Source organism: Leptinotarsa decemlineata, unplaced genomic scaffold (assembly GCF_025532065.1).
Source record: "Leptinotarsa decemlineata unplaced genomic scaffold, Ldec_3_MD MMD2_tig00026340_RagTag_RagTag, whole genome shotgun sequence".
NCBI lineage: Eukaryota > Metazoa > Arthropoda > Insecta > Coleoptera > Chrysomelidae > Leptinotarsa > Leptinotarsa decemlineata.
This window is the reverse complement of record NW_027412694.1, coordinates 16,518,348-16,647,466: the sequence shown is the minus strand read 5'-3', so window position 1 is coordinate 16,647,466 and position 129,119 is coordinate 16,518,348. Positions and strand designations below refer to the sequence as shown.

At 35.3% G+C, this 129,119-nt stretch overlaps 5 protein-coding genes and 1 long non-coding RNA gene across 9 annotated transcripts; 3 read left to right on the top strand and 3 right to left on the bottom strand.

Moving 5' to 3' along the window:
• Nucleotides 1–9,784: 9,784 nt before the first annotated feature.
• Nucleotides 9,785–36,130, top strand: LOC111503465 (alpha-tocopherol transfer protein-like). Its single transcript, XM_023157760.2, has 6 exons — nt 9,785–9,971; nt 22,624–22,789; nt 24,908–25,157; nt 30,084–30,194; nt 32,907–33,009; nt 35,865–36,130. The coding sequence occupies exons 1-6, from the start codon at nt 9,827–9,829 to the stop codon at nt 36,008–36,010; spliced, it is 921 nt and encodes a 306-aa protein (XP_023013528.1). The 5' UTR covers nt 9,785–9,826; the 3' UTR covers nt 36,011–36,130.
• A 7,806-nt stretch (nt 36,131–43,936) lies between these two features.
• On the top strand, nt 43,937–80,492 carry LOC111501841 (alpha-tocopherol transfer protein-like). The gene is made up of 6 exons (XM_074183631.1): nt 43,937–44,078; nt 52,327–52,492; nt 67,216–67,465; nt 73,766–73,876; nt 76,647–76,749; nt 80,228–80,492. The coding sequence occupies exons 1-6, from the start codon at nt 44,042–44,044 to the stop codon at nt 80,368–80,370; spliced, it is 810 nt and encodes a 269-aa protein (XP_074039732.1). The 5' UTR covers nt 43,937–44,041; the 3' UTR covers nt 80,371–80,492.
• A 1,016-nt stretch (nt 80,493–81,508) lies between these two features.
• Nucleotides 81,509–83,651, bottom strand: LOC141485881 (uncharacterized). Its single transcript, XM_074183469.1, has 3 exons — nt 82,624–83,651; nt 82,343–82,564; nt 81,509–82,285 (listed from the first exon to the last, which is right to left on the bottom strand). The coding sequence occupies exons 1-3, from the start codon at nt 82,792–82,794 to the stop codon at nt 81,638–81,640; spliced, it is 1,041 nt and encodes a 346-aa protein (XP_074039570.1). The 5' UTR covers nt 82,795–83,651; the 3' UTR covers nt 81,509–81,637.
• Nucleotides 83,652–84,999: 1,348 nt separating this feature from the next.
• LOC111501840 (retinaldehyde-binding protein 1) lies at nt 85,000–127,459 on the bottom strand. Of its 3 annotated transcripts, none has more exons than XM_023155752.2 (7): nt 127,301–127,459; nt 112,845–113,002; nt 98,379–98,532; nt 97,310–97,559; nt 92,135–92,245; nt 89,132–89,234; nt 85,000–85,233 (listed from the first exon to the last, which is right to left on the bottom strand). In XM_023155752.2, exons 2-7 carry the CDS (start codon nt 112,996–112,998, stop codon nt 85,085–85,087), a joined length of 921 nt encoding a protein of 306 aa, XP_023011520.2. In that variant the 5' UTR covers nt 112,999–113,002; nt 127,301–127,459; the 3' UTR covers nt 85,000–85,084. The 3 variants fall into 3 exon arrangements, with proteins under 3 accessions (XP_023011520.2, XP_023011521.2, XP_074039571.1); XM_023155753.2 differs by lacking the exon at nt 127,301–127,459 and adding an exon at nt 116,340–116,440; XM_074183470.1 differs by lacking the exon at nt 85,000–85,233 and adding an exon at nt 86,064–86,221.
• LOC141485882 (uncharacterized) lies at nt 103,980–106,247 on the top strand. 2 transcript variants are annotated; one of them, XR_012467509.1, is made up of 4 exons: nt 103,980–105,021; nt 105,344–105,400; nt 105,461–105,602; nt 106,046–106,247. It is a non-coding gene; the product is annotated as an uncharacterized lncRNA (long non-coding RNA). The 2 variants fall into 2 exon arrangements; XR_012467508.1 differs by lacking the exon at nt 103,980–105,021 and having other exon boundaries at nt 105,277–105,400.
• On the bottom strand, nt 120,674–122,050 carry LOC141485934 (uncharacterized). Its single transcript, XM_074183623.1, has 3 exons — nt 121,566–122,050; nt 121,430–121,500; nt 120,674–121,128 (listed from the first exon to the last, which is right to left on the bottom strand). The coding sequence occupies exons 1-3, from the start codon at nt 121,715–121,717 to the stop codon at nt 121,040–121,042; spliced, it is 312 nt and encodes a 103-aa protein (XP_074039724.1). The 5' UTR covers nt 121,718–122,050; the 3' UTR covers nt 120,674–121,039.
• Nucleotides 127,460–129,119: the final 1,660 nt, after the last annotated feature.

The following is a 129,119-nucleotide window of genomic DNA, read 5'->3' as shown; positions in this document are numbered from 1 at the left end:
AATTCATGACTGACTTGGGTTGTCGTGATGACAGTGAGAAATCATTTATTACTGTAATGGCGAATATTTCTCACTGCGTGAGAAAGTTTTCGTTTTGAACGTATGAAAACTATAAGAGAAGTGGCACATTGTATAGCATCCGTGAAAAAATTGTTTTCTAGCAGTTTCACAGCACTTTTCTGCGAGGTTTGTATGATCTTTATGAAACTTTTCCAAGCTTACTTCATAACTGATTCCTGTAGCTTTGATGAAATTATATTGTTGGAATGCTTTCCATATTCTCACGTCGTCGATAACTTCCCAACTATTTAATAGTATGGTATATTTACTGCTGTTCCAAAACAATAAAATAACTGTCATAAAATCAAATCATTGCTTTCGCGAATATATACTAGCTGTCGCCAAGACATTGATTTTAGAGGTTATCATCAGTTGCGCCTTTCTTTTTGATTCCGAATAAATACACTTATTATCTTCGAGTAATTATATCACGGACCAGCATATCATTAAGGTAGCTGCCTACATGGCCATGCCAGTCATTTTCTAGTTATACAGGGTTTCCAATATGGAACCACAGATATGCGGATATGAGCTATACATTTGGATGCACCGCGATTACCTCTGCTGTCCTGGTGGTACAGCACAGGTAATCGGGTCAACACAGGTAAAAGGGGCAACCCAGGTAAATTGTACTATCCACCCATCACAGAAGTTTCCATATGGCTGAGTGGAACTACTGAAGCAGTTACAAACGTTGTTGGTCCAGAACAGGAACAGTACAGAAAGAAGAAGTACGTCAACAGGAGAAAACCCTTTATAAATATAAATATTGCAAAAAGATGGACATAAAGTTGAAACATGTGAATTTTTCAAGAAACTTGATATTGAAAACGTTGAAAGTGTGCAAGAGAAGAAAAAGTGTGCTTCCAAACATAACTCACTTTTGCATAAAGTAGTCGAAGACAATTCACTTGAGGTGGAAGAGCAAATTAGTCACCATGTCAACCATTCCGTGAAAAATGGAATACTGTTAAGGATTGTCTTTGGTCCTGAAAGTAAATTCAAAACATTTGCCCTCTTTCATGAAGCATCCACCATTACCATGATCGATTCTACGCTGGCAGGCAAAATAAATGCAACAGTTCCATGTGAAATGTTGAGAATCAAATGGACTTTCGAAGAACACAATTCAAAAAAATGTCATTGAGAGTACGGGCTCTAAGTGAGAATATTACGTACAAATTGAGCAATGTACGTATCGTTGAGAATTTGTCTATTCTGGTGCAGTCTGTGGACGCAAAAAATTTATCCAAAAAATTGGACCGACTATTCAAGAAAAGTTTTTTATTAACTAGAAAAGTCCATGAAGTGGAAACAATTATCCTATATTGTCTAGTTTCGAATTAGGATAGGTTATATATGGAAACCTCAACAAAAGTCATTTTGGCAGAGTCGATGAAGAACAATATTTTTTTGTCGGCCATTAGCAAAATTATTAGTTTTAATAGTTTCGGGGTGAAATATCACAAAAAATCACAAAATCCATATGATATCCGAGCCACAACAATCTCGGAGGAAACTTCAGAAAATATTGATTTCAACAAGTGGTAAGCTGGACTTTTGTGAAAGAGTGACCAGTTCAAATTCTCAAATAGAAAACTTACTGCACTGAACCGGCTGAGAGCTATAGAGGTAATGCTGCAGTTTCAGCAGACTTCGAACTTTGGGCTGGATATGAAGCTGCGATCGTGTTAACGCAAGTGAAGTCCCATATCACAGGTTCACCGTATTTCCATGTAATGAAAGACATACCATCTGGTCGTTCACCACCATCTCGACTGATACCTAAGAGCTCCAGAATTGCAAATACATCCGCTGACACCATAGTCCGTTTCAATATGTCGTTCACCTGGTGATGTCGAGATGTACGCCCTATATTCCTCCTGCAACTCAAACCATGTGTACTTTCTCATCAACTACACTGTCGCAAACATGAGTATGATTTCGAAAAAAGTTATTCATGAGTATGAGGCACACAAATAAATAAACCTATCGTAAGTCCTACTGCTATCCTGAAAGATTCATCGTCTGATAGTGTTCCAAGAGATGCAACAGCTGAAGCATTCAACCAAGCACCCGATTCCTTGATCCTTGCTGTTTTCAGACGAGCCTTATCGTATACACTTGTAGATTTATGAAGTTCATCATTATTCAGAAGTCGGTTCCATGCCCTTTGTATTATCTTTTAATATGCGAGAGGAGCAATATTAGTTGCGGCAATTCAAAGGAATTCACCTTCAGCATAAAATACATCTTTGATATTGCTAATTATAGAAGGAAGAATGGAATCGGTAACATCAGAAACACTATTGACTGACGACAGAAACGCTGGTAAAGCTAAGGAAGAAGCCAAACGTAGCCCTAGTCCGCCAAGGTTTACAGGAAGCGCTGCTTTGAGCCATGAATCATTATCGAAATAATTGTTTGTAACATATTCCGTCGCGTTACAGAGTAAATCATCGAATTCGTCAAGCTCTAACCGACTTGACCAAGTGGAAGATCTGTGTGACGCAAAACATCAATTTAAAAAATCAATCAATTGTTTTATTGAAGATTATTTGACGGATGAGACAAATGTGCTGTCTCACTAAAACGTTAATGCAACTTATCGTCTAATTACTTGTAAGTGATAAATTGATTGTTGTGTTACTGATTCCATTAGTTTTTTATCTTCCATATAGTGCCTGCTTCACACATTGAACTGAAATAGTTATTCTGTAAATCGTGCGTCAGTGATTAAATTTATGACTTGCTACGTAAAATGAACCTCACAGTGGAAATGCACTGATACGTTACTCATCATAGTTTTCATTTAATCGGTATGGTACCAAGAAAAATACTCAGATAACAAGTATTGACTCAATTGTTTTGAAATAATCGCAGGCATTTTCTTGATTTATAGCGCATTATTGTTGATCAAAAGTACTAAAGCCTATTCAGTACAATGAGAGTAGTGATTTTTTCTCCAAAACACTCACAAAACAATATACGGATACAATTTCAGAAAAAATACGAAAGTCTATTTATAGAACCTAGAAGAGAAATATCGTTGTGAATTCAAGATAATCTCAGCGTGACCCAACATGTATTAACATTTTCTTGTATTGGCATTTTTTTATATCTAGTAGAGAAGGAAATGAATATGGGTACCGTATGCTCCCCGCCCAAGCGGGGATTTCGGGATTTACTGAAGCGCGGCAGATTAATATAAAGGGGGATACCTTGTACCCGGTTAAATACCTCCACCAAATATGAGCCCCATATATAAGACCGCCTGTGAGGGATAAAGGATCAGATTAGTAAAAAAAAAAATGATCATCAAAAATTCTCGAGCACGTCAGATTAAGGTAGGGTGAGTTAATTACCTGCTAAAAAGTGTTTATTTCAGTAATCTGACAATTTGAGAGTGACGTAAAGAAAGGGGAGGGCAACAAAGTCGTAAAAAAATAACGTCATTTCGACATTTTCGAGCGCAGCTATTTTTTCTTCATTTTGAAGAAAATAATTCAAGGATAACAAAAAATATATAATCTGACGATTTCCGCAAGCCAAAATAACAAAAATTTGTTGATAAAGTTCAATACGTGCAGCTGTGTCATACCTATATTTCCCTCTCCAAGGTTCTATTTCTCTATTCTCTATTCACTTTCACTCTATCTATTACTCATGTAGCCGTTATTACGTGGTAGGAAATCATAATGAAAAAAAGAAAAATTAAACTTTCTATGTTCTTCACCACTTTTATTTGTGACTAACGTTACTGCAGTTTCGTCCTATAAGGACATTTTCAAACTTATATATTGTTTAAGTTTGAAAATATCCTTATATATCATAACGTCAGTTACAATTTAAAGTGGTGAAAAACATAGAAAGTTCCATTCACTTCTCTTCATTGTTTGGTCAATTGATTATGAAAAATTAAATTTTCTGAGCATATTTTTGGAATTATTTCCTTATAAATACAAGTATTCTACCTAAAAAAGATACACTTATTCATTTGCTTGCTATCTCCTGAGCTTTCCAATTGATTAGGCTCAATGAATTGAAATTTTTTTTTTTATATTTTTTTGTCAGATTAAGCGAATCCCTCTAGATAATCGTCAGATTATGAGACAGCACGTCTAAAACGTAAAGATGAACCATATATATCAATCTGACGCGCTTGAGTATTTCAAAATGGCGAATTTTTTTTGCACATTATAATAATGGTCGCGAGTTTGCGTCAGATAGAAATCGTCAGATTACTGAATGATAGCTTTTTTTGTTGCACTCAACACCCCTTATAAAATCTGACGCGCTCGATTAATTTTTTTCTTTTCACTTTTAACCCTTACGTACCACCATCAACCAAACAACCCAACCCACATCATGCAAACGATCAGATCAACATACCAACATTATTGAAAATACGTAGGACATTGATGCCATCGATATCTGACGCGCTCGAGTATGTCCATGCAACAGTATTTTTCTACATGTTTGAAAATCTATAGCTGCTTCCCCCACCGATGAAAAGGTATATAGTATATAACATTTTTTTCTTCTCATCATCTAAGTTTTGCAACCTAATATGTCTCAATGACGCTCGAGTAAATCCCCATTTTGCATCGTGGGCTCCCCTGCTAATGAGTCTACCAACGGTAGACCCGCATTGCTGTCAACCACCACTGAAGATGACCATCGTAGTTATAGTACAGTCAATTTGTCAAATGATGGCTGAAAAATTACTCGATGGATGAAACTTGGTGAGTCGTTAGAGAATGATGAAAGAAAGCTTACACAGCGATGGCCATCTGCAAACTGTGACAGTTTTTGAAAAAAGTCAAAAATATTTTGAAATGCATTTTTCTCGAAGACTATGCATGTTACAGAAAAATTTATTCAACAAAAAATGTAGAGAGCATCGTTATCTACAATTGATATCATTGATGCTATGTTGTTCAACGAAAAATGTGCGCAGTAGGTGGCGTTAAATTTCCAAAAAAAATGTTTTTCTGCTTTTTCGTCCTGGAATTTTAATTTTTGAGCTACAATCCAAATGAAAAAAAATCCTTTCAATTCAATAAATACCTTTTATTTTAATTTTGTTTTATGAAACTTACCGTTTCAAAGATATAGTGTAACATAGCGCTGCGTGAACAGCGCAGTGGTGCTGAAGGTAAGTTTGTCGGTCCTATTGTCACTGTCTCCGACAACGTTGGCATTGTTTGAACAAAAGGGCCAATTTAGTCATCTGCCCTATTATTCAAGAAACGCACATTTTTCAGTTGCTATGTAAGTTTCGAAGAGTAGAGACCGCAAAAGTGCTCTGTGAAAACATTACTGTTTATTTCATTTGTGACAAGTATGTTGTGGATGATGTGCGTCACGTGGGTGTCGGAGGTCGGCAGTCGTTAATACGAGCAGCAATAATTACGGGTGATTCTAAAATTCAAGAATTACTGGAAGACAAGAGCATCCCAGTCCCAGACGTTCACAGCAGAATGCTATCGTCCGTACACCCAACATGAACGCGCTGCAAAAAGGATCGAGAAAGAACGAGCATCTTCAAAGTATTCTTTATTACTATTTTCTTTATTACACATGATTTAAATTTTTTATTCTTCATTTGGTTTTCAATTTTTTCATCATTAACTGTTATCTCATTTTTAATTTTTTTGTAACTGTAAAATGAGTAATATTCAAAGAAGAACAGAAAATTATATTCATGGTAACAACTGTCAAAACTTACAATTTCATTTTTCGTTGAAGTTAGTTTGATGTACCTGTTCGTGTACTAAATTCCTAATGGTACATTTGAAACTGAATTTTCTTATACCTGCGTGTTTCCCTTTTTTCTTTCTCATACTAAGTAAAGAAAATGATTCGATTCTGAATAAATTCTAAATGAAAATTAATGTTCAATCCAATTGCAATTCTCAATTTAAAATTTACAAAACATTAGGACCTTAAGTGTTTCAATACTAATCTATCAATAAAGGTCTAATAGTGATAGTAATTTTCACTAGTTATATGTTATGAACAATATAAATTATCATTTCCTGATTAAAATAATAAAAATTCATCTGTTATCTGCTCCGTGGCTGTCCTCATACTTTAATAAGCTGCAGCTCTGATACGGTGAGTTGTATGAAAAAAAAAAAACAGAACAAATGTTGTATATGGATTCGAAAAATGGAAATTTCAGGACAAAAAAGTTGAAAACCACTTTTTTGGCACTTTAGCGCCACCTACTGCGGACATTTTTTGTTGTACAACATAGCACCATGACATTATTTGTAGATAACGATGCCTTCTAGACTTTTTGTTCCATAAATTGTTCTGTAAAATGCATAGTTTTCGAGAAAAATGCATTTCAAAATATTTTTGAGTTTTTCCAAAAACCGTCACAGGTGGTAGGTGGCCATCACTAGGTGATCTTTCTTTCATCATTCTCTAACTACTCACCAAGTTCCATCCATCGGGTAATTTTTCAGATTTTTATCATTTTTTTTTCGACGTGGGCAAAACATTATTGTCCTCATTGGATCACGGCTACTTAGCTCGAACTACCAAAGTTGGAATTTCATCTCCAGCCGTGGTAGTTTGAAATTCCGAAGAATATGTTCACATCTATGAATTTTAGTCCCCAAATAAGTAAGAACATATTCATCCGAAGACAAAACATGGATGTGAACTCAACCTTCAGAGTGACCCACTACATAAATAACCACTTGCAAACCTTTTCTGAATATCGTCATGGAAATGTGGTGGTGCCTTATCTAGTTGAAACCACGTTTGGTTTTTATTTTTCACCAGTAGGTGTTTGATGAACTTGAGAAGATATTCAATTTAATTTTAAATATACGTAATTGTCTGAAAAACAAATTCTCATCGAGCCTGGTGAAAAAAAAAATTAAATAATAAAAAGTAAATTCACAAGAAGTTAGTGATAACTTGCATTGAAAAGCGACATGTAAATAACAATAACATGATAAAAACGTTCAGAATATAAGAACATGGTCAATAAAATAAAATAACTCAATTTCAATTGAATCAAATCAATAAAATACTGAAGATATTCCAGTTAATCATAATCAATTGAAATTATCATCGTAGAATTCTGCTGAGCTATAATAATGTCTCACAGAAAGCAAGTTGCTGAGATGCAGTTGATGGTATTGCATAACATCCAGAGGAGAGCTTGGATTTCAAACTATCTACATGTTTGTCGGATTTTAAATTATTGTCAGAGAGTTTGCTCGAGTGCCTAAACGATTCAACATCGGTTACGTTTCGCTACGCATTTATCTTGTTGATTGCCACATTGTATTAATAGTTATGTTCAAATGTGCAATAGCCACCTATCAACACCCACTAAATTTCATTTGCATACTTTGACCGGTTTCAGAGTAATACATAAATAGTTGGTTTTCAAGACAAACTTCAACACCACGTAATTTGCGGACAAAAATTATACAGGGTGTTTCTCCTGTATAAATTCGATTCTCGCCATTGATATCTTGGAAACTATGAGAGATACGAAGATGATTGAATCGAAGCAAAGTTGTGCATTTACCTGACTAACAATATGCCGTTGAGAAAGTTCTGAAATTCACGAATATATCCGAAGATATCCGGAAAAAAAGATTCAGAAAATGGTTTTTATTTTTTTCTGACATTATTCTTCGAAGGATTCGAAAATAAATTGCACTTCCACGTTGTCACTTTTTCCCTGCTACATAACAGTGTTTTCAGATTTGCTATCCGACGTTTCATCTTCCGGCCAACATCATCAACTTCATTTTTTCTCATGGGCACTACATTGGATTCTTTCTTTCTTACCTTTTCGAATATGCATCATAAGTTATCATTCTTTTTCGAGAAATTAGAGATATTGAAAAAAATTAATTCTTATGATAATAGGCTGACTCTGTGATTATACAAGTATTTGAATTTTCGTCGAAAAATGGCTTTCACGAATGATGAAAAAAAAGATATGATACAAATTTATTACAAATCAAGTTATTGGATCAAAATTTCACCGAGTTTGGTTTATTTGAAAAGCCAAAAAAACGCGGAGACAGAATCAATAATCAAAATTTGATGAATGAAGTGTGTATGAGGTAAATTAGATATTGTGTCCTTTTCAATGAAAATAGAACTATAAAAAATATTATTTAACACCTTCAATTCAAATAGAACTATAGACTTTTGGTTTTTGATTTTTTCAATATCTCCAACTTTTAGAGAATGAATGATAACTTGTTATACATGAGTTTTATCCAAAACAGAAAAAATCCAATGTAGCGCCCATAAGAAAAAATAAAGTAGATGATGGTGGCCGTAAGACAAAACGTAAGAAAACAAATCTGAAATATCCATTAGGTAGCAGAGAAAAAGTGACTATGTTGAAGTGCAATTTATTTTCTAATCCTTTGAAAAATGAAGCCAGAAAAAAATAAAAACCATTTTCCGAAATACTATAAATACTAGTATTGATATCTTTCATGTATTTATCCATTTTCAAAAATTCCAGTAACCATCTCGTGATTGATACATAGGATTACGCTATTCATGAAACAGGTGTTGCCAATATTTTTCAACCCAAGCCCAAGAATGTATCACTGGTCTAATTCTGTTGTAGCTGTTAATTATACGTTCGCCAGTGCTGTTTTCTTTCGAGTGATCACGGAGGCGATGATTTGCCCCAACATTGGACCATCGGTATGAGGAATTTAACTGTTTAACTGCTTGAAACTGAATTGGATAGATTCATGGTAGATTTTTCGAGCTTGTGAAACAATGGTAATTTCAGAACTTGTTCAAATTTCTCTGCATCTTCTAAGAAAATAGGGACATGGTCAATTTGCTCATCACTTGGAAGGATCGATTGCAGCTTGAGAGATGGTTCTTATGCAGATTATGTGAAACACGTTCTTCCTTACGGATCAGTAGAGAGTTCTCCTGAAAATATTATGGAGAAAATTGGATTAGATAATTAAGGAAACATTTGCTACATGAATAGCATTTTACAAGTGTTGTTCATGACGAAGAATTTTAAGAACGAGGTTTTATTGATGAACGAGAATGTTTCCTACCTATTCACCAACCTCAAACACCTGTTCATGCAGCTGCAGTTTCATAAGAATGTATCATCTTTTCCACCAACCAATTTCCTGGAGTCTTTGAAGTCCACTAGATACTTAGGACAATAAGAAGATTGTTCCCAATTCTTGGGGTTCTTCTTGAATAATCTTCGTGAATAAACAAATAGCAGAATCAATAATCCTGACCGCTCTGGATTGAATGATTCCGTACACTCTATCCTGTCCTGTGTTTTTGGGCAAATCACAGGAAATTTCGATTTGATTTGAATAATTTGCAACATTCAATTGAAAATGAACACAATCAACTCATATTGAAATAACTATTTTTCAGACCAACCGAAAATATTCCGAATGAACCAAAATAATACTTTCAAAAATCCTTTTTCCTTTCGAACCACATTTCTCAAACGTAGTTTGTGGAAAGTTGGTAGGTATCTTCATCCAATTTATGAAGGAGTTCGGTAACATGTGATGTCACCAATCGTGCCCTTTGAACAACTGAATATTTCCTGTAATCGATGTGCAATTATCGTTATTTTCGTGATTCTCATTGTACGTTATAAAAATTTCCTCAAATAAACGGTTCACTAATTGAATTGACTGATACGTGAATGTATAAATATGTTCAACTCAAGCCACGGTCATAGTTTTATCAGTAGTGTACAATAACAATAGAAATGACCAAGATTTCGAAGTTACTGCAATATTCCGAAAGTGAAAAACGTGCAATTCTCAAACATTACAATATTTCGGAAAAAGAATTTGAGGAGTTGGTGGAACAAGTGAGAGAATGGTTCACCAAATCTTCGTTACCACAAGAACGTGAGTCATTCAACTTTGTATGATTCGTATACTCTTATACGAATATTTTACAAATTACAACCCTTTGTTGATAATTAATTTTTGAGCGGTTGGTTTGATTGCTCAGTTCGAATTGAATGAATATGTCAATCATCGCTTCCATTGCTATAAAAATCAAGTCTATAGAAATTATCTCAATGTTAGAATGAATCAAGTAAGTACAATGTAAAATACTGTTCATGTGCACATATTCATGAAGAAAATCAATGTACAGTGTGTAACAACGAAAACTTAACAGAGCCGTTTTTGAATATAAAAAGTAAGATTTTTAAAAAAAGCTCGGACAAGTCGATTTCTAATTAAAGGGGAACACCTTTCAAACTTATCAGATTTTTTGTAGTACGCACCCCCTCGAAGGGGGTGCGTACTATAATACCTTTACAACTCTGTTGAAAGAAAATTTTTGTAACGATTAGTTATCGAGATAATTTGAAGTTACAATTGCCATGTTAATAATACATTAGACAGACCACTCGGTAACTTGTATGCCTGAATGAAAAAAATTTCGAGCAGTTGTTCTTATCAGTTTTTTGTTAAATAAAATCCCTTTTTTGAAATCAATACCCACTCCTCTTCTTCCAGTTTTCATTAGTACATCGTTCGATTGTTTTGTTTAAACGGGTCGTGTATTGTTATTTGTTTGAAAATGCCTTACACTACTGCTGAAAGGGTTTCAGTTATTGCTTTATTTTTTGGCAACGACCAAAATACTAATAGAACATCAATTTTATTCAACGAGCAAAATCCTGGTAAACACCTAAGCAGAAATCACGTTCTGGATTTGGTCACAAAATTCAGGGAGAGAGGTTCGGTTTCAAATAAGAAAAGAAATGTTCAGAGAAGGATAGTAAATGACGATAATTCGATTGGAGTGATTGGTTAAGTCATCGCCAATCCCAGGTTAAAACCAGAGGTTTATCAGCATTGGCCAGAATAAGCCATATGAACGCATGGAGAATCCTTAAAAACCACAAATTCCATCCTTACAAAATTAAACTTGTTCATGAACTCAATTAGGATGATTTTGACCGAAGACAGGAGTTTTGTGAGGGCATGAGTGAGAAATTAATGCAAAATCCCGAGCTGCTTTATAACATCTGTTTTTCGGACGAAAGCTCATTTTATTCAAATGGTTGCCGTTATTGGTCGGATGAAAACCCAAGACAATACGCAGAAGTACATACCCAACATCCCCAAAAGTTGAAGGTCTGGGCCGAAATATTAGGCAATCATATTATAGGTCCATTTTTCATTGATGGAAATTTAACCGGTCATTCTTATTTACAACTTCTTGAAGAGGCAATACAACCTCATATAGTTGAAATAATTGAATAGGATCCAAGATGTCAAGATGAAGTTATCCATTTTCAACAAGACGATGCACTACCCCATTATGCCCAGCAGATTCGAAATTTTTTGAATAATCATTTTGAAGGACAATGGATTGGCAGAAGAGGTCCAATTGAATGGCCAGCACGATCACCAGATTCAACACCACTGGACTACTTTTTGTGGGGATATTTAAAGTCTAAAGTTTATGCTACACAGCCAGTCAATTTGGATGAATTACGTCGTTCAATTATTGATGAATGCCAAGCTATAACTCTTGAGATGTTGAATAATGTAAGAGTAAAATTCGAACAAAATCTTTATTGTTGCATGAAGCAAAATGGCGCACATTTTGAACATTTACTATAAATTTCCTATGTGAGTTACCCTTATTAGGTGTTACTTTTTTGTGTGTGCTTTAAAAACAATCATTGGGATTTATTAACCCTAAAACGGTTTTTTAAACTTTTCTGTGTTATCAGCATTCAAGGAAATCAGCAGGTTGTATTCGTTGTGTAGGTAAGTTTTTAGTATGACTCACTTTTTAATCAGAAGCTTAAAATATCCACGTCAAAAGGCAACCTCCATAAGGAGGTGCCACTCAATTTACCTAAAATGTAAGGGTGGCAACCAACCCCATCCCCCGAAAAAATCTCGTCGTGATAAACAAATAATTCTTACTTTTTTACGAAATCAAATGGACACGTATCAGCAGGTTGTCATAAAAAGCAAAAATATTTTTTTTGTGAAAGTTCTGAACGTAAATTGTACCTTAAAAACAATTTGATTTATTTTAAAAAAAGTTAAACTCAATAAAAATACCTTCAAATCTTCAAATTATCTCGAGAACTAATCGTTACAAAAAATTTCTTTTAAAAGAGATGTAAAGGTATTCGAAAGACCTTTAAAACAAGGTGCCACTCGACCTACTTCCCCTATCTAAATAAGGGTCGTCGGACGCACCCCTCCGAGGGGGTGCTAAATAAAAAAAATCTGATTAGTCTGAAAGGTGTCCCCCTTTAATCATAAATCGAGGTGGCCGAGCTTCTTTAAAAAATCTTTCTTTTTATATTCAAAAACGGCTCTGTTAAGTTTTCGTTGTAACACACTGCATATTTTTTGGGAAAGAAAGTTTTTGGCTTTCTACTACTCCATCTGATACAAAAAAATGGATGAGAGAATCTTCCAAAGAAAGGAAGTAGCTGTTTCAAGAGGACTTTCTTTCAGTTTGTGTCTGAAAGTTACTTCTTTGCATGATCTACACATCCATGTATAGAGTTACTTATTTTCAAATTGATTAATCCTTCCTTTCTTTGGAAGATTCTCTCATCCATTTTTTTGTATCAGATGGAGTAGTAGAAAGCCAAAAACTTTCTTTCCCAAAAAATTAATCACTCCTAAAAATATAACCCTTTCAAATCACACTGTATATGTTGAAACAAACGATTAACGTTAACTATTCCCAAAATGAAATTGATATTTTTTTAAATTTTTGAATAATATTGGGATTTCATGAACATGTCATAACTTGTAACCATTTTCTACCTCTTTCAATAACTTACATGAGGTTATTTCAATTTAGGGATAGAAACAGCATAAGCGTTTATGTTTTTGACTAGCAAGCTGCCGCGGCTCCGCACGAGTGCAATGCTGATACTGAAAATAAATACTGAATAAAAATCCACCCATAAAAAAACTAAAGGCATAGAGAAACACTGATGGATATACAGTGTAGTCCACATAGTTTGCAATAAATGAAAACTTTTTCATTATCGATTTCTCAGAAAATTTTATTCTTGACAAAAGATGGTGCATGTTCCAAAACTATACCAAGTGTAACTGAAATGGCTTTATGACAAACACCATACAGGATAGGCCAAAAAATATAAAGTTCGTTCGAGAGTAAAGTACCCTTATTTCAAAAAATATAGAAATATGTTGAAGAAAAAAGTTGCTTAGAATTAAAAGTTGTGTTCAGATACGAAGTCATGGCCTGCTTTTCGATTTTTTTTCTTTTGGAAAATTTTGAATTACCCCCGTATGATACATATTTTTACTATCTTGATTTAATATGTATTTTTAGTATCCACAATCAAATCAGTTTGTAGTATTTTTTATCAAATTAAAGTGTATTTGTAAAATCTACTTGGATTTGTATTTTTTTAGGTGACCGTCAACTTCATGTTTATTGCAACAATATTTAACAGAACTCAAGAATGAAACAAATACTCTTTTCAATGAGGCAAATACTTGTTCGCTCATAAAATTCTTTTAATGTAGATCGCAACACATTAGCGGGAATGTTTCTGCAATGAACTCGTATTGAAGTTTCAAGCTCATCAACATTATTAAAGGGGCGATCTCTGTAGACTTTTTGTTTCAAGTATCCCCATTAGAAATAATCAAGAGGTGTGAGGTCTGGAGGACGAGGATCGGTATTTCGTCCTAACCATTTCTTTCGAAATGTCCTATTCAGCCACTGAGAAAAATTTCTAGTAGAATGAGCAGGACATCCGTCGTTGGAACCATAACTTTTGCCGTTCGTCTAATACCATATCATCCAAAAACTCTCCTATTTCAGTTTCCAAAAAGTTCAATTACCTGTCACCATTCATTTTTGCAAAAAAAACGGACCTAGTAATTTATCATTTAATATACCACACCAAACGTTTGGTTTTCTGATAGTAATGATTTTTGTTGTCAATAATAAAATTTGGCCACCATCTGCAATTTTGTGATGATAGAACCCCATTTGTTGTAAAGGTAGATTTATTTCCAAATAGAATACATCGATGAAAATCTCGTTTTTCTTTTATTTCACTCTGAATCCACATGGAAAAATCATGTCTCAAATCATAGTCTCTTTTTCGAAATGTACAAATGAATGTAGGTTTGTGAGCATGGTACTTATGTTTCGTGAGAATATGCTTCACAGAGGTTTTTTATGCCGGTATAATCACTAATTTCTTGGGTGGACCGTCTACGATTTTCTACTACTGCTTGAAGTACGTCAAGCTGGTTTTCTTCTGTGCATACAGGTTTCGTACGCTCCGTATTATGTTTACATTTTAGTGAGCCGGTCTGTTTGAAATTCTTTAAAATTCTACTTACATTTGAATAGCAAATTTGTTTGTCCGGATGCCGCTCGTTGAAAATATTTGCAGCTTCGCGCATTAGTTTATAACCATCACCACAGATTGAAACTAATTCTGCCTTTTCAGTTAACGTTGATATACTGGGCGAGGCATTTTTAATTAAGGACAAATATGAAAACGTTTTACAGGCAAGTTTTAAGAAGCCATACTATCAAACTACAGTATTGTTTCAGGGCGTATGTGTTTTTGTTCACGGCTATCCGCGATAGATTTTGGATTGTTTTTTAATATCTGTTCTAGTTGAGGCATTTTTGTCAAAATAAAAGAAATTTTATACTTTTATTGATAGTTTATTCATATGAACATTCAGTTAGTGAAGTATTTGCCTCGTTGAAAAGAGTATTTGTTTCATTCTAGAGTTCTGTTGAATAGCGTTGCAACAAACATGAAGTTAACGGTCACCTGAAAAAATACAAATCTAAGTAAATTTCACAAATACACTTTAATTTGATAAAAAATACTTCAAACTGATTCGATTGTGGCTACTTCAAATACATATTGAATCAAAATAGTAAAGATATGTATCATACTGGGGTAATTCAAAATTTTCAAAAAAAAAAAATTCGAATAGCAGGCCATGACTCCGAATCTGAACATGACTTTTGATTCCAAGCAACTTTTCTCTCCAACATATTTCTATATTTTTTGAAATAAGGGTACTTTACTCTTGAACGGACTTTACACTTTTCGGCCTATCCTGTATGGTGTTTGTCATAAAGCCATTTCAGGTACACTTGGTATGGTTTTGGAACATGCACCAACTTTTGTCAAGAATAAAAGTAAGAATTATTGAAAATCCTTTATCAATGCACATCTTCAACATAAAATGAAGATGATTATACAATAGTTTTCGAAAAATTGCGACAGAAAATTACAAAAGAAATTTGAGCTTTCCAGCACTGATGTTGAAAATTTTCAGAGAATAGTAGTAAGATAAACAACATTATATTGTATTGATGTATTATTTCTACACCGGAATAATTCCAACCTTTTTTCATTTTCTTTCTGTCATCGATTAACAAACAGAAACCACCTTATCATTCGCCATTCGTTAATTTCATGTCGTTTTGTGTTGGTGTTGTCTCGGATATTTTAGTTGTTTTGCAATGTTTTTTCATTTTTTTTCAATACGTATTTAATATGCCTGATGGTGTTTAAAATAGTAATATTACCAACATGGAAAAACTATTTTTCGTTGAGTAATTCAATTGAGAACCATTATTTAAAATAAAAAGTTAAGAGATCCCAAGCCAAGTTACTTCACGACGTTTTGATTGTTGGTATCCATAACTGTTTTCAGGTGATGACTGGACTAATTCCTTCGAAATATGACTATTTATGGGACATTCGAGTACTTTCACTTGTCTTCGCTTTCCTTTTTCCGCTTTACCAGTTTAGTGGAAGATGACCGTTTGGCGGTAGTTGGTCATTTTTCGCTTGATTATGGGTTGTCATATGTTGCGTATCTCTACGCTAGCCTGGCTGAATACATTGTTGGACAACATTTATGCGGCTTCTTCGTATTTCCTCCCGAACCAATGTTCCTCCCTGTGTATGATTTCAGCTTGGGACCACTCGATGGGTTCAATACTGCTCTACTATTCTTGATTTGCTGGTTTTCCCTCTCTGTGTGTGTTTCTTGTGCTCGACAATGCACTTCAAATTATACAGTGGAAGCTACCCGAAGACAGGGACCTGAAAGCTGAACCGAATTTGCCTATAGAAGTAAATATCGAATCACTAGGATGCTGTGTACGAAACTGAAAGACGAATTATTTGGACAAGATGAGGAACCGCCAATGGGATCGCCACTTTCACCTCGAGTCTGGTTGAGATACGTTGACGACACCTTGATAATATGGAACCATGGGAATACTGAACTAGACGCCTTCCTGTAATATATCAACAGCGTGAGACCTTCCATCACTTTCACAATAAAAAAATAAGTCTGCAACGAATTTCCATTCTATGACGTATTGGTTAAGAGGATCAACATCAAGTGGAAAAATGTGTATACCGAAAACCCACACTCACACGGGACAGTATCTGTACCACGAATCCAATCACCATCAATCGATAAAAAAAAAAGAATCATCATGACTCTATTAGACCGTGCTTTCGGGCTCTGTAATACGAAGGAAGGTCTCGAGGAAAAACCGCTTCAAAGCGATGGTGAAACAGACTTCGGCAAAAAGACAGCAGTGGCTTTTTTTTGGTACCTTGGGAGTTGTTTGACTTGTCCATTCAGTCCAAGTCTCCAGAATACATGTCACCCATTCCATCAGTCTCGTTCCCTGTACTAGTTTGTAAAGGTTTTGTGTTGGATGTTCGTCATATTCTTCTGGGCGTAATTTCGTACGTCCATATATTGCCCGCCTCCTCTGATTCAGTGCCTAACATTCGCATGAGATGTGTAGAGCAGTTTCTGTCCCTTCGTTGCAGCTTTAGCTGAGGTCTCCGTTGTACAGCCCCATTTTATTCAGGTGTCCTCTAAGCGGACAATGACCGGTAAGCCTGTAATTATTCTGAGCCGATCCTTACTATATTGAAGTAGTTCTTCGGTTCTTTTCTCGGACGGTTCCCTAATGAAGGTTCTACTGTTTGTTGCCAGGTACTTTTGTACAGTACTCTGTATGCTTCTCATTGGTCCATGTCCTGATCTGGTTTAGTACCAATGATTTTGGTACCCCCAGAGCTGGTTCAGGACCTATGATTCCTGAATGCCCTGGCAACCAGTACAAAGTTAATTTGTTCCTGTTTGCAAGTTCCTTCAGTTCTTCATGGTATTCCCAGACCAGTTTTGATGTCACCTTCGGGTTTGTCAGAGCCCCTAGTGCGCCCTTGTTGTCTGTAAAAATATTGATCCGCTCAAGATAGCATCCACTTCCGCCTGAAAGACGGATGTGTATAGTCCTAGCGAATAGCTGAAGTTTAGATTTCTATCCGCTCGGTATATTCCAGCTCCCGTTCCATGTTTGGACTTCGATCCATCTGTATACCAGGTGTTTTCGGGATGACTAATGGTCTTCCACTCTCCACGACTTATGATTTTGACCGTGAAGTTTATGTTAAAGGTGTACTATGTACTACGGTGTCATGTGGTGCGTGCACATATTCAATATGTGCTACTCGACTTGTTCCAAAATTTCTGTTCGGTCCAGTCTTTTGTAGTTCGGTGAGTTTTCCAGTCTGAATTGGCCCATCCTGGCCTCCCCCATTGTCACAAAGGAGGTAGATTCAGGAGTGTCACCAATGCAGCTGTTGTGGTAGTTCTCATTGCTCCCGTCATTCTCAAACATGCAAGTGTTTGTGTCTTCCCCAGTTTGTTGATGCTTCATCTTTGGCCACCAGACCAGAGATGCGTATGTTATCATGGGTTCAACCACCATCGTGTATAGCCAATATACCATGTCTGGTTTCAGCCGCCATGTTTTTCCATAGCGACCATCAGTGCTACCTCCGCTTTCCTCTTTATCCTGTCCAAGTGTTGGTTCCAGGTCAGTTTGGAATCTAGGATTACTCCCAGATATTTACCCTCCCCCGACACTTGTATTTCTTCACCTCGAACTTTTAGAGTTCCGAGACCTTCCGTTTTAGTTCTCTTAGTGAATGCTACTATGGTCGATTTGGATGGACTTATGTAAAGCCCTTATTCTTCGGTCCATCTTGTTATAATGTTTAAGGCCTGCTGCATGCATCTCTTCACTACGTTATTGTATTCACTAAGATGACTAAGTCGTCTGCATAGCCCAGTGCTTTCTACCCATTATGGTCTGAGAGACATAGTAGCTCGTCCATTACAAGGTTCCATAACAGAGGGCTAGAACCCCTCCCCTGAGGACAGCCCTTTGCTACCCGTGCCAGCAGGAGCCTTGCAAGAAAGAGAAGCCGTCACAACCAGTGCTTGTACTTCCCTACATCAGAGGATTATCGGAAAGGATAAGAAGAATTGGATCCAAGTACAACATCAGAACCTGCTTCAGATCCGGAAACACTATCTGTAGCAGCCTCACGAAACCCAGGCCACTAAACGAGGACTGCATTTCCTAGAATTGCATTTACCGAATACCCTGTGAGTTCGGAAAATTTTATATCGGTGAAACTAAGAGGCCGTTGAATGTTCGCATAGTACAAGAAACACACAGCGAGGGGAAACCAGCAAATCAGGAATAGCAGAACATGTTTGGACCCATCAACATAACATAGAGTGGTCCAAGTTCAGATCATCACAAGGAGGAACATAGGTTCAGGAGGAAATTCATATGGAAACCCATAATTAAGCGGAAAATGGTCAACTCCCGTCAAACGGTCATCTTCCACTAAACCGGTGAAGCGGAGAAAGGAAAGCAAATATTAGTGAAAGTACTCGAATGAACCATAGTCATCTCTCCAAGGAATTAGTCCAGTCCGAAGACAATTGTGGATACTAACAATTGAAGTGTCGTGAAGTAACTTGGCTTAGACTCTCTAAACTTTTCATTTTCAATGTTTTTTTATTTTTACTTTTGTTCAATCGTTCTATTTTTACTTGCATTTCATTTCATCATCATTTTGTTTCAGATTTTTTTGTTTAATATAATTATTATTCTCAGCTTTTCATTTTTAATTCTCCTCTTTCATTTGTTCTTTCAGGGATTTCAAATCATTTTATATAATATCAGACAATGGAAGTCCAAACTTATGGAATTCAACCTGTTAACTATTCTGCATTATGCATAAAATACATGTGGAAACGTGCAATCGATCATTATTTCAAATAGTTTTGTTGTCATTTAGTTCACTGCGGGAAAGAGATAAGCGGTAATTTTTCGAAATGTAAATATTTCTTGATTTTACTTGATTGTTTTAACGATTGTTTCATGTGTATGATAGTTATAATTTTCTGTCAATTTAAAGTGCTATTACTAAAGTGCATATGCATTGACTTTAGATATATTTTATCTTAAAAGTATCGCGGCACGAATTGTTGCCAAAAAAACTACCAATCTGTGTAAATTGAAAATCATTGCATGATCACGGAAAATGTTATTTTCTGTAGAAAAAAATAAGCAATGATACACGTGTTTGGATACGTCGATAACAGATACAGCTATTGCATTGAAACAGACAGATAATAGAGATATAGGGGCACACAAGATAAATGAAGTTATTCTGAACCATCCATTCTCTTTATCAAACAGTAGAGAAACCGGCATAATAAAAACTATACAACAAGAAATAAGAAATGATGATCTTGTTTTTACGAAAGCTGATAAATCGAATGCCATAGTTATCCTTGAACGAGAAGCATATGTTCAGAAAATTGAGTCAGTCATTCGAGATGGAAACCTTACTGTCATCAAGAAAGACCCCACGAAAAATAGTCAATATGAACTGAAAAATTTTCTCTTAGATACTAAAATAATTTTCACGGAATCACAGAAACGAAGAATCACCAACATGAACCGCTCTTGCCCTAAACTGTATGGCCTGATAAAACACATAAAGAGGATAACCCCATAAGACCGGTAGTTTCGTATATAAATAGTCCGGTAAGAGAACTAGGAATACGTCTTAACAAGTTGTTCAAAAATATTACCAATTTCGTCCCACCTCACAGCATTAAAAATTCACTGACTTTAGTAGAAAACATAAGGAACCAAACCACGCCACATAATTCAATTTTAGTATTCGATGTAAAGAGTATGTTCTCCAACATACCATACAACGAGTGTAAACCCCTCATTTTAAACATATTAGATCAAGCCAAAGTGGACCATATCACTTCCTTTGAGGTTTCAACAGCTTTCGATGTGTGCCTGAATCAGAGTTACCTACAGTTCAACAACAAATTCTATAAACAGGATTCAGGTTTACCAATGGGCTCACCCCTTAGTCCACTTTTAGCAGACATATTTATGAACAACTTGGAGATCAAGATAGTAAACTCCGACCTGGGTATAAAACATATTCATTTTTGGTACAGATATGTAGACGATATTCTTGCCTGTTTCAGAGGTACTACACGACAGCTGAACCAATTTATGACATTCATGAAGAATCTCTATAGCAACATTCAGTTCACACTCGAAACAGAGATAGAGAAACAAATAAATTTCTTAGACCTGACCATTACAGACAATCAGAATAAATTCGAGTTCAATGTTTTCAGAAAACCTAGCTATACAGACATCACCATCTCAAACGATTCTTTCCATCCAGACACTCATAAATTAGCAGCCTACAATTCAATGCTGCACAGAGCATTCTCACTGCCTTCGTCTGCAGACAATCTAGCTAGAGAAATTGGTACAATTATACAGATGATAGGTCATAATAACGGTTTCAACGCAGATACTATCCAGAAGTTAGGAAGCAAAGCCGGAAATTCACTTGCAGATTAATATATCCTCAAGTCAAACAACCAGAAATCAAGAAATGGGTAACGCTAACATATTTTGGAAAAAGAACAGAAATTATCGCAGGTTTCTTCAGGAAAAACAATGTGGAAGTAGCATTCAGACCACATGCCAGGTCATCTCATTTTCTTTTCAATGCCAAAGATAAGGTCGACAAATTGGAACAATCTGGAGTTTATAAGCTCAAGTGTCCGGAGTGTAATAGTGTTTATGTGGGACAATGCGGACGAAATTTCCAAAAACGGTATGCTGAACATGAAAGGTCCTTCAGACTGGGAAAAAATGATTCGACGTTTTCAAACCATTCCTTGGCATGCAACCACAAGTTTCCGAATCTAAACGATACGGAAATTCTGCACTATGCAAGGAAAGGTTGCAAACTCAATTATTTAGAATCCTTGGAAACTCACAAGCATAAACATTGCGGGTGCAACCTGTTGAATGACCAAATCGATTTAATTTACTCTCCGGTTTTTAAATTGGCACATGCGCATTGTGAACTGTAAATTCAGATACTCAATCAAGTACCTGATTGTATTAGCGAATGTAATGAATCATTCTTAGTTTATTGTTTGAGTTTGAAAATGTCCATATAGGACGAAAATGCAGTAAGGTTAGTTACAAATAAAAGTGTTAAAAAACATAGAAATTTTCATTTCTCTTTTCATCATGATCTCCTACCACATAGTAACGGTTACATCCATCAATTTATTGATACACGTGTATGTTTTGAATAAAAACCCCCGTCATATGAAGTCGTATTCAGTTTCAAACCAATATAACTCATGAAATGATAATAATAAACATTGTAAATCATTATTTCAGTCACAATTCAGCTTCTGAAAGGTGAATCATTCTCCAAAAATGAAATACTTCGATGTAGAATGACATCCTCCAATTTTGGATTTGAGAAGCAAGAAATCTAATTGAGAACATTATGTATATTTTTCTTCATGGAGTTCTTCATTCGAGTGCCTCACCTTATGTTTCAGAGGGTTATCTTACTCAAGCGCTCGTGTTCTCCCATTTATTTGTATACTAGCGAGCCGCCCCGGCTCCGCACAGGAAATTCAAGGTCATGGAAAAACGATGATGAAAAATTATTTCGTTTTATGGACGCGTTCTTTTTTCCCGCGGCAGGCGCCCCAGTTGGAATATTCAAAAATCATTTTTATTGCTACAATATAAAACGAGTTCACATACAAAATTTCAGCCTCCAAAAATATACCGGCATGGAAAAACAGTGATGAATGAGTAACTTGTAAGAGCGGTGTCTGTGCGAAAGTATCGAAATCAAAATTCATTCAATTCAGATTAATATAAAATATAAACCATTACAACTTATTTTGTAAAATTTACAAAGCGTAATAATTAGTTCAAGTTGAATCCCTAAAGTATTCTATGTTCAAAATTACCAAACATTTTCTGAATATTCAGGGCTAATCGACAAAATCATGATGTTTAAATGGTGGGTTCTCGTCTTTGGGAAGGGCCTAGGTGGCTCATTGGTATCCAACCACTGTCCTGATCGCCTCCTATTATCGTACAGGATCCACTTTTTTTTACACGTAACGATCCGATCAAAAAAATGATACATACATGTTGAGATCAATTTCCTCTCTAATTTTAAATGATACACATATAACTTCTTGCTCATTATTGTAAGCATTGTCAATGCTAGGATATCTATGATTCAATCAAATTTGACGAAACTCATATTTTCAATTTCAGATTTCAACAATGATGCCATAAAATCATCACTATTGAATTGTAAAATGAGCTTGGAGAAATCCAAGAAAACAATACAAGGCTATTTTACAGTGAGAACCCTTAAGTCAGAGTTCTTCAACCGCTTCCTACCGAATACCGAGGGATATGAAGAATCGAAAACACTAACGTGAGTTTCACTATTATGATTTTCTTGCATATTTTTCTGTTTTTTGGCGGGAGAAATTTTTTGCATACTTTAACCTATTAACCGCCAAAGGTGCGTCAACTCAACTTTTCTGTACACTTTTTTTTGTGGTTTGGATCGATATTATTTAATCTAATGAATATCCATGATGATAATCCAGAAAAAATTCAAAAATATTTTTATTCAATCCAAAACATGATTTTTTCAATTTCTGAAATTCATTTGAAAATGTTATAAATTGACCGTCCTTGTAATACTCCAATAAAATCTTTTTTTTTCGATACTGAATGATGAATTCATTTCGTGCTGAACAGTAATGAAAAATATGCTGAATGATAACGTGTATTCTCATTTACGTAAATATTTTCGGCCGATAATGGTGAACATTTTCATGCACTAGTATGCGAGTTTTGACAAGTTTGGGAATATCAGGATACGATGGTCAGTTGATTATTAGCCTTGATTGAGTTTATTTCAGTGCGAATCAGTATCAGCAGGGGAGATTTCTTGTATTTTTTATGAAAAATTGTCAAAATGAGGTAAGAATCATAACTCGAGCGTAGATTTTGGTATTTCATTATCATTATTTATTCTTATAGTCCGTTTTCGAAATGAAAAATGAAGAGAGCACTGACGACGCAAAAGTTGAGTGCTTTATCAGAGGAAGAGTTGGATTATCAAAATTATCATTCGATTGATCTCGTTTATGTGCCGGCGAAATTCTTTTTGTGAGCTTGAGAGAAAAAGGCTTTTTCGCAACAGGAACAGTGAGTATTACTGGAGTTTTTTCCCCAACACCAAATCGTTATTTTTACACCTCGACACGTGTTTCGATCACCAAGTGATCATCTTTAAGAGGAAGATAAAACAGTTTTATCTTCCTCCAGTTTTATCTTAAGAGGAAGATAAAACAGTTTTATCTTCCTCCTGAAGATGATCACTTGGTGATCGAAACACGTGTCGAGGTGTAAAAATAACGATTTGGTGTTGGGGAAAAAACTCCAGTAATATTCATTACTACACCAAAGGTCCCAAACAGTACATCATAAATAGGAACAGTGAGGAAAAATCGCACTGCTAAATGCCCCGTTGAAGATAGTTGAAAAATTGTTAAAAAAGAAAGAGGTTTTTACACTTGTGCTTTCGATTCCATCCTCGGAGTTTTAGTTGTGCGATGGAATGACAATTCTGTTGTAACTGTGATGACCAATACCTATGAAGTTCTCCCTCTTTTTCAAGCTGAACAGTTCAATCGAAAAGAACATAAAGAGATTCTTATACCCCAGCCAAATGTTATACACCTGTATAATAAATATATGGGAGGAGTAGACCTTCATGACAATGACATTGCCAACTATCGAATTAGGATAAGAGGAAAATAGTGGTGGTGACCATCGTTCACTAATATGATCGACAGTATGGTTGTGAATAGTTGGAAAATTTATAGAATTGCGAATGAATCCAGAATATCACAATTGAAGTTTCGTTCTCAACTGCTTATAAGTCTACTAAAATGTAGTGGGCAATCAAGTAATACCAATGAAACCTCGAATGGTGCTGAATCTAACCCATTATACGGAAGACCATCTAAATCAGTTCTACCAGATGATATAAGATTTGATAATGTCGGAGAAGTGATAATTAGATATACCAACAGTGCCAGAAAAAAATGTTGATTTTGTAAAAGTAACACCATATATTTATGTAGGAAATGCAAAGTGCATGTGCACCCAGATTGTTTCGAAAAGTATATGAAGAAATAGGAGACCTACTCTATATTTTTTTTTCATTCGATTATTTGAACCAGTTTTGGCCAAAGGTGCGCTTACGCACCCGCTTGTTTTTCTCAATACTGATGTGAGTTTATATTTTTTTAATGACGAATTGTTCTTTTTTTGAGTATTCTAATCGTGCCACAATGAATATTTTTTTTAAATCACAAATTTGTAATGTCTTGGCCGTTAATGGGTTAAACATACATTGGTCAATCCCTCACACTTCAGCCACTGATTCGAATTTTTTCTCCCAAGGTCACAAAATAACTTCCACCATTACTTTATGAACAAATCTCGTGAATCAGTGAATTACAATTTTTTCCAGGAAAGTCGCTGTTATGCCACGACTATCCCCAGACCTCTGTAGGATAACAGTATTCAGAATGGACGATCCAGGCGGAAAGGCTAGTGATGGTCTATTATATGCAATAGCGGCAATCATGCAAGTGGAACTGAGAATTCGAAACAAAGAATTTTTCTGTTCGAATATTCTTATTATAGACCTTCAAGGTTTCCACCTGCATAATTTGATGAAATTCACTCCTACTGTTACCAAAACATTGGTTGATCTAATGGTAAGAGAAAAACATTACGAATCATTGAATTATTCACCATTTCGAACATTGGAACATTTCCATTAGTTCACTGATATTATCGGTTGAATATGATTCATAACAATCTACTTTTCAACTTTGATTGGAGTTTCGAATTCAGCTCATCAAAAACTCATATCATTCCTTCGGAAACATTCCACCAAAATGAAAAACGAGCAAACCCACAAGATTACATAATTTTTATTTTTCCAATTTGAAAGGCTGCGCTGATTGGGCTCAGCAACATCAAAAAACCCCTCCCTACACGTGAGTTGAGTAATCTTTGATGAGTGAGATAATTATACATGGTGTTTCCTAACTACGGTTGGAAAATTCACAGGGTGAGTCGTTAGGTCGTTTCAAAAAAAAAAAGTTTTTATATTCATTTGTCCGGATTTGCTATATTTCCGATATACAGGGCGTTGAAGTTTATGGAATATCATAAATATTCTCAGAACGATTAAAATGAGATTTTTTTTCATTCATTTCATATTAATCAACCAAAAATACAACTTCTTTGTTGCTTGTGTCCATATATAGCTTCATTTTCTAAAAAAAATTGAAGCCGCTCTGCATATCATGGACACCTGCTTTGGAGACAAGCTTACAGTGAAAGTGTTGTCATATAAGTGAAAGTATGGGTTGTCGTTCAGCAGAGATTCCATCATGAATAATTCAACAGACGCTGAATTGGCTGGCTTGTACATCATTCATGGATTAGCAAATGGAAATGCGGAAGAAGCACGGAGAATTCACCAGGACAGATATCTTAACAGAGTAATTCCATGTGCTAAAACATTTGGAACGCTACATGCAATATGATGTGAAAGTGGGAGTTTAAATAAAAATGCAGATGATGGAAGATAAGAAACTGTAACAAAGCCTGAACTAAAAGAAGCTATACTTGATGCAATGGAAAAAAATCTTTCGAATAGTACTAGAAAAATTGCACTGCAGCTGAAAGTCAGCCAACAAACCATATGGATAGTTCTGACAAAAAACCTTCCATGCCCATATCACATACAGCGGATCCAAGGTCTACTGCCTTGAGATTACCACCCAAAAGTAATGCTTCGCAGATGGTTGATTCACACGATGGCTCACAATAATAATTTTATTCCAAATATTTCATTTACTGACGAAGCAAATTTTTCACAAGATGCTATTATGAACTTTTACAATGACCATTTTCGGGTTGACGAAAATTACTACGTTATTAGAGAAAGTCGTTTTCAGCATCAATTTTCGCCGAACGTTTGGGTGAGAATGAATCGTGACTACCTAATTGACCCTTTTTTTTACCTGCAAGATTAACAGTTGAATCCCACATGAACTTTTCGCGGGTTCATTTACCCATAGAGGCAACATGTGGTTCATGCACGACGCGGCTGCAGCTCATTTTAGTGTTCTTGCTCATCAGCATCTCGACGTCACCTACTCTAATCGCTGGATTGGACGTGCAGGACCCCAAGCTCGCTGGACTAACTCGCAGTCCTGATATGAATCCTACAGATTTCTATTCATGGAGTCATCAGAAGGCTCTCTCTCTTTCATTAAACTACCGTTCTAGATGTGAATGACTTGAGGAATCGAATAATTGACAATTGCATTATCATAAGGAATACTCCATGTGTTTGTGAACGTGCCAGACAATCAATGACGAATCGATTGCAGTCCTGTATTTCATCAGAATGTATATTTCACTTGGTGTATTTCACTTCAAAGTCGAGATTGTTCGTTATTTATTTTTGGTATTTATTTTATGTTGTCCATGGATAGTTCGTAGAATTGATTTTTTTTTGAAAATAAAGCTGGATATGAAGAATACACATGCGCAGAAAAGTTGTGTTTTCAGTTGCTCAATTTGAAAACCTTTAAATTTGCACGCCAATGGACCCAATAATTTCAATCTAGTTCTGCCTGAATAATGAAGTTTATTCACACTGAAAAAATATACAAATACATATTACAAAAGTCACATACAATGTTGGTGTAGAATAAACTAGTTACCCACAAAAATCATAGATTGCGCGTGGGGTCAGTTGTAGTCGCAAACTCAATATTCATCTCCTCTGTAGACTCGCTCCTGAACTAAACCTACAGGGAGGCCCGTTGGAGTCGTAAACTCGACATCCATCTCCTCTGTAGACTCGTTCCTGAACTAAATTCACAGGGAGGTTTTGGTAGAGTCTGTAGAGTATATGATCGACAAATTAAACTCATTGAATCATATTAGCACGTCTCCCTCCGTATAACAGTTTCAATATCCTCTGGGCATACGGCAAGTCCGGAGACTAATCCATACCATAAGAGTGCCAGAGGTGGTGACAATGCTCTCTTAGGGTATGATGATCAGTATAGATTGGGATTTTCTGTACTGGATATGCTGAAAGCAAACATATAGGGGCATCAGGTGCCTTGTGGCAGGTTTTCGTCCTGGCAGACCATGGTTAACCCCACAGATTCCGACTTGAGGTCACTCGTAAAAAGAAAGACCTGGTAATGGTGGAGCCCAAGCTTTGATTAAATTTGAGATATCAACATCTTTCTGCAGCTGCAAAAGTGGAGTGATATCCTTTTCTAAAATGAACATTTGTCTCTCCTGGATTCCATATCGATAAAATGCGTGTGATTTTCAAACTGGACTGATGGAGTTTTCATTTCATCGAAAGCATAAATGAGCATTATTTTCAAAGGTATCATGACTCATATCGCCGGAGGTACTACAGTTATATACTTGAGTTTTTCTGAGCGCGAAGGATGGAGGCAACAGTGAGATGTAGGAAAGAAGTTATCCAATATGTTTGGACTTCCGTCCGATGAGAATCTTGCAGAGTAGTATCAGTGGTTCAAAAAATTCCACTGTTCTGTCGAATACGATCGAGTTCTTTATTTGGGATCTTTACCCAACAATCAATTTCCAATTTTCCTGATTTGCCATCATTATACCTTACTTGATTCTAAAGATAATATTATATAACGGGCTGGTTCAAGCTTGTTTTTGAGTTTTTGTTCTTTCACAGCTCAATCAGAACATTTTCGCTCCATCCTCTCCTGAGGATGAAATCAGCACGGGGTTCATATACTCACCTAATTCAGTCACCAAAAAAGATTTATTTTCCATTTTTTTTTCACTAATCCTCCTTGTTGTCTGACAATTACTCAAATCGATCAATCCTCCAATGTCCGGTTCATCCTCCTCATGCATCATTCCTTCATTCAAATTGAAAAGGGGATTTGTTTTTTGAAGAAAACTTCATGTGCTTCTATTTCTTCACCTTCTTTCAAAAATGTGAAAAACTTCCCAAGAATGGAGAGTAGCGATGGGTTCTTCAAAAACTTTTTACAACGATGTGTAGATCATGCACAGTAGTGTTGTTCACGAACAAAATTCCTTCAATATTGAGCCCATTTGGAACAATTACACACATATAAATATTTTCACACATGGATGATACCTTTTTTTTCCTCTTCAGTTTATACTCCCAAAGTTTTTGATCAAGAACACTCGTCTTCAGAGCAACTAAACAGCACCTCTTTGAAATTTTGTGAACGAAACCACTCATATTTCTTGCACAAGTTTATGACTTGAAGTACGAACAGAATAAAGAAAAGTAATTTGCATGTAATTCAATTTACATATAATTGGAAATGATAGTTTTGAATGAGTATTTTCTCAATTTGTTAGTTGAAATTTCTGTGCGTGAAACACACATTTTGGTGAAGAGTTAATTTTGAACCCAATTGCTTTCTTTCTTTCTTCAAAAGTTTCCCACATTCATGGAAATAGTGGAACTCAACCGTCAAGGTTGCTGGTGTAGGTATGTTTTTGAGATAGCTTGATTGGATGAATTTCACTAGTTCGGACTACCATTGTCTACTATATAAAATGATTTGAAATCCCTGAAACAACTAAAAGAGAAGAATTGAAAATAAATAGCTGAAAATAACAATTATATTAGGCAAAATGAACCTGAAATGAAATAATAATGAAATAAAATATAAGTAAAAATAGAACAATTGAATGAAGTCACCACCCGACGATTGTATATACTAACAATCGAAACGTCATGAACTAACGTGACTTAGAATCTCTCCACTTTTTATTTTTATTTTCTTTTTTCATTTCTTTATTTTTTCATTCATTCAATTGTACTATTTTCACTTGTATCTTATTTCACTATTATTTCATTTCAGGTTCATTTTGCTTAATATAATTGTTATTTTCAGCTATTCATTTTTAATTCTTCTTTTTTAGTTGTTTCAGGGATTTCAAATCAATTTATATAGTAGACAATGGAAGTCCGAACTAGTGAAATTCATCATGAAACATTGTCAATCACCTTCAAACAAACATTGATTGGATGAAGTATGTTTTTTACGAAATTCATATCGCATAATATACAGAGCATACTTTATTGATATTGCTGACAAACTGCCTTATAATTTTTTTACTGTTTTAATCCAAATAACTGAACTTCATCTTAAACCACACACTGAATTTTCTCAGACTATATAGTTTGGATGATTCCCACATTATTTTGTATCAAGATGGAGTAGTAGAAAGTCAAAAACTTCCTTTCCCAACACTATATAGTTTTCCTTGATTTTTCATTTCACTGAAAGTTTTCTTGCCCTTCTGAATGATGAACATTAAGAATGACTTTCTTTGTTATCCTTTTTGCATTTTCATTCCATTTGATTCATGGTCTATCTTTCATTGTGCCTTATGTACTACCCATACTACCGTTGGTGCAAATAATTTTGATTTTCCAAATCGATGTTAGTCATATCAACTAACGGCTACATTTTTCATCGGAAATATACGACTTCTATCATTTATGCTGTAACGAAACTAGTTCAATGAATAATAAATAGATGTATTTTGAAATTCCTCCTTTCTTTCAGCTCGCTATCAACTTGAGACTGAAAAATATTCATTTGGTGAACTTGCCGCCTTTTTTGGATAAAATTATGATCATGCTGAAAATGATTCTGCCTTCAAAATTCTTCGAAAAGGTAAGAACAAATAAGTGTTGGCTTCTTTTTATCCAGTTTCAACCAATACAGCGGTTTTTCATGAACAATAGAAAGTGGAAATGTCTAACAGTTCGGATGAATGAAATTGAACTACTAAACGTAAAAAAACATATTCATATTGTGAATGGACATTATGTGAGAATGAAAAACAATTTTAGAATTTCCATACACAATGTAGTAAAAAAGACGTGACGTTTCAAAGCAAATAGTTCAATATAATGGTTGAATATTTGCCATCATTATAAAAAAAAGATCTAAACAATTCATTTATTCATGTTTGACAATCATGGTCGACATTGTTTATATTCCTTATATTTCCTTGTATTTTTTTATGCTCCTTCAACCGCATAAATTACTTAAGTGTTCCTTAAATGCTGCAAAAATGTATACAGGGTGTAACTTAATAAGTGAAAAATATTCAAGGAGGTGATTCCTCATCGGAAACAAGATAGGATCTTCCGTATAAAGAAATTTCATTGAAGCATCCTTTGTTAAGATACAGCTCCTTGAAGGGGGTACACAAAATGTGTAAAACAATTTTTTCACAAGCATTAACAAAATTACAACATTGGAATTAACCTGACGTTTTGTACTACCAAAAAGACACTTAGACAGAAATTTATTTGGTTTACCCCATGGTTGTAAGGGGTGGAAAACGCAACCCCTAAAATTTATTTCCAATGTAACTTTCTGTCTTATCATTTGTTAACCATTTGAAAATTTATTTTCGATAGCCTGTTTCATTCTGAACAAAAAATGTCTCTTGGGTTTTTCGCCCAAAATAAATCAGTTCGCAGCAAAAAATTATTTTACGAACAACTACAGAGATACATCGTCATAAATGCGAAAATACGAAAATAATCTATCTACTAGGGCGCTATTAGCGATAGTGACAATTAAATTGGTATGATGCTATCAGTTTGTGATTTTTCGAAATTGAATTATCACTAATTGTGTGTTGTTGTTCTGATCCTAATTTGTTACTTTAATAATTCACTTGTTATTAAAATGACATACCCAAATGAGGAAATGGCTGATATGCATTACGTTTACGGTCTGTCGCAGGGGAATGGGTTAGAAGCTTCTAGACGGAATGTGAAATGTATCCTCAACGGCAGCAACCTTCACATAGAATATTTGTTTGACTTCATCAGCGATTACGACAATATAGTCCATTCGACGAAAGAACGCAGAATTGTGGTCGCCATCGAGAAGTACGAACACCACAGCTTGAGAAAGCAGTACTTAATTTGATTGAAGAACAACCTACTACCAGTACTAGAAAGATTGCTTTCCAGCTAAATGTTGATCATATGACGCTATTTCGAATTTAAAAAGAATAATCCTTATAACCTTACCATCTGCAACGAGTACAAGCACTGTTACCTTGATACTTTCCGAACCGTCTTGAATTTCGCAATTGGATGCTGGGAATGATTAGAAGAAATTGTGACTTTCTAAAGACGATAGAATTCACAGACGAATGTAGTTTTTCTCGGGAACCCTCACGATATTGTCGAAACCAACCATCAAGGACAGTTTTCTCTTAACCTGTGGCTCGGAGTTATTGGGGATGATTTAATTGGGGCTCATTTTCTACCTCTTCGATTGAATAGTGAGGCATACGTTCAATTTTTAAGAAAAGTGCATCCAGTACTGCTGGAGGAATCTCCTTTGGGCGTCAGAAGGGTTATGTTTTCATGCATGATGGAGCTCCTGCCCATTTTAGTCAAGTAGCACGTCAGCATTTAGCTGAAACATATGCAAATCAGTCGATAGGTCGAGGAGGACAACAGAACTGGCCCGCTCGATCCCCGGATCTCAATCCTCTCGATTTTTCTATTTGGGGCCATTTACAGCATTTGGTTCATCGTACTCCTGTTCGCGATGTAGAGGACTTAAGAAACCGCATCATCGATGCGTGCAGTGTAATCAGAGAAACTCCAGGAGTATTTGAGCGAATACGTGGCACAATGCGCCGACGTCTAGACGCATGCGTAATGTCAGAAGGTAGACATATTGGACATTTACTATGATTTCTACATGTTGTGTGTTTTGTTATTAATAAATTAGTTTTGTTTATTACCCTTCAATCTTTTAATGTAGGTACTAACTACAAAATAACCATAAATCCAGTTCGCATTTATGACGATGTATCCCTGTAGTTGTTTCTTTAAAATAATTTTAAGCTGCGAACTGGTTTATCTTGGGCAAAAAACCCGAGAGACACTTTTCGTTAAGAATGAAACAGGCTATCGGAAATGAATTTTTAAATGGTAAACAAATAATAAGACAAAAAGTTACATTGGAAATAAATTTTACGGGTTGCGTTTTCCACCCCTTACAACCATAGGGCAAACCAAATGAATTACTGGCTGAGTGTCTTTTTGGTAGTACGAAACGTCAGGTTGATTTCAATATTGTAACTTCTTGTGAAAAAAATTGTTATACAAATTTTATGTACCCCCTAAAGGGGCTGTATCTCAACAAGGGATGCTCCAATGAAGTTTCTTTATATGAAAGATTCTTTTTTTTGATGAGGAATCACCTCCTTAAATGTTTTACACTTATTCAGTTACACCCTGTATAATTACGCTATCATTAGCAACGTGGATATATATTCTTATCATTACTATTCGTTCTCTGAGTAAATTCGCAGTCATCGACATAATTTCAAAAATTACATTACAGGTCCGTTCTCATACAGATTTTGAATCCCTATATGATTTCATCCCAAAAGAGTATCTTCCATCAAACTATGGAGGTGACCAAGCTTCCATCGAGCAGCTGCATGGTAAGTATTTTCTTCGATTGAGATTTATTTTAGATAGATTCATGCTTATCATCAACTCAAATATTCTGATTTATTGGACTCCAGCCCAGTTACAGAGCGGTCTTCATCACAGCATGAAAAACTTTGTTGAGATTCTACTCCAAGTATTGGACTGGTTATTTCATCAAATCATGCATTTTTGAGTAGAGCTTCACAGTTGGCACGGTTGCATTACATATTCATGCCTCACTCCATGATTTATACCTATGAAAAGGCGCGATGAACCGAATTGCATACCCTTCAGAGGTTAGATGAAAACTACCAGCCACAACAGAGTAGAGGAGTAATCAAAACGTTAGTTGAGAGTTTTCCTGAAGGACTCAGTCACCTGAAAAATACTTTCACATGAAGGAATTTTGGTTCGTATGGCCGGCGGGCCATACGACCCAGCAGAGAGAACACCAGAATATCCCCTGCTGGGCTAGTCATGGAAAAAGTTTTTTTCCCTCTGTTAAAAATCATACAGGCAGGATTTTAATAATCTTAAAAAACACGACGTGAAACCAATATTAAGGCTAACAAAAACTACCATACAAAGTCTAAAGTCAGCTAGGGACCCCGGAAAACCTTCAACAATACTCGTAGCAGATATTTGTTAGTTCACAGATGGATCAAACACACCTTCAGGTTCTAGTGTAGGTTTTTTCATTCGCAGACCCAAGACAGAGATATCAACCTGCCTAGGGACCCAAGCGACTGTATTTCAAGCGGAAATTCACGTTAAAGAATTGTGTGCGGAGAGAGTGGTAGAATCCAACCTCATACACAAGTCAATAAAACTATTCTCGGACAGTCAAGCTGCGTTGAAAGCTCTTGACTCCTACCGAACAATGGCTGAATTGGTAGCAAATTGCCGAAAGTGACTCTCCTCGATCGAAAGACTTGATATATTGTCTCTGGTCTGGATTTCTGGTCAAACTGGCCTGGAAGGCAATGAGGCTGCTGACTCTCTTGCCACACAAACATTGAACATCTGGATGGCAAGAAGATTAATAGACTTCTGGCCGAATCTGCCAGGATTGGCTCACTGCAAGGTGTTCAATCACCTTTCGATTCTTGATACCAAAGAGTTGTTGGACTATAGTAGGCATGAACTACGATGTCTAACAGTCCTTCTCACAGGTCACTGTCATTTGAAGCATCATATGCAGAGACTCGGACTGTCTGAAGACAGTGTGTGTCGCCACTCTTTGGAAAATGATGGAACGGCAGAGCACATACTTTGTGCCTACCTCACTGGGGACCGAATCAGCTTTTCAGAGTTTGGCAGAGCCATACACTCACCATCTGATCTGAGAAACCACTCATCATACAGACTAATCGGATTTGTTGGGATGCTGGGTTTATTTGGTCGAGTAAACGTAGGTGTGATCCACAATAAATATTTGCGGGTTGCGGTGGACATCGAATAGACTCCCTCACTTTTGACCTAACCTAACCTAACCTAACACTCGGGGTATACCAAACTCCTAGTAGCTGCGTGTTGGTCTACATTGAAACTAAAAAGAGGAGTGTAGGTACCCGCCTCAACCAAAACAAGATAAATCGTCTACTTGGACAAACCGACATATCAGTTGTAGCCGAACATGCTCTCAACAAAGCATTAACGTTATCTCAGTAATACTTGATGGAACTCAAAGTCACTATTCAAGAGTATATGGGGAAGCAATAAAAATTTGAACACACAGGGTTGATTTCAATTGAGAAGAAGAGACAATTAACAATAATAATATAAGGCTACTTGCCTTGAAGGTACACAAACAAGGTCGAATGATCCAATTAAGAGAAACCAAGCTAATAATAATTCTAAACCAGAGTCGAATACCAACATCCTTTGATTTCATCCCATCTTCTTAGGGATTGATCATGGATGTAACATTTGGCTAGTTCCGCAATAGTCGACGTCATCAGGCTGTAGGAGCCACTGGGTCCTAAAATTCTCACTCCAGCCGCTTCCTTGGCTAAAGAGTCGGCAATGCAATTACTTTTACTCCTGTCATGCCCTTCAACTCATCTCAGGATAATGCTATTATCTACCGAGGCTTTGGCTAAATCTAGTACTAGCCCTGAGGTAACACGTTGTCTGTTCAAGGCTAATAGGACTTGTCTACTATCAATGCAGATTGTTATGTTTTTGCCAGAAATTCCTTTCCTGGTTATTTTTTTTTTGTGGCGATTGAGATACCAGCCAGTTCTATTTGGACCACGCTGGTAGGCATTACATCAATTTTAATGATGATCTGCAATTTGGTAGCCAAGCGGTTCGGCGTGAGTGCTTTATTCACTCACACGAATTGACTGCCGTCTTGGTCGGCGGTTCAAGCCCTAGTCTGAACGATCGATCTTCACTTGCTATCGTCCAACCCGTGTTAGGAATCACACATTGAAAGGTAAGACCTCGTTAATCCTCAGCTCGCACAAGTTTCGACTTTTGAGGGTTGTCGTTCGTAGGGGTGCGACAGCTGGTTAATGGAAAAACAGATTTAAACAGATTCAAACAGAATTAAAGTTGGAACTTATTGCTGGTATGCGATCCACTGTGCTGCTACTCTTCCGGAGTTTCAATCGTGTCCTCACCTAATTTTCTGGAAATGAAAACGTTCAAATGTTGTGTACAGCTCTAGTGAACCAAAGAAATATATCAAAAATAACGCACTAAAAATCAGTATTTTGCTTTTTCGGTTACAATGATATATCAACCTACCTAATTCTACTACATAATGTTGACATCCATAAAATTATCAATAAAAAATTCTGTTCTGATCTTCATAAGAAGTTTGGGATTGTCATCAATTCAATAATTTCATAATTTTCAGAGGACTGGTGCCAGGAGGTAGAGAAAAATGAGGATGAATTCAAAAAACTTCTTGGTGCTAAATGCCAGATTCTTGAAGAAAATGATATTGAACGAAATGAGCAGTTTGGAGTCGAAGGATCTTTCAGAAAGTTAACTCTGGATTGATATCATGACATATATATTGATTTGATTGCCAATTTTATTGATAGAATATTTATTATATTTATTTACTGATTGTCCCACATTCAATATCGAATAAAATTTGGGTTCAGAATATTCCTTGAATCACTAGTTATTTATGGAATCCTATTGTTTCTTCAGTTGTATTTTCACATGCCTGAAGAAGTAAAAAGGCTATTGTATAGTAAAACACTCGTGTTTTCGTAAAATTGTTCAGTTTGATTCTCACAATATGAGGTTTAATGTGATATTATCACTGCCATAAGGCATGGCTCGAAAACAAATGATGCTTTGAGTTGGAAGACGTGGAAACGTAGATATTAGTGAGTACAGAAGTATATAAAGTGTGTGCGATTTCAAACCGCAACATCCTGTTATTTTGGAACACATGAACCGATTTTGAAAAATAAAATATTGAATCATTGTTCTCAATAAGCTCTATTCAAAGTTGTTGATATATACGGATTTTTTAATTTTCCGGGGGTACTATGACCTATTCAATTGGCCGAAATTTCTTGAAGTTTTTATCAGAAAAGTGGATAGTCCATTCCAATAGGGCATATTTCAAGCCCCTATTACCAAGTTTCAGCCCAATATCTCATACAGTGCGTTAGTTATATTATGACAAATTCCCAAATTCAAGACTTTTCCACTGACCCTGTTTAACAAACTGTACACTTCGAAGGAAAGGTGGACTAGCCGTTAGAATGAGAAACACATGAAATATTCAAATACTGAGTTTCATCGTCGTTACAGGTACAGATAGATATTGCTAGTTCAACCATAAATCAAAAGTTGAAAATGTTTTATCCATATCGTTTGATTTTTTGGTATAATAAATAGTCAATCAAATATTATAAAAATACCCCTCAATATGCTTTTTTTGAACATTTGTCTCAACACTGACAGATTTTGGCAAAATTACAATGATTTCATTTCATACTGCATGTTCATATGATAGATCAATAAACCAGGCACTGTTTTTCATGGCAGCGTTTGAAATTAAGTTGTTTCTTTTTTCGTTGTTATAATTTTGACAGTTAGGTTTCCTCAAACGCTTTCCTCGAGTGTTTGGTGAAGAGAGTTATAAAAAGGTTTTGAGAGTTTTCAAAATGGTAAATATCAACTTAGTTGAGAGAATTGAGATTATGCGTTGGTGATAATGCTCGATCAACGAGGGCGGCGGAAGAAATTCCACAGAAGGCATCCAGATCGTGAAATAATTCACCGTACAACCGACTCCAGGATCAATACGTTTTTTTTTGGAACCATTAGAGTAAATGAAACACATGTACCAAGACAAGGAGGAAATATAGACATAGACGAACTAATTTCAGAGTATATTCTAGAAAACCCGGAAAATAGCTTGTGGCAGATTTTACGAGATTCACACGTTAGTATATCTAAAATACGTACAAATAGGTAGAGATATTTTCTCAAACCAAAAATTAGGCACACGATAGAAAAAGGCGATGAGGAACAAAGGTTGGAATTCTGTTTATTCTGTTAAGGTGACTATTTGAATAATTGTAACTCTCTGGGCGATATTCCTCTCATCGATTAGGCGACATTTACCACTAATGGTACAGTGTCTACTCAGAATTCCAGGTACTGGACAAGGAAGAATCCACACTGTATGACAAATGCAAAAAGACAATATTCACAAAAAACAATGTATGGGTAGGAATATTCAAAAACCGTATAATAGGTCCAGTGTTTTTTGAAAACACACTGAATGGTGGAGGATTTTATAATTTTTTGACAAAGAAATTCTTGGATTTCATGGAAGAACTGAGATTTGAAGAACGCAGAAATGTTATATTCCAGCTAGCCGGTAACTCTATTCAATATTTTGATGAGAAATTTCAAGGAAGCTGGATTGGAAGGAAGAGCCCTTTTATTTGTTATCCCCCTCAATGACTACATCTGCCTCCATAATATTTTTTCTGTGAGAATATTTGAAAGAAATTGTTTATAGGAAGTCACTACGGAATTTGAACGAATTCGAAGGGTAGGAAAATGCAAAAGTGTGGTGAAATAACACCAGGCCAATTGAGGAAGCTCCAACAGAATTTCGGACTACGTTATGAAAAATGTATAGAGCTTGAAGGAGGACATATTGACAACTTCAATATCTGAAACAACTGTTAGACTCATCAGTTCTGTTGTTGTGATTGATTTATTGATTTTAGTTAAACTAGAGACAACTCCATGAAACGATTACAACCGATGTAACTTCTGAGTATGCGAAGTACTATTTCATCGAAAAGTTACTTCATATTTTCTGTAAAGTTCATAGACTTAGGTACCTTATAGAAAATAAAAAAAACTTTGCGAGACAATACCAACACAAAACGACATGTCGTTTCTTATATAGTCATATTAGTGACATTGGATGAAAACAAACTATCAGTGCGAAATTCCGTGTTGCAGAAATAGTTAATCAGAATGATGTACCCACTCGAAACTATGAAACTATCTCACCGACTATTTATTCAACCAGACGAAATTATTTGACGTAATTACTCAAGCTGCTGATAAATATTTATAAAAATATCCATTCATACACACACACATTGTTTCGACAGAAATCGAAAAAATGAAACTGAACACGGTATTCCGTACATAAAAAAGTTGCTATTGTGGGCTGGCTATTCAATGAAATTTTGAATAGTGAATTTTGTAGATATATGATTTTTTCTGTTGATGTTTTGATACGATCGTATCATTTTTTCATCGTGTGAATATAAATATACAATTAATATCAACAAGCTGAATACTTTTCTGAGCATAGATTTTTTTTCATTTTCATAATCGAATATGACAATCGATGTTATTTTTTTCAGTATTTCATATCAAAACTATAAATAAATATTCTACAGTGTGTCTCACTTTTCATGGAAACACCACCGTATCTTCCGTAATATTCGAAGTAGAACGATGAAACTCTCAGGACTGATGAAAATGCTCAAAATTCACCTACCACTGGATGGGGTTGGGTAAAGTAATATTCACTGTCCGCCACTCGCGATGGAACACCCTATTTTTACGGTAAAACTTATTAGGGGGCAAAATAGGCTCAAAATTCCTTCAATTTCGTGATCAGAACTACCAACCTACTACGAATACAATTTTTTCCTGATAAAATTTAAGTCCTGAAAAATCCGAATTTGTCTCACTTCTTTTGAAAACACCCCCGTATCTTCCGTAATATTCGAGGTGGAACGACGAAACTTTCAGTACTGATGGAAATGCTCAACATCCAGTGAGATGAGAGCATTTCACTGGATGTCAAACCTGGATGCTCAACTTCTCACTGCAGTCATTTTATTTTGAGACCTATACCAAATTCTTCCAAACCAATCACAACTCGTGAAAGGAAATTACAGAAATCGGAAATAATAACCAGTACACCCATCAAAAAAGCAGAAATTTAAGAGAAAAACACAAACTTTACTGAAAGACTGGATGATAAATAAAAAAAACTTTCCTAAGAAGATTGCGAAAGCTATCACTAAGACTGATGAAAACATACAAGAAAAAAAAAAGGAAAAATGCTAAACAGCCATAGAAAATCAAAGAAATTAAGTGTATATTATGCTTTTTTGCGGCGAAATATACATTGAAGAAGATGATACGTTTATTTCACTTCATTAAATTTGTTACTCACGGTTTCAGACATTAAAATGTGTGTATTCACTTTGCTCGAGTACTGTATCTGTTTTACTCGGGAATCCGGGGAAAGTTAATAGTTCCGTTTTCAATAAAATTTCATTTGCAGTCAATAACTGTTTAATTATAAAGGGTAGGTTAGGTTAAGTCTGAAGTGAGTGGGTCTACTGGACCCTCCATCGCAACCCATAAGGGTTTATTGTGGCTCACACCTATTCACAGTCGGCCAAATAAACCTAGCTTCCTAACGAAGCCAATTAGTTTGTATGGTGAGTGAAATTTCAGGTTAGAAGGTGAGAGTACGGCTCTGCTAAACTCTAAGAACCTGATTCAGTCCCTACCGGGGCAGGTACAAAGTATATGCTCTGCTCTTTCATTATTTTTCGACACACACTGTATTCTGACAGTCCAAGTCTCTGCATATGATGATTCAAGTGACAGTGGCCTGTAGGAAGGTATGTTAGACATCGTAGTTCATTCCAACTGTAGTCCAACAACTGTTTGGTATCAAGCTTTGGAGTGTGAATAAACGCCTTGGAGTGAGCCAATTCTGGAAGCTTCTGCCAGAAGTCTTTAAATCTTCTTGTCATTCACGTGTTTAATGTTTGTTTGGCAAAGCCTAAAGCAATGACAATGACAGGTTCTGGTCAGATGAAGCTGCTTGCAGCACCCTCCTTTGCAAGGAAGTCAGCAGCTTCATTGCCTTCCAGGCCAGTATGGCCAGGAATCCAGACCGGAGACAATTTTTTCAAGTCGTCCTATCGAGGAGAGGTGTTTTTAGCAATTCGTTACTTATGTGTGAGGTTGGATTTATCCAATTTCTCTGCACACAATTCAATAGCGTAAATTTCTGCTTGAAATACAGTCGCATAAGTTCGTAGACACATATCTCTGTCCTGGGTCTGTGACTAAAAACACCTTCACCAGAACCGGAAGGTGTTTTTGGTATAAAGGGTTACTAATGATGGTTATTGCAAGAGCAATAAATGAAGACTGATTTGTGCTAGTTATTTTGTTTTTGCACCTTATATACCGGGTGTCCCACATTTTATGTGACAGGCAATATCTGCTTTGTTGAAGGAGATACACAAAAATGTTTCATACAAAAGTTTTAGGAGTTCATGAGAGCTATATTTTGATATAATTTTTAGGTATACAGGGTGTTTGGTGTAGCTGCTAGAGACCAAAATTCCATTTTTTAAAATAGAACGCCCTATATATCATTACATATTCAGATGCTACGTTGAATTCTGATATCATTTCATGTTTGGTTTTTGAAATTCGGTTACGGCGTTGTTGAGTTATTGCTTAAAATGTAAAGTCTTGAGAACGACCATTATTTTTTAAAATATCTCATACAATTATTCTCTCTGCATCAGATCATATGAAAATTAGTCAAAATTTTGGGTGTTCGAAGTAATGGTTTCAATTTTGAGTTGTGGAATTCAGTCAGGAATCATTTTTAATATGAAACAATTGCGAAATTGAAAGAGGTGTATTCGAAAACAAATCTTTAATTATTAACAATGTAAATAATATAACTTGATAAATCATTTCATAAGAATGGTAGGTACCTAGAAATAAGTCATAAAAATTGTTCAAAGTGATGCCCGTTAGATATTATATAGGCTTCGAAACGTCGAATCACTTCTCTCGTACAAGTCGCTCTTATAATATCAGGCGTAATATCACTGCACGCTAGTCGAATTTTCATTTTCAGATCATCCACATTCAAAGGGGGAGTAGTGAAAACAATATCTTTTAAATAACCCCATAGGAAAAAATCGAGCGGTGATAAATCTGGGGAACGAGCCGGCCACCGAATTGGACTCTTATTACCAATCCATCTATTTGGGTACGTTCTATCCAAATATTCAGTAACAACCTTTGAATTGTGAGGAGGAGCACCATCTTGTTGTCACCAAATTCCTTGTCGTTCTGCTTTCATCAACTGGATCGAATCATTTTCTAGAAAATGTAAATATCGCAATCCATTGAGATTTTCATTGAAAAAGTAAGGTCCTATGATGCGGCCATTGAACAATCCACACCATACATCAATACCCCAAGTAGTTTGAAAATTACTTTCGCGGACCCAGTGGGGATTTTCTTGAGACCAATAGTGACTGTTATGTGTATTTACAACTCCATTATTGTGGAATCGCGATTCATCGCTCCACAAAATTTGACTGAATATGTTAGGACTTTCATGTAATATTACCTGAATACAAGCAATGAATTCAAGTCGTCGTTCAAAGTCCGTGGGTATCAAACCTTTTACCAACTGAATTTTGAATGGGTGGTATTTATTTTCTTTCAGAATTCTCTGTACATTAGATTTACTCACACCGACTTCTTCTGCAAGAGTACGGATAGAAACATGTGGATGAATAATAACATAAGCCAACACATTGATCTCTAAATCTTCAGTTCTAACAGATCTCGTATGATGACGATACTTTACAGTAGAAGGAAATGACCGAGTTCGCAATTTTTCTACAACTCTCGAAAAAGTCATTCGTGACGGAATGGGTCTGTCTGGAAAACGTTCTTGGTATAGACGTTGTGCTTGACGGCAGTTTTTCTGACATTCCCCAAAAATTAATAACATAACAATGCAATCACTTGGACTAAACGCGAAAGGCATACTAGAGTTTTCGCACAAAGAACACAGTTACTGTTTTGCAAAGAATCACTGAATCGAACTGACAAGTAGATACAATTCAACAACATTTGTTACTATGGCATCAACAAGCATGAGCTACTTGATGAAATTGTGCAATATAAAGCAATTCACCCTCAAGTTAGTCTCATTCTCAAGAATTTCAATATTATATTCAACTGATATCGATATCATATCGTAGAGGTGAGAAAATGGTTTGTATTCAGTAGTAGTCTAGTTCAATTTAATAAAAGATATAGACTGGATTCGTGTACGAGTAAATAAGTTTTTTTGAAACTTTATATTTAAGGAAAAGTGCAATAACTCAACAACGCCGTAACCGAATTCCAAAAACGAAACATGAAATGATATCAGAATTTAACGTAGCATCTGAATATGTAATTATATACAGTGCGTTCTATTTAAAAAAATGGAATTTCGGTCTGTAGCACCTACACCAAACACCCTGTATATTCAAAAATTATATCAAAATATAGCTCTCACGAACTCCTAAAACTTTTGTATGAAACATTTTTGTGTATCTCCTTCAACAAACCAGATATTGCCTGTCACATAAAATGTGGGACACCCGGTATATTCTGCTAAAGCCTTAAATATCTTGCCCGACCTTCCCCTATACGAATAAGCCACAAACCATACCACAGCGTTTCTGAAAGGCAACACAACCCATGCCATCGGTCGAAGTCAGCCAGAATCAAGGAAAATTGGATCTTTCAAAGGCGCTCCACCAGATGTTGATTTCATTGATGTCAGTTATATCGCTGTTGGCAAGAAATGTTTTATCGCTATCAAATTCTGTTTCAGTGGCCTAGCCTTCAATTACTCCCTAATTTGATCGGTTTGAATGAGACGATTACCGCAATTTACCAGGAATAAAGAATCGGCGTAACAAAAAGTACTCACTGTAAGATTTTAATATATGAGAGTGTACAAATTTTTTGTTACAATGAGGGAAGTATACTTCTGAATTCAAGATCAAGAACACATTGATACTGATTCTCATCATCGAAAAAATCACTGTTCAAAATTTGTTTTTTCGATAACCCTCTGTCGCCTCTCTTCCAACGACAACTCTCAGAAGTCAAAACTTGTGCTAGCTGAGGATTAACGAGGTTTTGTCTTTCAACGTATGATTTCCAGCACGTCCCTAGTACTTTCAATGAAACCTACGAAGAATATTGTCGAATAATTTATCACAGTCTATATAAGTTACCAGAAGTAAACTTCAAATATGCCAAAAATGTTGTAAAATAATTGATTAACAGGTATTCAGTTTACCAATCATTATAGAAGTCATTATTAGTGGAACGATTGCCAACACGATGAAAATGTAGCTCAATATTTTTTCCTTTAACCAATCAATTTCAAGTTTTTACGTATAACAATTTTTATTCATGAAAAATATGTAACACTTCATCATTATGGCTTCTCTACGGATCGGCAAGCAAAAAAACTCTATTGATTTGACACAAAAAATTATAATTTTGCTGCTCGTTTCCATAACTAGATAATTGCACCACATCACTAAAAGCAACTGATTAGTTTCATACAGAATGACGCAGACAACAGATCTGTTGATATTCACTGAAGCAGAGAGAAATGCCGTTTTGAAATATTTCAACATATCTTTCGAAGAATTTGAAAGCAAGGCAGAACATATAATGGATTGGGCAATTAAATCTCATTTTGAAGTCGAACGTAAGTGGCAAATATTTGATTGAATTTTATTTACGTTTGAGTGTTGTTACTACGACATTTCTGGAACAAACTGTATTCTGATGTGTACTCCAGCTAACCGTAAAATACTATAGCCACCGAGAAGATTTAAGTGAAAAGAAATGATGTGATTTCACTTCACGCTATAATTGATCCGGGAGTAACTGTTTGAAAGATCAAGTCGCTACTGTTTCCTGATATTGGGATATTTGGTCGCTGTTACATAACTTTTTTGGCTCAATGTACATATCGTCATAGATATTCACATATTTTCATCTAGTCGATGGATTGTTGTGCATCATATGAGTATCTTTCTGCCATCTCTTTCCAGGTTCCTGGAAATTTCGCATACGGCCCGTATGCCTTGCTTGAGGATATCGTTGCTGTCAACACCAGCAACGATATCCTCAAGGACTTTCTCGGAAATCGGGGGGCCAAATTTTGAACCGTTGTTCAAAAGGTTGATCTCTTCCTTATCAAATGATTGTAATGAATGATTTTCTACAATATTCATGAATTTCGGAGTGGCTTCTTTTGGTTAATTCTTAGATATAAGGGTTTTGAGTTTCTTATTCAGCGTACACATTTTCCTGATATATTTTGATTCAATCATCTGAATCATTCCTCTCTGAAAGTCATTCCATTGTGCGTAATCATTTTCGTCTAATTTATATGAATTCATTACACGCTTTATATTAGCTTCACCTGTATGTATGTATGTATGTATATTTGTATGTATATAGTTTGTAACTCTCAAGCTTGGGATCTGTATTGACAGAATTATCGGCATTATTGCTTGATCTATTCGCGGGCAGATGGAGCTATAGGTAACTACCAATTATTGCTTAATCTTTTTGCGGGCAGATGGCGCTGTACGTAACTATCACTTATTGCTTGACCTATTCGCGGGCAGATGCCGCTATACGTAACATCCTTGATAGGTTGTTCAAATGAAAATCAAAATAAACATATTTTTAAGAATTATGAGTGTTAGCGAAATTTTGTACTACAGATGAAATATTTGAATATATACAATTACTCGTGATTCAGTACAGATAAAAGTTTAGAATGAAACGGAAGATACATTTTGAAATCTAATTCAATTATTTGAAAGCAAACCAGAATATGGATTTCAACATTGAAAACTTTATCGTAAATTGTACACCTAGAAAATTCATTTACTCAAATATTTCAAAAAAATCTAAAAATTAGAATTAAGGTGGTTGGCATACATATCAAATCAAAAGATTGATTTGAAAACTAAATTTTTTCTTTACTTTGAAACAAATTTTACAACTATCCGCCCTCTGTCTCAATGTTGAACATTTGATAATGACTGCTGGCAATTGTTTTGTGGTTTATTCTTTTGAATATATTATTGAGGAGGTACGTTTCATTGATTGCAGCGCCTCATCGACCTTCCAGCTATTTACTATGGAGGCGTGAAACTGTTTTTTCAAAACTGGGCAAAGATAGCCTAGAGGACAAAGTCACCCTAATTGACGGTTAATTTAAAGAAATAAAAATAAATTAAAATTTTTTAAAAATTTATTGAATTCTATTTATTTAATAAACATCCTAAGTATAACTGAAAAACAACTAAACTTGAATCCATATATCATATATCGTTATCACTTTCACTCCCAGGTTATTTTAACGACTAAACTCCAGTTGCTGCAAGCATCGATTTTCAATAAGGTGAATAATAACCTCTTCTATAACTGGTTCTTATCGAAGCTCTGTTTCCGCAATAAAATGCTCTATTCATCCCTCGCGAATCACGAAATGTACCGCGTCCTCTGGCTTCAGTTCAAACATGCCCTTTAATTTTAACAATTTTCACAAGGAGCCTACCGCACATTTGTGGTTTTAGTTTCCACGTAGACAGCTGCAGCTACCTACGTAACTTCCAAGTCCAGGATACATTTATGAAAAAAAAATGTTGTCGAGTCATCCAATAAAGGGGAGAATTGATGAAATAATACTCTAGAAAAAAAGGACAGATAGTGGAAAATGGGGACAATATCCAAAGTTTAATTTTTATTCTACATGAACTAGGGTGAGTGCACCAGTAATTGATCGGTTAAGAGCTTTCTCTCATAAAATAGGTTATAGTTATCAAACCGTCAACTTTTCATACAAATAAAAAATACATTCAAGAAGGACCAAGCTTCTAAATATGATACTTCATTCTAGAAAACGTGAGATTTCGGTACAAAAAAAATAAAGAATAACAAAAGTCATAAATCACCAGTAATTGACCAGCTACAACCAGTATTTGACCGCGATTAGACCCAGTGGTTGACCACTTGATGAAATGAAATGATACATGTTGTTATATTGAATTATTGAATCATTTTCATGGAGAAAAGCACATTTGGTTTGAACAAACACTCAAATAAAATTTTTAACATAAAATTTCAAAAATGTTCAAATGACATCTTTGAGAAATTTATATTTGATTCTATTTCCGGTTGTAAAAACATTTGGGTGTTCTAGTCTCTTCACAAGTTGCTTGGCATTCACAACACTTATATCGTTATCAATGATTTTGAAAACATTCTTGCTTTCTTCTATCGGTGTGAAAGCATGTACTCAAACTTCACCTGTGTCATAAATATTTCGAACAGAGCAAACATAGTTATGGTAGGTTTTCTTTTCTGGAAAAGCAATCAGATAAAAGTCACCTACTGCAATAACTTTCTTCACTTTCTTCACTATGGAGGCTAGTGGTTCATCTTCACTGTCACTGCTGAAATGTTCTGTGATATCATCTAGACTTAATCCACTCTCCTGCCATTCCTCATATTTACTTTCCGAGCTATCTATTGCTTCATTGACTTTTCTTTTTATTTTCTTTATTTCCTTTCTTTTGAGAAGATTCTCTTTCTCGGGTTTCTTCAATTTTTCTTCTTGTTTATTTTGTCTGAAAAGAGCCCTCTCTTGTTTTTTTCTCACTTTTTCCATTTTGGTATTTTCTTTCTCTTCATGGTACTGCAACCACTTCAATGAAGTTGTTGCATAAGGCAGTCTTTCTTTTCTTTTCTTTCTTCTCAGGTGACTCCTCTGGTCAAAAAATTTGATCAAGGAAGGCTACACTAACTTTTCTTTTATGTGATTTTGGTAGCGGTACTGGAGTAACAGGTTTCTTTATAAGTATATCACTTAAAATGATTACTTGTTTTTCTTTGTCTGGTGCATTTTTTTCAATCGAAACTTCACACAGATTTGGTTCTTGATCACTTTCATTTTCTTTCATTCCCGTATCATTTTCATATTGGTCCACTTCAGTGTTAGCACTGAATTTTTGATCTTAAGTTCTATCGTTATTTTCTTGTATTTTACTTTCAGCCTCAATAACCTCTTCGACAGTTTTATTGCTTGCATTTTCTGATTCTATATAATTATTGTTTTCTTCATTGTTTTTTCCTTGTCACCTTTTTTTAGTTTTCTCCAAACAGCATATAATTCTTCAGCTGACTCATCGCCAACCCATTCCCCCATTTTTGCTTTTTTAAATTCTTTCCGTCTTTTTGTTGGAATGAGTGATTCGAAATATATAAAATCTGGTACATCAAAGTTGGTCGGCTTGATTCTCTCTATCCCACTCAGGATTAGTGTTTCTCACAATTTCAGCTGGGATTCTTTCATAAGGATATTCAATCATTGGTGAATATATTCGATCGTCAGCGGAAATTGTGAACAAAGCAGTGATGCATTCCTTTTCTGATCCAATTTTCACTTCATAAAAGTTTTTCATCCCTCGAGGACCTAATACAAGTCCTGTTTTCGGATTTGTTGCAAACCCTGATTCATCGGAGTTTAGAATTCTTGTGGGATTATTTAAAATATCCTCGGCATTTTCTTCTTTCAAATAGGTTATAATGGACTCATGCCACTCTCGAATCGACTTTTCCGTTACACAAGCTCGTGCTCCATTTATTGATTCAGCATGTCTCTGAAAAACCTCAGAGTGACGTTTCATAAATGCCGAAAACCATTTCTTTCAGGCATTTGTGTATTTGTGTATACGTTTGTGTATACGTTCATCGTCTTGGATGATATCCCTTACAGTTTCGCAAAGAGCACTTTTGTTGATGGGAAATCCCTTTTTAGCACACGCCAGCAGCCACCTCACCAGAAGTTCTTCCTTATCTTCAGTAAGTATGGCTGAAGAACCCATTCGTCTTGTTAAGGGAGACCTCTCTTTCAGTTTATTGATCAAAGTAGCATGCGAAACCCCATACAGCTTCTCTGCTTGCCAAATTTTGCATGCATTATTGGTAATGTCGCTCAAAGCCTGTTGTAATTGTGCTTCTGTATATTTGAAGAATTTCTTCTCAGGTTCAGTCATTTCATTTTAGAAAATACAGTGGTTTTACTCAACATATATTCCAAAATTGTTTGAAGGTGATTGATAATGTTTCATGATGAATTTCACTAGTTCGGACTTCCATTGTCTACTATATAAAATTATTTGAAACAACTGAAATAGAAGAATTGAAAATGAATAGCTGAAAATAACAATTATATTAATTAAAATAAACCTGAAATGAAATAATAGTGAAATAAAATAGACGTAAAAATAGAACAATTGAATAGCAAAAATATAAAGAAATGAAAAAATAGGTCGTTTGAGTACTTTCACCTATCCATTTTCCGCTTCACTGGTTCCGTGGGAGATGACCGTTTTGGCGGGAGTTAGCCATTTTTCGCTTGATGATGGGTTTCCATATGTTGCGTATTTCTACGCTGGCTTGGCTAAATACGTTGTTGGACAACATGTATGCGGCTTCCTTGAATTTTCTCCTATACCAATGTTCCTCTCTGTGCAAGATCTCAGCTTGGGACCACTCGATGTTGTGTTAATGGGTCCAAACATGGTCTGCTATTCTTGATTTGCTGGTTTCCCCTCGCTGTGTGTGTTTCTTGTGCTCGGAAATGCGAACATTCAATGGCCTCTTAGTTTCACCAATATAGGATTTTCCGCACTCACAGGGTATCCGGTAAATGCAATTCTTGGAATCGCAGTCCGCGTTTGGTGGCCTGGTTTTCGTGAGGCTACTACGGATAGTGTTACCGGATCTGAAGTATTTTCTAATGTTGTATTTGGAATCAATTCTTTTTATCCTCTCCGATAATCCTCTGATGTAGGGAAATGCAAGCACTGGTTGTGACGGCTTTTCTTCCTTGCGAGGATCCTGCTGTCTTTTAGACACAGTCTTTTTTATCATCACTTTGGAGTAGCCATTCCGTTAAAGATCATTTTTGATTATGTGTAGTTCTTTCTCGAGACCTCCCTTCGTATAACAGAGCCCAATAGCACGGTCTAATAAAGTCTTGATGATCCCTCTTTCAGTCGATTGATGGTGGTTGGATTCGTGGTTCAGATACTGTCCCATATGAGTGGGTTTTCGGTATACAGATATTTCCCACTTAGTGTCGGTCCTCTTCACCAAAACGTCTAAGAATGGCAATTCGTTGTGGATTTCCTTCTCCATTGTGAAAGTGATGGAAGGTCTCACGCTGTTGATGTGTTTCAGGAAGGCGTCTAGTTCAGTATTCTGGCCATTGAAGAAGCCCACAAGAAACCTCGAGCCTGGTTGAGATATGTTGACGACACCTTCATAATATGGAAACATGAGAATACTAGCTATTCATTTTCAATTCTTCTTTTTTAGTTGTTTCAGGGATTTCAAATCATTCTATACAGTAGACAATGAAAGTCCGAACTAGTGAAATTCATATATTCCAAAAGAAATAAAATCAAAATGAAATTCCAGTTATTGACCAAAGCTAAAAACCACCACCAGTAGTTGAGCACTACTGTATTGCGGTCAACTACTGGATCCTCTCCGAAATATCTGATTCATTTGAATAGAAACTCATCTTTAACACATACCCAAAGCTATGAAACAGACAGAGATGGGAAAACTTTGATTTCTTTGAAACACCAGTAGTTGGCCGAAGTGGTCAATTACGGACACTTTATAAGACATTTCATACCAGTGATTGACTACATTGATTTGAATATAAAAAAAACTCATTTCGACAGTAAATATAGTGAGAATGTTCAACTCAATTCATCTGGCAACCAGTACATCAAATATGTTTCCAATAAAACGTTCAACGTGAACGGATGTATCAAGATGTGTTAAAGTGGTCGACTCACCGTGCTCATTGTCACATCACGTGTTCACTATAGGGCAAAAAGGAAACATTTATAACACTACAGTGGCCTACTTATTGAATAAGCGAATTACGTTTAGTGGTGACATCTACAAGAAAAAGTACCAATTAAATGATTAATACAAATGGCAACCATCGGTACGCTGTAGTCTTCTTATTTCTGTGCATGAATAAGAAATTGGTCAATTACGGAGTGCTGGTCAACTATCGGTGCCTTAACCCTATATTGATGAACTTGATATATCAGGGTCATTACAGGATCATACATCTTCGGTTATCTAGAATAAAAATGAAATTTCACTCACTTAAAGCAAATCGTGAAACAACAATAACAATCTTGAGTCAATGGTTTTCAGACTTTTTTTCATATATGGATCCATAAGAACATGTGATAGATTCAATAACAGATCTGAAAAATTTCTTCTGTGACATAGTGACCAGTTAGAATAAAGTGAGGGGTTTTCAACAACGTATTTGGTTCAATGTCATGTCAAAGCCATGGGTAAAACGTTGTGAATGTTCTAGTTATCGATTCGATAACATCGCATTCCAACTGAATAATCTCAGTATTATTCAGAGTGAAGTTATAATACTCAAACTGTACTATACAGGGTGTAACATGAGTACGTCAAAATAGTCAAATGACGTATCCCTGAGACAATTTCAGAAAGAAAAGTCCTCAATAACTTGTGCCCGGAAACGCTTCGTTTCGGAGATACAGGGTGTTGAAATTTGATTTTTTTTGTCCGTTTCTCAAAAATAACATTTACATTTGCACAAAATTTGGTACCTGGATTTTGTTTGACGTGAAGCATCATATTTTCGTATCAGTTTTCATGTAACATCGATAAGGCGTTGCGTACGCTGTTATTATTTATTTCAAATTGCCCTAACTTTTTTGACAGTGAAATTTTAGTTCTCATTGAAAACCTAATTGACACACCGTTAGCGCTAGAGGTGATCGTTTTCGAAATATTTACAATTGTTCATATCGATGCATATCACTTAGCTCCTAGTTGTTGAGAACATTACAATAACTGATTATGTGGTGGATCTCGTCAGAATGAACAATTTTTTCCTCTGAATAATCATCAAAAAATCATTCGTTTTCGAGAAGAATAAAAACAAAAATTGCAAAAAACCGACCAAATTTTAAAATAATTCAATTCCATTGAGACATGTAACTTCCTGCTGCCGGTGAAGATGTACATCCGCAGTCGATGTTCTAGAATCCAAACGGAATGTATGCTGTCGTCAGCAAGGAAATATAAATATTGGATTATTATTTTTTTCCAATAAGTCGTTGAAATAAAATTAAAAAAAAAGGTTGGAGGCAATATGGATCCTTGGGGAACACCAGCGTTGATGGTAAAAGTATTCGAGAGATATCCATCAACGACCACTTGCAGGAAACGTACTATCAGGAAGCTGAAGAACCATACACAAAAATGATCCGACAAGCCGTAGCATCGAAGTTTGGCCAGCAAACCCTCATGCCACCCACGGTCAAAGGTTTTAGAAATATCAAGCGCAACAGCTCCCGACTCTCCATGTTTCTCGACTGCGTTATTCCAAATATGGGTGCCATACAATATAAGGTCGCCTATTGATCTTTGTTTCCGAACGCCATATTGATGATTGCTCAAGGTGTTGAGCCTTTTCAAATATTTGATGATTAGATGAGGTAACTTCACAATTGTCCGTTTTGTAATATAATACAATCAATAATTTCATTCGTAATATCACAACCCGCGGTAAACTAACCGTAAGGCAAACAATTTCTATGTATGAATGAGTTCGTTTAAATTCGCAGTACTTTGTTGGATGAATGAAATTATTAAGTGAATATGCAAATTGACTTAATGAAATCATATTCAAATGAACATTATTTACTGTAACACCGCTGTGTTTATTATATAAATGATGTTCATTTATGAAGTACATGATGTTATTCACAAGCATGTTGAAACTTGATCCATTATTTGATACACCTATAATAATAGTGAAAAGTTCTGTAGACTCAGTTAACTCTTCTTTTCAGATATCAGCCTGAATCAAATCAAGTATGGACTTTTAGGATGCAAAATGAGCGTAGAAAAGACAAAAGAAGGAGTGGCAGGATATTTCAAAGTGCATACGAAATACCCAGAAATCTTTCAGCGACTCATGCCAGGCTCGGAAGAGTATAACAAGTGTAAAAAATTGACGTATGTTTCCCTTATAGTTGATTTATTCCCAATTTGGAAAATCGGAATAATATTGGTTTAGTGAGCAGTGAAATAGGAACTAATATTTGAAAAAACACATATCTGAAAAAATCATTCAGAATAGTTATTAGGAACGCCAAAATGAAATAAAAGATGATTGTACTGTTAAGACCAAAATAATACAGGGTGCTCTATTTGAAATAACAAAGTTATCTATGGCCTAAATTATAAAAAAGTGACATTCTGTATTACATTGAAAAACGAGTTTTATCGAAATCAATAGCTCAATACGTCTTTCATGCTTGGCCAGAATCCGAAGGAATGATTTCTATACATTTTAAAGTTATTTAGTTTCCAATGATACCTGAAAAAATGCGGGATGTTTAATTTAAAAAACACAACCTTAATATGTCACATTTTTTCAAGCCACCCTGATTACTTGAAACAATTTTTTTCTGCAGCCTTTTTCGAAATTCATATAACGGAATGGAGAAATTTCCAAAAAAATCAATGATGTGGTTTACAAGGACTTTATGGAATGGTGTGCTCTACCCAGTATATCGAATGATTCGCATTGATGTATAGAATTGTGAAAAAAATCAATGAGTATTCGGGAAATGATGAGTTCTTATACTTTAATGAGCGATTTGAATCCATTTCTTCAGTGATGAATATCCGAATATATATTTCGTTATTGGAGTGATTAAATGAAAATGGAACTGAATGTTACTGGAGTTTTTTCCCAACACCAAATCGTTATTTTTACACCTCGACACGTATTTCGATCACCAAGTGATCATCTTCAAGGGGAAGATAAAACTAGAAACTTCTCGAAACTAAAGCTATTTATGCTATTAAGGTACATCATACAGGTAGGTAATCAGTAATACCACCCATACAAGTGTACCACCCTGAATTAATTTTTCAATTGGCCTTTCTATTATTTTACAATATGTCCTTATGTATGTTTAAATGTTACTATATATACTATATATAGCTATATAGGTATAGAACAATTTCCAGCTATATAAAGTTAGTTTCACAATATTGCCTATCTAAATATATTTACAATGTGTCTTTTTGTAGTAATCAGTAAACCCAACAATATTATTTCAATAAACTATATAGTATGCTATTTGGTATAGGTCCGTTATCGTTATTCATAATATTATTATGTTTACTTATTTCTACACTCTCATAGGCATCTAGTTGTCTGTTGTTGTTAACTTGTCTAACTAATTTTAAACTGAACTGAAGTCTATGGAATGGTTTTCTTGCAAAATATGATGGGCGACTGCTGATTTTTCAGGTCTTCCATATTTTAAGTGTGCTATGTGTTCCTCATATCTCACTTCAATAGATCTTTTTGTCTGTCCATAATATTTTGCATCGCAGTCCTTACATTCAATTTCGTAAATTCCAGACTTTTCCGAATTCTCGACTTTGTCTTTTGGACTTCCCAAAAGGCTATGCAGTGTATGACTTGTTTTAAAAACCACGTTTATACCTAGTTCCTTGAAAATCTTTCCAAAGTTCTTCGTATATTGGTGGTATGGAACTAAGATGTATTTATCTTGGTTTTTGTCCTTTCTGTAAGTCGAGATTTCGTTCATTCTTAACCTAAACTTCTTTTTCCTAATTATGTCATCTACAATACTCCTCGGGAAACCGTTAGTGGCTGCTATTTCCTGTATTTTGCGTTTTTCTTTTGTGAACCTATCATGTGTTAAAGGGAAAGTCATAAGACGATGTACCAAAAAATTCAACCCAGCACGTTTGTGCCGTCCACAGTGATGTGAACTGTCAGGAATATACCTGTACGTGCTTGTTTCTTCTCTAAATGTATCGTATTCTAACCCTCCATCTTTGCTCCTCATTACCAAAACGTCAAGAAATGGTAGTTGTCCTTTATTTTCTAATTCATACCTGAATTTTATTGATGGACATCTATTATTTAGAAAGGAAACAAACTCCTCGATATTCGATTTTTTGGTATCGAATACCGCAAAAATATCATCCACATACCTCAGCCAAATCCTAGGAAAGTACTTTGACTTTTCTTTAGTTTCCATATCGAATCTGCTCATGAACAGGTCTGCCAGGTAGGGGGACAAGGAATTTCCCATGGCCGTTCCTTCCTGTTGTTCATAAAAGCAACCTTCTACCTGGAAACGATTTTGTTTCATACACAAATTGGTAAGAGAAACGAATTTATCGATTTGGTGATCGAAACACGTGTCGAGGTGTAAAAATAATGATTTGGTGTTGGGAAAAAACTCCTGTAATATTCATTACTACACCAAAGGTTCCAAAACAGTACATCATAAGGAACTGAATTGTTGTAAAGTTTAGCCAAAACGTATCAATAATGAGAGAAGAAAAAATTTTTTAGTCACAGAAGAAAATCAGTATACAAGTTGTCAATCACTTGTAAACCTGATTTACCTGATTGAGCACAATTTCTCATATTACGAGTTTGAAATGAGTCTTTCATTTTGATCGTATGAAATTAGTTGAAAAACTTGCGAATGATGATAATCATTTCCATGTTGATGTTCACGATGAATAAGTTCCTTAATTTTTCATATAGACGAAGAGATTAGAAAACATACTGAATTATTTTTCATTGCAGATAATTCAAACAAGAAAAATATTTGATAGAATCGATCTAGAATATGAGTAACGCATAACATTCTTTATTAGGTGAATTAACAATATTATCAGAAATACTTATTGTCTAGCGGACAGAATAGGCTGGAATACATTACTTCAATATTGAATGTTCGAACTGCAGCCCTTGCTGTATTTGACAGTAACCCAAACGGTGTATAAATTCTTGTTGAACCTTGTGTATGGTTTCTTGCGTAATATTGTTTATTTCTGTTCGAATTTTCACTTGTACATCTTCAATATTTGCTGGTTTCGTTTGATAAATAACATTCTTCAGATGCCCCACAGCAAATATTCCAAAGGATTTAAATCTGGTGACCACGCTGGCCATACAGTGGGTCCACGTCTACCAATCCACCTGGTCGGAAAAATTTCATCTACGTACCTTCTAACATCTACAGCATAATGTGGAGGTGCACCATCCTGTTGAAACCATAAACTTCCATCAAAACCTCCAGGATTACGTCTGCTGGGAAATAAATTACGTAAAGTAGGTACGAGATACCCCCTTTAAAACTCAAGGTACTTTGCCCCGTTTAAATTACCTTCGATAAAGTAGGGTCCAATGATTCGATTTCGTACAATTCCAGCCCATACATTTACCTTTTGAGGGTATTGTGTATGATGCTCACGCATCCAGTGGAGGTTTTCTTTTGCCCAGTATCTACAATTCTGACGGTTAACCTCACCATCTAACGTGAAAGTGGACTCATCAGAAAAAATAATGTTTTGTATCAAGAGAGGGTCTCGGTGACATTTATCCATCATTTCTTCGCAAAATTGGAGTCGTCTATCGGGATCATCTTCGTTTAATTCATGCACAAGTTTGATTTTATGAGAATGCCATTTTTCAAGCTTCAATAGTTTGTGTACCGTTGTTTTGCCAACACCAATTTCGCGACTAACTTTACGAACAGAAGTGTGCGCATCTTCTTCAAAACTCAGTAAAACATCTAATGCTGTATCAGCATTTGCAGGGGGACGACCTGATTTGCGTACATTTGCAACCGTATCAGTTTCTCGAAATTTCGTTTCCAGCTTACTGACTGTTGAACGCGTTATAGGTCTTTCTGGATATTTATCATTAAACAAATTGCACACTTCTATCTGAGTTCGCGATCTGTCTCCATACCCAATCATCATAAGTATTTCAATTCTTTGTTTTACACTTAACTCCATTTCTACTTCCAATTAAATCAAAGCAATCATTCAAATATTCACGAATACCAAAAATATTGTACTACTAAACTGTCACTGAACATCAATAAATTACTAAACAAATAATGATATTTCACAAAAAACTAGACGACTATGTTTTATATAAATATAGATAAGAAATAATTTCTTTCATATTCTGTCTGCTAGACCACAAGTACCAAATATGTTTGGAAACACTCATTTTTATTACTCTAAACATGTAGCAAACTACGGGGTGTTACATTTAAACCAATTGCCGCTAGACAATAAGTATTTTTGATAATATTGTTAATTTACCTAATAAAGAATGTTACGCGTTACTTTATTAGCACACATACAACTACTGTATTTTTGTCCACCCTGTACCAATTGGAATCAACATGTGATACATTTTCTGAATCAGCTCAGCTAGAGTAATTTGAAAATTGAGACAAAATGGGGGTGTTCCACTAAAAAAAATGACGGTGACGTCATTACTCGAACGTAATTCACCCTGTATATTAGATTATTAATTTAAAATACGGTAAAACAACATCAAAAATCGACGTGTTTCAGGATTATTTCTTAAAATGACCTGTTTAACTGAAAATGAATTTGTTCCATACTTTACGGACACAGTGTATATAAAAATACATAATACATACGCCTACTTAAAAAACTCAACAATTCAAAACGATTACATACATTCATTCATTGAGATAGTCAGCAACTGATTAGTAACATTTTTCCTACAGAAACTGTTTCAATATTTTTTTTTAAATATGTAAACTTTCCTTTCCTTTTATTTGAGGTGGACGGTTATAGAGTAATCTAGCGCCCATGCTATTTGGAGATTGATTACTCAGCTTTGAACGGATCGTATTATCATTAAGTTTGAATTCATTTTTGTTTCGGAAAACATACATACATGCTTCATATATGTTATATTAGAAAAATCAATGCACCCTTTGTCCAAGGATTGCACCATAATAAACAAACATTGCATCAGCCACTACGCAGTTACCCAGGAAATGACTCAGCATATTCAGCACATTTCCAAGGTTTTTCTAGAACATTCGAAGAAACGCATATCTACATCAGCAGTTCCTGATCCTATAAATATGGGAAAACAAGAGGACGCCTCATTCTTGAACCACTTCGCGACTATCCAAGTTCGTCGATTTCTTGAATCATTATTTTGATCAAATTCTTGAACCACTTCGCGACTATCCAAGTTCGTCGATTTCTTGAATCATTATTTTGATCAAATTCTTGAACCACTTCGCGACTATCCAAGTTCGTCGATTTCTTGAATCATTTTTTTAACATTTAATACTTTATTGTAAATATTATATTCAATAAAGTTTGTTTTTAAAAATATAAATTCAGTGTGAACCACATAACAAATTGGCGCAGTCGTACGGATCTTGAGAAACGCTGACATCCAAACAGCGGTAGTCTCCAGACTTTCGACAAGAAGAAGAACAAGCACCAACCCCAGTGGACAGGACGGTCTCTTCAGCAACAAGAAACCCGCATAAGTCGTCGCCGTTGCCCATCCGTTGTGAAGAAATCACTCCAGGAAACACGCGTAAGTCGTCGAACGCTGCTCATCTTGCTGTAGCCAGAGCTCATGAAGTAGGATTTCATCCCGCCACACCAAGCACCACAACGAAAGGAAAACAAAGAAGAATAGCATAAGAAACTAGGATAAGGAAAAGCGTGAGTACACTTTGAATTATCATCACAATTGAAGTTGAAATTTTGATTAACCCTTGTTCAAATTTTAATTTAAAAATGGCAGAAAATAATGATCCAATTGAACCCTACAAACTTTCTGAAATATTTTCAATTGTTCCCGAATACGATGGTGATTCAATTTCGCTAGGAAATTTCATAAATGCTTGCGATCATGCCGAACGCATGGCCGTAGATCAACAAAAAACTTTACTTACAATACATATTAGAAATAAATTAAGAGGAAAAGCTGCTCAATTGATAAATTCCAGAAACCCAGGAACTTATCAAGAGATCAGAGGTTTATTAAATTCTCACTTTGGTGATACGCGAGATCTAACGTCACTAATTCAAGATCTACAGAGAATAAAACAAGGAAATGGAGAAAATGCACTGACATTTTTCTCAAGACTACAAAGTCACAATGCAAAAATGTTATCTTGCATACAAGCTTCAAACTTGACTCACGAACAAAAATTAGCACAATCAGTACTAATCGAGTCAATGATATTAAATACTTTATTGACAGGACTAGAACCCAAACTAGGTCACATAATACGAGCAAGTAATCCAACAACGATGTTAGAAGCATCAATCAGAATAAAACGTGAGATACAGCTCTCATACTTTGAAAATCAAAGATTGAATACACGTTTACCCCCAAATCAAAGTCAGAACAAACCAAGACAAATGGCAAACACCCAAAATAATTTCCAAAGAAATTATATGCAAAGCCAAAATCCAATAAGACCCATTGGAAATCAAAATCAAAGTCAAAGCTTTCAACAAGGTTTTCAAAGACCTCAAAACTACCAACAATCTTATATTCCAAGACCCAACTTTCCAGTACAACAACGTACACAACCTAATCAAACAAACCAATTCAGACAACAGAATTACGGTCAACCACAAAATAGGCCTACAGTAATTCAGAAAAATCCCCAAAATCCAACAAATAATAACATGAGAACCCATTATCTTGATTATAATGATTATAATTATGACAATGAGTATGACCAAAATGAATACTTTTATAATGACAACCAATATCAAGACGAATACAGTTTGGAAAATAATTCATTTTACGATGAAAACAATTATTTTCAAAATCAATGTGAAGAAGAACAATTCTATGAGGATTTTCACAATACCCTGTCTTTAGACAACCCTCCTATAGAGAACCCATGTATACGAACTACCAACAGTCATTCAGACAATATCAAGCCCCAATTACGACAAACCCAGTATACAGACAAGTTATTAATAGACCCATCATGCGTAGCACAGCCGATAACCGAGAAATTTGCGGCAGTCATCAAAACGAGTATCAGTCCCGTTCGAACAATGAACAAAGAACAATTATTCGTATAAGTCCGATCCTAAGCAATCTTTATTACATAAACAGTTTAAGCAATTTTAAAATACTAATTGATACCGGAGCAGGAATATCAATTTTCAAAAAGAAAACTGTAGAAAATTATTCAAAACGATTTAAAGAAAATATTCAAATAACAGGAGTAACTGAAGGAAAGGTAACAATTAATGAATCTGTATTATTACCATTTGGAAAAAACAGAGTTGAACACAAAGTTTATATTCACGATTTAGATATCGATTTTGACGGAATTTTAGGATGTGATTTTTTTGGAACATTTTGAAGGAGTTGTAGATATAAAAGATCAACAATTAAAATTAAACTATGGCACAATCCCGCTAATAAAAGCAACAGAAATGATTGATGACCAAAAATCTGAAGAGAAACAAGATGACCAAAAATCTAAAGAGAAACAAAATCAAAATAAAGTCACTCTTAACCCTGAAACATCAATGGCTGAAATAAATGACATTTTTGAGTATGACCCTGATAATTATTTTTTCGAAAGTAAATACGACTATTATAAATACTTAGAAGATGAAATTCCCATCAATAATATAAAAATCGAACCAAGAGTAGAAAAAGTTTTTAAATTAAAATCGAAACTAAGAAATACAGAAGCTATACTGTTAGCTGCTGAAAAAGAAAAAGTAAGACTTCCAAACGCTCTTGTAAAAATAAATGAAAAAGGAGTATTTTTAGTAACAGTTGTAAATGGAAACGCAATTAAAAAATCCATTGATTTCCCAGACTTACAATTTGAAAAATTTAATGAAAATGAAATTCAAAATGATTTTAGTGAAATTTTTCCAACTCGCTCAACAGAAATAAAAAGTTTGCTTCGCTTAGAACATTTGAATGAAGAAGAAAAAGAACTAATTGAGAACCTTTGTTTAGAATTCTCAGACATATTCTATATAGAAGGAGATCCTTTAACATTCACGAGTGAAATAAAACATTCTGTAAAACTAAAAGAGAATGCCCAACCCATCTCAACAAAATCTTATAGGTATCCACACATTCATAAAAATGAAGTGAAAACTCAAATTTCAAAACTATTAGAACAAAACATAATACGACCATCAGTCTCACCTTGGTCAGCCCCAGTTTTGATAGTACCTAAAAAACTTGACGCATCTGGAAAACAGAAATGGCGCGTTGTAATTGATTACAGGAAATTAAATGAAATCACAGTAGACGATAAATATCCTCTACCTAATATCTCAGACCTTTTAGATGAATTAGGAAAGTGTCAATACTTTACAACACTTGACTTAGCATCAGGATTCCACCAAATTGAAATGGATCCTAAAGACATAGAAAAAACTGCATTTTCTGTAGAAAATGGCCTCTACGAATTCCTGAGAATGCCATTCGGGATGAAAAACTCACCCTCCACCCTTCAACGAATTTTAGACCATATATTAACCGGACTTAGAAACGAAAGATGTCTAGTTTACATGGACGACATAATAATTTATTCCCCAACAATTGACGACCACTTGCAAAATTTAAAACTAGTATTGAAACGCTTAAGAAAAGCTAATTTAAAAATACAACCCGACAAATGCGAATTTTTAAGACAAGAAATTGCATACTTAGGACACCTTATAACCAAAAATGGAGTAAAACCAAACCCAGAAAAGGTGAATTGCATAATAGACTTTCCAGAGCCTATAAACGTTAAAGAAATAAAACAATTTTTAGGTTTAGCAGGCTATTATCGAAAATTTATCCCAAATTTTTCCAAAATATCTAAACCAATGACACATTTATTACAAAAAGATGTGAAATTTAATTTCGACAATGAATGTAAAATTGCATTTCAAGAATTGAAAAAAGCATTAACGTCAACCCCAATTTTAATATACCCTAATTTTGACGAACCCTTTATTTTAACAACAGACGCATCTTCCTTTGCAATAGGAGCAGTATTATCTCAAGGACCCATAGGAAAAGATTTACCTATAGCCTATGCATCTAGAACATTATGTCCAGCCGAGACAAAATACTCTACCATAGAAAGAGAATTACTAGCTATGGTATGGGCAGTTAAACATTTTCGTCCCTACCTTTATGGAAGAAAATTCAATTTTATAGTAGACCATCGCCCTTTAACGTGGTTATTTTCAATCAAAGACCCTGGCAGCCGATTAGCCAGATGGCGATTAAAATTAGAAGAATATCAATTCAATGTAATTTATAGACCCGGAAAAATACATAAAAACGCAGACGCTTTGTCTAGAATTAAAATAAACTATTTCAAAGAATGCGCAAAATTTCATTCAAAAATTTTCGCAATCGAAAATGAAAATCAAAATGAAAACCAAGAAATTTCAGATACTGAAACTGAAATAGGTCAAGAAACAATTTTTGAAGAATTGAAAAACTTTACAAAACTTTATGAATCAAAATCACTAATTGACTATTCTAAATTCATTTTTACCAATGACCAATTTTTAGACAAAAAACATAAAGATATAATTGTTTTTCTGCAAAGAAACAAACTCACAGAAATCCATGACAAAATACTCGAAGACATTTTTGAAGAATATCCCGATTTCTTCTACAACAAAATCAATGTTGTGTCCAGCAAAACAGTGAAAGATCGAAAATATTATTTGATCCCATTACCTTTTGATCATGACGGAGCAATAGAATACTTGTTTAGCTCCCTATACAAAGACCAAAATTTATTTGTACCAAACAAAGTATACCAACTCGAAACAAATGTAGGATTCCCAATACAAGAAATGTTATCCTATATTTTAGCTGATAAAGATGACATAAAATTCCAAATATGTCAAAACATTGTAACGACCCCTGACAAAGATCAGATTCCAATAATATTAGACCAGTTTCATAACGGTAAAAACAATTTACACCGTGGAATAAATGAAACTTTACGAAGAATAAAACAAAAATACAACTGGAACGGTATAACAAAAGATGTTGAAAATTTTATTAAAGCCTGTGAGGTATGTCAAAAAACAAAAATTTGCAGGAAAAACTTGGAAAATCCGTTAGTAATCACGGAAACCCCCAAAACAGCTTTTGAAAGAATAAATATAGATATTTTAGAAATTCCAACAAAGAATTATCTCCTTACAATTCGAGATGAACTTACAAAATTCACTCAAGCATACCCTATATCTGATAAAACAGCGAAATCAGTCGTAAACACATTATTACTATATTTCCAACATTATGGAACACCACTAAGAATCCATGCCGATTCAGGAAAAGAATTTAACAATTACCTATTGAAAGATATATGTTTACTCTATAATATTAAATTAACATTTTCTAGTGTTGACCATCCACAATCAAATGGCTCACTTGAAAGATTCCATGCCACCCTAATGGAAATGATAAGAGTAAATCTAGCAGAAAACCCCAAAGACCACCCATTTTCTATTATACCCTATGCTGTTATATGTTATAACAACAGTATTAATAAAACCCACGGATTTAGTCCTTACGAATTAATATTCGGACACACATCTGGTAGACCCCCAGAAACCTTATATAATCAAAAAGACCTTTTGACGAAGTATGTCAGAGATCTTAACAATCGTATGGAATATTATTACAAAGTAGCACGCACAAATACTGAACGAAAGAAAGAAAAAGCTAAAGTAAGATTTGATAGTAACTTACATCATGAACCAAAAACTTATAATATAGGTGACAAAGTATATGTAAAAGAGTCCCAAATCAAAAATAAGTTAGAAAATAAATTCAACGGACCTTTTGAAGTAATAGAAATTTTCAAAAACTCAGCATTACTGAGAAATCCTGAAACTAACCAAACAACAAAAGTCAATTTCGATAGACTGAAACCAAGTTTTGTTTCAGATCAAGAATGATTCTTCTACTGGCACTAACGATTCAAATAATCAACGCCCAGTATATGCTAGTACCTGTGAACAACACTATAGGTATTTATTACCATGAAACCGGAAGCATGAAAATATCAAATGAAAAATGGACTTTATTAGTTGTAAAAGACATGGCACCTGTAAAACAAGCCATTGCCCATAATCGAAACATTTTAAGTAATCTCATTCACCTACTTGAAACAAACAATTTAAGAATGAAAACGTTCAGTTCAGAGATAAGCACACATATTAGCCTTTTAAATAAAGTAGCTGATTCAGTAGAATTGAAATATGAAGAGACGCAAATAGACGCGAATGATTACAATAAGAATAATAAGCGATATAAACGAGGACTTTTAAATGGAATAGGTTCCGTATGGAAAGCAATAACCGGCAACCTTGACGCCAGTGACGGCGAATATTTTAATGAATGTATTAACAAGATTTATAAAGACGAACACCAAATTGAAAATTTATTAAAAAACCAAATTTCAGTCACAACCTCTGTAATTAAAGAATTTAATACTACAATACGACAATTACAGGTTGATGAACAAGCATTTAATGAAGATATAGTTCAAATTGAAGCATGGATATATACGCTATCCGACAGAGTATCTTTAATAAACGCAAGATTGAAAGCCATCCAAATTTGCGAACAACTTTTAGAAAGTTATGTATTTCTAGAAGATTATTTAAATGATATGCTGAACGCAATTACTTTTGCCAGACTTCATATCATTCACACATCAATTATAAAGCCAAACGATTTAGTTTCGTCCCTTCAGGAAATTGCTCAAACAATACAAAGAAACAATTTACCTTTACCAACAAAACTTTCTTCAATATCAAAATATCTTGACATAATTGAATTACAAGCCTTTCAAGCAGATTCAAGACTTGTCTTTATTTTAAAAATACCACTAGTAGAACCTGAATTATATACTGTCTATAGATTGTACCCCATTCCAATTTTGGATAATCGAACAGGGTTACATCACATTTTACCCACAAATAAGAAATTTATAGCAAAAGATGATGATTCAATGCTGTATGCTGCATTTGAAAATCTAAATTCATGTAAAAACTTAAATTATAATATTGACATATGTCAAAATGTAATTTCGTACCCAATTGATAGTAACGCAATGTGCAAAGCTCAAATTTTGAGACCACTTTCAGAACCTCCTAGAATATGTTCAATTTCACTTTTATTTGCAAAAGATTATAATGTGTATGAAATCCAAAGTAATACTTGGCTAATTGCATTATCAGATCCCTTAGCTGTAACAATAAATTGCCAAAAACGTGAGGTTGAAACACGAATTATAAAAACCAATTCAATCTTGAAACTTCAAGATAATTGTAATGCTTTCATTGGAAACACAAGAGTGTATTCAAAAATACTTGCAAATGAACAAAATGTAACTTATAAAAGTCATCCAATTTTGATACCATGTCAATGTTGCGAAGATGTACCAGAAAAAGAAAGTTTACCACATTTAAAACCTTTGAAATTGAGTAAATTGAATGTAGACAATCTCAATATTGCTCAACATAAATTAGATCAATATTCAGATCAGTTGGACCAAATTATAAATGAACCATTCGTAAACCGACATGTTTCATGGTTTACTATTTTCACAATTGTAATAATTGTAATAATAATAGTACTTTACATATTTTGTAAATGTAGAAAAAGACGTTCTATGCAAATTGGTATAATGACATCAAGCAATGATGATCAACCACCTGGACCCAGAAGAACTTTCGCTTCATTACGAAGACTACTCCCAGCTCCAGGAAGAAGACCCAGTATCCACCTAGAGGAACCCATTGAGGAAGAAATTGAGTTAAACTCAAATAAAACATTTGCTTGACTGAAAGTTGCAGCACCGCATCAACTTTCTTTTCAAGGGGGAAGTTGTTATATTAGAAAAATCAATGCACCCTTTGTCCAAGGATTGCACCATAATAAACAAACATTGCATCAGCCACTACGCAGTTACCCAGGAAATGACTCAGCATATTCAGCACATTTCCAAGGTTTTTCTAGAACATTCGAAGAAACGCATATCTACATCAGCAGTTCCTGATTCTATAAATATGGGAAAACAAGAGGACGCCTCATTCTTGAACCACTTCGCGACTATCCAAGTTCGTCGATTTCTTGAATCATTATTTTGATCAAATTCTTGAACCACTTCGCGACTATCCAAGTTCGTCGATTTCTTGAATCATTATTTTGATCAAATTCTTGAACCACTTCGCGACTATCCAAGTTCGTCGATTTCTTGAATAATTTTTTTAACATTTAATACTTTATTGTAAATATTATATTCAATAAAGTTTGTTTTTAAAAATATAAATTCAGTGTGAACCACATAACATATATATAAACACATGGTGTTGTCAATATACCTAAGTTTGGAAACAATCGTCTACATGAATGAGAGCTAGACACTCCTGCCATGCAGCGAACAATCTTTTTTTGTGCTATAAACACCTCAGCATACCTAGTTGACACACCCCACAATAAAATGCCATATCTTAGTTGGGAGTCTATATGAGCGGAATGAAGAGTTATTAACTGTTTTCTGGTTAAAAGATTTCGCATGTTCCTGACTAAGTAATTCATTGAGTGAAGTTTGACAATAATATGTCCACATTGTGCCTTCCAGTCAAGGTGCTCATCGATATTAAGCCCTAGAAATTTCATTGTCCCTTTATTAGAGCTAGATAAGGGCCTGCATTCACTTCGATTTCTATTGTGTTACAGGCTTTCTGTTTGTTATGAAAGCTATATAACGTTGTCTTATCAACATTTAAATACAAGTCGTTTCCATTGAAATATTCACAATTTTTTTTCATTACATCAGTGCCCACCTTTTCTATTTCCGATATTGTAGGAGCTGATATTGTCAATGGAAAATCATCTGCATATGCAGTGTACTTGCCTAAGTTGATATTATAATCTATATCTGTTACATACAATATAAATAGCACAGGCCCTAATATTGACCCCTGAGGAACACCTCTCTCAATAGTTCTCAGTTGTTAGTTGACCTTCTGAGTCTTGCTGCCATTGTTTTGGGCTATACTAACATACTGTGTACGATTTTCTATGAATGTTGATATCCAAGTATTCGCTACCCCTCTAATACCAAATCTTTCCAGTTTTGCTAGTAACTTAGCGTGGTTCACACAATCGAACGCCCTGCTCAAAGTCACAAAATACTGTAGCTGGACTTTCACCTCCTTCAATATGTTCTACCACTATGCTATAAAAGGAAACTAAAGCCGGAAACCATGTTACTTTTCGGTTATAATGTCAAATTTTTCAATAAAAGACGGCCCAGAAAAGAGTATTCGAATAGTTTTTGAAAACCGAAAAGTATCATTAGTGGTCTGTGATTTTCCAAATTATTTCGATTATTTTTTTTGTGAACTGGAATCACTTTCCCTCATTTAAGTCCTTTTGGAAAAGCGCCATTAGAGAAAGACAAATTCACCATGAAAGTGAGAGGTTTTATTATCGATTTGATAACTTTTTTTAATAAAAAAGAAGGAATATCATCTGGACCTGTCAAACATTTATTTCATAGTCAATTATTTGATATGCTGAGTAACTCATTTTCCTGAAATGGACTCAGAAAATAGAATTGAGATTAAAATCTGTATTTTCTATTGGTTCTATGCTTTTTTGTCTAATTGAGCTCCTAATTGCTACTTTGGAACAGTAACAAAAAAGTTGTTGAAAAATATTCCAAACTCAGAGGGATTTTCAATCAATTCATCTCCCATTTTTATTTTTATGTTTGGAAACCTCTAGATTCATTTGACAATAATATTCGATTATGTTAACTCCACTTCGAATATTCCAGAACTACGATAGTGATGCCAAAGCTCACACAAGATTTATGCAGAATCACTATCTTTATACCGGATGATCCAAATGGAGAAGCAACTGATGGAATAACTTATGAAGTTTTACCCCTGATGCAAGCAGAAATTCGTATCAGAAGTGTTGATTTTTTTGTTTCAAACTATTTAATTATAGACTTGAAACACTTTCACTTTGGTTTCATCTCTAAATTTAGCCCTTCCATAGTTTACAAACTGATGGACATATTGGTAAGTCAAATAGAATTGCTGCTTTTTTGACTGATATATGTTTGCTTCCTACTAAATGAAAATTCGCCAAATATCTGTGGTTTCAGTTAAACTAGCAGTATTTCTTGGAATCAACTAATATGACCACGCAGATAACTGTAGCTACCTACATGTTCTTATGTTGGTGACATCGTGCATATTCGTTATTTTCTGTTTTCAGCAACCAGGTTTTGCCCAACTTTGCATTTGGTTGCACCGCGCGGTTGAATCAGGTATTACTGTCAGAATCGAAAAAAGTCAGAAATGTTATTTTTTCCCGCTTCCGAGACTTCAATTGGTATTTCTTCAGTAACTGAAAATAAATAATGTTTTTTTCTTGAAACATTACTCAATGAAATGGATATAAAAAAGTTCATAAAATCTAAACGAATGTTATGGATTGTAAAACATTATGAAAACTGGATGGATAATGTGAAACTGGAAAAATTATCACGACATTTTAAAACCATTTCGTTAACTTTAATGAAATACACTTTCAGGCCAATTGACTCGATTATCTTTTTATTGTATATAAAAGAATCATTGGAGAAAGCAAGAATCCAATATACAGGGTGTAACTAAATAAGTGAAAACATTCAAGGAGGTGGATTCCTGATCGAAAAAAAGGTAAAGAAATTTCATTGGAGTATCCTTTGTTGAGATACAGCCCCTTGAAGAGGGTACATATAATTTGTATAACGATTTTTTTCACAGGCACTAAAAAAGTAACAATATTGAAATTAACCTGACGTTTTGTACTACCAAAAAAACACTTAGCCAGAATTTGGTTCACTCTATGGTTGTAAGGGGTGGAAAACGCAACCCTAAAATTTATCCCCAATGTAACATTTTGTCTTATTATTTGTTTACCATTTAAAAATGTATTTTCGATAGCCTGTTTCATTCTAAACAAAAATGTCTCTTGGATTTTTTAGTCCAAAATAAACCAGTTCGCAGCAAAAAAATCATTTTAGGAATAACTGCAGAGATACATCGTCATAAATGCGAAAATACGAAACTAATCTATCTAGTAGGTCGCTATTAGCGATAGTGACAATTAAATTGGTATGACGCTGTCAGTTTGTGAATTTTCGAAATTGAATTATTACTAATTGTGTGTTGTTGTTCTGTTCTTAATTTGTTACTTTGATAATTCACTTGTTATTAAAATGGCATACACAAATGAGAAAATAGCTGATATGCATTACGTTTACGGTCTGTCGCAGGGAAATGGGTTAGAAGCTTGTACAAGATATGCAGAAATCTATCCTCAACGGCAGCATCCTTCACATAGAATATTTGCTCGACTTCATCAACGATTACGAGTATATGGTTCATTCGACAGAAGAACGCAGGATTGTGGTAGCCATCGAGAAGTACGAACACCACAGCTTGAGGAAGTAGCACTTAATTTGATTGAAGAACAACCTACTATATACCTGTACTAGAAAGATTGATTTCCCGCTGAATGTTGATCATATGACGGTATTTCGAATTTCGAAGGAGCAACTCTTATACCCTCACCATCTGCAATGAGTACAGGCACTGTTACCGCGAGACTTTACGAACCGTCTTGAATTTTGCAATTGGATGCTGGAAATGATTAAAAAAAATTGTGACTTTCTGAAGACGATAGAATTCACAGACGAATGTGGTTTTTTTCAGGACAAGATTAATAATTTTCATAATTACCACATATGGGCTGTTGAAAATCCTCACGCTATTGTCGGAAGTAACCATCAAGAACAGTTTCCTCTTAACGTGTGGCTTGGAGTTATCGGATATGATTCAATTGGGCATCATTTTCTACTTCCTACGTTCCATTTTCAAGAGAACTGCATCCAGTACTGCTGGAGGAAGTTCCTTTGGGCGTCAGAAGGGATATGTTCTTTATGTATGATGGGGCTCTCGCCCATTTTAGTCAAGTAGCATGTCAGCATTTAACTGAAACATATGCAAAACAATGGATAGGTCGAGAAGGACCACAGAACTGGCCCGGCCGATCCTCGGATCTCAGTCCTCTCGATTTCTCTATTTGGGGCCATTTGCAGCATTTGTTTATCGTACTCCTGTTCGCAATGTAGAGGACTCAAGAAACCGCTTCATCGATGCGTGCAGGGTAATCAGAGAGACTCCAGGAATATTTGAGCGAATACGTGGCTCAATGCGCTGACGTCTAGACGCATGCGTAATGTCTGAAGGTAGACATATTGAACATTTACTATGATTTCTACATGTTGTGTGTTTTGTTATAAATGAATTAGTTTTGTTTATTACCCTTTGATCGTTCAATGCAGGTATTACCTACAAAATAACAATAAATCCAGTTCGCATTTATGACGATGTATCTCTGTAGTTCTTCGTAAAATAATTTTTTGCTGCAAACTGGTTCATTTTGGGCAAAAAAACCAAGAGGCGTTTTTGTTTAGAATGGATCAAGCCATCGTAAATAGGTTCCTAAATGTTAAACAAATAATAAGACAAAAAGTTACATTGGAAATAAATTTTAGGGGTTCCGTTTTCCACCCCATACAACCATGGGGTAAACCAAATACATTACTGGCTAAGTGTCTTTTCGGTAGTACAAATCGTCAGGTTAATTTCAATATTGTAACTTTTTCAGTGCTCGTGAAAAAAATTGTTATTCAAATTTTATGTACACTCTATAAGGGGCTGTATCTTAACAAGGGATGTTCCAATGAAGTTTCTTTATATGAAAGATCCTATCTTTTTTTCAATGAGGAATCACCTTCTTGAATGTTTTACAACTCATTCAGTTACACCTTGTATTGTTCTACTGTCGACAGCACTCGTCGACTCACTCAGCACTCTCGACAGCACTCTCGTCATTCCATTTGGATTCCAGGACATCAGCTTTACTGGCAGCAGAGGTTGCATATCCTAATGATGATCTAGAGGTGATTTCAAATTGGCGTGAAATTACCAAGGTTCAATTAAATGCCACGAAACCCCACGCATTAGTTTTCTCCAAAAAGATAAATGTCTCCGAACCGGATATAATAATATCAGTACAGACAATTCCGCTTTCTGCGAAATCGTCACCAATATGTCGTGGCACAATGAAAAAAAGAGAATTGAGATTTTCTATGTTTTTTATCACTTTTATTTGTAACTGACGCTACTGCGATTTCGTCCTATTTCAATTTCATACATTGAACTTCGAGTATACTTTGAGTATTATCTGTTACAAATAAAAGTGGTTAAAAACATTAGATTAGATTAGATTATCCTGGAGCTGTCCCATGGCCTGATTTACTGAGACTTTTTCAGATCTATTGTGATGCTCCTAGGTTGTCAGAGCTCATTTTCCAGCTTGACCTCTTTGATGAGTCTCCATAGCCTTGTCAATGACCCCTTCATATTGCTGGCAGCCTCTGGTTTCTCTTCCCCGCATCTTGCGTGTCTCAGCCTTGCTATCGCTTCACATTCACAGAGCAATCTGAGATGCGGTTTCTTCCTCTTCTTGACAGAACCTGTATTGGGTTTCTTCTGTCAGACCTATGTTGCTCAAATGTTTCCTGAGTCGGCTACGCTCCGTTAATAGACCCACCACTACCCTTACAACCTTACGGTTGTGGTTTAGCAGGTCTTCTGTGAATCTGAGCGATGGTTTCTTTATGAACTTTTTCACCTATCTCTTCCCTGGAAGCTTATTCCACCAATCTATCAATTTGACTTGCATCTATGAATTCATGGATGTCTTTTTACATACTTTCGCTACCCAGCAGAAGAGTTCTGGGCCGATCATAGCCTTGAATGCGCCTTTACGGGTTAGAACTTTGGCCTCCTTATTGTCCTTATGACCCTCATGTCCGAGTACCCAAGATTGAGTGCCCTCAGATAGCTTCCCACCAGCCTCAATTGCCACCTGGCTGACGGAGAAAATGACAATGGATTTATTTGTGACCTGTTTATTTCTCCAATGAAGTTTTCGAAGGCCACTACTTCTGCCTGGAACACAGTTGCATTATATCCGAGGCTGAGTGCGTTTCTCGTCTTTGCTCTGCCTCCGTATATACCGGCTCCCACTACTTCTTGGACCTTTGAGCCACCTGTATACTGAGTTTCTTCTGCTTTTATGTAAAAAACATGGGGAGTTTCAATTCTCTTTTCTTCATTATGATTTCCTACCGCGTAGTAACAGCTATATCCATCAATTTCTTAGAACAATTGCAAAGGTTACTTCACAAACGTTTGGAACACTGTTCCATACCAGAAAACTGTACACAACTCAGCAACTTTTGATGTCTTATGAAGCTCAGATCAGAATTTCTGCTCCTGAGCATACCCTGAAGCTGCTGGGTTCCATCCAGCAAAGAGCCATGCTCCTGAAGATACGATTATCACTTGCCATTTTGATAGTCTGGGTAATTGAAGAAAAGTTGGAGATTCGTTTCTCTAGTATAGATTTTTTCACGAGGGGTGTTTCAAGTGATTTGGCACATTTGATTTTACCGAGAGCGGTAAATATGAGAAATACGTGACGGACTTGAGGTTCAACTCAGTACACCTGTTCACTGTTCAAAAACTCTTCTTTTTGGAGAACGGCGCTTATGTGGAATAAACTTTCTGCAGCGATTAAAATCCAACGTGATTCGCTACTTTGGCACAAGCACCGCTCTCAAAGCGCAATGACGATTTTCCTGTTGTGCTTGCATTTTTTTATCAAATGAAGCGGTTTTTGAGACGAGCTTCCAGTTGTAAACAAGCCTGATGTGTCTCTAATTTTATGAATGTGTCTCCTTCTGCAAAGGATACAAATAGTTTTTTATCTATGGGTATCCATCTACCATCAAGTTAGGATTCAAAGTGCATAAATTCACTTCAGATACGGATATTAGCAATCGCTTCAACGTTTGGTACGATGGAAGTGGCAATTTCCGAACTTTCTGCCCTTTGAAGAACTCTTTTTTTTTGTCTGAATAGTTCAATTCTTCCTCAACTTTTGGTAATAGTGAAAAGTTACTTTACGAGCTTTCGAAAAATTGGTTGCGCATCCTATTGTAATCTTAAACTGGCTTTCAAACCCTGGATTTCACCCGTATCTTAGTGGAATATTTTTGTAATTATTCCTTCAATTGACTATAGCTTGACAAATGTTTTATTTCTAACTGTCTGTCTTATCTATTCCCGCCCAAAAGTGGATATTTACCCGCTTATACATATACATATACATATAAATTTGAATATTTGGTAATGTTCACGTATTGTATTCATGTATTGTACACGAACCGGTGTGGAACCTTCCACAACTTAAGACTGTTTACTGTAGCTCAATTTGATATCTAGTTCAAAGATATTTTCCACCTCCAGCAGGAGTGATACTTCAACAGCATAGGTGAAAAAGATAGCAAAGTTTTGTGAATTCCAACTATTGAGGTATACAGAATAATCACCCCAATACTCAATAAACAATGTATCGAAATTACTCTAGCCATCTCTGTATCTGTAGAGTCGGGAGGGTGAGTGTAAGCCCATAGTACTTAGGCCACATGTGAACCATTGTACATCCTCCCGAGGAGTTGTCCTCCTAGGTCATCGTCGATCCTGTCTTTTCCAGGAAGGTAGACAGGTCAGTGGGAGATATCTCCTTTATATCGGCAGGTGTAGGCCAAGACTCGCCGAACACACATTCTCTTATTGACGATAACTCCAGGCACTCGCACAGGACATGCCTGACAGTCTCATCTTCCTGTTCACACATCCTGCATAGAGGTGTGTCCACCAGCCCCATATTATGGAGGTGTTTCCTTAGTCGACAGTGACCAGTCAGAAATCCTACTGTTAGGCGTAGATTTTTCCTGGTCATTGCCAAATATTTCTTCGGCGCCAGCTTCCCAGGGTCATCCAAGGTGATTCTGGCAAGATTACATCCTTTGGTTTCGTCCCATCTCTTTGAGGATTGAGCATGGGTGTAACACTTGACTAGTTCCGCAATTGTCGAAGTCATCAGCCCGTAGGTGCCACTCTAGCCATATTCAAACCCAAGTTACGTTCATGTGCAAAATCAATACTTTTTGAGAATACCAGCTAAGATATCACCAAAACGACGATTTTCGGAAAATGAAGAATGGAATGATGAGTATTATCTAGTAGGGTAATTTTTCAAATAATTATTTCAATCTGATTTTCTCATTTGGTTCCACATCATGTTTTCTACAACTGTTCTCGTAATTCAAATATTACAGTAATTTCACATTTCAAATTCAGTTATTTTGAAAAGGTAGAATATGTCATGACATATATTCAATTGTTTTTCAGTTGTCCACAACAAGTCGAATAAAGAATGTGCACCTGGTGAATGTACCACCCTTGATAGAGCAAGTGAAGATGCTTCTGAAACCAATTATACCGAAAAAACTATTCGAGAGGGTGAGTATTATCACTTTCTTTGTGATAGATTTCTCTAAGGAACCTGTAATTTCGAAGTTGAAACCTGAAATTGCGATAAAAATGACTTTCAGAATATTTATGAAGTTTTCAATATGAATATCTGAAAAAAATCATGATAATGATGCGATCATGTTGCGAGCTGGTGCATGGTATTACGCATAGTAAGCATTTTTATGATGTGATCTTTTCTCGCAAAATTGAGTCCCAGTCTTTACCAAAATAAATCTGAAGAAATGAACTTTAAATGTTCAAGCCAGTTTCGGATATACCTACACAGTATGTTAAATGGACTGACGCCTATCAGAAAACAACTAGTTCCTTGGCTAATACCAAGAACGGCGTTGGATTTTATCCGACAGGCGTCAGTGCAGGAATCTTCACAGAAAATTTTCTGCATATGCAATTGCCAATACAACTGAAAGAGTCGAACTTTAATTTTGGAACGATCATACTTACAGACCGGTTTGGGCTCCTTGGCGACTCGTCAGTGCAAGATAGTGACCATCATCGACCTAAATTCAATATTATTCCATAATTGAATATCCCCCCTCCCATGCCCCCTCCTGGGTTGAGTGCCCTGAAGTAGAAGTTCCCCCCCCAGCTAGTTAGCGAGGAGAACCTACTACCCCACTCCATCCACCCCCGCTCTCCGAACGGTCCTCAACTTACTGATGGGCACTTCAGCAAGATTGACATCTGATTTCTTTTGGTCGAAAGTCAGCCTTTAGGTGCTATTCTTTCGCGATCGGTAAAAATGTTCTGTCATGACTATTCCTAACTGAATTTTTGCATAGGGGCCCTCAAAAACTAACCGGCGGCTATTGTTATTAGCGTTGAGCATTCCTCAGTGATTCTAAGAACCTGGGGTCATCCATGTTCAACGCGTCGTGTAGATCGCGTAGCGCTGGGTTGTTGTGCGATCTAATTCTATCGAACACGCTTTCTGCGTGTTCTCTCATATACACGTCCACAAATTACGTGTCCAGGTCTAAGTCTCTGTATATAAATCTATTGGAGATGTAGTACGGTGCGTTCACGGCGGCCCTTACGCTCGCGTTCATGAACGACTGAATCCTCTTCCTGTATGTCTGTGCGCACTGGCACCAGGCAGTGCATGCGTACAGTATTATGGGCATGAGAACGGTTTTGATCATCAGCAACTTCATTTTCAACCCCATGTTGCTTCTGCGTCCTATGATTGGTGCCAGTCGTTGTCTGGCGTGTCTGGCCATTCCGATTCTCTGCCGTACATGAGATTAAAATGTTAATCTCCTGTCTAAGGTGACCCCCAGGTATGTCGCTTTGTTAGACCACGGAATCTCTTGTCCTTTGAAGGTGGTCAGTGTAGATTGAATATCGAAATTCTTTCAGAGTATTTCATTCCTCGTCTTAAGTTGGAACGAACAACAAAAATGTCACTCCATCTAGTGGACGAGGTACTAACCAACTGCATATCCGAAATTTGCCCGATTCCTCTGAATGAGAAAGAAAAACTTCCTTATTAGTCAGCATAGCCCACTGACTATTAGGAAAGTTTTCCAAAATGTCTTCTACTTCCACATCACAGTAGACTTTGTCTGGTAGAATTCAAATATACAGGAATGGATTTCAATTGTTTACTGTGAAAATGAAAACAACAATAAAAGTTAATTGACGCTCCGAGGCAACTTCATTGATTTCAGTGGCGCATTTGCTCTTTCAGCTGCAATAAAACCCGGAAAAACCTGCAGCACCACATTATCTGAAGATTTCGATCTGCCAATGTCCTCTCTTTCATAAAACAAAATGTAGGGTGTCTCCAGAGGCTCCAAAAGATTCAATACATCGCCAGATCACTTCGTGACACGACTATCGTCAAACTTAAAGTCCGATTCGTCTCTGACCGAGGCGTAATAATGACCAAATTGAACGCCAGAACCACAGTGAACAATGACTGCATAAATATTATAATAGTGAACTGCTTCCGTCAGAGGTTGAGTCTTGTTTAAAGATCATCAGTGTTATTATCAGATTGACTAGTGCCTCAGTTATACTTGTTTCCTCATAACAGTCAGTTAGTTTGGCGCATGTTTGGCAATAAAATCGATCATCACCCGATAAAAATGTAATCAGTTCACGACCAAACTCCACAGAATACGTTTCCATCAATTTGTCCTATTCAATTTCTCCGCTTTATGAATGGTTGCTACTTGTATTTCGACAAGTAGCGATCAATTCAGTGTCGATTTGAATTTAATGAAGATGTATGTCAACAAATCCATAGTGCTCTCCGGCCAACAGCTGCCGTTCACAAATGTGCAAATAATGAATTATCAATAATTTGCTACTACATCATCAAAAGTTTTTCATTCATACTTTGTAGATAACTTCTCCTCCTAACATCCAGTATTTTGAAACTCATTTCAATCTTGTCTCAAATGAGGAATATAATCATACAATTGTGCAGAATACAAAAAAGTTTTGAAGAAAATTGTATCAGCGAAGTCTTGTTGATCGAACGCATTATATTGTTAAAATCACAGTTTGGCAGGTTTAATTTTTTTTTCACATGTTTCAGTTTGCGAACCAAAGAGGTTTCCCAAGCAACTGATTCATTTTTTACTATAGAAGGTTTCAACTCGAACTTTAATATTTATTTCAAAATCAATATTATATCATAATTATTATGTTGTTCATAATACTATTTCATTGTTTTATTTGCAAATACGCTATTTATTTGGATTGAGGAGAAACATTCTAATTGTTACAGATACGAACCCACGAAAATTTTGAATCCCTTCAAGAATGTATACCCAAAGAATATCTGCCATTGGATTTTGGAGGAACAGAACCTTCAATATCAGAAATTGAAAGTGAGTATGAGAGTTATTAAATGTTGAGAATTCTACTTGTTTGGAACAGATGTTGGAGAAGGTTTGGTGAATTAACTGAGTAGAATGAAAATTAGAATTGTCATGTATTCAAAACACGAAATGTGAATGTTTACAGATAGTTATGTACAAACACATTTCCATTTCATTATTCGTATCAAAATGGTGAGGGTGAAAAATTATGAAGTAACATCAATTCTATTCATCTGGACAGAAACTGATTTTCCATTAGAGCTAGTGGAAATGAATGAATTAGGTGAATTTTATTTCTTTTCAAAAAATATTCGTTGATTTCCATTTATCAATTTCTATTTTGTCTTCATAGAAGTAGTCTCCCGTAGATATGACACACTTTGTCAGCGTTTTTTCCTATCCTCGAAGCAGTTTTGATATGCACTTTTTGGTCCTTGAAGTCTCTCAAACATCGCAAACTGCCGTCCTTTTATGGGTGTTCTGATCATGGAAACAGAGAAAAGTTGCCGGTGGGTCAAATCTGGTGAATACGGTGGCTGAGGCATGACTACGGTGTTATTTTTAGGCAAACAATCAAGAACAAGCAAATTGAGCAAATGCATTATCGTCTGTTCAACTGTTCATCAACTGTTTTCCTACAATACCGGTCTTTTTCTTCGTATTGCTTCTCGCAGAACGACTATGTGGTGTAGTGAATCAGGAGATACACTACGCCACGGCAATGTAAGGAAACAGTGAGCGAAACCTTGATTCTCCTGGGCTCTTCCAATGGGACGATTGAACTTTGGTTTCGATGTCATAACCCTATTCCTATGATTCGTCACCAATTATGCACCTTCAAGGCAAATCTGGATCTCTGTTGACGTCATTCAACAATTACTGAGCGATGCTCATGCTACTGTTTTTTTTTGTCAAAATTCAGCAATTTTGGTACGAACTCTACTGTCAAAATTTTCAAAATAATTGCATGGCATGAGTCAACCGATATGCCAACATCCTCAGTTACTGATTCGATGACTCTATGAATTTTCTTCACTCTCTTGACATTTTTACAATGTGGCCTATCTTGTACTCCACATGTTTGTCTGTGTGGCAGCAACGAACGCTGCGATCCACTTTCGTGACCACTTTTTTTTTCATTGGTGTGGATCCAATGTTGCCTAAGGAGGATTCCGCTGGCTGGCTTGAAACACAGCGGCAGGTTTTGAATTGGCTAATCTCGCCCTTTGCTTATCCGAGCCCTAACTCGGTGTTTTCTTGCTCCCGGAATTGCAGGGTAGCTTACCCCCAGGGTTAACCTTACTGGATGATCGGAGAAGTTGTCGTCATGTTCATCTTCGTTTTTTTCATCATCAGAAGATTGTGAAGCTAGTTTGGTTTCTCCTACCTTCTTTATCTTGCAGTGGAATATATTGAAGCTTATGAAGCTGTCTAGCTGACGGTCAGGAGAGCGTAGGAAATGATTTGTCAATGAGGAGTTCCCCACAGTGAATAGCAAAGCAGCTAACAGGTAAAAGTTCAGTAACTTTCAAAAATCCAGGAAATTCAGTGTAAACACTCTGTAACAACTGCCATTGCGATAGTTACCGTAAAATATTATTTCTTTCATAGAGATCGAGATCGATCACCCGTTTCTTCGGTCTCGATATTTTTCCAGTTGAAAAAGCGCTGAACTACTTCATGACTGTCGGACCTATGAGCGTCGTCGTGGTCATGTTTAAGTTGGACTAGACTAAACAAATGAATATATTGCATCCTAACGATGATCATACATCCTTTGGAAGGTTAAAAAAATGGTGAATTGAGGTTTTTGTGGCTAGCGTTTTTGACGCGAGGGCTTGGGAGAGTTTTTGTGGGAGACACGAAAAGTCGTTTACCGAATCTCGTCGAGACGATATCGGGGGTCTCATCCCTCAGCCTTCAAGGCTGAGGAAAGTGGCCTGAATAGGGGACTTATTTTGTTTGTAAGCGCGTGGTGCGAAATTCAAAAAAAATCGATAGAGAAATCATAAACTGGTAATGGGTACAGGGGAGTTTAAATCAAAAGTGTTGGTGTAGAAGACATACCGGGTCAACGGAACCTATGGTTGGCCATGAACCACCCAAAGAGGCGTTATGTGAGTGTTTGTTTTTTTTTTCTACTAACCAGTCGATATTTGAGAGAGAGTTCACATATTTATTTTGTCTGAGTCCACTTTCTATTTGCAAAGAGGCTACACATTGTTGAGGTTTAAGTGCGAGTTGTTAGCTAGAGTTCATATTACAATTACAAAAAAAAGGGCGCAAATTTAAAAAATCTGTTCAAAATTAGTTTTTTCGTTAACCAGCTGTCGCACCCCTACGAACGACAACCCTCAGAAGTCGAAACTTGTGCGAGCTAGGGATTAACAAGGTCTTAGCTTTTAACGTATGATTCCTAACAAGTTATACACCACTCTCCTTGAAGTAAAAGTTAAACCGAGTTGGTGCGTTTGTAGTCATTCAACAGGTTGAATTAATAGTAAATAGCATTGTAAAATTGGCGGCATGTCATTTGTTCTATTTTCCTTTATTTTATAGAATTTACCATTTTCCTTTTATATGAGATTTTACACGTTGTTTTTTTTATTACTTCGTCCATGGAGTCGTTTTTCTACTTATTATACTTTATATTTGAAATCTTGAACTTTCATTTTCTCTTGGACTGAGAAAAACACCATCCTCTTAGAGTGAGATTAAGAAAACAAAACAAATAAGAGACTTTTTGTCAATTTATCGAGAAGAGAATAGTAGATGAAAATCATTTCGATTAGGATTGAAATTCAGTTCTGGAACCCCATAATGTGAGAAAATATAAGTAGGTATACCAAATGACCAGATTTCAAAAAGACCGGCCTTCGTGCGATAGGCACGAACCCTACAGCCTGTTCGGAATTGCCTGCATCTGGTGACAGCAGCTGCTAAAATGGATTTAAAAAAGAATATTTAAATCAGAAAGAGTCATTTATTACAAACCCGGCCTGTACTGAAGATTTCCCGTATAGAAGTTGTTATCAGCACACCAATAAATAATAATTTTGGGGTTAATTGGTGTCTGATATCTTGAATATCTGCACTGTAGGTGTAATATGAAGCCTACCTTCAATGCAGATGGTGCACCACATCACAATTATAAACACTTTTGTGTAAACCGGGATAATTGAAAACAGATCCAGACTCGTTAAGTCGAATTTACCGGTGACGATCTTTACAACCAGGTCGCTTGAATTTTTTCACGTTGGTGCTGGGGCTGATGATGCTGTGGCGTCCAGGGCGAGCGTCGTCATTTATATTTTGAGACATTTTGTGGAAAACTCGTACCAGTTGTAAACATTTTTCAAAAATTCAAGATTGATAAGAGCAAATGTTCATTATCAGTGAGAGATTTCAAACATCGCACTCAATATATTCCTCTTACACCAGATATTATCTTCGACTGTGTTTTAAAATATTTCCACTATTGTTACAGAAAGATGGTATGAGAAAATAGAGAGCCAGGAAAAGATTTTCAGAGAACTGCTCAATTGCAAATCAACTATCCAAGATTGGACAGACAAACATATTGGAGAGTTAAGTATGGAAGGATCATTCAGAAAACTCACCATTGACTAGATATCCTGTCATTAACATACTTATTCAATGAAACATTTTGAATAGTGAACATTCGAGTTTATCAACTGAATTTGAATTATGGAATGTATTTCTAAATGAAATAAATAAAATCATTCAACATGTTTTGATCACCAGAATTTCTTATGGATTGTGTGCCTCCATCTTCGAACAATAATGAGTAGGAAACCAAAATGCTTTGATTCCATGAAAACCCTTCAACATGCTCTTCAAAAACTTTTCTTCATCAGTTTTGAAGGAACTGGAGGGAATAGGGGTTACAGATATTTCAAGTTATATCACCATGCCAAACAACCTTATTATACAAATTTCGTGACTGAATAACTCATATTCAGCAAAACGATATAAAAAAGTTACATTCTTTTTATTTGTTGACATCAACATATAGTTCACCTGGGCTTATTAATATCATCTAAATTTTTATGAAGTGGAAACTGGTATGATATATGATTCAACCAAAAAATGTTGATGTTTGAGAGAGTTAGGGTTCCGCCAGCCGAAGAGAGTAAAGTCAACTCACCTCATGAGAACACTCGAATATCAAATCCTCACTTATGAGCAATGTTATACCTTATTGGTGCAAATCGAAGCACTGCTTGATTCTAGACCCATTTACGCTATGAGTAATGATCCAAACGACTTGAGAGTTTTGACCCCAGGTCATTTTTTATCCCTCGAACCTATGACCGTCCTCCTTGATCCTGATTTGACTAATTTTAACATCAATCGCCTCGATCGCTGGCAACTGCTGCAAAGAGTTCATCAAGATATATGGAAACGGTGGCATAATGAGTATCTGCATACTCTGCAGCAGAGACATAAATGGATATCTCCTTCGAGAACCCCTCACGTGGGCGATCTGGTCCTAAAAAAAGATCAGCAGATTCCCCCGCTACAGTGACGTTTGGGAAAAATTGAAAAATTACATTAATTAAATTACGGAATAACAAGAGTCGTAACTTTACGCACTGCACATGGGATTATGCAAAGACCTTGCGTAAAACTTTGTCCTTTACCCTCCAATGATGATACCTAAAATACTGCGTATTTGGGCGGGGAGAATGTTCACTCCTCGTTCCTTCCTAGTTTAGTTAAATTTTTTATTTCTGACCGGGATATTATAAGCTTATATCGTCATAGTTACGCTATCAATAAAGAGGGTCATAACTCCCTTGGGACATTATAGATTTTATAATTCCCTCTACCTTCCACAAGTAAAAATAAATAGAAATGAAAATTGAACCATATTTTATTTATTCACGTCATTACAAATAATAAATGTACAATTTTGAAATGTTCCCTGAAAATTACTTCCGCCACTGGAAACAATTTCTTCTTTTGTATGGCTGGAGCTTCTGTTCACTACAGTCGAGGTACCTGCCTCTTCTGATGACAAAGTAGACAACATACGCGCCGTTTCATTTCTCAATTCGATGCTATCCTCCAAATACCCCTCCGCCACCGTGGAACTTTTCCAACCTCCGTGTCTTTTTAAGTTAGTCATAGTTGCTCCTGCATTGGCTAGAGCAGTAGCAGAAGTGCGACGAAGGCAATGTCCCGTATAGGAAGATGAGTTTGGCAATCCTAAATACATTGCGATTTTGCTGGGGATTTTCCCAAACATGTTTTTTCCAATTGGCTGAGATGTACATTTATTTTGTCGGAAGCTCAAAAAAAATCGTTCAATACCTTTAGGACGCAAAGACATATAAAGTCTTAATAAAGGCAAAGCGGAGAACTCTTTTTCATCCACAACTGTAAATTTCTTCGATACACCAGTTTTACTTTCCGGTACGTTCACTACCATAACGGAATCCCGGTCCTCTATATCCGATATCTTCATATTCAAAAGTTCCTGACTTCTGCATCCTCCAAAATAACCCATAATCAAAACAACCTATAACAAAAAAAAGGAAATAAATACACACAAAAAGGAAAATAAGAAAAAAATTACCTTATGCAATAAATGAATATCATTAGGAGCGTTCTTTAGGAATCTGATAACATCTTTAGGAGATAAAACAGCAGACTTTTTTGGCTTATAACTCTTACTGTTCCGTTTCAAAAAAGCCTGTAGTTCATTGACCTTAGAGAAATCTCGTTTCTCATGTATAGTCACCATCGATTTTAGCATTGACCATTTAGTCCATAAAGAATTCGGACTATACGTTTCTGACTGAAACGAATAAACACAATTACTACCAAATCTACCGAAAAACATAGAAAATTCCTTACCAGTTCTTGAAAATATGCCAGAAATACAGTTTCAGTGACATCTTTTGGCATAACATTTTTCCGTGTCAGCCAGTCCAGATATATCTTGTATTCTTTTTGGTATACGGCTTCACTTTTCGATGGAATTAATGATTCTCGTGCTTGTTCAGCTTTTTTCAAAATATCCTCCATTATATTTGGGGTAGAAAACACGTTTTCACCGCGAACACAGCTTGATAACAAAGTTCTGTTTATAAACAAGTAACATAGCAACAACCTAGCAACAAGAAAACTCTACTATAATCAACGGTACCTGATTCAAATATACCGGGAAGGTAATGGATTGGTACATTTTTCCGTTTCAAAAATGAACAAAATTTTATTGAAATCGGTCAGAAATAAAATTATCTATGTACCACGGGAATTAATGAGCCTTAATAACCTCAGGCAATTGCTGTCCCTCGGGCCAGAGGCCCTCGGGACGCAAACTTTGCCATCGGTAATTAAGGCCCTCCTAATTCCCTTGATACATAAATAACTATTCTTCCCTTCTAGATTAAGCATTCAATTATTATATATTATGTTACTTATTCTCAATAACCATTACCCGGTCATTCAACAAACATATTTGAGATTCTCTATCAGAATATTAGTCCCTCACTTTTTGCTCACGCTGTATCATAATTTCTGGCCAGCCGCCAGATGGTATGTCAGTTCTCACCGAGAAGCTCGCGCTGGCTATAGCAACTCCAAGTCGTATCGCAATCTCGAAAAACTCGAGAAACCTGACCCGGAAAAGTGCATTCCCATACCCAGAATACAGTCCATTTTGCATTACGTGTGAAAGAGCGGTGGAAACCACCGAAGCCAGAGAAGTCCAGGATTCCAGTTGAGTTGACTTCACTTTCTTCGGTTGGCGGAACTCTAACTCTCTCAAACATCAACAGTTGACATCAACATATAGTTCACCTGGGCTTATTGATATCAACTGAATTTTTATGAAGAGGAAACTGGTATGATGTTTGAAATACCTTCTGAAAAATCATATTTGTTTTCTCAATAACAATAATAATTTTTGAAAAAAAAAATTCTGGCTTCCTATTGCTACATCTTCTTAAAAAAAATGGGAATCGACAGAAAAAAATGAAAAAAGCAATTAATTTCAAAATTAGCTCTCAATGAAGATGTGTAAAGCAGACACAAATTGAAAGAAAAACTTCTCTCGAAATAACCACTTCCATATCAAAATTGAATTGAACGAAACAAAAAATTCACTCGAAGAAACTACTGTCATATGAACATTGAGTTAAACAAAAACCACTTTCTTCTATTCAGTTTGCACTCCAAAATTTCATTATACAATTGATTCAGGTTCAATTTACTGGATTGCTACAAAATGTTCTACCTATGTAGTTAATGACTACTTGATCAATATGTTACTACTAATTGACCCGTTGGTCATAAAGCTGAACGAAATGATTGACAGCAAATCATGTTTATTGAATGTAGTTCGCAATATCTACCTGATTATTTATTTTTTAAACGACATACATATAAATTATATACGTAAAATTTGGAAACTAGTACACTTTGATATGGAGAATAATCCAAATCACAAAACATATATACTTTCTTCTATTTTGTACGAAAGTTCTACCTGTTAGGAGACACCTTCGATATCCACACTATCTGAACCTCTGTTAATAAGTCTGTTTAAAAATCTGTTTTCTGTCTGTTTAAAATCTGTTTTTTCGTTAATCAGCTGCCACCCCCATACGAATGACAACTCTCAGAAGTTGGGAAACTTGTGCGAGCTAACGACTAACGAGGTCTTACCTTTTAACGTGTGACCCCTAACACGTTTGTTATCATCAAACATTTTATTAACGCAATTAGGAAATACCAAGAATATTCGAAATTGGTGTTATTGGTTATGATTTTTCAAGGTCAAATTACCAGTGGTGCCAATATATTTCAAATGTAGTGGCCCCACCAAACAAAGTGGTGCCAAATTCCCGCTTGGGGCTTAGTTCACGTGATATTAGTGTTACTAGTTAACAGTTTGAGCTCTTAGACGAACTTTTCATATATGCAGCGGAGTCGCATTGAAATTAATCGAGTCCCAGGCACTTTGTTGTCTGGCTCATGTCTTACCTGCACTGATGAGAAGTGATACGTCGATCTGTAGGTGATCCACTCGAATAACTTCAGCATGGTTCTGCTGCTGGATGAACCAGAAACATCTGCGAGACTAACCTCTCTGAGGTATCTTGCATAAATGTATGTCAGCTATAGTTAAATATCAAGCGTGGTATTAGCCACGGCAGTTGTTGTTTTCCGACAGATATTCAGCAGAACCTACTGTGTAGGTAGTTGGGAGAGGTGAATGTTTGGAGATTTTGTTTAGAAATTTTTATTTTCTTGATTGAGTAATATTCAAAATGAATTTTTTTTTCTAAATGATGGAATTGATCTGTATTTGTTAATCCATCTCCAGTTTTCTGAAGTTCCCATGGAATCCGAGCACTTCGTCATTGACTAGAGGTGATGGTCTAAGAATTTCATTGGTTTTCATCTTTGAAAGGTTGTTAAATCTAGTACTGTACTGTTCCAGTTTCTTCTTCCACAACTCTGTAACATGAACAAAAATATTTCAGAAACGTTGAAGAAGAAAAGAGCTGAGAAGATGACATTTCATTCCACAACAAAATGCTTCTATTCACCCAAATAATTTCTCAAAAATTTAATAATAGTACTCTGGAATGAAATCCTTGTGTAGGTACACGCGTCTTTGCGTTGGTATCTCAAACAGTGTCAACTCATCATTTCGATAATCCTTTTCTTCCGTTAGAGAATATACTGTATAATTCTTGACGTTGTGCATGGTGATTCGAGGACTAATCGATTTTACAAAAACGCAACACGTGTTTCGCCATACAATGGCTGTTTCGGGCGTGTATTTACTAACTATATTCTACATACATAATGCATCAAATACCTAATTTTACAATTTGAAGTACCTACATTTCAAGTACATGATTTTCACCTAAGTTTATAATGAATATAAACACATTGAATAGTTCAGAGAGGGCCACCAATAACTACGTATGTTTGATGGCCCAACAGGTATATTTTTCTTACATCAATAAGCCAACCCGAGTAACAAAGCTCTACCTTGATCGATCATATCTACATAAAACTATCTGGTAAACACATACTTGATAAACTCCCACTGAAAACATATATATATATATATATATATATATATATATATATATATATATATATATATATATATATATATATATATACAACCAATTTGACTGATCATTACACAATTATGCTTTCCATAAACATTATGTCAGCAACATGCGATTCAAACACAAATAACACAGTCGAAACATCTTAAATTTTTATTACTCAAAATAAAATGAAAACATTTTTTGAAAAAGAGAAATGGGATGACGTTCTAATTTCGAATAACCCAGCACAGGCCTACAACTTGTTCATTGATAAAATAGAAAATTATAATCTTTAATCCACTCAAACTATATCCATCACGTATAGCAAAAAAAGTTGAAACCCTGGATGACATTAGGCCTGTAGATATAGGGACAACCTAAAAATTAAATAAACGATATACCGAAGAATTACATGTAGAATATAAAACTTATAGAAACTATCTCAACAATTTGATAAAATTGCAACATGATAATCACTATATAAACAAGATTCACGAGGCCCAACATAATCATCGAAAAATCTGTCAAAATTCAAACGAATTGATGAACAAAGGTACGAAACAGAAAGATAAATATAACATTACAAATCAATATGGTCAAAAAATTGTTACTGACAAGGAGAATTCAAAATACTTTAATACTTTCTTTGTGGGTATAGGAAAACAGATGGAAAATAAAATCGATAAACATGACATTATACCGAAAATTGAATCCAATATCACAAAGTCCCTTTTTCTGAACCCAGTGACAAAAAATGAAGTCATTAAGATAATATCTACATTAAAAAACTACAGCTTTTCAGGTCCTGATAGCATAACGGTCCAGTTTATAAAAAGGCATCATTTACTTCTATTGGGTCCTCTCTGTCATATCATTAATTTATGCTTTCTGAAAGGAAACATACCAGCCGCTTTCAAAGAATCGATAACAACCCCAGTTTTTAAATCAGGTGACAGAAAACTTGCAACAAATTACAGACCAATAACCATTATTAATAACTTTGCCAAGATTTTTGAAAAGTGCTTGAAAAATAGGCTAGTTGATATTTTAGAACAAAATAGTATTTTATTTGAAGGTCAATTTGGTTTCAGAGAACATATGTTAATCGAAAATGCAATCTTTCAGTGTTTGGAAAAATTTCAATGACAAAAAAAAAGTTTGGCAGTATTTAGAGATCTGGCTAAAGCCTTTGATACAGTCAATCATCAAAGTCTTCTGGACCGTTTAGAAACTGTAGGAGTTAGAGGTATTACTTTAGACTTATTCAAAAACTATTTATCTGATAGAAATCAAAAGGTTAAAATAAACAGTACCCTCAGCGATCCACTACCTGTTAACATGGGCGTGCCCCAGGGGACAGTGCTGGGTCCTATTTTATTTTTGATTCATATTAACAATTTTCATGAACTTCATAATATCAATGGCAGGATGATATCTTACGCAGACGATACAGCACTTTTATTTGAAGGCGATTCCTGGGATGAAGTCTATGAGAGAAAGCTGAAATAGGGCTCAAATATGTACTTTCCTGGTTGAATATGAGCCTCCTGAGTCTGAATGTAGGAAAAACTAAGTTCATTGCATTCACCACAAAAAAAAAGACCAACCTTTAATAAACACCCTCACTGTTCATAAGTATCTATGCCGAACCTCAACGCAGTGCTCATGTCCAATAATTGAAAAAGTTGACAACTTGAAGCATTTGGGTGTATATGTAGACCAACACCTGCGATGGGATGAACACTTCGACAACACAGTTAAGAGACTCAATAAGTTAGTTTATAAATTCTATCAAATCAGATATGTGAATAATAAAAAGCTCTTACTTACGATTTACAACTAACTCGCTGAATCTTTATTGAGGTACAGTATCATTGTATGGGGTGGTCTCAGTAAAAAATTATTACACGTTCTAGAGGTTATGCAAAATACCATATTAAAAATAATTTTCAAGAAGAATAGAAGGTACTCTACTGAAGACCTTTACAAAGAAACTGGCTTATTTGATGTAAGAAAACTCTATACCTATCAATGCTTAATATGGATGCAAAATACCTCCATCTCTCAGATAAGTCATATTTACAACACACGTAATACCTAAATCTGAGCAGAAAACAAATGTTTCTCTCTGTAGGCTAACGCATACACAGAAATTTATATCATACTTCAGTCCAAAATTGTTGAACTTAGTCCCTTTAGAAATCAGAGTCATTCCTAATGAACGAAAAATGAAATCAAAACTGAAAGAATATGTGAACCAAAATTATGACAAACTGAAAACCGTATACGAACTCGAATAATTATAAGAAATACAAAATACAATGAATAACTTATATAACTTTGATTTTTTCTCTCTTTCTACTCACCAATCAACATATGAATACTCGCTGTAATCCAGGTTGATGACTACAACACAAGCATTGCTTAGGTAGCTCAGCCTGGACTCCCAATTTCCAGTTTTAGTTAGTTTTAGTTAGTTCTTTCCTTTTTTTTAGTTTCTCAAGTTATCTAATTTTAATATTGAATTCATATTGTATATCAAGCTTACCTGAATAAATATTTACTTACTTACTTACTTCATTAAATTACCTGAGCTCATGTTCCAGTTTGCACATTTGAAAAAATATTTAGTAATGGGGAGTTATTCAATTCTAATTAATCATTCAGTAAATTACTCGAATTCACGGATCTATTGATTTCTTAACATTCTAGAAGATTGAGTTTCGAACTCTTCTCTTCTGAATGTAACACGTTGTATTCATGATAGAACTCATGTCGTTCTGCTAAAAGTTGGTTTGCAAATATGGTATTGGTCTTTCTATTTATAACAACGTCTATGATCTGTGATTCTATTGAAAAGGGTTCTCCCTGTTTGGCCAATATACAGTTTTGGGCAGAAGGCACAAGTCAGCTTATATACTCCTGATTTATTCGACACCAAAGTTTTGTCTTTATTGTTTCGTTAATGATCAGGTACTTGAAATGTAGGTACTTCAAATTGTAAAATAAGGTATAATAAGCATTGAATATGTAGAATATAGTTAGTAGATGAGCCATTGTATGTCAAAACAAGTGTTGCGTTTTTGTAAAATCTAACGAAAAAGTTTTTTTTGAACACGTTAGTTATGAATTTTCATTCAATTATTACCTGATTGTTCTTACCATCAAGAAGACAAGAAATTATTAGAAATACCAAACGGATTTGAAAATTGTTGAATTAATGAAAATTATCTATGTTTTTTCATCATAACACCATTCAATTTTTGAATATCGTGAATGAAGCCTACCGTTCAGATCATAGAGAGACAACTCTGAACCTCCATAGTCCTTAGGTAATACCTCTAGAGGTATAATGTCTCCAATTTTCGAACAATCTTCGTGGAAAAATATCTGAAAATTAAAATATGAGTACCTACTTTAATGGAACAAAATCGACAACTATGATATTTTTAGTGAAATATGAAGCAACATATCTCAACACTGAAAACGTTCACGTGGAGGTACTGTTCAAAAAATTAAGTGAATGATCAAATTTCGCGGGCTACGTAAATTCGAGTAACGATTTTTTAATTTTTTTATGTTGATACATTTATTCCGAACATACTTTTACAGTTTCAGCTGTTGAGCATGTTCTATTTGTTGGTGAGAGGCATAAAAATCAAAAGTGTTCTGCGTGTTTGGCTATTTTCTGCTATCGAAATCAATGGATCATAAAATTTGCATTAAATTTTGTGTCCAAAATAGAAGTAGATGCTCAAAAACACTCGAAATTTTGACAGTGACAGGGGGTGAGTGGCTAGGGAGTCACTGTCGCTCTCTTATGGGTGATTGACAGGCCCCCGGTGCAGACCACACGGCACTCACCCAATAAAGTTTTCGCTCAACCACCCAATCCCGCACCTGCGGGCAACAGGCGTTGGCCGGTTTCAAACTAGATGTGTGGGAGAGGTGCCTTGCAAGAGCTCTCGACGGTTACTCATCCAACGTTGAAAAGGTAGCTTTCCTAACATGAGTGCCCTTCGGGGTAACGTAAGGGTATGCGGTACAGACCACACGCCGTACACCCAAAAGTTGTTGGCAAACCGCCTTATCCCGCTCCTACACGGGTAATGGGCGCGACGTCTTCGACATAACATGTGTGGTAGAGGATGCTCGAAAGAGTCCTCGACGGTTACTCATCAAACGTTGGAAAGGGAACTTTCCTAACATGAGTTCTAGAAGGAAGATGAGAGTCCGCTCCCGGCTGGAGGCTAGCGAGCCTCATTTCCAACTGGCGTTGGCCTCTTAGGGGCAGCGGCTCCACTAGCGGGTAACGGGATAGGGTTGCGGTAATCCATCCATGGGTGCATTGCAGCCCCTTACTGAGGCACTGGACGGCTTATGCTGTTCAGTGATCCTCGCCTGCTTCTGTATGGATCCAAGCGTTCAAGGTGTCGGGGCTCGCGGTCCTTCCAACGGGCACTAGTATCCAAGTCTAGTCTTGGAGGGCACCAAGGCAGACGCTCGAGGTGTCGGACCCCGGATGGACGCAGCAACTAGTATCCGAGCTTAGGATCCCGACCTGTCTCTTCCGGGACAATATTCCCAATTGATTTGGCAGGTTGGCGGTTGGCGCGAGCACTCTCTGGCAAAAGACGAGCTCAGTTAACTTGTACCAACGTTCGGTCGAACGCTGCCGATGATCCTGTCTCTTGGTTAGCCACACTAAGTAGATGTGAGGAGGCAACTCCGGGTTCGGTGAAGCGGGAGGAAGCCCTGCGAAATCCTGTTGGTGTGGGCGAGGGGCGGTACCCGATCGCATCCAACGCCAGGGAGCGTTGTTTTCACAAGTTGTACAAGCTTTTCATAGAAGGTCGAGAAGATATGAATGACGTTGCTCGTCGTGGGCGCCCTAGCACATCAACTACCTATGAAAATGTTGAGGAAGTGAAGAGCATCGTTACGGAGAATCATCGAATCACTATTAGAGAAGTTGCTGAGGATGTCGGCATGTCAGTTAGCTCATGCCACGCAATTATTTTAGAAACTTTGTCCAGGAGTCTAGGAGAGCCAAGACCAACAAAACACCCCAAGTTCGATCAAATATCAAGGTTTTCCTCACTGTTTTCTTCGATTACCGTGGCGTTTTGCATCAGGAGATTCCACCATATGGTTCTACGGTTGATAAGCAGTATCATAGTTGAGTAATGCATCACTTACAAGAAGCAGTACGAAGCACATGTCCGATATTGTGGAAAAACAATGAATGACGTTTGCATCAAGATAATGCACCTGCTCACTCGTCATCATTAATTCGAATGTTATGGCCAAAAATAACGCCGTAATTATGCCCCAGCCACGGTATTCGCCAGATTTTGCCTCCTGCGAATTCTTTCTGTTTTCAAGATTGAAGAGACCCATGGAAGGAAGGCGTAGTAAATCAGATATGGAACTTTTGTGGTACCACAATTTCAACTAACAGAAGCAATAACGTTAGTGAGTGGGAAAGAGAAGTGTGCAACGTAACCGATGCATAGAACGATAAAATGAGTATCGAGTAGATTCATTTAGGAGATAAAGGCGTGGCTAATTTACAAAAATTATTGTATAATAATAATAATGAATGAAAATTCGGATTAAAGAAAAAAACATGGCTGCCAGCGTTGAAGAAAATAACATAGCAACCAACATAATAGAAAAAACATGGCTACTATCGGAGTTTGCAGGGTGTCTCAAAAATACGTCATTTAAGAAAAAAAACATGACGTCATTGGGTATAGAATGTCTCAAAATACGTTATTTAAGAAAAAACATGGCAGTTCAACGGGGCTCTATCGTTTCAACGTTTGATTCTTCAATGTGTATAGGGTGCCTCAAAATATGCCATTTAAAAAACATGGCAGTTCAACAGAGGCCTAACGTTTTAACGTGCAATCCCAATGAGAAACGATTGAGAATGGGACATAATGGGTTATCAAAACTGAGTCGATGAGGTGCCTCAAGGACATGCCAAAAAGTGCATAAAAGAACTGTGTCGAGGATTGAAATAAACGCTAGAACAAGTATATTATATATGAGTACTGCTTTGAAGAGGGTAAGATAGAAATTAATAAATAAATTAATATTTTTCGTGAAGCATTAAAATTCATCAAATTTTTTGAACAGACTGTATATGTGAAACTAGAATCGATTGTTTTTAAATTGAGCATGTATGAGACCGATTCTTATATTCAATACGAGTATATATTTTAGAATATTTTCAAATAGGTAGAGTGCACTTAATTTTTGGCATTAGTATAATTCATACTTACCCTAGCAGCCAGTTTTGGTTTCATGAGTGACTTAACAGAATTCAATATATTATACGCAAACGGAGGACAATTCACGAAGTGGAATTGCTTTATCCTATTACTGTAGACTTTCTGAAAAATGACGGTAATACAAGTATTGGTAAGTAGAACTGATTAACATGAAGTCTATATGAGGACGCAGGATACATTTTACAAACATATGATAATCGCAGTATTATTGAATAAATGTCGAAAACCTGTCAATGAGAAAATATAATAGTATTTTCATTGGCTAACGGAAATAAAATTACTCTCTATGGCTGCGGAAGAATATATCAAGCAAAATGGAGATGATGACATGATTTCATGTTGCGGCAATAGCTCCCGGCTGAACACACAACTGAAATAGTCTCAGATAGTCTAGTTCATATGTACCATTTTTTCTTGAAAATATGAAAATTTTCACATAGTCTCCGGAAATTACGATCAAGGTATCATTCGATTCGTATTGTCACGTAGAAAATTCAAGGTAAAGTGTGAAAAGACGCTGAAGAAAATTACGCAAGTTATAATCGAATTAGTAAAAATCCTTAGGTTTGGTTTTTCTTGAATACTTCAAAAAATATTAAGTTTTAAGGATTTTAAAAAAGATCCAACGAGGTTATCAAATTTGTTGAAAAAAGTTTCGACTCGCGGAGCTGTACCTGTATTATTTATAATTTTCCGAGAGCCTTGAAACTAAAATTGAAAACGGTTAATCTGGCTTTCGCGCGCGTTACCACAATCTGACATAGCAACAAAAAATTATCTGAATATATTAAATATAAAACTTAAGGAATGAAAAAATTCATGGAGTTTTGGAATAGATCAGTGAACAATGATCCGTGTTTGAAAAAGTTGTATCCCAATTTCTCCATTAATTATGCCTTTGTTAATTAATACTTTTCTATAAACTGAAAATTAACGTAAAAACCGAGATAATCAACAAACTAGAACACTAGAAGTTATTCTCAATAGGCCAATGAATAAATCGCCGTTGCGAAACCCACAAAATTTTAAATTTTCACTTCATCATAGTAATAATAATAATTATCATAATAATCGTCTTTAATGTTTCCCAGCTGTAGTTACATACAAATATTTAAATGAATTACAGAGCTACTTGCTGATATAACAAAAGGCGAAGTTCAGCTCAGTTAGCACAAATGCTACTGCTACTCAACCTTAATTAAGAATTGAAAATATAAAACTAAAAAAAAGTGAACAAAAATATTTTTTCTCTATCTTAACGTTTAACGGTTGAAAACTACTCGGTAATATTTTTTTTCATTAATGTTTGAAGAATTGTTATAAACAAATTCATTGTTTCTGAGTAAATTAAGAATTTTTTTTCGCAAATAAACTTATTGATGGAAATTATGATTTCAAAAGAGAAAACCGTTTCTAAAAATAATTTATTCGTTGCTGAAAAATGCGTTTATTCATAACTATTTTTGCGACTAAATATGAAAATTAAGTAAACATTTTTCTAAAGTTCATAAATTCTATTGTTTTTTGATATTTAAAAAATAAAAAAAACTCGTCTTCTATTTGCTCATTCAAAAAACATTTTGTTATAAATGAATAAATTCTTTCCATTGAATTTTTCCAAATATGTAGTAAACGTAGCCATGTATGTTTTTTCTAATTTCCAATTTTTTTTATAGTTTTTTAATATTAATATGCCTCAAAACTTGTCTTTTCCATCCGCTTTTTTGTTATTAAAATTATAATAACTCTCTTAAACTATTGCAGATGTGACAATAATGCTACAAGTCTTTTTTGTTGATTATCAATTCATTAACACTGTCAGCTCTTTATTTAAGTTCTGGCTGCTTTTCACTAATTTGTTTATAACTTTTGCAATTTTTTTCAGCACCTTTTCGAACTTCTCCTTAAACTTTCTACGTGACAAAACGAATCAAGTGACACGTTAATCGTAATTCCCGGAGACCACATAAATTTTTTTGAAGAAAATGGTACATGTGAACTAGACTACAGATACCAGTATAAAAAGACCTTTACCAAGCTGGTTAATGGATGAAAAGTATTTTATATCAAATTGAATATGTCAATAAATATAACGAATATGGGTTGACTGGAATATTTCAGTCAAGAATATGAATAACTAACAATTTCAAAATCATTTTTTCAATCATTTCACTGGTTTGGTTATTAGACAAATTCCATACCAATCGAAAGTATGAAGCCCATAGAATATGCAAACGTTAGATTGACTAATTTTTTCACATCACAGCTCTTGGGCAGGCTCTTGGTATCTACAGGTAAATCGATACTATTAACTTGCATATTCTGGAATATTTCAGTCAACCCATTTGCATTATATTTACTGACGTACTAGTTGTTGCCCGCAGCGTCGCCTACGTAGAATTCGATTTGTCAAATTAAGTTTCGTGACAGACCGTTTTGAACAAGTGGTTACAATATTTTTTTATCAACCCAAAACTTCAGGTTTGCAACTTCAGAACTGACAAAATTTGAGTCAATCTTCAAACCCCAATTCCTGATTCCCCTTCTTGATGCTTATTCACGCTATACAAAGAACGTACCTGCATATTTCATGATTCTAGGTTCAGTATCTTCGGCTACATTCTACATATTCTTGGCGCATTGAATATGTAGAATATAGTTAGTGTAGACAAGCCCGAAAAGCCATTGTAAGGCGAAACACATGTTGCGTTTTTGTCAAACAGTTTAGTGAAAATGTTACAACAAAATGTGTTTTTTTCAATACGCTAGTAATTCATATTTTTAAATTGAAGGGGTTATATTTTTAGGAGTGATTGATTTTTTTGGGAAAGAAAGTTTTCGGCTTTCTACTACTCCATCTGATACAAAAAAAAGGGATGAGAGAATCTTCCAAAGAAAGGAAGGAAGTAATCAATTTGAAAATTAGTAACTCTATACATGGATGTGTAGATCATGCAAAGAAGTAACTTTCAGACACAAACTGAAAAAAAGTCCTCCTGAAACAGCTACTTTCATATAAACATTGAATTTCACGAAAGAAAAAAATTCTTTCGGAACAAATACTTTTACATGAACATATTTTCACTTCAAATAAACAATTACTCAAAATACAATATGCTAACTGCACTAAGTAATGGATAGCTTCGAGAATCAAATCATATTATCTATAAAGAAATTTCGCAAAACCAACATAACCATCAACGGCGTCTGCCCTAACGCATCTGCCCGCGTTTGGGTCGCGTTCTCGGCGATGGCGCTCCATTGCTTCGACCACCCCTCTACCCCCGCGCATCGTCTTCTGTCGTTTTACAGTAGACGCGTAAAACTTACGCGTAATGACTTACTGCGTTACGTTAATTCCATCGTGATAATGATTCATCCAAATTACTTAAGTGTGAAAAATTATTGGGTACCACATAAGAGATAGATATATACTATCACGAACTTCTATTCAGAACTATTTGAGATTATCTTATGGTGTACCATCTCCATGTAACTCCAACGGGATAGACAGCGCACGCCAAGATAGCTCTCAGGGAGCAAGAATTTTCCGACTTACTCAATACTCATGACCAAAATTACACAAAACCGTTTTGAATTGTAGCCTATATGTAATTCTGTATAAGGTGTATTTGAGTAAAGTTTCATCTGAATCTGTTCATTTGTTTAGGCAAACTTTCACATTTATATAAAATACTTTCCATCCATCAACTGACTCATTGAAGTCGTTTTATACTGGGCTCCTATAATAAAAATAGCTGGCAGTTACATGAATTTTTGCCACTTTATGAAAAGCAATGGACAAATTGTGTTGAAACGTTGCCAGCGATGTGCCGATCCAGCTTGGTTTATGCAAAATATAAGCAAAAGTTACCAAATTGCGTATGTTTATTGTGAATGCGTAAAGAACTGCAATTCTATTTCGATTGTAATTGGTGGCGTATTCAAAGCATATTCAAACAAGTTATACGTAGATCATCTCATGTAATGCACTCAGTTTGTCAATCTGTTTGTTGTGAACTGTAAGCAGAATAAAGCGAAAATACAAAATTTCTTAACATGTGAGGCAAAACTGCATTTCTATATATTTGTCAATTCCAAACCGATTATGGGATCATGTTTTCAATTTGGGGTAGCTCATGGAAAAAATTTCATCTGGTACATTGGTTATGCCAGCAATTAAAAAATTGTTGCAGGTATAAGTGCAGTCACAAAAATTCGAAGAATAACGTTTCACCATTGACTCAAATCTCAATCTTGTTCGACACATTCCATGCAGCTTCCTGTGTATTTGAACTCACCAACTGTGCTAATATAAAAAAAAATCATTGGATGGCAATTTTGAAGGTAGCTTATCAGCAGTAAACAATAACATATCTTTCCAGGCGTCTTTTATAGTCAATTTTCCGTTTTCAAAATCATGAAATTCAAGTCTTCACAAAAAATCAAATAGTATCAACCCCCACTTGGATACATCCAGAACTTCAATGTTACCTTTTGTGAGTGAAGACCACTGAAAGATATATTCATGCTTATATTTTGCTTATATCAGGCCATATTCCGGTCAGACTCAGAATCATAATTTGGAAGCCTTCAAATTTCAGGAAGGCTACCTACAAAGGAACCGTAACAATTTTCCTAGGGTTTGGATTGCAAACTATTTTGTTATGATTTGATCCACTGAACTCCTAGGTTAAACTTTGCTCTTGATGCATTTTGCTTTTTTTGGATAACATGCTTATGTTGAGTAGAGAATATCGAAATATATCAATAAAACAGTATCAGTATCAGTAATTATGAAACAACAAAAAGTATTTGACTCCATCTGTGAGGCTAATTAGTCAGGGTCCTATCTTCTATCTAGCTTCAAGTTCGAATAAACGTCTGTAGATTGATGATATTTCAGAAGTCTACAGAGGTGGAAAAATATTGACTTCATCTATCAAAGTTGTTCTGATAATAGTATTTGTAGTGCAAGGTATCCTGTTTGAAATATTATTTTCAGAAAGTAATGATGATATTCATATTTATGAACTTTGGGATATTTCAAAGTTTCTGCATGTTTGACATTGAAATCTGAAATTTTACTATAATACTAGCTGGCACACTGAAAAAAGTAAAAAAAAAACTCATGCATAGCGAAAACCACAAAAGTGAGTTGTTTACCTCTAATATCATAACTATTTTTTTTATATGAACTGGAGTGATTTTCGTGATGTGTGATAACTTGAAAAACTCCAGATCATTAACAATGATTTCAGCTGTGCAAATATCTTCGCTGAGTCTCAAGTCTAAGACGTTATAACAGTATCCCATCCAAGTATAGATATCAAAATCATTGGTTTCAATATCCTTCAGTTTCACTATGTTGATTCGATCTTGTTCTACAGTTCTCTTTGGTAATGGAAAAAATAATCTGAAATGGTATTGAATATATCATTTTGTTGCAGATCCATCCCATCCCATCCCATCCCATCCCATCCCATCCCATCCCATCCCATCCCATCCCATCCCATCCCATCCCATCCCATCCCATCCCATCCCATCCCATCCCATCCCATCCCATCCCATCCCATCCCATCCCATCCCATCCCATCCCATCCCATCCCATCCCATCCCATCCCATCCCATCCCATCCCATCCCATCCCATCCCATCCCATCCCATCCCATCCCATCCCATCCCATCCCATCCCATCCCATCCCATCCCATCCCATCCCATCCCATCCCATCCCATCCCATCCCATCCCATCCCATCCCATCCCATCCCATCCCATCCCATCCCATCCCATCCCATCCCATCCCATCCCATCCCATCCCATCCCATCCCATCCCATCCCATCCCATCCCATCCCATCCCATCCCATCCCATCCCATCCCATCCCATCCCATCCCATCCCATCCCATCCCATCCCATCCCATCCCATCCCATCCCATCCCATCCCATCCCATCCCATCCCATCCCATCCCATCCCATCCCATCCCATCCCATCCCATCCCATCCCATCCCATCCCATCCCATCCCATCCCATCCCATCCCATCATGATAAACCAGCTACTCAAAGATAATCTCAAACATTTTTCGAAAATAGTTAGTTACTTTCCACATCAGAACTACAAGTGATCGTACTCAATCACGCCTCATTTTGAATTTTCGCATATTATATCAAAAACTTTAGTTCAGTTCTTTGTCAAAGAATATTCTGAACTTCTAATATTACCAACGAAGTACTTACATATCATCTGCAATTTTCATCGTCATTTTAGAATCCATTTTTCCATATATTTCGGGGAGTAAATTTCTTATTGTATAATACATATCAAGACGCTGCTTACATTTCTCAATACTGAACTTGTTCATCAATACAATGTTGATTATCACGTTTTCACCTACAATGGAACATGGAACACAAATCATGATATATAGGTATTTCCAGTTGCAGGATTTTGAATAAAAAAAAATTTATTCATCTGAGAAAATTTTGATGTCAAGTGGTATTCGTAAAGATCAGTTCATCTGGATACATAAATTCAAAAACAAAATGTCAAATACCAAATGAAATCAATTTTATTACTTGAATAACAAAAAATTATTGTTTGGAAGTGCAGTAATAAAAGACACAATGTTATAATATATGAACAGATTTCATTGTTGGCATTTATTATGACTTGAAATGAGAACGGAGATCCATCACCCGATCTATTTGATGTGGCTGGATTAATCACCAATAAGTCGCATATTCTTTTCGATTACAATAAAATTTTCCCCGTCGAGTTATAGTCATAATCATAATATCAAATCAAACAGCAAAATAGCATATTCATGCAAAGTTTCAATGTTTATTCTGGATCACATTCAAATATTTATTCCATAGTTTCATTTTGATAAGAACAGTGACAGTGACTGAAATTGTGTTAATGGTGCATGAATAGATATATGATATATGATGATCATGTATGATACAAGAATTATTTCACCTACATGTCAATTTCATCGCTGATGGGAAGAAGCCCCTTGACACTGTAAAAATTTGTTTTGGTGCCCTTTCCTCCAATTATTCAATCATTTCATCAGTTAAGTAGAAATCCTTCAAAATGTTTGTGACTTTTTGATGTGGAATATCTATAGTCGCACGTAAAACCGATTGATGGCGTGGCGACGGGTTCCCATGAGCAAGCGACTGTGCAATTCTCTTTTTCTCTTCTTGTTTAGGTTAGGTTAGGTCCAAAGTGAGTGGATCTATTTGACCCACTACCGCAACCCGCAAGGGTTTATTGTGGCCCACACCTATTCACACTTGACTAAATAAACCCAGCTTTTTGAAGAAGCCGATTAGTTTGCAAGGTGAGTGGGGTCTTTCAGGTTAGATGGTGAGAGTACGGTTCTGCCGAACTTTAAACTGATTCGGTCCCCAGCGGAGCAGGCACAAAGTATATGCTCTGCTGTTTAATCGTTAATGAGGTAGTCAGATAGTCAAGGTGCAAGATTCTCACCTTGATACCCGCGACAACCTTCCCATAAGAGGGTGTTTGCACGTCAGCTACAACTGACGATGCCTTGGATTCAACCGTGCAGGGTTTTTTACACGCTTTATATTAGGTTCACCTGTATGTATGTATGTATGATTGTTTGTATGCATGTTTGTGTGTAACTCTCAAGATCGGGATCTGTAGTGACAGAATTATCGGCATTATTGCTTGATCTATTCGCAGGCAGATGGCGCTGTTCGTAACCTAATTGATATTTCTTGATCTATTCGCGGGCAGATGTACGCTGTACGTAACTATCAATTATTACTTGATGTATTTGCAAACAGATGGCGCTGTACGTAACTCTCAATTATTGCAATCAAATCAGTTCAAATCAAAATGTACTTTTTTGTTGAAAATGAAATCTCATTAACAAAGTGTTTCCATTCTAAGAAATATAAGATACACAACTTAAAAGAAATGTCTAACATGAAATATTATTGTCGAAGTGTTATTATTTTAAAGAATATGAGTTATACGAATTGAAAGTAATATTTGAACATTTGGTAATTTCAGCATTTTGGGGTGAAAAAATAGTCAGAAAGTGATAATATATATGCTACATATTGAAATGAATAATAATGATAATAATAATGAATATTCTTATGCCAGACATAAATGAAAGTTGAGAATATAAAAACAATAAAGCATAAAAATATAAAAGTGAATGGATAGAAAATAACAGTAAGAATCAACTTCGCTTGAGCTATTCGCGTGCAGATGGCGCCATACGTAACCTCCTTGATAGGTTGTTCAAAAGAAAATTAAAATAAAAAACACATTTCATGAATTATAAGTGTTGGCGAAATTTTGTACTACAGATGAAATATTTAAATATTTTCAATTACCCGTGATTCAGTACAGAAAAAGTTTTGGACGAAACGGAAGATACATTTCAAAATCGAATTCGTTTATTTGGAATCAAACCAGAATATGGATTTCAACCATGAAAACTTTATCGTAAATTGTACACCTAAAAAATTCAGTAACATAAATATTTAAAAAAATCTAAAAATTAGAATTAAGGTGCTTGACACACATATCAAATCGAAAGATTGATTTGAAAAATAAAATTATTCACTGAAAAAATATTTTTAGTCCATTAATATTTTGAATGAAATTTCAAATCAAAACATCAAGACTGAATTGTTTTTTGAACTTATTACCGCACATTTTCTCTTTACTTCAAAACAAATTTTACAACTGTTCGCCCTCTGTTGGAGACTCACTGCATCTCATTATTACTATAGAATTTAAGACCTCAAACCAATGCTCAAACTTTATTATGTTGTTTGAGAGGAATTTTACGCCGTCTTCGTGCACCGTCTGTTGAAGATTTATAATACTAGTGACTAGAACTTGAAAAAAAAAGTATTTTTGACAATAAATCGGACTAAAAAGTGGAAAATGAATAAAGTTTAAAAAACTAAAAAACACGCTTTTGAAGAACATCGAACTGAAAAGTAAAAAAATTTTTTTTCAACAAGCTTAAAAAGATAAAGAACGAAAAATACTAGTAGTATTGTGAAAAAAGCGTGGGCGCTTTGTGCCATATTTTTATATATTAAGCGCACGTCGCTTTTTTCACAATAATACTAGTATTTTTCCTTATGCCTTTTCCTCCAATTATTCAATCATTTCATCAGTTAAGTAGAAATCCTTCAAAATGTTTGTGACTTTTTGATGTGGAATATCTATAGTCGCACGTAAAACCGATTGATGGCGTGGCGACGGGTTCCCATGAGCAAGCGACTGTGCAATTCTCTTTTTCTCTTCTTGTTTAGGTTAGGTTAGGTCCAAAGTGAGTGGATCTATTTGACCCACTACCGCAACCCGCAAGGGTTTATTGTGGCCCACACCTATTCACACTTGACTAAATAAACCCAGCTTTTTGAAGAAGCCGATTAGTTTGCAAGGTGAGTGGGGTCTTTCAGGTTAGATGGTGAGAGTACGGTTCTGCCGAACTTTAAACTGATTCGGTCCCCAGCGGAGCAGGCACAAAGTATATGCTCTGCTGTTTAATCGTTAATGAGGTAGTCAGATAGTCAAGGTGCAAGATTCTCACCTTGATACCCGCGACAACCTTCCCATAAGAGGGTGTTTGCACGTCAGCTACAACTGACGATGCCTTGGATTCAACCGTGCAGGGTTTTTTACACGCTTTATATTAGGTTCACCTGTATGTATGTATGTATGATTGTTTGTATGCATGTTTGTGTGTAACTCTCAAGATCGGGATCTGTAGTGACAGAATTATCGGCATTATTGCTTGATCTATTCGCAGGCAGATGGCGCTGTTCGTAACCTAATTGATATTTCTTGATCTATTCGCGGGCAGATGTACGCTGTACGTAACTATCAATTATTACTTGATGTATTTGCAAACAGATGGCGCTGTACGTAACTCTCAATTATTGCAATCAAATCAGTTCAAATCAAAATGTACTTTTTTGTTGAAAATGAAATCTCATTGACAAAGTGTTTCCATTCTAAGAAATATAAGATACACAACTTAAAAGAAATGTCTAACATGAAATATTATTGTCGAAGTGTTATTATTTTAAAGAATATGAGTTATACGAATTGAAAGTAATATTTGAACATTTGGTAATTTCAGCATTTTGGGGTGAAAAAATAGTCAGAAAGTGATAATATATATGCTACATATTGAAATGAATAATAATGATAATAATAATGAATATTCTTATGCCAGACATAAATGAAAGTTGAGAATATAAAAACAATAAAGCATAAAAATATAAAAGTGAATGGATAGAAAATAACAGTAAGAATCAACTTCGCTTGAGCTATTCGCGTGCAGATGGCGCCATACGTAACCTCCTTGATAGGTTGTTCAAAAGAAAATCAAAATAAAAAACACATTTCATGAATTATAAGTGTTGGCGAAATTTTGTACTACAGATGAAATATTTAAATATTTTCAATTACCCGTGATTCAGTACAGAAAAAGTTTTGGACGAAACGGAAGATACATTTCAAAATCGAATTCGTTTATTTGGAATCAAACCAGAATATGGATTTCAACCATGAAAACTTTATCGTAAATTGTACACCTAAAAAATTCAGTAACATAAATATTTAAAAAAATCTAAAAATTAGAATTAAGGTGCTTGACACACATATCAAATCGAAAGATTGATTTGAAAAATAAAATTATTCACTGAAAAAATATTTTTAGTCCATTAATATTTTGAATGAAATTTCAAATCAAAACATCAAGACTGAATTGTTTTTTGAACTTATTACCGCACATTTTCTCTTTACTTCAAAACAAACTTTACAACTGTTCGCCCTCTGTTGGAGACTCACTGCATCTCATTATTACTATAGAATTTAAGACCTCAAACCAATGCTCAAACTTTATTATGTTGTTTGAGAGGAATTTTACGCCGTCTTCGTGCACCGTCTGTTGAAGATTTATAATACTAGTGACTAGAACTTGAAAAAAAAAGTATTTTTGACAATAAATCGGACTAAAAAGTGGAAAATGAATATAGTTTAAAAAACTAAAAAACACGCTTTTGAAGAACATCGAACTGAAAAGTAAAAAAATTTTTTTTCAACAAGCTTAAAAAGATAAAGAACGAAAAATACTAGTAGTATTGTGAAAAAAGCGTGGGCGCTTTGTGCCATATTTTTATATATTAAGCGCACGTCGCTTTTTTCACAATAATACTAGTATTTTTCGTTCGTTATTGTTTTGAGCTTTTTTAAAAAAATTATTGACTCTGATTTTGGTGAATCATCGATTGAGCGCAAACGTTCACTAACCTGCTCATGGGGGGATGGGGGTTGTTCCTCCACCTGAGACAGATTCTTCGTACGCCGCTCAAGAATTTGATGCAAGGCGGTTTCATAAGGTACCCCGCTCTTGAGAAGGAGACTCAATCGTTTCCTGGCTGCACCACCAAGCCTTATTTTCTGGTTCAGTTTTTGTATCACGAGATGGGAGTTGAGAAGCCCTCGCTCCTGAACTAAATGTACAGGGAGGTCAGTTGGAGTCGTAAACTCGACATCCATCTTCTCTGTAGACTCGCTCCTGAACTAAATTTACAGGGAGGTCAGTTGGAGTCGTAAACTCGACATCCATCTTCTCTGTAGACTCGCTCCTGAACTAAATTTACAGGGAGGTCAGTTGGAGTCGTAAACTCGATATCCATTTCTCCTGTAGACTCAGCGTCAGAAAGAATTTTTAAGTTTACTTTGTCCATAAAGTCCCACGAGTAGCTAGGGAAAGAATGTCAATCATGTCAGAGCCCCGCATTATTGTGACAAGGCGATACTACACGGAAAAAAAAAGATTTGTTAATTCAAAGAAATTTATTTAGTCTAATTTATTTCATCACTTTGATTAAATATCATTCATTCCAAACGACGTGTGTATTGTATCTATTAGATGATAATTTTGCGGAGACAAAATGAAATTCTCATTTTAATTTCTCTAATATTTCAATTCAAGAGGTCTTTTACTTAGTCAAATGAATTGTGGATCATTTCAAGAATAACATTTATTGAGTTCTCAAAATAATTCGGTTGAGTCAAACAATATAATTTCATCAAATCAAAAATACGTCTGTTGAATGAAAACTTTCCAATTCAGTTTAACACTATGGGGTGCTGTTTTGACACTAATATATAATTGAATCAACTGAGTATTTATTTTCACTTCAACAATACATATCAATACCTTTAACTAATTTTGGAAATAATTTCAAGATTATGGATAATTTCATTTCAATATTTTTATTATTTGTTGGTTTGAAAAATTGAATTGTTTCCTTTAAAGAAATGGTATGGTTGAAATACTTCTAAGGAATAGAGTGCCGGTCGGCACCATTTGCATTTTCGCAAGAACCGTAAACTAATCACGAATGGAATAAGAATTAACATGTGTTTTGTGTTTTTCAAGAAAATGACGAAGAGGTTTACAGTTTCATTTTGATTATACGTGGATTGAAGTTTTTCAGTGTTGTCACAGGTATGTTGATAATATACTTTCTTCCATTCCATATTTTGAAATAATTATGAATAGCATGTATTGGATAAACGGACATCGTTTTTTTCAAGCACGTGTCCATACATTTTTCTCGACAGCTATCTATAAAAGTGGCTTGAAGTTCTCATTGTTGAATGTAATGAATGAAAGAAAGCTTCCATGTTTTCAATTCTGTTTTTAAGAAAGTAGAAGTTGTCGAGTGAAATGAATATCATTGAGAGGTAGGTAGGTATGCATACACTGGGTACCTAGTTGACCTTTGATCTTTGGATATGAAGGAATTGGACATTTTCAGAGTAAATACAATTGAGGTGTTTGCCACAGAAATAGGTGTAGGTATACAATGTCAGCGAAGAGCTGTACCTTTATTTCGAATTGTAAATTTCTTACATCATGAATAATTGAATGGTGCCGTAAACAATGATTTCATTTTCATCATGATAGTATATACTGAATCTTTGAAGGAACCTCTCTTTAAGATTTTTCTTTCAAAGAACATTGTGAAATAATCACAGTTTTCTCTTACTTTACTTACTTTATTAAAATCAGTAATACTGAAAAAGGAAAGTTATTTGTAACATATTTACAGAAATGATGACATCCAACAAAACTGCACGGACTCAAAACATGCAATATAATCTCTTTTATTTTTAGACATGGAGGAATTTCTTAATAACTTGGGATTAAATGACCTAATTGGCATTTTTAAAGGTAAAAAAATATATATATTATTTATCTCCTAATAATATACTTGAAACACATACTTTTCAGACAGAAAATGATGTAACCTTAGACATAGCTAAAAGGCTCACTGATGAAGAAATGAAAGAAATGACTCCCCCAATTGGCAAAAGAAATATATTCAATCAAGGAAGCAATTGATGGAATAAATTAAGAATCATATATAACAGAGGTATGTCTTTTATTCATAACTTTAATAATAAATATGTATACCAGTACAATTAAAAACATATTCAGTTTTCTCAAATAACTATATATTTTTGCGATTTGCTGTAGATACTTATTATTATTCAGGTCTATACCTAAGTAATCAAATGCTAGAGTTCTTGAATTTAATAGATTTGAAGGCCTGAAAGTTATGATTGGCGACCTAGGTAATTTTTGTCATCACAGTCATATTTCTAATCAAATTTTTCTGTGATGAAGTACGTCATTGTTTTTTTCCTATTATCAAAAAATAAGGGTATCTCCTTTTGTTAAATTGGATGTGTACAAAAAAAAAAAATATTTTTATATTTGTATGGGATAATATCTAAACTAGTTAGTAGAAATTGATCCAATGGTATTATTGCGAAAATGTAGACTATCACTAATCTCTGTTCTTTTTCATTTTAGATCATTACTTCAGTGAAAGGTTTCGAAATCAACTCTAATTGTTTTTTAGTAGATATCACCAATAATAATAATAAATAATAAAATATGTTAATGTTTTATATTAGGATTAACCATTTGTGAAAAATTTATATTTTCATGTAAATATTTGTAGAAGTCTATTATAATTTATTAATTGTTTGAATAAATTTGGTACTAAAATTTCTCGATTTTTATTTATATTTTGCTCATTCGCACGTTGAACAATTTTCCATGGCATTTACATAATCAGTATTGAATATGAAATATTATCCGCAATACTCCCATCAGCAGCTGATTAAAAAATCGTGATACGTAAGTAGATCAATAATCCAATTGAGAAAATGATACAAAGTGTATTTAATGTATTGAGAAATCGGGTTGTTGAACAAACTATAATATATTCTCACAATTATTCAATAACTTGATCTATTTTGATTGGAGATTCATGTAAATTCAATCACTGACTCTGTATTTCTGATTCTACCGAAAAGTAATTTTCTCAATATACTAAAACTATACGTAATGCTTTTCATCTACAAACTTAAAAAACATATTGAAGTTTTGGAGAAGAGAAAAGTAATTTTCAGTAGAACTGAAAATTACTACAAACGAGATGCTAGTACTCAGATTAGTATAATATTTGGTTAATTGAATCCAATAACCAAATTCAAACAAGAGGGAAGGATTTTGATTTGTAACTTTATTTAATTTGGTACATCATTATTCATACTTATTTTGAACTTTTGAAATGCTTTACTCTATCAGAAAGATACTCACAATGAGTTATAAACATTGTTCGTTCAACTACTACTCATTATTTGTTCAACAAAATCATTACTTCAGTGGAAATTTTCCCATTATCAAAACAAGCAAAGTTCTCCATCATCCTGCAGATATATTATTTTTCTTCAACATAACTTTTACTCAAATAGAAAATACATTTGATTATTTCAATCAGATCCACTATTTCACCCATCTTTAAATTTTGTTTGTTCAATAGAATATTCGAATTACTCTAAATCATTCTCGCTATCAATTAGACAAAATATTACTTGAATTCAATTCTTCTTTAAATTGAAATAACTAATGGATGCGATTGTTTCAATGAAATATTTGTTTGATACAATGAACATATGCTTGAAGAAATAGTTAGGAGTCAAGAATTCTTTTTACTTGCATCAACAAAATATTTTGTCGTGCATATATGACACTTTTATTTCTTTGAATGAAGTGAATTTTATTTCATTCAACAAATATTTTTTTTCCGTGTACGACTAAAGGGCGCCCGGTATCTCGAATGTTCCGTAAAGACAGCTGATAGGTTCAGTGTCATTCATCCTCTTGGAACGGATACACACACCTCAGGATCAAGCCATCGTTGGGATATCATTCAGATAGGGAATAACAGAACCACAAGTGATTCTGTCATTCTCGTATACAGCGGGGCTACGTGGAAGCAGGCATCCGATGGCCAGCTTGCTCAACCCCCACATCCCAAGCCAATGCACTCGTCAAAAACAAAATGCACAGTGGTTCAGGTAGTAAAAGATGAACAAGTACAGATAACCTGCCTTTCGCACTGGTTCGGAGTTACGGTATTTATCTTGCCACACTGAGCTTGTATACCTAAACAGTTGTGTTTACTACAGCATACAGCATGTGTTTTACTGAATAAATGATTTTTTGAAATAATTAAAAATAAAATATATCTGACAGTAGTTATAATTCAGAAAGTGGGCAGCCTCCTGCAAAGAAAGCAAAATCACACTACGACACACTATCAAAGTAATTATATTTCACAATTGGAGGGACATTTATGTGTGCATTAGGACAGCGTATGTTTGGTATTTCTCAAGGGTCCGTAAATGTAAAATTTACTCTCTTGGTAGATTGAAATTCACGCAATTTCCATCGCATATAATATTTTTGAATCAGTTGTTGATTTCAATTTCATTCTCACGAAAAATAATGCACTCACATGAAGAATAAATTTCATTAACCCTGTATTTCAAAATCAGCTGAAAGTGAGTAGTGCACAAATGTTTTTTTTCATTTGTTATTAACATCAGTTAATTATTGGATTGACTAATTTTCCAATTATGGTGACGACTATCAATTTTTTTATGGTGCCCTGTTACTACATTTGAATTATTTCAAGATTTTAAATGCTTCTCATTGAAAATTTTTGTATATTTTTCACAAGCCCATTGTTATCACAAATATTAAACAAAATTTCGTGATCGATAAACATTTAATTGAAAATTATACAGAATGTATACGCGCAAAAGTTTTGATTTCATTTTGATATTATCAGTTTTCACTGAAAGAAATCAAAATTCTGATGGAATACTTGTGTCTCAAACTGAAGTATTCATTTGTCACTCAGTGATGGTAGATAGAACAAAAATTTCTTCTTCTAATCATCACTGGGAATCAGAAAAAGAAATAGAGTTTGTTGGCTCGGAACATATCTAAGAGCAGGAATTATTTTCAATAATACATTCAACTCTCCGTACTCTCTTCCACCTACACAGTGAGTTTCTAAAGTAATTTAACTATCAGGTTGTTTCAAAAGATTTGTCCGTTATGATGTCATGTGTTTATGTAGCTCAATATCTCAATAAATATTTATTCTGCTGTGTCGTGGGTATATACTTATCGATAGAGAATGTTGTACTCCAAATTTCAATTTTTGTTTTTTTTTTTCAGCTGATAACTATATGATATAGGTTGTTCACGTTGAGAAGAAAATGACGTCACAAGATGACAAGTTACGGCGTTGCCAACATGTGCACTATTTCGAATTTTTAAATTTTTTTGTACTGTTGATATGTTTTATTGCTATTATCCTTACTTACTTTTAGTATTTGTTGGGACTATTTCGACAATGATTTAGGCATATTGAATATACGCAGGTCTTAAATTATTAGTTCTGAAAAGAAAAGAAAGACTGACAGTTTTCGAGTTTTTCTCGATTCGGCAACGTCTGAAATTTTACTATCACTTGAGCAACTTACAAAATGAAATGTCACTAGTTTCATTGCTGTCTAACCCATTTGAGTGGGAATTTTAACGTTGTTATATTGGATATACAAAATTACGAAAAATGACGTCATTCTATTCTTAACGTGAACAGCCTATATCGTTAAACGATTTTTGATAGATTTTTGTCTACGAATCCAAACAGAACTAAAGCGCCACCGAAACAGCCCAAAAATTAAGCATTTGGCAATGATAGTGTTAATGAACGCACTGTGCGTATGATGGCAAAAAACTAGGCATGAGCTCCCATACGGTTTTTGGTGGTTTGAAACGTATTGAAAAGGTCAAACAGGTCGAAAAGTCGATGCCTCCGGTATTCAAAGGATCGACAGAAATTGTTTCGTTTCGGAGTCTGTTTTCGTTTGTTTTTGTGCAACCAAAACGATCCTTTTTGGATTGGATCATCACGTGAAACGTTCAGGACACTGGTTGTGTAACGATGAACCACCCAGAAAAAAAACTCACGATTAAAAGACCATGGTTACTGTATGGTTATCAGCGGCTGTGTGATCCTTTATAACTTTTTTTCACCAGGCTAAACAATCACATCAGAGCCCTATTATGAGAACATCGACGGAATGTACCTATAAATTGTGTCAGCGGCAGCCGCACTTCGATAACTTTTTTATTGGTAGAACCTTCAACAATCAGGACCAAGCAAAACAGCCTTCGTCTACTTCATCAAATCCCGAGAACACATTTTTATGTTAAGTTGAATTGTGTTACGTTGGCGACAGGGCACTAATTCGAATGATTGAATTGAATAATTATTTACTAAGATATTATAGTTTACATTTGACTCATAAAAACGAAAAAACTTTTGAAACAACCTGTTTACAAAGTATCAGTCGATATCAAGTCAACTTTTTTCTTCGCAGCGATATACCAGCGATAAAACTGACAACCATGAAATTAACATGTCATCAAGTGACAGTGACTGTAATGAAGATTGTGATGATGACAATGACGCATAACTATACCCTTACTCAATTGTGACAACTGAAATGACAATCAAATGAAATTCACTGTCTGGGTCATCTTCATTCACATCTGGGTCAATAACCTCTATGCCGTTCTGGCCTTGTGTACCCCTTCCTGATTGGGGTATTTGATGAAAAAACTGTTCATTTTAACAGACGTCGTGGGGCCTTCAACCGAGCGACGGGGCCTTCTGAATCGAGTGTGGTCGTCTATAGTGTAATCTACAGCTTCCCTAACTAATGGGTTATTATGAGTTTCCGCCGACTCGAAAACTCTCTGATTCCTAGACTGAATGGACTGCCGTATAGTTAACAGCTTCAAATCTCTGCGGATGGCTTCATTCCGCACGAACCATGGAGAATTCACCAGCATCCTGAGAAGTTTATTTTGCAACCTTTCCAAAATGGAAGGGTATGACGGGGCGGTTTGTCTCCAAGCACCTGAAGCATACATGATGACAGGTTTGAACATCGTGTTGTATAGTAAAATCTTATTTTTAAGATTGAGTTTTGAATTTATATTGACCAGACCAGAGGATAGAGTTCAGCTATCCTCATCTGTACTTTGCTCTTGATATAATCAATGTGATTTGCCCAGGTGAGTCGGCGGTCTACCCAAAGACCTAGGTACTTGACTCGCATTTGCCATTCGATATCCCTGCCTGAATTCATGACCCTTGTGTCTGAAATGTTCTGCCTTTCAGAAAGGACCTAATCCACCGGACCACACCCCGAAGCAAATCGAAATCAAGCATTTTGTGTAGCAGGCCTCCGTGCCAGACTCGGTCGAAGGCTTTCGAAATATCCAGGAGGACGAGATGGACTGTCTTTCTGTTGTTCAGCTCTGAGATGGAATTTTCGACCAGTCTCAGGGCCTGCAGCTCGGTGAAGTGTGCCCTCCTGAAGCCGAGTTGTTCATCAGGCAGAACATTTCGGTCTTCAACTTCTGTTAGCCTTTGCAGCACAACACGTTCAGCCAACTTAGCCGTTGAGCAAAGCAGACTTATCGGACAATGATTCTGGGGAAACAGCAGGTTCTGGCCCTTATTCGGAATCATGACAACTACGGCATGCTTTCATCTTTGAGGCAAGTATATGAGAGAGATTGAGCTGTTGATAATGTCCAGCAGGCATGTGATGAAGTTCTCCGGGAGCTGCTTCTACAACTTTTTGAGGATTGAATCAATGCCCGGTGCCTTCTTGGGTTTGGAGGCCCTAATGTACTCCTTCAGATCTTCCTCTGAAGCTGGACGGATCACGTCGTCATCATTTTCCCTAAGGATGTGGCGAACCCGGTGTTCCAGCCGGATATTACGGTAAATATCATCATCCGGATCGACGTTAAGTCGAAACCGACTCTCCATTGTGTCTGCAAAGGCCAAGGCCTTCTTGGCGGGGGAGTATCAGATGCCGCGCTGTCCGTGAAGAAGGAAGGGAATGGTGTTTCTCTTCTCGAGCCTGCGGATGACTCGCAAGAGCTTGCCATTCCCAGGTTCGAGCGATTCCAAACACTCGCTCCACCTCTCCTTTCTATAGTCAGTGATGGCCTGTTTAACCTGGATGGCCATCCTGCTAGCCGCAGCCTTGTCTCCAGGGTAGAGAGTCCGCTGATGAACTCGTTTGAGTCGATTTCTCTCCCGGATAAGGATCTTTATCCTAGGAGGAAACTCATTGTAGCTCCACAGAGGACACTCTGTCCTGGTTGTGGCTGCGCGGAAAGTGTTGTTCACAGACAATTCAAAGTCTGCAACTGCCGCATCGTGACCGTTGTGAGTTTGAAGCGCCTCACGGTCTGTACATGTCCCCACTAGGTGGGCCTTGAAGGCTTCCCAATCCGTGGATGATCTCATGCGATACTCCTGGGGAGGGGGATCATCACCCAGCATCAGGATGACTGGATTATGATCTAAGTCAAGTTCCGACAAAGTGTACACTTCGCAGGACATGGAGACGTTCCTGAGCAGTGCGATATCAAGCACGTCAGTCCTTAAATCCCCACGGTAGAACGTGGGCTCATCTGGACCCATCACTCGATACTCATGCCTGTCAGCATTCGCATGGAGCGCTCAGCCGTTCGCATTGGTGAGTCTGCTCCACAGATTGTGCTTGGCGTTGAAGTCACCATCAGCAATTGTGGGAGTATTTGTCGACCTCAGCAGTAATGAAATTCACTAAGAGAAACAAGAATCACTACAGTTTACTGATTCACATAACCTCGCGAAAATTGAACAATTTTTCAGTTCAAACCCCACCTTGAATACTAGCAAATCATAAATAATATTCAGAAATCTCAATATCTCGAATGATAAGACATTTTTATTTCTCATCAAAACAATATTTTGAATAGTAGCGATTTCATTGAAATCGTATGGAATGGTATTGCTGTCGACAACATTTAGATAACTTGTGATATTAGTTTCGATTGAAACAATGAAAATTTGATATTTTTAACCAAAATGCTCTGTATAATCGATTACTTCATTCTTTCAAGAGGAAATATGATCAGAATTAGGTATCATGAAATGGAAGAGAAAAAAATATGAGGAGCGCAATTGTTTCGAATAATTTCTATAACCGTCTTCAGACTCAACTTTTTAAGTACCGTTCAGTTATTGTATTACTGTTGATTGGATAGGACCGTGTTTGAAAAAGTGATAAATTTAATGTTACATTTTTCTACGTACGACATTGTTGAAAAAATTATGACAAACATTGATGTTATCATCAACAACCGACATTCAGATTAAAAATAGACTCACTTGGTTTCTCTGGAAGATGTGGTTGTGTTTCCAACCATTCTGTTAATATACTAACATATTCCTTCAGTTCTTCATCTGTTCTTCCCAAACTTTCCAAAGAAACTTTTAATACTTCTTCTCTGTTCGATGTTAGCCAGTGGTCCACGTCTACCATTTTACTGAAAAATATGATGAAAATTATAATTGAGTTATATTATTTATGAAAGAAACGAACGGAGATGGAAATTCTAACCACCATATCTCATGTGAACAATGCCAGAGATTGGGTTTGGTATATTTTTATGCGATATTGAATTTCAAGTTATCGTGTTTAAAAAAAACCACAAAATAATTGAAATTTGGACAATACATTGTTGCCACATCTGCATATGAATATGGCAACAGTGTGAAGATAAAACTATTTTCAAAGAGTAGATCACAGTTCTGTACGATACAAAAGTCGAACGTGTAGACGTTTGGGAGTAGGTTAGACGAGATGAGATGTTCTGCGCACAGTAACCGTGTGGAAAAGTTTTCAACTCAGGGCACTAAACCCCGGAGGGGACATGGGGGACGGCTTGGGAGTAGGCATATTGAGTTACAAAACCCTTAAAGCGTGTCACTATCTCAGAAGTAGGCTGAATGAGACCTCAGTGTAGTCATAATTTCTTGAAAATGGCTTCAAAGTCGAAGCCGAACAGTCGAACAACTGAAAACACCAGATTCGGTTCAACTCGGACTTCAGATAATCAAATTGCTGACCGAAAACACCCATATACACACACAGCACAAATCGCAGTACCAAGTTCAAACCTGATTATCATTTTTTTCTTTCATGAATGTATCATAGTATATTCAGGTAACAGAATGACTATTCATGTACTAGAAATCACTCATCACAAATTCTGATTTGTGTTTTAGAAATCATCCACCAAAATGTTTTCGGAAAGGGAAGAAAAGAAAATTGAATGTTGAGAGAAGAACGAAAAGTAGAGAGAAAACTGAATATATGATGTATTTGTGAGAAATATATTATTGGCGAAGTCAAGTGAATTATTTTAAAAAATCATTGAAATTTCATCTCACTCTCATATCTTTTGAAAAGAAGCAAATGTGTGATATTTTCAGTTGGTTTGAAGGTTATATTCAGTGATCATCACTTACATCAGATATTAACTATATTTCTATATATTTTTTATGATTCATTGAAATCATTTCAAAACTGATATTAGGTTGTTCCAAAAGTTGTGCCCGTTTAAATGTCATATTATGTTGTTGTAGCTCCATATTTCGAAAAATATTCATTCTACTGGTATACACTGATCGATAGAGAATTTTGTACTCTGAACATAGATTTTTACCGCTTTTCAGCTTCCTACTATGTGTTGTCGTAATGCGATTTTTGGCCAATTGTCTCTACGAATTCAAACTGAACTAAATCGCTGCCGAAACAGACCAAAAAACTAACCAGACATTTGGCAATAGTGATGTTGATGAACGCAATATTCGACATTGGTTTGCAAAATTTTGTTCCGGAGATTTTAGCCTTGAAGATGAGCCCCAAAGTGGTTGACCAACAATAATCCAGGACGAGTATTTGAGTACTCTGGTGGAGACTGACCCATCACAAACGGTGCGTGGGATGGCGGAAGAACAAGGCGTCAGCTCACATGCGGTTTTTGATGGATTAAAACACATTGGAAAGGTCACAAAACCCAAAAAGTGGGCGCCCCACGATTTGAACGATCGACAGGAATTGTCTCTTTTCAAAGTCTGTTCTTCTTCGCTTTTGCGCAAACGAAACCATTTTTTTCATTGGATAGTTACGTGTGATGAAAAGTGGATCTTTTACGACAAAAAGAGATGTTCGAGACAGCGGTTGGACACCTACGAACCACCTATGAGGTAATTCCTAGTAAAGAAAACTTACCGAAAAAAACCACAGTGGTCAGCGATTGGTGTGATTCGCTATAAAATTCTGGAACCGAGAAAAACCATCGCAGCTGTGAGAAGAGCAACGGAGTGTACCAAAAATTGTTTCAGCAGCAGCCGGTACTGGTCAACAGAAGGAGTCCGATCCTGTTCCACGACAACTTTTGTCCCTACGTCAAAGTTCTACCTCACACACCATATTATCCAGACCTCTCGCCTATCGACTACCATACTTTCAAGCTCTTCGATACCTTTACCACTGGTAAATCCAGTGACGAGGCGAAAACGGCCTTCGTCGAATTCATCGGATACCGATTATACAAACTGACGAAATTATTTGACTTGTGTTTCGATGAATATTATTAGAGTTTCATCACAACACCAAACCGTTATTTTATCACCAAGTGATCATCTTCAAGTGGAAGATTAAACTCCATTCTTCTTCTTGAAAGTGATCGTTTGGTGATCGAAACGAGGTGGTGAAATAACGGTTTTGTGTTAGGATAAAACTCCGGTAACAATCAATACTACACGAAAGGCTCCAAACAGTACATAAGTTGTTTTGTTGGCAAAAGTGTAATGATTCGAATGGCGCTAATATTCAATCTTGAATTCAGATTTTGAAAATTCAATTTACCCTTTGTATTCAATTGGAAGTTTCAAGTTATTGATTTAATGATTTCGTGAAATAATAAGCATTTAGTTTCGAAAATATGAAATTCTAATAAGCTGGCTGTAAATATCTGAATAATTATTGAAAATCATTTTGAAACTTTGGTAAATCAGGTTTGAATATGTTTTGAACACACGAAATGAATTTTCATGATCAGTAGAACATCAAGAGTTACTTTTCATGTATTTATTACCATACAGAAATTATATTTCACAGATTTCTGTCTGTGAAAGCAAAATTGATGACAACCCAGGTATTATCAAAAAAAAAATATGATAGCTGAACTAAAATTGAGAAATTTTCAGTGATAGAACATAAGCGAGACTTCATTCGCGTTAACTGAAGTTTTTGGGTTTTCCTAGATTTTCTAACAAACAGTTTTCATGTGATTACCTATTTTTGATTTAAAAGAAATTTGCTTCACGAACTGTAGATACTGAATGCAGTTTCAACCAAATGGACTGAACAGTTCATCGTTACGTTTTCTGAAACGAATAATCGAAATATATCGAACAATGAGTTTTGAATGTTTTTCACTACAATACTTTAGTGAAAACTACACCCAAATCTGTTAAACAATTTTCAAAATTATTGCACATAACCATCCAGAAGTAGAGACAAAAATTTTACTTTCATTACATGTATTGATTGAATAATTAACATTGTTGATTTGGTGAGAAATGTCGAATGATGTATAGAAAATAAACAGAATTCCTAGTTTTGCTGATGACGATGAAAGATGAGTTTTTTCAAACTCATCTCAGAAAAAATATATTTCTTTCAGAGTTGAAAGGTCGAACATTTGGCGTAGAAAAAAAAAACAAAGTAAGCACTGTGCCCAAACACCAGAACTGCAACAGTACAATCTTTCTTATGTACACATATTTTTCGAAAAATAAAACAAGACTTACGGTTTTCTATTTGGAGCTGCGATAATTGTTTAGAAAGGGAGAATAATGCAATGAAACTACCTATAATGTAAAGGCGAAGGCGTATAACGTAAAAGGTGTTCGAAATAACCTTCGAAGAAATCAAGTGGAACAAAGGTCAAATCTATTCACTTTCATTTATTGTATTATTTCATACTGGAAAATGAATATTTGGAAATGAAATCTCGAATTATTCATCTCGTCCAACTACCTTATCAGAATCTACGGTGTTGATGGTTGTGAGAGATGAATATTTCGAGGTTATATTTCGAAATATTTTTAATCTGGTACTTATGTATCTCTGCTCGATTCAGTCTTTCGACAATGTTTGATCCCTGTTACTGTATCACTTCAAGTGATAACGAATTTATGTGTCACTCTGCGAAAAAGAAATATATTTTTCATTATTTTGAGGTGTCTGTTACCTGATTTGACCACTTTATTACTACAGAAAAAGTCTTTCTACACACTTCTTTAACTATTTCAATCATTTCAATGTAATCATCACCCGTTGTTGGAAAGTGATAATACTTTGGATTTTTTTAAATGAATATGATATGATTGTTTTCGCATCATATCTTTCTTCAGAATTTCATTCAGAAAACAAGTCAACTACCAAAACCAAAATTCACTCGGCATATCAGACGAAAAATGTTTAATCAAAGTAGATCAATGTATTACTTGTAAGATGGTTTCAATTTCTTTTTTTTTCCACTGTTGTATCATTTTCTAATCTTGATTTGGAAATTTCTGAAATTTTATCACGAGAAATTATTCATTGAACTTTTCTCATTACCAGACATTCACTTCATCAGATAAGACAATGAGCATAAGGGATTATTGAAAATGAAGTAGTTTCAATAGATATTCATTTCTTAGAAGAAGATAATTTAGCTGTCGAACTCTCCATCAATGAAGAAAGAGTAAAAATTTTTCAGAAAAAAAACGAATTAAACATATCGAACCAACTGTTTGAATCCTTGAATAAAGGTTATACATCAAATACGAAATCTGTTAAAAAATAAGGTTTATTTTCCATAATTTTCGTTCCATAATTGAAGGTCGTCTCTTTCAGTTGTATTGCCAATTGCATATGCTGGAAATTTTCTGTGAAGATTCCTGCACTGACGCCTGTCGGATATAATCCAACGCCCTTCGTGGTATTAGCCCGGGGACTAGTTGTTTTCTGATACGCGTCAGTCCATTAAACCTACTGTGTAGGTATATAGAGACTGGCTTGAACGTTTGAAGTTCCATTTGCTTCAGATTTGTTTACTGCCAATCTTCAAGCATAGCCCACTGACTAATAAGAAAGTTTTCCTTCCTTATTCAGAGGAATCGGGCAAATTACGGATATGCAGTTGGTTAGTACCTCGTCCACTAGATGGAGTGACATTTTGTGATGTTCGCTCCAACTTCGGAAGAGGAATGAAATACAATGAAACAATTCAGATTTTAATTGTGGATCATTGACTTTACGTCGATGATGGTCACTATCTTGCACTGATGAGTGGCTAATAAGCCACTCTACACGTGTGCTAATAAGCCACGGTCTACAAGTGTGCCCGTTCCATAATTGAAGGTCGACTCTTTCAGTTGTATTGCCAATTGCATATGCAGGAAATTTTCTGTAAAGATTCCTGCACTGACGCCTGTCGAATATAATCCAACGCCCTCCATGGTATTAGCCAGGGGAGTAGTTGTTTTCTGATAGGCGTCCTTTTATGTCATGTACCACCGCCACGAAATAAGCACTGTGATAATTTTCGAAGCATGTTTTGTTTTTTCCCAAATACAGTGGAACTTGGCATCTTGAGCACATTTAGTTAGTTCGTACTTGTGTCAATTTCGTGCTACAAAGGCCACACCGTTTTCTTGTATCATAAATTGGTTGATGTTGTGAATCTGCTAGTCTCCATCTTTGGGAACAAATTTTTTGTGTCGCTTCACAGTTACTGGGATACGTGACGTTGTTGCTCTTGGTGGCTCCGTGATCAGATCACGTGCTATTTCGAGCCTGAAATCTTTCATGGTTAGAGCTCCTAAATCGGGATTCTCTAACATTAGTTGCTTATAAATCACATAAGCGTTAACTATTGATGCATCAACGAAATAAAAAAAATCTATGCCACCATTTGTGGCTTTTTCGATTTACTTCATAAGTGGCTTCATTTTGATCAAACTTGTCGACGGAATTCATATGCTTGTTGTAATCAACGAGAAGCAACGGACGTGCGACATCTTGTGAAGTGCCGTCTTTATTTTTTCTTTTTACAGATTTAACCTGATCTGGTTTAAGATGATTCGAAAACATATGTACACATCTTTTGTCCTTCCACTTCATTGCTAGAAGTTTCGTGTTGCTAACGTTATGATCAAATTCGCTCCTCTTCATTCTGTTATCAGGCAAAAAAGAAAGCAAATACTTTCGTGATGAATCAATTGTTCCACATGCATATATACCTTTGGCCTGAAGACACTCTAATAATGGAACACTATTGAAATAATTATCAAAATATAGCCGATGTTCTTTGTTTTCAAGGCCTTGTACAAGAGGAAGAATAACCCTACTACCTAAATCTTTTTCAACTTAGCCTCCTGATTTGCCTGAATAAATATCAAACTCATAGCAATAACCACTCTGATCAGCCAACATCCACACTTTGTAACCCCTATTGATAGGCTTTTTGGGCATATATTGCTTGAGTGTTGATCTGACTTTCAATCTGATCATGGACTCATCAATTGGAATGTACTCTGACAAAAAAAAACAGTCCTTGGATTTTTGCGATAAATGATTCAGAAGGGGTCTAACTTTATATAATTTATTAAAATTTTGATCACCGCGTTTTGGCTGTAGGCTATTGTCAGCGATGTGCAAATTTGTTAAAAGACAACTAAATCGTTTCACGGGCATAGACTGCTAATATAAGGGTCATTGAGTTCTTTTCGGCTTGACCAGTAGTCTCTGTAGCCACTTTTGATACCTATTAGCTAATTTATACCGATGAAAGTTTCCAGTTCATTCTTGTTCGTGGGACGATAGGGCTTTCCAGATTTCTGACAGTATAAATTAGTTTGAAACACCAAGGATTCGAAAAAAATATCAGTGAATAAATTTTCGAATAAAGTGCATGGATCGTTTTCATTTCTGTACTTTATGAGATCAGAAACACCAGAAGCAGCACAGAATTCAACAGCATTGCCAAAAAAATTGTTGATTTTTCTCCATGTGGGCGGATTGTAGATCGTCTTCATTCGCGCATTCAACAGGAGCTGTTTTCTCACCTCACTAAGAGGCAGGTTATCTTCTGGATCGGATTCTTCCTGTTCATCGAGCCCGATAGGTGGCTCAATGTCATCAAGAAGTTCGGCGTCTTCAGGCGTTTCGATATCGTGAAATGAGTCATTATCAGACAGGATATCTTCTGAAAACTGTTGTGTGGAGGGTTCATCATAATTCAGATATAAGTTATTCATCAGCTCACCTCTACTCATGCCTACCAAGTTGAAAGGTAGATCATCCATTTTATTCTGAAAAAAATTATTACAGAATGAAAAACGCATTTCCGGGGTGGTGGTACATATTTTGGACATATCAAATTTTGCCTATCAAACTACTGATTGAGTAAAAATAGATTTCAACAATATTAAACATTAAAAAACCATGCCCCAAAGTAAATATATCTTACCTCAGAATGACAATTCTTTCTTATTTGTGCTTGAGAAAACTCAACAAAATCACAATACATCGTGTTTTCAAATAACAGATCCGTTTGAACACGAACTACCGGATTCTTCACATTTGTATCACTTTCTACATCGTCCGGCGCCATCTATGTATGAGTAGACACATGCCCACATAGCAATAGATATTCCAGGTATATTTTATGAATATACATTTAAGGATATTGTATTATGCTATGAATATGCCATGGATATATATATCTTCTGGAGAATATTCCCTGGAAGTGCTCCTGGCGAACTTTTGATATATTCTAAGAATATTCCTTGGGAATATTCTTGGAATATCTTATAATATTCTTAGAATATCTAAGGTATATTCTATTAAGAATATTCCAGGAATAGAACCCGAGGAATATTCATAAAATATTTAGGATATTCTTAGTTTATTGTAGGAATATACAATAGAGAAACACCATAGAATATTCTTTAAATATATTTTATGAATATTCTAGGAATATTTGGAATATTCCAAGAATGTGACGAGTAACCGCTATTAGGCATGTATATATTGCATTTTGATACAAGATTCACAAAAGTAATAAAACACATAATATTCATAAACAAATATATTTTAAAAACAATATACACTGAAATATTTGACGTTTCAACCAATATTAAAAATAAAAAATCTAATTCAAAATATTTATTCACTGAATAAAATATTCCTGAATACTGTCATATTACAAATATTAGAAATGTATTCAAATTAGGATATTCCTACTCTCAAACAAATGTATACTAAAAAATATACTAAAATAACAACTCTGTGAATTCATCAGCACTAATTAAAAAATAATAAATATATCATTTCATTGAAAAAGAAAAAGTGTATTACATCAAGAAATAGGTTAGGTTAGGTTTCTCACTTAGAAAAATAAACCCACAAATGAAGTATTTAAAATGAGTAGTATGATGGGTTCTTCAATGAATTTCACTTACTTAAAGTTATTCAAACTTTGCTCACCAGAATAGTTTTCCTTATATTTGTCCAACAATGCATCAGCCAGTGTTTCAATAGTAATACCTGGAACAAAATGTACATTAACGTTCATTATCACTATTTGAAAGTGGCACAATAAAACTGGAATAAAAATCAAATAGATATTTTTCGCATAGGTTAGTCATGAACATTTACAACATTTTATGACTTGGAGAGCAACTTGCATTGTCTTGTTGAAAAGTAATCATTACGTTTTCAGTTCCTTGGCGCACCTGCCTGTACCAGGTACCACTCTGTTTCCTTTTGGGCAAATTGATACTATCTTGAAAACGAGTGATAAAAATCATGAAAACAAATGATTCAAAAAAATGTGTTATTCACTTACTTTTCTCTATTGAAGATACACAACTGTACTTAGTCAAACCAACAAATCCCACACACCAACTCTCCTCGAACCTAAAATGAGGTATAGTAGGTTAATCACCATGACTTTACTATCGATACTTTTGCATTTTACTTACTTTTCTTGAAGACTGAATAGATGCAACTCTCCTGTTTGAAGATCCAAAATCAAACTATTCGCTGTACTGCAAATTGGACAACCCCAAATTATAAATGGTACACTGAACGTGACAGAATTATACTTTGATAATAACACCAACACACCATGCATTACACACGCGAACCTGCCACGTCAACCGCCATGTTGAATCAAATGTCGAATTTAACGCAAACGCAAATGTACCATGCATTAAGGGACAGTCGCTTTCACAGAGCTTATTCGACTGTCGCGCGCTACACTTCAATTGACCAATGAGAAACGTTTACTCCAATTATTCACTTCCCCATTTCTCTGTTTCCTGGATTTTTCGCTTTGTAATTAAATAATTTCAAATACAAAAAGACAAATAGGATGAGAATTAACCAATTTATTGATGCAACTGGTTCATTTATTGGCCCATTCAAATTTTTTTGTCGTTTCCAACAGTTGCTGTTGGAGCAATTCATCCAGAATCTTTGCGTTGAGTTCAAAACTGGTTAACACTATCAGGGTTATATACATTAGGTTATGCATTCGATTAAGATCTTAAAATATTTTTGTTTTTAATAATATTGAATTTTTGGATACGTTATTATAAGATAATTCAAAATTCCATTGTATAGAATATACCAAAATATACCGTGGGGATATATTCTAAGAATATACCATATCGTATATTCGATCGACAATATTCTTAGAATATTCAAGGGAGAATAATCCATTTATAGACATTCTATGCACATTCTTTCGGGAATAATCCTGCCATATTCATTCAAGCATATTCTATGAATATTCTAAAGGCATGTATATATTCCAAGAATATTCTATGAATATTTGGAATATATACGTTCGTTTTATGATATACAGGGAATATTCCATGAATATCTAGTGCTGTGTGGGTGAAAGTACGGTGAAACAACAGTGGTACAAAAATCCAACCGCTGCCCTTCAAGAAATAAATATTTGGAAAGGTAGTCTATTTATTGTACCACTGCCCAAAAACAGCCACATTTTTTGTGGCTAAATTTTATACCACTGCCCCTGAAAGAGTTAAGATGCTCTTAGAGCGGTGCCTGGCTCACATTGGCTGCGAACAGTGTAACAAGCTTTTGAGAAGCAGCCCTTGCAATTTCAGTGACATGATTGTATCTTGACAAATTGTGTCCATTTCAACCCCCAACACACTTAATGAAGCAGAAAGCGGAATTGTCTGACCTGACATTTTCATATCCGGTTCGCAAACACTCATCTTTTTAAAGAAAACCGATACCTGGGTGTTTGTGGCATTGGAATTGAACCTGGTGACTTCCACTCCAATTCGAAATCACTTCTAGATCCTCATTGAGATATTCAACCTCCTGCTACCGGTGAAGATGTACATTCGCAGCCGATGTCCTGGGATCCAAATGTGATGACAAGATAACTGTGCTGTCGTCATCAAAGCAAACTGATGGATTCATGGGCTTTTTCCAGTAAGTCGTTGATATACAATTAAAATAGGGTTGGAAAAAATATGGGAACTGAGGAACACCAGCGTTGATGATGAAAGTATCCGAAAGATATTCATCGACAGCCACTTTCAGGACACTTTTTTTCAGAAAGCTGAAGAACCATACACAAAAATGATCCGACAAGCCGTAGCATCGAAGTTTGGCCAGCAAACCCTCCTGCTACCCACGGTCAAAGGCCTCAGAAATATCAGGTCTTGACAATTCATGTTTCTCGATTGCGTTATTCCAAAAATAGGTAGCATACGATAGAAGGTCGTCTCTTGATCTTTGTTTCCGAAAGCCATATTGATGATCGCTCAAGATGTTGAAGCCTTCCAAATATTTAAGGATATGGAGGTTTGCGGCTTCATCCATGATTTTTGATAACACTGATAGCAAAGCGTTTTTCTTGCCCTTTTTGGGAAAGGACTGAACCGTTTCATGTAAAATAGGTTGAAAAGTCTGCAAAATACTGGTGCGAGTTCATCCGCGCAATTTTTAAGTGTCATCGCACTTCAAAGTAGTCTTCATCAGATATGATACATTTGTGCCAGCGTTTTTTTCAATCTTCGATATGCAGTTCTGATATGTACTTTTTGGTATGTGCTTGAGCTCTCTCAGCGATCCGGATTTTATCTCCTGAATCCTCACAGAACGCCATCCTTCAATGTGTCTCTTTGAGCTTGGGAACAGAAAAAAGACGTAGGGGGCCAAGTTTGGTGAATACGGCGGCTGAGGCATGGTTACGGTGTTGTTTTGGGCCAAAAAAATATGAACAAGCAATGTTGAGTGAGCAGGTGTATTATTGTGATTCAAAAGTCATAAATTGTTTTTTCATGATACCGGACAATTTCTTCGTAATGCTTTTCACAAGCGGCACATAACTTTAAGATAATACTCCTTATTGACCGTACGACCATGTTGGAAGAACTCCTGATGCATAACGCCATGACCATCGAAAAAATCAGTGAGAAAAACCTTGAAATTTGATCAAAGTTGGCCTGCTTTTTTTGGTCTTGATTTTCCTGAGCTCTTCAATTGGACGAATTGACTTTGGTTTCGATGGCATAACCATATCCATGATCCGTCAACCGTTTTGATCTTTCTGACCAATTCTGGATCACTGTTGACGTCATTCAACAATTCCTCGGCAGCAATTTTGGAACTAACTTCGCTGCCACACGCTTCATGCCCAGAATTCCAAAAGAATTGTATAGCATGAGCGAACCAATATACCTCCGCAACTTCTCTAATAGTGATTTGACGATTCCCCATTTCCTCGGGGATGTTGATGTGCTGGGGCATCCAGGGCGAGCATCGTCATTCACATTTCCTGGTCCTCTTGAGAAAAGTATGTCACTGTCAGCATTCCAAGGATTTTTGAGCAATTTTCTCCATAACAGAAAGTCGGCAAACACGGAAAAAAAAATTTTGAACCTCTCACCACATTTAATTTTTATGCCTCTCACCAACAAACTAAACATCCTTAACAGCTCAAACTGTTAACATATGCCCGAGACGTGTGTACCAACAAAAACAATTGCTAATCTAATGTACGTAGTCCGCGAAATTCAAACATTGACCTTATTTTTTCAACAGACATCGTATGTTTAATTTCAAATAGGTAAATAAAACGTATAGAGTTCTATATCATCTACTAATATATAAATGAGTAATAATATAAAAAGATGGGAGAGATATAGAAGATCATGAAACTTCCAAATATATCCCAACTAGCAATTTCGTATTTTATAATAGCTGCGGAAACGTTTCGGAGAAACAAATTATAAAACTATATTTCTCCCAGAAATGTTTTCAATGTGTTTATATAACTGCTAGAAATAGGAAATTAGCACCGTTTTATAAAAAATTATAGTTATTATCAATATTTTGTAAGGCCTTTTACAAACACTACAAAATAGTTTTATAAACATTTTGGCAGTTACTATAAAATTTGTCTAACACTCTTTAAAAGTAGTTTTGTAAAGACTTCCCTTACTGCACTATTGCAACATATTTAAACGATACCTATAAAATAATCAGAAGACAGTTTTATAAGAGTTTTTAGTAGTTCCAAGTAGGCGTTATAAAATATAATACAGCCAAAAACGATAACAATAAAATACAAAAGTGCTAAAAATGTTTTCTTGAAGACGCAAGAAGTAATTTTGTATTGGACACTAGGAAAATATAATTGATATGTCACCAGCTGAAAACTAACAAACAGAAAGGTTGAAGCCATTTTAAAATTTCACTTTTGCACTCATGAAACTGCTAAAGACATTGTTTGTGTTTCGGAGATTGATATTTTTACTGCAAACGAAATTTTATTGACAAATATATAGCCTATCATTTGCAAAATTTAGGCGCGCCACTCATTTATAAATATTTTCGGTAAAATTATTGATTATACAAAAATTCACTCTGTCGACGTATTAATTTTCTAGTCACAAACTCAACTCACTTCATTCTAGATAATAAAATGTTATAATATTTATGTATTTTTCAGCTGTAAATATCACTAGATGTGCGGTATTTCATATTTTGAACTCAGTAGTCCCGATTGCTATCATTTGAAATGGCGTCGTTCTATAAAACAAATAGGTATCAGTAGCAAGCATTTCAAAGTATTTTAGCTATTATGTTGCCCCTATAAAACTGTTAAGAAACACTTAGTTCTGGGAGTGATGGTATTGCGGCAGAGTCGGACTACTTTTAAAGCTGTAGGTTTCTACAAAAGTGCTTGTATACAGTTTGGATAAATATTATCTGTCGTGATGTTTTGGCTAAAAAGTTTCTTTCATCGATTATAAAGGCTAAATGACGGGTTTTAACCATTATAATAACCTTTTCCTATTTTTCGCAAAAAAATTTAAGCACTAGGTTAGGTAGGATAGTTTCAAGTGTTTTTCTTAGTATTTCCAATGTACAGGGCGACTTAAAGCTTCCAGAAATTTTTTTTATGGAACACCAAGTCATTTCTTCCTCTATTTGAAGCACTTCGAACTGAATCTAAAACTATTATATACCCCCAAATAAATGTTCAAAATGGCCGCCACTGAGTTAGTATTTATTTTTATTTATATATTCGAGATACAAACAGAAAAATCCACTACATAATATATATATATATATATATATATATATATATATATATATATATATATATATATATATATATATATATATATATATATATACATTTTATTCTTGGTGTCAGCAAACATATATTAGCAAAGGCAATTTGATTTTATAAGAGTTATATTAGTGTTTCTGAATTGTAGTTAATATACCATATTATAAAATAGTTGGGAAATTATCATTGAAGTGGCAATATGGTAATGAAAATAAAATAGTATCTGAAAGAATTCCAATAAAATAATTCCACTCAAGCTACAGGAAACAGTTGTAAAATAAGCTTGAAATAGTTTTATAACTATCATAAAAATCTTGCAGTGTTATAAAACTGCTACATAACAATTCACTTTTACAGGAAAGTAAGTTTTATAAGTCAGTTGCAAAAACGTTTCTGTGATAATTTCCTGACTATTTTATAATGGTTTTCTAATTTTATTTCATAAACGTTTCTATAACAAATTTGTAAAACACTTTTATTGCCTACAACTGTATTGTGTTCACCAATCATCTAATACAATCAATTAGCATTTTGGAAGTAATTATAAAATACTAATAAAATAAAACTGGAATTATAAAACAACTTTGCTGGTTGGGATCAACTAGAAGGTCACACATAGAAAATTCAAAAATATTCAAAAAGGTGCTGATATTCTCGAAATTCAAACATTGACCTTATTTTTTCAACAGACCTCGTATGTTTAATTTCAAATAGGTAAATGAAACGTATAGAGTTCTATATCATCTACTAATATATAAAAGAGTAATAATATAAAATTGTGGGAGAGATATAGAAGACCATGAAACTTCCAAATATATATCAGCTTGAAGATCACACATAGAAGTATAAGAATTGAGTGTTTTCCACGAACTGTTTTCTCATGAAGATTATTTGTTTCAATGATATAAAGCTGTTCAGTTTCTGTAGAACGAGTAAAACATCATTCAAAAATATTCAAAAAGGTGCTGATGTTCTCTATAGAAATGATAGTCAATTCTGTGGATTCTTTTGAATGATTATTACTTCACAAATTTCGTCAGTATAAAAAATTAACCACTAAAAAGATACAAAGCTATGAATTTCACTCACACTATTTTTTTCGTTCACAACACAGATGCCTTCAACGATCAATAACACGGGACTGTTTCATTCAAAACGTATCTTGACCGAGGTTATTGCTCTGCACTTGATATCCTTGAAGAATTAATGAAATGGTGTTTTGGTAAATTAATTTTGAATATATGTCGACAAAATCAATTCATGTTTGAATATTGAAATGTCCATTGGGAAACAAACAGATGGAATTATTGTAAAGATGGAATAACCTCTCGGTTGATAAACATCCGTCTTTCATCCACACTTGAACAAAATACGGTTGTATGAAGAGGAACTCATCATGTATTGTACACTGTAGGAGGAATTGGTTCACAGAAAGCAATCCATAATGAGTAATCAGAAACATCCAACATATGAATAAGTGAATATTTGCTCAATAAACACAACAATGTATCGTTACTCGAAAGATGTCACTGAGAAAGCGCCGAAGATCGAAAATCACATAAAAAAAGTTGAATGTTGGTGTTTAACAATAATAATGAGTTAATGATTGAGGTTATAAATATTATATCTGAAACATTCACTCCGGGGGCGTTTTATAATCGTTTCGGAATAGATTTCAAAAAGTTTAACGTATTCAAAAAACCGTGACACGTGTTTCGCTATACAATAGCATATTCAGGCGTCACAATACTTTTGAGATCTATCCTGGACACCAATGTCCTCATTGCAAACTAAATCCAATGAAGGTGCATAATTTAAATTCATTTGATCATTTAGCAATAATCCTGAATCAGCAAATCTATTGATTATCAGGCATTCAAATAGGTTGAGTTATGGACCTTTCTCTTTCGAATGTAATACGTCATAATAGTAATTGAACTTGTGCTGCTCTGTTAAAAAATTGTTTTGCAGAAGTTGAATTAGTCATCTCATCTAAAAACTACTTATATTGTCTTTCATTCTTTTGGGGAAAGTCCTACCGGTTTGACCAATATAAAATTCAGGACAAGGAACACAAGTCAACTCATATACTCCAGATCTATTCAACACTGTTTTTAATGAATTCACTAAAATTATTATTCTTTTAACTACGTCCAATTCGTTTATTTTTTAAAAACGAGCGATAATATTAGTAAATTCACCAAGTTTGAGTCACACGATGTTCACTATCAGTCTTTGAAACAGGATAGACCTGGTTCGGATCTTGTTTTCGCAAGAATTTTGAAGAATTGAGTCATTAATATCTACCTCGTAGTCAATGTTAGCAGCAATTTGTTTCTTTAAAATCAGTTATCTTCAGGAATTGCCTTCTGGCAATTCAATAGTCTGTGAATCATGTCATTTACTGCTGCTACTTTATGTTGATATGGATGTGCATATAGATAAATTGTAAGTATAGATTGATTGTGTATAATGATGTCCGTATAAGATGGTTTGTGGTCCTACCATAATTTTTCAAAGAGTTGTCTCATCCTATATTCAGGTTGTAAAATTCTCCACAATTCATCTGAAATATTCAATATACTGAGTTTTGGAGTTTTTTTTACTTTGAATATATATCTGTTTGCATAAATTTTTGAATCGACATATGCCAACCTTATGTGATCATCAACATGGTGCTCAAATCTCAACTGGGACTTGGAAGCTACCAGCGACTTTTGAATCGTATAACAAAACTCAATGAAATCGTGTTTTTGAGCATTTGAATTCTTGTCCAATTTCACAAAGGCTAACTGGAGTTTGAACATCAGCGAAAAATTCACAACTATATGGGAAAACCATATGATTGCGACTTTTATTTTTCATGGAGATATGAGATATAAAAAGCATTGAAATATCCATTCTTAGT

Coding starts and splice junctions, on each gene's coding strand:
- LOC111503465 (XM_023157760.2), top strand. CDS start 9,827: ATGACCAAGATTTCGAAGTTACTGCAATATTCCGAAAGTGAAAAACGT. Junction 22,790..24,907: donor GAAGAATCGAAAACACTAAC/GTGAGTTTCACT, acceptor AATTTTTTCCAG/GAAAGTCGCTGTTATGCCAC. Junction 33,010..35,864: donor TTCCATCGAGCAGCTGCATG/GTAAGTATTTTC, acceptor CATAATTTTCAG/AGGACTGGTGCCAGGAGGTA.
- LOC111501841 (XM_074183631.1), top strand. CDS start 44,042: ATGGATTGGGCAATTAAATCTCATTTTGAAGTCGAAC. Junction 52,493..67,215: donor AACAAGTGTAAAAAATTGAC/GTATGTTTCCCT, acceptor CGAATATTCCAG/AACTACGATAGTGATGCCAA. Junction 67,466..73,765: donor ACAAACTGATGGACATATTG/GTAAGTCAAATA, acceptor ATTGTTTTTCAG/TTGTCCACAACAAGTCGAAT.
- LOC141485881 (XM_074183469.1), bottom strand. CDS start 82,794: ATGGAGGATATTTTGAAAAAAGCTGAACAAGCACGAGAATCATTAATT. Junction 82,565..82,623: donor TGGCATATTTTCAAGAACTG/GTAAGGAATTTT, acceptor TATTCGTTTCAG/TCAGAAACGTATAGTCCGAA. Junction 82,286..82,342: donor ATATTCATTTATTGCATAAG/GTAATTTTTTTC, acceptor TTTTTGTTATAG/GTTGTTTTGATTATGGGTTA.
- LOC111501840 (XM_023155752.2), bottom strand. CDS start 112,998: ATGGTAGACGTGGACCACTGGCTAACATCGAACAGAGAAGAAGTATTA. Junction 98,533..112,844: donor ACATCTTCCAGAGAAACCAA/GTGAGTCTATTT, acceptor GTTCCATTGTAG/GTGAAAACGTGATAATCAAC. Junction 92,246..97,309: donor AAATAGTTATGATATTAGAG/GTAAACAACTCA, acceptor GTCATTTTTCAG/AAAGTCTACAGTAATAGGAT.
- LOC141485934 (XM_074183623.1), bottom strand. CDS start 121,717: ATGCATGGTGTGTTGGTGTTATTATCAAAGTATAATTCTGTCACGTTC. Junction 121,501..121,565: donor CTATTCAGTCTTCAAGAAAA/GTAAGTAAAATG, acceptor ACCTCATTTTAG/GTTCGAGGAGAGTTGGTGTG. Junction 121,129..121,429: donor TGTATCTTCAATAGAGAAAA/GTAAGTGAATAA, acceptor ATTTTGTTCCAG/GTATTACTATTGAAACACTG.